This window comes from Gopherus evgoodei, chromosome 1, assembly GCF_007399415.2.
Source record: "Gopherus evgoodei ecotype Sinaloan lineage chromosome 1, rGopEvg1_v1.p, whole genome shotgun sequence".
NCBI classification, from domain to species: domain Eukaryota; kingdom Metazoa; phylum Chordata; order Testudines; family Testudinidae; genus Gopherus; species Gopherus evgoodei.
The window spans coordinates 357461755-357605933 of record NC_044322.1 but is presented as its reverse complement, the minus strand read 5'-3'; the positions used below and the strand labels follow the sequence as shown (position 1 = coordinate 357605933).

The window sequence follows — 144179 nt, the reverse complement described above, 5'->3', positions numbered from 1 at the left end:
ACCCTAGGTGCAGAGGCTTACGCAGTTACAGTTCAAGGTGAGCAATAGCAGTAAATGTTCGGGTCCCTGGGGAGTCCATTTGAAAGTCAGGGCTCCTCAGGGCTAGTGCTTAGGGTGTCCTCTCCAGCCCAGTCACTCTTAGATGAAGGGTTTCCCAGCCAGGCTCAGTAAGTGTCTCTCATCGGGGCCCTTCTGCACTGGCTCCCTGCCATATGTCTCACACAGAACTGGTCCCATCTGTAATATCCGGCAGCCACAGCATGTTCCACACGCAGCTCTGCACATGGTACCTAGGGAGTCTTCCTCCATCCAGCTTCCTGCAGCTCCTGGCTTCCTAACAGAGACCGGCCACTTCCTGGTCCAGGACCTTTCCTCTGGCCTGGCCAGGGAAAGGAGAGGACAGTGGGGAAGGGACTGATAGCATTTGGGAGTCATAGGCCTCTGCTTAGCAGGTTGGCAGATAACAGTATAAATAGGCATGGAAGAATTAGATTTTTAACAGTAAATGCAGATAAACATTAATTTCACCAGACACATTGTGAAGCAGGAGAGCTGGAAGCTCCATAGAGATGGGGGTCCACCATTGCCTGGACCGTGGCCCCACCCCCTGCTGGGCCCCCCCAGAGGCCCCACCTGTGCTCCGCCCCTGCTACTGAGACCCTGCTGTCACTTGGCCTCTTCCCCCTGAGGCTCCTCCAACTGCTTGCTCCTCTCGGCCTCTCCCCTGGATCGCTCGCCCTTAAGGCAAGTAAAAAGTGATGTGGCCATGGCCACCTGGGCCACCCAATGTGAGACTTTCTGGGGCGGGTCCAGAACTATGGTTGTCCTTGTTAATTCTCTGCTTTAGCCAAAGAGGTTTGTTGGTGTTAAAGTGAGTGACAGCTCTCGGTCACCCCTGCTTGCTAGCACGGCAGACAAGCTCTTTAGGACTGCACCGTTTCTTTGTGCCTTGCAGGTAACACTGGATACACCCTGGTCCCCAATCTCCCTGGAAGAGTGTTCATCTGCAGCACCCAGCCCTGGTCACGTTATCTATTACCTATTAATGGATAAGCAGCCGTAGGGCCTGCTCAGAACGGTTGGTTGCATCTCCAGCTGTGGTTCTGAGCTATGCAGCGTAGGCTGTGAGCTGGCTGTTTCCTGGAACTTCTTGGGTTAACAGACTCCATTATTCATACCACTAGACTAACCCAGGGCTGTTACTACAGAAAGGTTAAATGTTTTGACCGAGGTCACACAGTGACTCTGTGACAGAGATAGGAGCTAGTGTAACCTTTGTGTGGGCTAGCGTTCACTAAATTGCCCTTGTCCAGTTCCCATAAAAATCCTCAACTCTCGTAGAAAAGCAACTGAGACCCAGAATTCAGTCTCTAAGGATTTTCAGAAGGCTTGCACAGGGTCAACCTCCTCACATTCAAGTCCCAAAAGGAACGAAATTAATGAATTTACTTAAGTAACAACTTTATAAAATCTTATGATAAAGAAACATAATAAATTATAATAATTTAATTTTTACAACATAACATGGGTATTTTATAATCCATAGACATTGTCTTCACGGTTGTACATAAACATAAATAAAGAAAACAAATTAAACCTAAACAGGTCAGTCCCCGCAGAAACACAGTGAGAAGAAACTCATGAGTTCCCCACAGCTTAGGCTGAGTTCACTTGAGTCTGAGTTAGAGTCTTTGATCACCCACTCTACAGTCTGCAGAGTCCCTGATCTACATTACAGAGTTTTATCAACTAAAGTTATGTCGACACTCAAAAAGCTCTATAGGAAAAATCAGCATTGCATGTTCACTCTCGCTGCCTCCGTCGGCAGTGTGAGCAATGCATTGTGGGTACCTATCCCACAGTCCAGCTTGACATCTTCTGCCTGTAGGTCTTGTGGGAAGGCAGAGTGGATCGCAGCACATCTTGGGACCGGGCTCAATGTCCCATGATGCATTGATTTCCATCCAGGGCTGGCTCCAGGCACCAGCCGACCACGCACGTGCTTGGGGTGGCACCTTGGGGCGGGGTGGTGCTCTGTTTTTGTTTTTTGTTTTGGTTCATTGGGGCAGCGCTGAAGAAGGTTTTTTTTTGTTTTGGCTGTGCAGCGCTCGGGGGGGCGGTGGCTTTGGGCGGCACTCGGTTTCGGGCGGCATGGTGCTTGAGGGTGCGGGGGTTTCGGCAGTGTGTGGGGTTCAGCAGCATGGTGCTCGCAGGGGTGGGGTAGGGCAGGATGACGCGCTTCTTTTTTGCTTGGGGTGGCAAAAAAGTTAGAGCCGGCCCTGTTTCCATCCCAGCATTCCACGTACTTCTGGCTTTCTTTTGTGGCATTTTTCTATGGCCCTCATTTGCTGTGCACCCTGGCATCTTTGTGTGAAAGGATGCAACATTTCCCCTCCACTTGCTTTTGAGAATCTTCAGTTGGAATCCAGGCAGACTCGTCCTTTGCTGAAATCATTGAGAGCCAGTCAGCTAACTGATTAACCAACCACTCAGTTAAGTGTATAGATTAAAAAAAAAAAAACCCTCTGACAATAAAATACAAGAACTGAGAACAGCAAAATATAAATGGCCCTTTCCCCATTACATTGGCCAAACTGGACAGTCTCTATGTAAAAGAATAAATGACACAAATCAGATGTCAAGAATTATAACATTCAAAAACCAGTTGGAGAACACTTCAATCTTCCTGGTCACTCGATTACAGAGCTAAAAGTTGCAATATTACAACAAAAAACTTCAAAAACAGACTCCAATGAGAGACTGCTGAATTGGAATTAATTTGCAAACTTGACACCATTAAATGAAGCTTGAATAAAGACTGTAAGTGGATGGGTCATTACACAAAGTAAAACTATTTCCCCATGCTTATTTTCCCCCCCTACTGTTGCTCACACCTTGTCAACTGTTGGAACTGGGCCATCCTGATTATCACTATAAAAGAGTTTTTTTTCCCTGCTGATAATAGCTCACCTTAACTGATCACTCTCATTATAGTGGGTATGGCAACTCCCACTTTCTCATGTTCTCTGTATATATATCTCTTCCTACTGTATTTTCTACTGCATGCATCCGATGAAGTGGGTTTTAGCCCATGAAAGCTTATGCTCAAATACATTTGTTAGTCTCTAAGGTGCCACAAGTACTCCTGTTCTTTCCCCATTAGTATATTTAAAGAAAAGTTGGTGACTCAGACTAGTTGAGACATTTAATTAAAACAGTTTGGCTAAACTCAAACAACATTCAAAGTATACAATTAAGATAGAAGATATTATTTGTCCCTTTCAGTAATTAACATTGCCCATGCTTCCTTGTTAAAGGCTTAACAAGATCACTCACCTTCTGCAAAATGCTTCAGAGTTAGGGCAAACAGCCTGTTTTCTACTCCTGGGTTCAGCTACTCGCAACTCACCCAGGTCACATGACCATTTGTAAAGCAGCCACCCTGACCACTTGCCCTCATGGAGTCTGACCCCAGCAACAGAGAACCTATCAGAGCAGACCCAAAACTACCACACCCCAAATCCAGAAGCAATTACCTGGACACAACTCAATTCTACCCAGCAAGGGGTCTCCTAAAGAGATAGCTCCCTATTAGGCATAGGGGTTATACAACTAGCTGACACACTGGTATGTTGTTATTATTTACGTTATGGTAATGCCTAGAGGCACCAACTGAGATTGAGGCTCTTTTGCACATACATACTGTGAGACAGGCCCTGCCCCAAAGACACAAGACAGATCAGGAGGGGGAACTTCCTTGTATTAGAAATGGGAAACTGAGGCATTGAGAGTAAATGACTTGCCCAAGGTTACACAGGGCGTGTTGTCACAGAGCCAGGAACTGAACCCAGATCTCCAATGATCAACTAAAACTTTTACCACAAGATTGCACTTCCTCTAAAACAGAGGCTCCCATATGTTTTTTGCTGCACTCCCTTCTCCATGGAAGCTACATGACTGGTTCCCTTCAACTCCTGCCTCTCTGGTGCAGAAAGTGACTCACTGAGGGGAGCAGGCAACTCACATCTTGGCTGGTGGCAGGACCTGGTTAGCTCCATCCCCGGAAAAGCCCATGGTAGCACAGCATAGAGTGGTCTGTGGCTCCTTGCAGTCTCTGGCTAGCTTAAAATATGTGGGGCTGTGGCTGGCCCAGTGTCTAGGGTGAGGCAGCTGCAGGGAGTGTGTGCAGGGAGTCCCCAACTGTCAGGCTGGGGAGGAGAAGGAAAGCAGCAAAATGCTGCCAGGGTGGGGAGGGGTGGGGTGGGGTGGGACTGTGCTCCTTTCCCTCCCAACTGCTCGAGATTCCCTGCCTCTCTTCTTGCTGCTATCTTGCCCCGGCCTGAACACCTGGCTGGCCACAGCTCCATGACCCGCTAGTGCCCTCCAGGACCACACCCCACAGTTTGAAAACCAATGCCCTAAGACATGACTTAACCTTGCCTCCACTGATGCAAAGTTGTGTTAACATCACGGTGGCCAGCCCAAACTATTCATGCTCACGTTCCAACCTGGCCCAATGTTCTACTGGAGCTCAGAGAGTCGATACAGTTTGCCAACCTTTTGAAGGAACCTGGGATGACGTACGAGTTGCACAGTGTGTGCTTTTGCAAGGTTTGATGCAAGAGCCGAGTGGAAAACATTTGAGAATGAGTATTGCTTTGGATTGTTTTACTCCCTCAAACCCCAAAACTCAAAGTGAAACTCAGTATTTCTGGGTGGATCAAAACCAAAGGCAATGCTCAAAGGAAACATAAAGGAAGTGTTATGGTAATACTGGTGGCTGGTGGATGAGCTGAGATGGGAATAAAGTGAAACTGAGTCTCTATAACTCTTTGAGTATGTGCTAGAACAGGGGTGGTCAAACTACAGCCCGGGGGCCATATCCGGCCCTTCAGATGTTTTAATTCAGCCCTCAAACTCCCGCCAGGAAGCGGGGTCTGTGGCTCCCCCCGGTCTGGTGCTCCAGCCAGGGAGAAATGTCGAGGGCTTGTCCCACTCTGCTCTGCTTCCAGAAGCAGCAGCATGTCCCCCTCCGGTTCCGCACACTGCCCCTGCCCCAAGCGCTGCCCCTGCAGCTCCCATTAGCCAGGAACCATAGCCATTAGGAGCTGTAGGGGCAGTGCCTGCGGATGCAGCAGCGCGCAGAGCCACCTGGCCATGCCTCTGTATAGGAGCCGGAGAGGTGACATGCCACTACTTCTGGGAGCTGCTTAAGTGCTGTCCGGAGCCTGCACCCCTGACGCCCGCCTGCCCCAGCCCTGATCCCCCTCCTGTCCTCCAATCCCCTTGATCTCAGCCCAGAGCACCTTCCTGTATCCCCAACCCCTCATTCCCAGCCCCACCCCAGAGTCCTCACCCCTAGTCGGAGCCCTCACCCGCCCCCCGCACCTCAACCCCCAATTTCATTAGCATTCATGGCCCGCCATACAATTTACATACCCAGATGTGGTCCTCGGGCCAAAAAGTTTGCCCACCCCTGTACTAGAAGGACTGGGAGTTGGATTCCAGAAGCCTATCTGGGCCTGACTATAAACGATTTGGAGCCATATTGGTCCCAGGATATTAGAGAGACAAGGTAGGTGAGGTAATGTCTTTTACTGGAGCAACTTCTGTTGGTGAGAGAGACAAGCTTTTGAGCTACACAGAGCTTTTCTTCAGGTCTGGGAAACATAGAATCATCAAATCATTGACTTTAAGGTTAAAAGGGACCATTCTGATCATCTAGTCTTACCTCCTGCCCAATGCAGGCCACAGAATCTCACCCACCAACTCCTGTATCAAACCTATGTCTGAGCCATTGAAGTCCTCAAATCGTGGTTTAAAGACTTCAAGGTGCAGAGAATCTTCCAGCAATAAGATTGAGCTCCTTGAGTCTATCACTATAACAGAAATTTTTTAGCAATAATTTCCTTCCTGGTAAAGGCATCTCCCACAAGTCTAGACTTCTGGGCCTCTACCCCCCCTCTCTGCAGCTTCACAGAGACAAAGCATTGTTTTGGCTCCACATACTCTGACCACGCCCGCTCTGCTCCTACTTACCACTAGATGAGTTAGTCCCAAGCTATAACACTTGCATAACATCATTAACAGACAGACACAATAATTATGTACATTAGACCACAGACAAATGGTCCTATGGTAATTGCTCCATTTAAAGTAATCAGATGTAGGGAGGGATATGAAAACAGGAGTTCAGTAGATGAGAAGTACCCCCCCATTTTAAAGAGCTTGCTCAAAGGTCTATATTTCTGGGCTACTGCCTTCAGCACCTTTCTCTCAAAGGAAGCCTCTGCAAAAAATAAGTAAGTCCTCTTTGTAAAGCTTAACAAAGGTGTTAGCTGTAGACCAGGTGGCTGCTTTGCAAATTTCCAAAGTGGACGCACCTGTTCATTTCACCTACGCTGCTAAGGATGTCGTGGAGTGCATTTTGACCTCTTCCAGGACAGGAACCTCTGATGATTTGTCGGCTTCCAAAAAACAGTCTAAACCACATAGTGATGGAGGATTTGGTAGCTCTCAGTCCTTGGCACTTTGGGTGGAAGGACACAAATAAGGAACCCAGTCTTCTTGTAGATTCTTCATGCTTGAGGTAGATTTTCAATGCTCTTCTGACCTCTAAGATGTGCCATGCCTTTGGGTATTATAGTTTTGGACAAAATGAAGGAAGTGCAGCCTCTTGAGAAGTGTGGAAGGAAGGATTTACCTTACAAAGAATGGATTCTGGTGTTCTGAGCACCACCTTGTCCTCATGGAACATACGCTAAGGCTCCCATATACACAAGACTGCCATCTCTGACACTCCCCTGGTGGACATAACAGCTACTAAAAAACAAATCTTAATGCAGTGGTTCCCAAACTTTAATAACCTGTGAATTCAAACTGGAACAGGTTCAGACACGGGCTACAAGGATGATCCGAGGAATGGAAAAACTGCCTTATGAAAGGAGACTCAAACAGCTTGGCTTGTTTAGCCTGGCCAAAAGAAGGCTGCGGGGGGATATGCTTGCTCTATATAAATATATCAGGGGGGTTAACGTTAGGGAGGGAGAGGAATTATTTAAGTTTAGTACTAATGTAGGCACGAGGATGAATGGGTATAAACTGGATATTAGGAAGTTTAGACTTGAAATTAGACGAAGGTTTCTAACCATTAGGGGAGTGAAGTTCTGGAACAGCCTTCCGAGGGAAGTAGTCGGGGCAAAAGACTTTCCTGGCTTTAAGACAAAGCTTGATAAGTATATGGAGGGGATGTTATGATAGGATTGTTAATTTGGGCAATTGATCTTGGATTACCACCAGATAGGTCTGCTCAATGATCTGCGGGGAGATGTTGGATGACATGGGAACTGAGTTACTGCAGAGAATTCCTTCTTGGGTGCTGGCTGGTGAGTCTTGCCCACATGCTCAGGGTTTAGCTGATCGCCATATTTGGGGTCGGGAAGGAATTTTCCTCCAGGGCGGATTGGCAGGGGCCCTGGAGGTTTTTCGCCTTCCCCTGCAGCGTGGGGCACGGGTCGCTTGCTGGTGGTCTCTCTGCAGCTTGAGGTCTTCAAACCAGTTTTGAAGATTTCAATAACTCGATCCTGGGATAGGGGTTGTTATAAAATTGGATGGGAGGGGTTCTGTGGCCTGCCTTGTGCAGGAGGTCAGACTAGATGATCAGATTGGTCCCTTCTGACCTATTAGTCTATGAGTCTATGAGTCTATAACCCCTTTTACTAAAATGTCGAGTCTTGTGAACCTCTTAAAAATGAATATTTCCAGGGATTTTCTCCTTTACCTGAGTATAAATTATAAAAGCAGTGATCTTGAAAATATAAAATTTATTTTTGTGACATGTTTAATATACACTATGTATTAATTATTATTTATCATTACAGTATTTTTGTTGCATTATGAAAATGGCAACACATTTCCAAGATCTCACTTTTGTAGCTTGTATCACTTTGAATAAGCCTGTTATAAGACAAGGCTCCTATGTTTCATCAAGGAGTATCAGATGTGAAACAGCAGAAAGGTATTTAAAAAGCCAACTCAAAGAGTTTCTCCTACACAAGCATTCAGGTCTTGCACTCCAGGCAAACAACATATGTTACAACAAAGCTTAAACTTGTTCTTCATAATAATTTTAAAAACAATCCTAGCTGCCTATTTAATTTTAAAAACAGCAAAAAATATCCACCTCCCTTTCCATTTCTTATAATGGAGTCTTGAAGGTTAAGTCTCCTCAGTGTCCCATGCTGCTCAGGGTCCCTAGGGACAGCTCTGTCCTCCATTACGGAATTATACAGAGTGTCACAGCTAAATACAAGGTGGACCAGACATAGACTTAATATAGACATCTAGCTGATGTATCACTTGTTTAATATCTCTTGATGCTAGGGACTAGACACAGTGAGATGTTCAAGTTTTAGGTCATGTGGTTTCTAGAAGGTCAGTGCTTAGCAACATTCTCACACCCAGAATGCTACACTTCTGGAAATGGCTGCCCCAGACATGTAAATCAATTCTGTCTGTCCCTGAGCCCATATTCATTGTTGGCGGTGATGGCTAGTGCAGCATTAGATTTCCTTTAAACTAGTGATTGATAACAAGCATAAATGTGAGAGCTCTCGTTTCTCATGCCGCTCAGGAAATGAGTCATCACCACTCTGCCGCACATTTGCCTCACTTTCAAGGAGTTGGTGTTTTAGCAGTGGATGATATTGAAGGAAAATTTATATGTTGATTTATGAGAGTCCTGCGATCACAGCTCCCTTTTAATCAACTTCCCCTTGTCACATCAACCTGTTGCATACCTGTCACTACTTTGGGGACAAAATGAGTCTGCCAAAACTATCCTTAGCAGGTCATGGCTGAGGACAAGTGATGTGTCAACCCTTCCCTGCCAAAGCCGGGAACATTTTGTTTTATTTATTATGGGAGCGACTAGAAGACTCGACCAAGATCAAAGCCCTGTTGTGTTAAGCAAACGCAGCGACAGTCCCTGCCTCTAAATACTTCCCAACTGAATACACAAAAAGTGTTACATCCAACACTGGGGAATTCTCTACACTTTCTACAGGAACTCCTTTTGACAAATAAAGAGAATCTGATTACAGAACAAAAAATTAATGGTAACTTAAGTGCAACATTTATAATGTGCAAACAGAATGAAGTCCAGACCAGTGATATATATACTTGGTGCTTTAAAAAGGGCTAATTTCACAAAGTGGAAAACAATTATGAGACAAATCAGATAATTCTGAATTGTTAAAGAACATTTTACAAGATGCTCCAAAAGCCACAATCTCACAATTGAGGAAGAAGGCCATGTTGGTTAAAAAACTGACCTGGTTTAGAGGGGTCATGAAGGAAGCTATATAACAAATTAAAGAAAGGGGAAATTGATAGTAATGAATATAAAATCAGAAGCTAGGAACTGTAGGAACTATAGAGAATTGATAAGGGAAGCAAAGAGACACAAGGAAAAATCTATGGCCAGTATAGTTAAGAACAATAAGAAGGAGTTTTTAAAGTATACTTGGAACAAAAGACATCCTAGCAATGGTATTACTGGTATTAGTGGAAATGGTAGAATTATCAATAATAATGCAGAAAAGGCAGACACATTCAATAAGTATTTCTGTTCTGTATTTGGGGGAAAATATGATATAGTAATATAATATGATAATACTCTTTCCACTGCACTCATGTCTTAAGAGGATGTTAAGCAGCAGCTAGTAAAGTTAGATATTTTAAAATTGGCAGGTCCAGATAACTTGCATCCAAGAGTTTTAAAAGAGCTGGCTGAGGCACTCACTGGACCCTTAATGTTGATTTTCAGTAAGTCTTGGAACACTGGAGAAGTTTTTGCAGATCAGAAGAAAGCTAAAGTTTTGCCAATATTTTAAAAGGGAAAATAGCTGCTGATGACCTGGTAATTATATGCCAGTTAGTCTGAAATCAATTTCTGGCAAGATAATGAAGCAGCTATTTAACCTTTTTTATTAATGACCTCAAAGGAGATCTAAAACCTTCACTGGGAGTTTTTATATGACATTATTCTCCACATGTGATAAATAATGGGGAGACCTTTCCTCTTCAGTATTAGATTCCTTTTTCTAAAAGATACACTCTAGGAATGCTTTTGGGGAAGTTCTCGGCCTGGGTTATGCAGGAGGTCAGACTAGATGATCACAATGGTCCCTTCTAGCCTTGGAATCTATGAATCCCTGAAGCTGGAGAAAGGAAGATAGAAAACTGAGGCTCAGAGATGTTAAATGATTTTCCCACGGTCACACAGAAATTCGGCAGCAGAACTAGGAACTGAACTCACACCGCTAGAGTCCTCATCCTGTATCTTAACCACAAGACTCTCTTTCCTCTTTAAAGATGCTGGTGGCATCTAGGAACAACAATCAGACCATTGATTTAAAGTGTTGTATAAGACAATGCTGTATAAAAATCATAACAACCTGCATTCCTTTCCTCTTGTCTTCTGTACCTGGTGCAGTTTTTCTTCAGTCTCTTTCCTACTATATTGTGTCCTTTTTCTGCAATGCCGGCAAATCAGGTGCTAGCTCTTGCCAAGGCTTTAGCCCTCAGCTGAGCACTGAAATTCATTGCTGGAAATCAGTCCATTTCATCTGTGTGTTAGTATGGTTAAGATAGGTATAGAACTTATAACAATGTGTTTAGTATTTAGACTTTATGACATCCTTGTAAATTGCAGCATGCATTAATCTCACTTATATTGTTTTTATCATGTGCTATAAATTAATATTTAAGTTCAGGAGGGATTATCTCCTGCTCCTCAAGAAGGCTATGAAAACAAAATGGGCCATTGAGAGACATCACAACACAAAGACTTTATTAACTGCTCCTTCACAGCCATGAAGAGGCTACAGTGCAAGAGGGCTCATTCCATCAACTTGAAATCTGGAAGAAGAAAATAAAGATTGTGAAGAAGAAAATTTTTCATCTCTTTTGCTGTTTGGACTCTCATAGGGCTGAAGTCATAAAACAGCAGCAGAGATCCCCAGGGTTAACCTGGGTGAGCCCTAAAAGACATGCAGTGCTCACAGATTGCTACAACTTTGTCACCTTTTGGAACCATAGACTGTAACTCATTTGTGTATGTATGTATGTTTGCCAGTTTTAACCTGTGACTAACTATCATTTCTTTTTCCTAGTTAATAAACCCTTAGTTAGTTTACTATAGGATTGGCCACAAGCAGTGTCTTTGGTGTGAGATCTGAGGTACAAGACACTAAGCTGGGGGGAGAGGTAGATGCGCCGGAGAGTAGGGGTAGGGTCCAGAGTGACCTAGACAAATTGGAGGATTGGGCCAAAAGAAATCTGATGAGATTCCACAAGGACAAGTGCAGAGTCCTGCACTTAGGAAGGAAGAATCTACTGCTACACGCTGGGGACCGACTGGTTAAGCGGCAGTTCTGCAGAAAAGGATCTGGGGATTACAGTGGATGAGAAGTTGGATATGAGTCAGCAGTGTGCCCTCGTTGCCAAGAAGACCAAAGGGATACTGGGCTGTATTAGTAGGAGCATTGCCAGCAGATCAAGAGAAGTGATTATTCTCCTCTATTTGGCACTGGTGAGGCCACATGTGGAGTATTGTGTCCAGTTTTGGTCCCCCCACTACAGAAAGGATGTGTACAAATTGGAGGGAGTCTAGCGGAGGGCAACAAAAATGATTAGCAGGCTGGGGCACATGACTTACGAGAAGAGGCTGAGGGAACTGGGCTTATTAATCTGCAGAAGAGAAGAGTGAGGGGGGATTTGATAGCAGCCTTCAACTACCTGAAGGGGGTTCCAAAGAGGATGGAGCTTGGCTGTTCTCAGTGGTGACAGATGACAGAACAAGGAGCAATGGTCTCAAGTTGCAGTGGGGGAGGTATTAGTAGGATATTAGGAAACACTATTTCACTAGGAGGGTGGTGAAGCACTGGAATGGGTTCCCCTAGGGAGGTGGTGGAATCTCCATCCTTAGAGGTTTTTAAGGCCCAGCTTGAAAAAGCCCTGGTTGGGACGATTTAGTTGGTGTTGGTCCTGCTTTGAGCAGGGGGTTGGACTAGATGACCTCCTGAGGTCTCTTCCAACCCTGATATTCTGTGATTCTAAGTTGTCCTAGGTAAGTGACTGATCACAAAAGATTCCAGCTGCTTCCAGTTCCAAGAGATCTTTGGTGTATAGCAACCAACTAAGTCCAACTTGCCCAGGTGGCAAAACAGAGGGGAATGCCCAAGGGGACTATCTGTGACTTCGGGGTAAGACTGTTAGAGTGCTTCAGGAGTTGACATTTGTTACCGGGTTGGTGAAATCTAATTGTAGCACATATAACCAGTTTGAGGTCTCCACCCTGCTTCTTAACCCCCTGTCCTGAGACTGACACTCACAGTCATGGGCCACTCCAGACAGCGTGACAGTTTCTATTTATTGTTTCTTTCCTATTTTGCCTTTATCCCCATCTAGATTTTGCTGTCAGCATTTCCCCTCTCTCCTCCTTCTCTCTGAGTAGCCCAATCTCTACCCTGTTTTCAGTCTCCTCCTCTGTTTTCCACCAACCCTTAGCCCTCTTGCTTTCTCCCCACCCTCAAGTACTACCTCCCAACCTTTAGTCCTCTCCCCTGTCTTCTCTCCCATCCCTTCAGGCTTGGGACTGGAGAGCAGGATCTGCTCAGAAGGATGCAGGTGGGAAGAACATTTCAGAGGTCAAGTGGGTGAATTTGCAGGCATGAGTGAGTTGACCCAGCTTTAGTATCATGACCAAATCCCTTTGATTTACAGCTCTACTTTCCAGTTGTAGCCAGAAAGTTACCTTGGGTGGAGATTTCTAATTCACCCCACTCCCAAGCCAATCTGTATGTCATGAATATACAGATGGATGCTCCCTGATCAGTCAAACCTTCCATCTATCAAGCATCCATCACCATAGTGTCTAAGAAATAGAACAGGAGTACTTCTGGCACCTTAGAGACTAACAAATTTATTTGATCATAAGTTTTCGTGGGCTACAGCCCACTCATTCAGGGTTTAAAACCAGTGAGCACCATCCCAGGAGTGGTTCCATGGGGTGGGGGAGGTGGGAGTGAGGCATTTGGTTTTCTGTTCTACGCTAGGTGCCTCCAGGGGTGCTAATTTGAATGCAGTGTTAGCTCTCCAACCTGCTTGAATGTATAGTCCTAATTCCTTCTGTTGTGCATAGGCCTCATTTTTTCTGCTTGATCTCCGCCCCTTAAAGTGGGCAGCCATCATCAGTGCCTAGATAGGAGAACAGTTGCTCTATAGCCACTTACATTAAATAGAGGTGTGCTGCTTTCAGTGGGGAGGGTGCAGCTTTCATGGAGAAGGTGAACAGTGTTGGAGACCCTCAGAGTTAGGCTGGATGACCTGGTCCTTTTCTCCCTACTGTGACTAAGTTCCTCCTCTACCTTGGTGGGTCCTGCGCTTATTGGAGGATTTTGCTAGTCTCAGAGATCTTCCCATGTTGGATCAGGAGTTGGGAGGTTTTGGGGGGAACCCAGGTCCATCCTCTACTTCAGGTTCCAGCTCAGGGTCCTGTGGACTGTAGCTGTCTATAGTGCCTCCTGTAACAGCTGCATGACAGCTACAACTCCCTGGGCTACTTCTCCATGGCCTCCTCCAAACACCTTTATCCTCACCACAGGACCTTCCTCCTGGTGTTTGATAACGCTTGTACTCCTCAGTCCTCCAGTAGCACACCCTCTCACTCTCAGCTCCTTGCGCCTCTTTCTCTCAGCTCCTCACACGCGCACCACTAACTGAAGTGAGCTCCCTTTTAAACCCAGGTGCCCTGATTAGCCTGTCTTAATTGATTCTAGCAACTTCTTGATTGGCTGCAGGTGTTCTAATCAGCCGGTCTGCCTTAATTGTTTCCAGAAAGTTCCTGATTGTTCTGGAACCTTCCCTGTTACCTTACCCAGGGAAAGGGAACCTACTTAACCTGGGGCTAATATATCTGCCTACTACCAGTCTCCTGTAGCCATCTGGCCTGACCCTGTCACATTACAATATTTGCAGTGTTATTGCCTGCAGGTTACTGCTACGGAACCACAAATAAACTGCTAGGGATGTTTTATATTGAACTCCCAGCATCCATTAGTCTGCAGTGATTTTACACACATACCCATTGATCCTGCAGACCTCATCCCTGTGTGGTAAGGAAAACAGCCCCCACACTAGCCAATCCCAGAGTGAATTTTCACAGCTACAGCTAAGGCCATAACTTCCCTGTAAAGCCAGGAAAGAAAAATCAGCAAATTCCTGAACCAAGCTACCCTGCTTTTCTTGTCTTTTATTTTCTGGCCTGGCCTGGCCTCTCTAGTCTTTGAATTTCCCCATCAGTCTGACAGAGGAGGAAATGTCCAGCTTTAAAGGGTCTCTGACTCCACCCCTCACAACCTCCACCAATCACAGTGCTTAGTCTGCTTCCTATAAGCTCCCTTTGGCCCTGGGAAAGTGATCAGGCCTTTCTCCAGGTGCCTAGGATCAGGGTCCCTGACACACATAATGAGCATGCAGAAAGTCCCATTAGTACCTTAAAGGGACACTACTTATGTGATTTAAAGGAAGAAGCGTGAAGAGTCTTGTCCAGATTCTGTCTCAGGTATTTCTAAGGTGCCTATGTGCCTTGGGACACAAGTGCCTTGGTATCTGCCTAACCATTTCACACCAGTACGCACTTTGGCCTATTCACAGACTGACCCATGGCCTCCGTTCTGTGACTATCAGATTCAGCGCAGGATTCAAATCTTGCCCTTGCTGAAGGGAGAGGTAGGGTGACCAGATGCCCCAATTTTATAGGGACAGTCTCATTTTTGGGGGCTTTTTCTTATATAGGCTCCTATTACCCCCCACCCCCTGTCCAAATTTTTCACACTTGCTGTCTGGTCACCCTAGGTAGTGCAGTCTCTGTGGCCTGGATCCACAAAGGGACTTGGGTGCTATGACCCTGAGCATTGCAATGCTTAACTTTTTAGGCACCTAGAAAATCACAGGAAAAACACTGTAATCCACTAAGCCTGTGGAGCCCAGGCTCTCTGTACAATGCATGGGGAGAGAGAGGTGCCTGAGAATGTGACCCGCAACAGACAGTGCGATAGGAAGGGAACTGCCTGAGCTAGCCAATGGGAGAAGCCAAAGAGAGGGGTTTGTCCTAAGCCCTGCCCCGCTCTCAGAGATTGGTGCCAAAGTCTGGGCTACAGGGATGTGCCTATCTCTGCTTATGATCCATACATGGGAACCCCTCCTGCAGTCCGGTGGCTTAGGCACCTAGGCCGTTTCCATGGAAATGAATTGGGCACCTGTCTCACACCCCACAGAACAGCTTTTCAGGAGCATGCTCTAGCCACTGGGCTAGGGGTTATTCTGAGGTGGGCTCCCTCAGTCTCTCCTGTTGAAGCTATTCTACCATCTTCCTCTGGCCAGATTTTGACCAGGACCTGATCTAGTGGGAAGCCTCTGAGCACACCAACTGGATCAGGCCCCCTGGGTGAAATAGGTGGAGTAACACCTGTCTTCCCATGGTTCAGGAATCACTCTGGGGCTTAGGCAGGAGATAGGTCCCCAAATGCCTTGAGGGAGGCAGTGGTGCACGTGCTCAGGGCAGAAATGTATCTGCTGAGGGGACTTTCCCCCCCCTCTAACTCAGTGCTTATTTGACCCCTATCCACATAGTAATTGAGGCCCAGATCTCCAGAGTATTCAGGTGCCTAATTCTCTTTGATTTCATTTGAATTCATTGCCTAAATATCTTTGAGCAGTGGTTTTCAAACTATGGGGCAGGCCTCCAATGGCAGGCACAGGAATGTGTCAAAGGAAGCGCAAGCTGTGTGCTTTCCTTTTTTTTTTGAAGAGCTCTGGTTGTCCGCCCCAGGCAGCTGGGGCTCATGCAGACAGGCTGTGCACACTTGACAGCTGGAGCAGTTCCACCCAGGCTCGGGCTCTCCTTACCTCCCCACCGGCCCGAATCCCTCATTGTGAGGCGGCCCAGGCACAGGTTCTCCTTCCCCCTGTAATCCCTCACCTGGAGGCAGAGGCAGGGCTCCAGGGTTGACAGATCTGGCTGTTGGGGCTCCAGCTGTCAGCCCAGCGGCGGTAAGGCTCCGGCTGTCAGCCTCCGGATGGCAGCAGCAGCACAGAAGTAACGGTGTCAATGGGGAACTAAGTCTGCTGTGAAAAGTGACACTGACAAATATCACTTTCCACATTTCTGCCCTTCTGCATTGCTTCAGGTGCGGCGCTGCCTTCAGAGCCGGGTACCCGGCCAGCAGCCGCTGCTCTCCCCTCTGCCTTCAGAGCCGGGCACCCGGCCAGCAGCCGCTGCTCTCCCCTCTGTCTTCAAAGCCGGGCATCCAGCCATCAGCCGCTGCTCTCCCCTCTGCATTCAGAGCCGGGCGCCCGGCCAGCAGCCGCTGCTCTCCCCTGTGCCTTCAGAGCCGGGCACCCGTCATCAGCCGCTGCTCTCCCCTCTGTCTTCAGAGCCGGGCACCCAGCCATCAGCTGCTGCTCTCCCCTCTGCATTCAGAGCCGGGCACCCAGCCATCAGCTGCTGCTCTCCCCTCTGCATTCAGAGCCGGGCACCCAGCCATCAGCTGCTGCTCTCCCCTCTGCATTCAGAACCGGGCTCCCGGCCAGCAGCCGCTGCTCTCCCCTCTGCATTCAGAACCGGGCGCCCGGCCATCAGCTGCTGCTCTCCCCTCTGCGTTCAGAGCCGGGCGCCCGGCCAGCAGCCGCTGCTCTCCCCTCCGCCTTCAGAGCCGGGCACCTGGCCAGCAGCCGCTGCTCTCCCCTTTGCCTTCAGAGCTGGGCACCCGGCCAGCAGCCGCTGCTCTCCCCTCCGCCTTCAGAGCTGGGCGCCCACCATCAGCCGCTGCTCTCCCCTCTGTCTTCAGAGCCGGGCACCCGGCCAGCAGCCGCTTCTTTCCCCTCTGCCTTCAGAGCCGGCGCCCGGCCAGCGGCCACTGCTCTCCCCTCTGCCTTTAGAGCCGGGCACCCAGCCATCAGCTGCTGCTCTCCCCTCCGCCTTCAGAGCTGGGCGCCCGGCCAGCGGCCACTGCTCTGCCCTCCGCCTTCAGAGCCGGGCGCCTGGCCAGCGGCCACTGCTCTCCCCTCCGCCTTCAGAGCTGGGTGGCAGTATATGTACCTGTGGGTGTGGGTGTAAATGACTACAGACACGAAGAAGGAGGGCTCTGATCAAATAAGTTTGAGAACCACTGCCTCTAGAAGCTCTGGACCTGAGTACCTGGTGTCAGTGAACTGTACACCAGCTAAGGGTGCTATGAAAGTCACGCAGCCACCAACAGCTCTGCCTCAGACACATCTGCATGGCCGATCTCTTTAGGATTAGAAATGCTCTGGAGAGCGGCTCTAACCCCACCCCTGGGGCTACCACTCTATTTACTGATGCTGCTGAGTGAGTCTGGCTCAAGAAAGTGGCAAAACAACATTTTGTGTGTGTCTCCTGCCATTGCAAGCAGCAAGAAAGAGCAGAGAGAGAGAGAGAGAGAGAGAGAGTGCAAAAGAGATATTTTCTAAAAGGTAATACACAGGCACGGCGTGGAGGAAAATATTGGCTCCATTGTTGACACTAGAGTTTAGTTTCATGAAAATCCAAACTCAGAAGTTTTTGGCTGAAAAATGCCAGGAAAAACATAGGATTTTTTTTTGTTTTCTATTATTATTATTATTAGTAGCAGTAGTAATATATATTTTGCAGAATATAAAATATATTTTCCAACCAGCACTTGTGATCATGTAATATCCCCATGGCAACTATGCCAATTGCTTCTATGGAATAGTAACATTAGTTAGGTGAGTATTTAATGTCTTTCTGACTATCTTCTGACGTGATGTAGTAGCTGAAAACCAAGCGGATGAACCAGCACCATATGTCAAGCATGTTCTCCTCAGAACACCAGCAGATATGCTCCATGGGCTACAGCTGGGGCCCACTGATCCAGCACGATGTACACCACAGACTAATTTAGACCATTCTGGATGTGCTGGAAGGGAGTCAAGGCACCCACATGCCAAAGCACCTATGTAGAAGCTGTCCATGGTTTGGCTGTTAATACATCTGCAATTGATTTTGGTCCTGATCCTACCACCGTTACTCTCACTGAGCAGTACCTTAACTCAATAAGACAACTGACAACCTCCTTCCTCCCCTTACTTTGATGAGCAATTACTCCCATGAGTAGCTCCATTGACAAGAATGGGGCTGTTCATGAGAGTAACTGAGTGGGGGAATCACATTTTGGCGCCACTCAGCATGGGTAAGGGTAGTAGAATCTAGCTCCAAATCAATTGTGGGTGCAAATCTGGGTTCCTGCCCCTCTCACGACCTGAGCTGAGACCATAGTTGAATTGTGGGTGCAAAAACGTGGCTTACATTTAGACCTGACACCGGGGAGATCATCATTGTGGATATACATACGCCACTGTTTTCACCTGGAGCCAAAGGTAGGATTCGGCCCCCTAATGAAAGACTAACCAAGCCCTTGTAAGACTTGGATGAAACCGTTTGCAATAAAACATGCCCCTCTCCGAAGAAGATTTTGCACCTGGCTTTGGAGGAGTTAGGTTTAGCTGAAAACATAAGCAAGGGGCTGAGTTTTTGTCAGCTTCCACATAGACGCTTCATGTTCAGCTCAAGTCAGCTCCTATCTCACAGCAGACTTCACCACAGGAAAGCGAGTGTCGCTTCCCACGTCACCCTCTGTGCACCACAGACACCTCCTGGCAGGGAGAGACCAGCATTTCAGCCCATCGCTCCGGCGAGATGTGTAGCATTCACGTTCTCGCAACGTAGAGGGCCCCCCATGCTTCGGGCCTTTGGTTTTCAAAATGATGACGCTCAGGGCGAGATGCAGACCCCTCTTATTGCGGTCAGAGTCAAAAGCACAGTGTGCAGTAAGTGAAAGGGGGGGGGCGTGTTTTGACAGTTATTCAAACATGTTTCCCTTGTGAATCACCTGCCTGCTCTGCAGCTTGGCTGTCTGGGATGATATCTGGGAACAGTTCTGGCCATCAGGGTGTTAAAAGCTTGTGGTGCTCAGCCACAGAACCACAGAGGATGATTCAGCAACACAAATTATCTCACTTCCTCAGGCTGCTCCCTTTGGCTATGCTTGCGTGAGGGTGACACATGAACGCAATGTCCTTGTATGGACGATAACCCAGCTGGATGTTAACAGATACTTAATTTAGCCTGCATTAATTACAGACAAATCCTCAGCTAGCGCCTAGCCTGAGTAACTGGGCTGGACGTTTGGGATCTCTCCAGGGATCCTCTTTCCCCAGGCTGTGGGATGGGAACAAAACCATTTGAGGGGCATTACTGCAGCATCTCAGCGGGACTAACCCCCGCATGCCTTGTGCACGCCGCTGGGTAAGAGTTGCACTGTCAGAGATGGCCTGGATGGACAAGCTATCAGAACTTTTCAATTTGTAACCGCTCCACCGGGCTTGATTCTGATCTCACTTACGCCAGTGAAAACAGGGGGAATGCCACTGGAAACAAGGCAGATACACTAGGGCCTCTGACACCCCTAACCACTAACCTGATTCTATTAGCACCATTGTCTATTGTTGGCTAACATTGTAACAAAAGCCTCCAAAACATCAGTGGGCCCCTGATGTGATATCCTTGGGGGCAGCCAGTTTAGGAAGAAATCACTTGAGGAAGAGAGCAGACAGCTAACAAAACTACCATTTATTTACAGACACAGAGCTCACCTAACCAGCCCGAAGCTGGCTGAGCTATCCCCTAATAATCTAACTCAGTTGCCATAGGAACAAAAACCATGACAACCAAAAACACAACATATTCCTCCCCCCCAGTAAGAACATCCTCTAAATAAAACACACACTAGACTAGAAAGGGAGGGTAGACTGCCTCCATTCCTGGCTAAACCCTGGGGATTATTTTGCCCCATAACCGTGGGTTCGTCCTAGTTAAAGATCCAGCCGATGAGGAGGCCTTCTGTCTCTAGGTGGATTACGGCGAACTTCTGGTGTTGTTGCATCCGAATGTACCATGGGCTCAGGGTCCGCAGCACGAACAGGTGAGGAGGTGGTATCCGCTCGTGCTGGGCACAGGGGTATCTCAGCCACCGGCAGTAATGGAGGAGAACAGTCAGGAACAGATGATTCTTGATTCGGTGTCTCACCAGAAGAGGTGAAGTCAGACCACTCAACTGCAGATGTGTCCTGAGGACTGGCATGACCTGGCAACAGCTGATCTACGTGTCGCCACCAGGTAAGATTCTCTGCAGTCCGGACTGTGTAGGAAACAGGTCCTGTTTGAGTGATGATCGTGGTAGGGACCCATTTAGCTCTGGAAGTATAATTCCGAGCCAAAACTGGCTGTCCCGAGCTAAAGGTTCGGTCTTTTGCTCTGAGTGCCCGTCTGATTACTTGATATTGCTGCTGATGTTGCACAATTTGTCGGGGTTCAGAAGGTTTTAGCAGATCAAAGCAAGTGTGCAGCTGTCGTTCCATCATTAGAAAGGCCGGGGATGCCTTGGTCGAAGCATGAGGTGTGTTTCTGTAGGAACGTAAGGTATCCAGACGCTTTTGAAAGGAGCATTGCCCCCTTGCTGATTTCAAAGCATGTTTCATTATCTGCTAATCCATTGGTGGATGGATGATATGGTGCTGAAGTGATGAGGTGTATCCCATTTGCTTTCAAAAATTATGAAACTCCTGAGAGGCGAACTGCGGTCCGTTGTCACTCACAAGTTGTTCTGGCAGGCTGAAACGACTAAAGAGTCCCCGTAGTTTTTGTATAGTACTCTCTGCAGTAGTGTACTGCATTATAGAGACTTCTGGCCATTTAGAATGGGCATCTACTGCCACCAAGAACATGCTTCCTTCAAGGGGGCCAGCGAAGTCAACGTGAATACATTGCCACAGGTTTTCAGGCCAGTCCCATGGGTGTACGGGTGCCCACTGGGGTGCATTCCTCACACCTTGACATGACATACGAGCTTTTGCCTTCTCTTCAATAGCACTGTCTAATCCAGGCCACCAAAAATAGCTGCGTGCAATTTCCTTCATGCGCACTATTCCACAGTGACTGGAATGTAGCTGTTCTTACATCTGTGATCTCAGTGGTGGTGGAATAATGACACGTCTCCCCCACAACAAACAACCAGATTGGACCGATAACTCCGTCCTCCTGGACATGTAGGTAAAAAGGTCGGGTGAGATTGGAGAGGTTTGTTGAGATTTTCCATGCATCACTGGGTCCATAACTTGGGACAATGCCGGGTCAATGTGAGTTGCCTTCTTTATCTGAGTAGCAGTGACGGGTGTATTCTCTACCTGTTCAAAGTAGAATATTTCCTTTTGGGCACTATCTTGATGTTTGACGGGCAAAGGCAACCTTGAGAGGCCATCTGCATTGCCGTGCAGAGTGGATTTCCAATTGTCACAAACAGATAGTTAAGGGTTAATGTCTCTTTTACCTGTAAAGGGTTAAGAAGCTCAGTAAACTTGGCTGACACCTGACCAGAGGACCAATAGGGGGATAAAATACTTTCAAATCTTGGTGGAGGGAAGTCTTTGTTTGTGCTTTTTGTGATGTTGTTTGCTCTCGGGACTGAGAGGGACGGGACATCACTCCAGGCTCTCCAAATATTTCTAAATCAGTCTCTCATGTTTCAAACTTGTAAGTAACTAGCCAGGCAAGGCGTGTTAGTCTTATTTTTGTTTTCTCAACTTGTAAATGCTTCTTTTTCTAGAAGGATTTTACCTCTGTTTGCTGTAACTTTGAACCTAAGGCTAGAGGGGGTTTCCTCTGGGCTATATGAATCTGATTACCCTGTAAAGCATTTTCCATCCTGATTTTACAGAGATAATTTTCAATTTTTCTTTCTTTAATTAAAAGCTTTCTTTTTAAGAACCTGATTGATTTTTCCTTGTTTTAAGGTCCCAGGGGATTGGGTCTGGACTCATCAGGGATTGATGGGGGGAAAGGAGGAGGGATGGTTAATTCCTCCTTGTTTTAAGATCCAAGGGGTTTGGATCTGTATTCACCAGGGAATTGGTGAAGCCTTTCAAGGCAACCCGGGGAGGGGAAAGTTTTAGGGGGACAGAAAGTGCCCCAGATGCTGAAATTCTGGGTGGTGGCCGTGTTACCAGATCTAAGCTAGCATCAATGATGTGTCCCAAATATTCAACAGAGAGCTGGAAGAATTCACACTTGTCTTTGCGAACTCGTAGGCCATACTTTTCCAGTCTTTGTAGGGTAGCCTCTAAATTCTTTAAGTGATCCTCTTCATTCCTTCCAATGACCAGGATATCATCCAGATAGCACTGAACTCCTGACAAGCCACACAAGATCTGGTCCATAGCCCTCTGGAACAGGGTGGGAGCAGATGTTATTCCGAAGGGTAGGTGACAGTATCAATAAAGCCCCTTATGAGTCACAATAGTCAGCAGCTCTTGGGACTTTTCATTGACATGCATCTGTAAATATGCTTGACTCACATCAATCTTACTGAACTTTTGTCCCCCAGCCAGGCCTGCGAAGAGGTCATCGATGCGGGGAAGTGAGTATTGCTCTGCACACAACACTGGGTTGACAGTGACTTTAAAATCACCACAAATCTGGAGAGAGCCATCTTTTTTCACTATTGGAACGATAGGAGTGGCCTTTTGGCTATGGGTAACTGGTATTAAGACTCCATTGGTGACCAGATGCTCCAGGTCTGCTTCAACTTTTGGCCTGATGGCATATGGCACAGTTCGGGCTTTCAGATATTGGTGGACTGTCAGGTTTAATGTTCAATGTCACAGTGATTTCCTTCATACTTCCCAAATCATCTCCAAAAACAGCAGAATGTTTCCTTAGTATAGGGGTTAGACTGGTTTCTTCTTTAGTCATCCGGTGCACTTCTGCCCAGTTCAGCTGAATCTTCCCAAGCCAAGACCTACCCATTAAAGCTGGGTAATACCTCTCACCACAAACAATGGCAATTTAGCAGCCTGTCCATTGAGCTCCACCTTAACATCAACAGTGCCCAACATGGGCACAGCTTCTCCCGTATACGTCTTCAGAACAGTTTTTGTTGCCTTAAGCGGAAGATGCTGTAGCTTTTTTTTATACACAGTCTCAGAGACCAGCGAGACAGCTGCACCGGTGTCCAGTTCCATGCGTATAGTTTTGCCATCCAACAATGGGGTTACCCACTGTTCATGTGAGCCCACTGCCAAAGACAAAACATGCAGTGGCACTTCCTCTTGCGATGAGGTGTCACCTTGATCATCCTGGGTCTGCTCTAGAGTATGTAAGGTTCCTTTTTTTGTTGGCCAGACCACAGGCCTCTTTTTCTTTTGTTTACAGGTACACTCAATGCCACTTTTTGCCACAGTGTCGACACACCACGTTCTTACACTAGCATTCTGATTCCTGGTGACCCGGCTTACCACAGCGGTAACATTCCTGACTCTGCACAGTTTTGTGGGTAGGTTCTTGTGACACTTTTTGCACCCTGAGGGATGCACTGATGTTTTGCGCCTCCCTTGTAGCCAGTTCCAAGGAGACGGCAATATCAACAGCCTTCTGTAATGTAAGCTGACCCTCTGTCAGTAGGCACTTCCATATAGCTTCACTGTACAGGCCACACACAAACCTGTCACGCAGGGCACCATTTAACATCTCCTTAAATTCACAGTGTTCTGCTAGTTTTTTGAAAATTGCTACAAATTGTACAACTGTTTCATCTTCTTTTTGTCTCTTTTGTGGAACCTGTATCTTTCAGCAATTACCAGTGGCTTTGGGGAAAAATGGGACTCCAGGATTTCCACAATGTCACTGTAAGATTTAGTCTCAGGCTTAACAGGGTGTAAGCTGCGTAGCAGGGAGTAGGTTTTAGCCCCTACAACACCTAAGAATATCGGCACCTTCTTCTCTTCTGCAACGTCATTTGCAATAACAAAAAGCTCAAAACGCTCAGTATACACATACCACTGCACTATATTCTCATCAAAAGGTTCCAGTGGCCTGGTCAGAGTAGCCATGATTTTCAGTTTCACTTTCACAGTCAGTGCAAACAAGCAGTTTTTTTGTTTGTTTGTTCTTTACCTTGACTTCTACTTCCTTCTGTTACTGGAGCAGCACCGGAATCCCATCTATCGTTGCCACTTGTTATATCCTTGGGGGCAGCCGGTTTAGGAAGAAATCACTTGAGGCAGAGAGCAGACAACTAACAAAATTACCATTTATTTACAGACACAGAGCTCACCTAACCCGCGGAAGCTGGCTGGGTTATCCCCTAATAATCTAACTCAGTTGCCATAGGAACAAAAGCCATGACAACCAAATACACAACACCTGAAGGAAACTGGTTTCATCTCATATGTTTTGACTTTCTGCATGTTCTTGGTGAGTTTCTCTAGGAGGCCAATGCATTACAACGTACCTAAGTGTGCAGGATCCCTGGGTCTTCCCTCCCTTTGTGGTTCAGGAATCAGAGCTGGTGCACATCTCTTAAATGTTTGGACATTTTCTCCTTTGGGAAAAATGTTTGTTATGTTCTGACCGGCTGTATCAGGGATTCCCATTTGGCAAACAAAGGGTGGGCTCATGACATTAGTGCACAAAAGAGTGGAAAAGCTGGTGAGGTAGCATCCATCCCATCCCAACATCCAGGGCTGGAGTACCCAGGGGAAAAAATAGTGGGAGCTCAGCACCCACCAGCCACAGCTGGGACCCTGCTGATTAGCTGTTTGGCAGCGGGGGGAGGGCAGAGAGGAGCGAGTGAGCAGGGGCCTCAGTGGTGGAGCTGGGTCAAGAGGAGGCTGACTGAGGGCGGGGCCTCAGAAAAGGGGCCAGCAGGGATAGCTCTAGCTTTTTTGACTCCCCAAGCACGGCAGTCAGGCAGCCTTCGGCAGCTTGCCTGCAGGAGGTTCCCGGTCCTGCGGCTTCGGCAGCTTGCCTTCTGGAGGTCCCCGGTCCCATGGATTTGGCGGCACGCCTGCAGGAGGTCCACTGGTCCCGCGGCTTTGGCGTACCCGCCTCCGAATTGCTGCTGAATCCGCGGGATTGGTAGACTTCGCGCAGGAGCGCCGCTGAAGGCAGCTTGACTGCCGCCCTCGCTGGGGCCGGCAGGGCGCCCCAAACGGCTTGCCGCTCCAGGCTCGCGCTTGCTGTGCTGATGCTTGGAATCACCCCTGGGGGCCAGAGTAGGGGCAGGAAGGGGTAGAGTCAGAGCTTAAGCACTTATCCGCACTTTTAGGTGCCTGAATGTCTGTGAAACTCTCCCCTTAGGTGCCTAAATCCTTTACAAATCTGTCCCAGAGAGACTAGTCCAAGGTCATACAGGAAGCATGTTGTGGAGTATGGCCTTGAATCCAGGTCTCCTAAGTTCTAGGGAGGTGCCCAGCCACTAGACCATCTGTCTTCTGCATGTAGTAATTGTTTGTGTTTGACCAGAGCTTCTGAACCAAAAGCTAAGGAAATACAGGACTTCCTCCAGCGTTCCGCTGAACCAGCTTGAGACTGTCAGGAGATAGTGTTACAGATGGGGAAAGGAAGTTTCTATGTCTAGTGAGTGAAGATATTAGAGACACAAGGTGGGTGAGGTAATATCTTTTATTGGACCAGTTTCTGTTGGTGAGAGAGACAAGTGAGTCAGAATGGTTTGTGTGGGTTGGGGGAAGGAGAAATGGGAACCATTTAGGCAACAGTTCAGAATGATACCGTTCAGATTAGACTTTTCAAACCCAGCTCTGAATTTCTTGAAAGTCTTGGATCTCAAAGGTTTTGTTCATCCCATTGGAGATAGGGGCTGAGCACAAAGTTTAGATCCAAAGCTTCCTGTAAGGTAGGGATGTTGGTAAATAAGGTTTTGATTTGGGTTCATTTCTAATTCGGATGACAATGTTAATAATGAAACTTGTCTTAGTTCCTCAGTGTGGAACACCAGACAGGATTAGGTAACAGTAAGAAACCTCAGAACCAAAACCCAGAAGAAAATCAAAGCAGGAGACAAGGAGCCAGTTCAGATATTAAATGTGATATGCCTTTAAGAGGCAATCCGTGATGTATCTATTTGGCAGTATTTTCACTTGATGGCGGGGGGTGGGGGGGTGAAATAGCAGAAATTGCATGCCTGCAATGCCAATCCACAGTACTATGAAGTTGAACCTGAGCCAGAAGACAGCTTGGTTCAACAGTTTTTCTGGTATAACCCTGAGCACACTGTTGGTGCTCACTAAGGGATAGTGCTGAAATCTGGGACCTTAGGGACTTTACTGTACATGTATGTGTCTGCATTGTTACAGACATACCTGCTGACAGGTATTTTGAAATAAATTACCAAAATACTTGAAACTGGCACTATTATATAGTGCTATTTTGACAAATAAAATTTGCAGAATTTTAAAATATCCTGTGCAGAATTTTTAATTTTTTTGGCATAGAATTTTTCATTTTTCAGCGTAGAATTCCCCCAGGAGGAGAATACGCTTGGCTGGAATTCAACGAGCAGGAAGTGATGTGATTTAATTTCTATTGATGTAGATCTTTTTTTTAAAATGTGCCCATCCATCACTCTAGGTTTAAGTACAAAAAGACCAACCCTTTCAAAGTTAGATGCCTAAAAACAGGCTCCAAACACTGAATGTAAGAACCTAATAGGAAATTTCCTTCTGATCAGCAGTGCTGAGCACTCCCAGTTCCCACTGACTTCTATGCAAGCAGCAAGTGCTGAGCACCAGTGAGAACCAGGCCATCCTCTTTTACATGCTCAATGAAGGATTTAGGTGTGGGATTTTCAAAAGCATACAGCATTGACCTAACTCTGCTCCGGCTGGAGTCAATGGGAGTTTAACCATTGACTGCAGTGGGAGCTAAGTTTAAGCCAACGCTGAGTGCTTTTTAAAATAACGCACTGGGTGTCTAAATTTAGGCCCCTGTAAGCATATTTGGAACACTGTGGTGGATATTATACGTCTCTGTTATTCCCATGCAACCCCTTTTGTCACTAAGAGGAGAATTTGGCTCTTTACTTTGTTCCCCTTTTCGTTCTTATAATATCATTTTTCATTCTTAGATACTAAAGGCCTGATGCTCAGCTGGTATAAACTGGCATAGCTCCATCGACTTCAAACTGAGATACACTGCTGAAGATCTGGCCCCACGATGCACAAACAAATCCCGTTGCTGACATCAGCAGGAGGGGCATGCTCCTACGAAAGGGCACATTTTGGTTTTACAGTTGCTCTCATGCAGAAATAGGTGTTAGTCCATAGCACAGTTTTTAATATCCAAATGTGTCCTGACTTTGGTTCCTTACCACCTGGTTGAAATGCCCCTGAAGAACACACAGCAACGTGCCCGTCACAATTTTAATGGCTTTTCGGCGCGGCGTCTTTCTTTGTTCCCCTTTAATCACATTTACACTCATTCGCCCGTCGTACCCAACGTTTTATTAAACTGTACAAACAGCACTGACATTTTAAAAATTCATGTTAACGGTTCTAATTAAACATGATCACTAGCGGCAAAAAGTGTGCACAGATTTCGCCTACATTTCATACAGCACAAACAGCGACTTCTCAAGAGGCAGGAGACTCACATTACTGGGATATTATTTTAACTGCACAGTGGTTTTCTTTTCTGTCTTAGATTTTCATACTGCTGCCCATCACCCTATTATGCTGAGTGTCCATTCCCTCACATGGGACCGAGGCCTCTGACACTGATATCCACAACGTAGGTAGAAAGCCTAAGACAGTTTTAATTGTAATGAGTCACTAACATTACATTGCCCTTGGAAATCTCTCAATATTCATACAGATCCTCGGCTGGAATAAACCAGCATAGCTCCACTGAAGTCAACAGAGCTACACATAGCAGAGAATCTGGCTCTTTATTTCTTTGACATGATAACCAGGCTAAATATTTCCATAAGACTATCAGTGAAAAGCAGTAGCTTGGAGGCATTAGATCTTTCCATTTCTATCTCTTGAATGGCAACTGAATAAATAGGATGATGGTTTTACAAATCTCAGAAGACAGCGTACATTTATTGTAAAGGATTTCCACGAAAATCTCATTACTGCTACAATAATTTTTTTGCCTGAAACAGAACATAATAGGTCAGCAATTTGTTGTCAACAGTTGAGAGAAAGTAATTGCCGTACCATGCAATGTATTGTCTCATCTTTAGAGTGTTGTGTGCAGTTTTGTACCTTGATCCAGCTTCCTGCTGAATACCAAAGGGCAGGGGCAGCATCATTTGGAGCAGTATTAAGTTGTTCAGTCTTTGAAAATACTGAATACTATCTGTCAAGTTAATACCTGCACAGCAATGACTGGAGGCCCAATCTTGAAATCCCAAAATAAGGTTTTGAGGAGAGTCTTTCCATAGTCCTGACTAGGTATTAGGCAGAGGGACAGCTCAGTGGTTTGAGCATTGGCCTGCTAAACCTAGGGTTATGAGCTCAATCCTTGAGGGGGCCATTTAGGGATCTGAGACAAAAATCCATCTGGGGCTTGGTCCTGCTTTGAGCAGGTGGGTTAGACTAGATGAAGTTCCTTCCAACCTTGATATTCTAAAAAAACACTCAACTCAGATTTTTCCCTGATGCTAGGACAGGAGTTTAGAGCAGCATTTCCCAAACTCAGCCAAGAGCGGTTTTTCTTGCAGCCATAGCCCCTGTGCTCTCTGTGTGTGTGTGTGCAGGGGAGTAACAGCCCCTCCCTCTCCCTGTTGCTCCTGGATGCACTAGCTTGGTGTTGGTTGCTGGGGCTGTCAGCAGGGGTTGGGCCCTGCCCCTCTCTGGAGACACCTGGGACACAATGCTGGAGGAGCAGGCAGCCAGAGAGTTCCCCACCTTCCCAAGGGTGATGGGATCAGGCTTTGGATTTCAGTCCTGGAGTGGTGGGCTGGTGGTGGGCTCTACCCCCCCCACACACTTCCCCTAGCCCCTCATCCAGGGCTTAATTTCTCCCCAGGCTTGGCAGGGCTGAGTAAGTCAGCTGTGAAAAGTGATATTTGTAGGCTAATATCACTTTTTACAATGGACTCACTAGCTAGCAATAAATAAATTATAATGATATGGACATGCATATGTGCATATTTAATTGTTTTTCTTAAAGCTAACTAAGCATTTTAGGAAGAGTTGGTGGCTGCACTCTGAGGCCACCAAAAAATTTGTCCTGAAAAGCCCTGATTTAGAGAGTCCTGTATGAACGAACACCCATAGGGTACATCTACCTTTGGAGCTGGGGAGTGTGATTCACAGTGCAAGGAGACAACCCACACTAGCTCTGATGGAGCTGGCGGGCTAAAAATGGAGTGTAGATGCAGTGCTGTGAGCGACTGGGGCGGGGGGGCAGGGTGGGTGGTTAGGGTGACCAGACAGCAAGTATGGGACAGGGGTGGGGGGTAATAGGAGCCTATAAAAGAAAAAGACCCCAAAATCAGGACTGTCCCTATAAAATTGGGACATCTGGTCAGGGCCGGCTCCAGGCCACAGCGCGCCAAGCGCGTGCTTGGGGCGGCACGCCACAGGGGGCGCTCTGCCAGTTGCTGGGAGGGCGGCAGGCGGCTCCGGTGGACCTCCCGCAGGTGTGCCTGCGGAGGGTCCGCTGGTCTGCGGCTCCGGTGGAGCATCCGCAGGCATGCTTATGGGAGGTCCACCAGAGCCACGGGACCGGGGAGCAGCAGAGCGCCCCCGGCGGCGTGCCACCGTGCTTGGGGTGGCGAAATTGCTAGAGCCGGCCCTGCATCTGGTCACCCTAGGGGTGGCCTACCTGAGTATGTACATGGCTGAGATGCTAGGCATGAACTTGGGGCACTTTGATCCTCACACTGCTTGTGGTTCCACAGCCATGCTCTAAGTTTAGCGCATTAGCTCAAGCAGAGCTAGCGTGGGTACATCTCTTTGAGCTGCAAATCACACCCCTAGCTTGAAGCACAGACCCACCCATACAATGCAGGTGAGATGAATAAAGCTCAGAGCTGAGCCTCAGTGCATTGACCTAGAGCGTGATGTTTAGTCTGTGGTTTGAAGATCACGTCAAAATGTCCCCAGTCTGTGCAAGTGTAAATCCCTGCCTGAACACCTAGGCAAATCTAACAATTATGTGCATGCAAGGGTTGGAATTTGTACCCACAAAGCCCATCTGTCTCAAGGCTTTTTTGTGAAGGCAAATGCTAACTCTTGCATAGATAAAGGCATTTTTAAAGAATGCAGGCCGGTGTTTGTCTTCGCCAAGTGCACATAGGTGGACATACATGTGCACAGGTGGGGGCTGAAATGAGACCCACCTGGAAAGGTAGCCTTCTAGGAGCTCCAATTCTTGAACACACAACCCTTTACTCAATGAAAGTTTTGCCTCAATAAGAACGTCAGGACTGGACACTGGAGTAGCAAATCTGAGACTCGCCGCTAGGGCCGAAATGTGGTTGTCTTACGCACACGAGGAGTTCCACTGGCTATGTGTGTGAATAAGGCGAACAGGATTTTGTATCTACTCCTTTTCTATTGCCTTCAAATCCAAGAGCATCCAGAAAAGAGAGTGAGACCAAGAGAGACCAGAAAGAGAGTTGGTCATTAGTGAAGTATGTTTGGCATCTGCTACAAGATACAATCAGGTGGAAACCCACAAACACAGTATCAGCTTTCACTGGTGAGTGCTTCTGTTCAGGTCCTTGTCCAAATGAACCATTCTTGGTTTTCAGTTGATAGAAGTGTTACTCAAATCAATTCACATAATTCCTTTAGCAAGGAAGGTGCTGGGGAGGCCAGATCTCAGGATAACATCCTCTCCATTTTAGGGTTCACAAATGAAAAGTTGCTGAACATGTTCTGGTCCATGCTGTTAATCAGTGCTCTGTCTGCACACGACAGTCTAGGTTTTTCATTGAGAAACTCCTTGTCAAAGTTGCTACAGTCACTTGCGGATTTCTTCAAGAAGGAAGAAGAAAAGAACGAAAAAATCAGTTGTTTCATTTCACAGCATTTGCCATTTATCTAAATCTAATCGAATGGTATATTTAAGGCACCCATATCTTTGTTATCTAAGGGGCATGTCTATCCTGTAGCACTGTAGTGTAGACACTTCCTACATTGATGGAAGGGTTTTTGCGTTGATGTAGTTAATCCACCACTCCAAGAGGTGGTAGTTAGCTCAACAGAAGAATCCTTCCATTGATCTAGCCACGTCTACACTAGGGGTTAGGTCGACCTAACTATGGTGCTCAGGGTGTAAAATTTTTCTCAGTCCTGAGCGATGCAGTTAGTTCAATCTATTTTTAAGTGCAGACCAGGCCTAAGTATCCATCATCCTGGGATTGGTTACCTTGGTATCAGTGTGGTATCAAAGTATCCAGTACCTTTGTGTCAATCGCCTACCTATCACCATGATATCTAAGTACTGTACGTGGGAGTACAGATTATATGGGCAACAGTGTGACCCCGGTGAATTCTACCAAGTAGGGACATTAGAGAATTGGTTTCTCTTTCTGTAAAACAGGGATAATTATGCTGATGTATCAGTCTGTGAAGGCGAATTAACCTGTGTTTGGCAGGGACTTTGAAGGTAAAAGGCTCTACATAAATGCTGTGTTGTACGTACTGTATAAATGCTCTTGATATTATTGACAACATCAATGTTCTCCAGATTTCACAGAGAAGCTGATGGTTTGATTTGGTTTTGTACCTTAATTCTGTGTGTCCTGATGAAGGAAAATCCTATGGGGCCAGTGCTTAATTTGTAATGAAAGATGTGCTGGGGCTCAAGGGATTAGGTGCTGGGCCTCAAACAGTTTTTTTTACATTCATAACTGATGCAGCAAGCCCAGAGGTGCCAGGGCTGAACTACCCAGCTCAGAGGTGCCTGGGCTCAGCCGTTGGCAAGGCCTGGAAGAAATTAAACACTGCATAGGGTACCAGAAGTTAGGTTCAGCATTTTCACATTTGGATGTCCATGATTAGGTGCTTCAGTATATACTAAGGCACTTAACCTAAGACCAACATTGTCCACCCTGTGTGTCCAAAGTCAATCCACGCTGAGGGATCAGGGACTGATTTGCAGAAGCGAAGAGTTCCCACAACGCCACATGAAGTCAATGAGTGCTGCAGGTGGGAAATCAACACATCTAAAAACAAGACCCAAGGTGCCTAACTGTGGGTTGAGGTCCCTGACATTAAACCCCAGAGCTTGAAAATGTTGCCCAGTGTGTCTGACCAGAGGCGACTACATTTGAAAGTGTTGGCCTGAATCCTGCTGGTGCTCTCCAGGCAGGCTGTTCTGATTGGCTGTTGGTGCCTGCTTCAGTGCTGGTATGGAGAACCAGTGGCATAGCCACAGGTGGTCCTGGGTCCAGCATCCAGGCCCACCCCCCAGCCCTGGCTGTGCTCTGGTCCCAGCACTTCCCCCGTTCCGCTTGCCCAATGCTCCAGCCGGGGAGTGGGATCAGGGTGCAGGGGCTTGCTCCACTCTGCCCACCTGGCGCTTCTGCCGGGGCCGGTTGGGTGGAGCAGGGAAAGCCCCCATACCCCAAACCCATTCCCCAGCTGGAGCACTGGTGGGGCAGGCAGAGTGGAGCAAGCCCCCGCGCACCCACCCCGATTTCCAGCAGGAACACCGGGCAGGCAGAGTGGGTGGGGATGTGGGAGCGCCCATTTTTCCAGGGCCCTGGGTTGGCCCAATGGCTAATCCACCATTGGAAGAAGGGCGAACAAGTGGGTGGGCAGTGGCGGTAGAGGAGATCTTTAAAAAAAGATAGGCCTGCTGCCTGGGGGAGCCGGGCCCCTGCGTGGGGCTGTGGCTCCTGGAAGAGAGCTGGGAGCCATGCATGCTGGAGAGCAGCATCTCCTCCCAGAGCTTGGTGTGTGCACAGGGCCCCGGGGAGCCCCTGGGCAGAGGGTCCATCCATTGCCCCCCCACAAGGCCAGCTGCATGGGGCGGGGAGAGACAAGCCCCCCCATCCCTGCTGCCCTCCCAGCCCCTTCATAATTGCCCGCCCACCCGAAGGTGGGGTCCACCCAAATATTCTATGCTGGTTACGCCACTGGGGCGAGTGCACAGTTCAGGAGCAAAAGAATGAGGGACCTAAGAATGGTCCTTACCACTCTGGGTTTGAATGGTGGCTCCATCGCCCGCTCTTCTAAAACCTCCCAGTTTATCTCCTGGAAAAAGGCATGCTGGCGGATGTTCCCCTTTGCTCCGAGCCGCCTCTCAGGTTCTCTCACGAAAAGCTGGAAGTTAGCAGAGAGCAGAGCACTTTACTTTTCTGTGGATAGCACCATCTGACTAGCACACACGTAGCCAGGGTAGGTGTCACCCATGGTACCTCTTTATTCAGTAAAAACGTGAATCTTGTAGGCAAAGTGGTGCTGATTCCTAGCCTCACATGCCAAGTGGGAAGCTGAATCACCTTGTCCTGTCCTCATTATTTCAGTTTGATATTTGAGGCCAGTTTTTCAATGTCAGCCATTAAGCTATATGCCCTCAAAACATGCTGGTGCACAAGTAAATGGTGAATTGTGTGTACAAAATAGGTGCTTAGATGCACAATTACTGCACCTGTTTGCCTGCGCAAATGCCTGTACAATTACAAGTGTGTACAATTACCTGTGTGAGGATGAATATTTTGTAGATAAATCTGAGGCATCAGTGTTGGAAAAATTAGGCCTTGATGCTGGAATACTCCCCACCTTCATTTTTACCAAGCATTCCAGTCATCTGGTCTTGCATTTTGTGAGGCTCTCTGAATCAGAAAGGTTGCTATGATGTGGCAAAGCTATTTAAAAGTCACTCCTTGCATCTGTGTGTTGTCTTCCCTTCTGTCGGCACTTTTACCATAACACCTTGGCCTAGGGGCACGGCAACAACGGGGGCTATGCCCTCCCACTTTTTACCAGCAGTAAGGACGAGCAATGGGGAAAAGGGATGGGGCCTCAGGGAAGGGGCAGTGTAGGGGCAGGACCTCAGAGGAAGAGGCAGCATGGGGGCAAAGGCTCAGGGGGAAGGGGCGATGCAGGGGGTGGGGCCACGGTTTGGGCCCCCAGGGCCCCCTACCTTTAGGAAGCTTCCACCACCCCACCATGGCCACAGGTTCCCTTGTTTATCAAGATCAGCTGAAAAGATAGAAGACTTTTCTAGCCCTAGAAGAAGACGGTTGTCTATGACACAGATTTTCAAAAGAGCTGAGCTCTCCTGCAGGCCCCTAAACGAAATGGCATGTAGAATGGGTCAGGAATGTTTTGACAAAATGTGTTTTCACTAGAAAATGCCAACTGGACAAAAACAAGACCTTCTGTAGGTGGGCAGTGTTGTGGTAGGCATGCTCGACCCAAGGTATTAGAGAGACAAGGACATATCAGGTTTAATTAAACTTTCATGGGGAAAGGTTGCTTAGGTCCAGGATGGAATTTCTGGATAGAGAGATAGAGAGAAAGACAGTCACCCAACATCCAAAAAGACCAGTGACTACAGAATCTGTTGAGATATGGGTAATCTAATTTCAAGACCCATCTCTCCCTGACTCAAACCTAGGTCTCATCACCTTGGCTACAGTGCATGGGTCTCTGAACAGGATAATTTCTTTTTAAATCTCGGAAACTTTTGCACGACAGGAACACCATTTCCTGCCCAGTGCTAGTGGCCACATTTTCCAAAGTGCTCAGCACCCAACAGCTCCCATTGTCCTCGACACAAAAAGCTGGCTGCTAAGCTCTTTCGGCAACCTGGCCCCCCAATTGTAGGTGCTGAGGTCTTTTGAAAATCTGGCCTTTTATCTGGGGCAGGACCACGACTTTTATGTGCATGCTCCTTAGCAAGCAACCACACAGCCGCTGCTCAACAACTAATAAGCAATAAGGTCTTGGGCCAAAGGTAGCCACCAAAGAATCAGGTGGAAGGAAATCCCAGCTACTCGTATATGAAAAGAATGGTGTCTTCGGTTGTGCACCAGCAAATCATAACCTGGCCGCAGTGTTGAAATAAACCAAAGGAGATTGATTGCACAGCTATAATTCAGCTATGCAGAGTCCTCTCTGCTAAATTAAGTGCTTACGCTAATGGAGCTAAATATTACAACATGTATAACTATATAAATTCAGTGCTAATGGGAAGTGGCCAACAACCAGGCTAATTGTCTCTTTCTCAGCAAGGGAGTTTAGTGTTTAGCAATAAGGATTATCTTTATTTCTGATTCTACATTAAATAAAGCTAACAGAGGCTCAGTCTGCTTGTGCGGAAAGATGGCATCATATGCACCAAAGAGACACCTAGTCAGACCTCCATAATCTCTGTCTCACACGTTGTGCATTGTTTGAGCAAGCATGTTTGTACTTCATTATTGTTTATTATTCTTATTATGGTGGTTCCTAGAAGCCCGAGTCCTGCTATCCTAGGTTCTGTACATACATAGAACAGAGGATCCTCTTTCTCCATTGTTATTATTATTGATGGAGCATTTATTGACACATAAATAACATGGTCCTTCCCCCGAGTCCAAATCAGAAAGATTAATATGAGACAAGAGAGAACAAGGTGGGGGATGAAGATGATGTGGAGATCAATGTAGGCCTTAAGACTCAGGGGGCCTGGGATCAGGCCCATTGTGCTGTGAGATCCTCAGACAAAACACTGTATATAATTGTGTGTCCAGGTTTGGTCCCCCCACTATAGAAAGGATGGGGACAAACTGGTGAGAGTCCAGTGGAAGGCAATGAAAATGATTAGGGGGTGGGGCACATGATTTACGAGGAGAGACTGAGGGAACTGGGCTTATTTAGTCTGCAGAAGAGAAGAATGAGGGGGGATTTGATAGCAGCCTTCAACTACCTGAAGGGAGGTTCCAAAGAGGATGGTGACAGATGACAACAAGAAGCAATAGTCTCAGGTTGCAGTGGGGGAGATTTAGGTTGGATATTAGGAAAAACTTTTTCACTAGGAGAGTGGTGAAGCACTGGAATGGGTTACCTAGGGAGGTGGTGGAATCTCCATCCTTAGAGGTTTTTAAGGTCAGGCTTGACAAAGCCCTGGCTGGGATGATTTAGTTGGCGTTGGTCCTGCTTTGAGCAGGGGATTGGACTAAATGACCTCCTGAGGTCTCTTCCAAGCCTAATATTCTATGATTCTATGAGATTATTTCTCACCATAGTACTAAGCCCATTTCTCTGCACACCAGTGAGAAGATGCAAAAATCAAAGAGAGATGTTAGCATTTGTCAAAAAGTATTTGACCTATAAAAGTGGAAGTGCTGTGTCTTCTTACCTTCACTAGGATGTCTTTTGCATCCTTATTGAGCCAGCGAGGGTAGAATGGATTATCCATGCGGATGGACTGGAAAAGCTCCTCTTCATCTTGGCCATGGAAAGGAGACTGGCCAATCAGCATCTCATACAGAAGGACACCAAAGGACCACCAGTCAACTGCAGTGTTGTATTTCTGTCCCAGCAAAATCTATGTCAGAGGGAAATTGGCAGAGAGTGAGAAAGGCAGACACAAAATATTTGACATTAACAGTCTATCCTCTCGGTAGTGTCCATTAGTGGCAGACTTGGATCCCTCTACGGCTACTTTGTGATGCTGAGGCAGAGCGAAACAGGCATGATGCTATTTTAAACAGCAATTGGACGATTTTCCTCAGCAACCTCCAGATGGCATAGACTTACTGGAGAACCCTTCCTCACAGTTGCCAGTGTGGGGTCAGGGCAGCTCTAAATCACAGCAACCCTAGGCTTCCTGAACCCTCCCTTTGGGCCATACACTGCTGGGTATAAGTCAGGGACTTTCCTGAGGCTTCTTTAACTGATCCGTGGCCACTAATGGAATCAGGGACAGAAAGGTGATGTAAAGACCCTTTTGACCCATGCCTTTTCCATAAGTTGCACCCAGAGCTGGGATGCAGCTGAGGATTTGGGCCAGGGATTTGGAGAAAGCAATTAACTGGCATCATCATTGTCATCATCAAGTGAATGGGCAACCAGCCTGTGGGTCAGAAGGCCTGGGTTTGTCAATAAGTTACTGTGTGACCTTGGGCAAATCACTTAGTCTATCTGTGCCTCAGTTTCCTTAGTTACAAAAACCAGGGATAATAACAATATGTACCCACCTTTGAAATCTATGCCTGAAAAGCTGTAAATAGCAAGTATAATTTTACTACACAGTTTGCTTTCCTGCAACAGTAGAAGACTAGTGCAATTTGCTGCAGGAAAAATAGACACACGGCTAGCAGTTAAAGGTGTGCTAAAGTTACATTATAAACCCTGCTGGTTTTCTGCTTACAAACATGGAGCTAAACTGTTGAGTTGCAATATGGGAAGTAGTGCCAGACCTAGATTCTTTTGCAAAATTCATCGGAAAAAGAAAAATCAACCCAGACTTATCATTTAAAGAAAAACCCAGTTTGTGAGGTGCATTGTGGGGCTTCTTTAATTAATCAGAGCTGCATTTTAAAGAACTGAATTTGGAACTGACTAGTAGTCTATACTAGTGTTCCTCCCTGTGAATCACTTTCTGGTAGCCCACAGAGAGCAGGTCATATGATGTTAGCCCCACCTAGTTACTAACCTCTTCTACAGGGCATCCATGCTCTTCATTATAAGGAAAAGCCCTGAGGGCTGGGGAAGCAGCTAAAGATAAGAAGGAAGGAGCCAGCCTAGCTGCATGTAATGTAATTGCTGTAATTCCCACAGGGACGTTGTGCAATTGTGAATAGGGTCTTTATTGGGAGGGGTGGCAGTATGCTAATCACACATTGTTTGTGGGGGAGAGGTAACCAATAGATTATGGACCTACTTCTCTGTTATATCCAGTTAATAGTGGATGAAGCAAAATATATGTGCGTGTTGGCTAGTAGGGAACTTGTTATTCTGCTCCGATAGCCTGAGTCTTTCCCCTGGCATTGGATCAGTTTAGAGCAGTCACGGGGCTGCTCTAAAATGCACCAGTGTGTTATTCCCTAAGGACCATATGTCAGCTGACTTTGTGCTCTGCCAGTTCTCTTGCCCATCTTGACACCTCCCTCCCCTAGCACTAGGGTCTGCAGGAAAGGAGTAACAGGAAGCAACTCTGCAGGCTCTATGCTGGGTGGGGATTCCCCCATGCTAGGAAATATCAATGCAAAAGTGGTGCAATAGGTCAGAGAAACTAGTCTGGCCTAGTTAGGATATGGTTCACTAGGTGAACAAGTTTAAACCTGTGGTCTTCAGCGTGGTCCCATAGCATCTGACTTTTTGAGAAATCAAAATCAAAACCGCCAGAATAAGGTTTAAAAATAAAATAATGTGCTCAAGTGTCAACAATCATCCAGTCGTTTTCACGGAGTTTTGTTAGGTTTCTTTTCTAATTACAGGTTTCAGAGTAGCCAGGTTAGTCTATATCTGCAAAAAGAATAGGAGTATTTGTGGCACCTTAGAAAGCTTATGCTACAATACATTTTGTTAGTCTCTAAGGTGCCACAAGTACTCCTGTTCTTTTTTCTAATTATGTTAACATGCAACTGGCCAGAAAGTTGCCTATCCATGCACTAGCCGTACTTCAGCCCTACACCAATGCATAAAGACTCTGTTAGCTGAACCTTAATTTAACAAGGGGTTTCATTTCACTCCACAGTTTAAAGCTGTACTGGATAGATTTTTGATTCACAGAAGAGAATGTCTCTGACAGCTTGTTTGCAACGATGACTCGGAAACTTCTTGGTTCCCAAATCCCTGTTCAAACAGGATCCAATTTCCACAGCAGGAGATACAAAAATCATCCTGTAATAGTCGAGTGTGGTGTCTTGTAAGGTTTGCTGTAAGCAGCTACATGGGATCTTTAATGTGTTCACTAGACCCCAGTTGTAATTTTACAAGCTATCTTCTGCTGTGGTGGAATCACCCTAAGTCAGGGATTCTCAAACTGCAGGTCGGGACCCCTTAGGGGATTGTGAGGTTATTACATGGGGGGAGGCGAGCTGTCAGCCTCCGCCCACGGCCGGTGCAAGGATGTTTCGCTCCCTAGGCGAAACTTCCACCTTGCGCCCTCCCCCCCTGCGCCCCCACCCTGAGGCACCCTCCCTGCGGCAGCTCCCCCCTTCTTCCCTGAGGCGTCCCCCTTGCGGCAGCTCCTCACCCTCCGCTCTGAGGAACCCCTCCCCCCACCCCAGCTCACCCCTGCTCCGTGCACGAACACCCCAAGCATGCTGTGGCCACTTCACTTCTCCCACCTCCCAGGCTTGCGGCGCCTATGCTGATTGGCACCACAAGCCTGGGAGGCGGGAGAAGTGAAGCGGCCACGGCGTGCTCAGGGAGGAAATGGGGTAGGGGTGAACTGGGGGAGGGAGTTCCCCTGCGTGCTGCCCCCCCCTTACTTGCTGCAGGCGGCCCTCCCTGTGCTCCCCTGCCCCAGCTCCCTCCACCAAAATGCCAGCAGTGACCGGGGCGGCTGAAGATCCGGCTGCCGCGGTCGCTGCTGAGGAAAATGGTGACCCCCAAATACCAGCACTCTAGGCGACTGCCTAGGTCGCCTAAATGTTTGCACCGGCCTTGCCTCCACCCCAAACCCGGCTTGGCCTCCAGCATTTATAATGGTTAAATATATAAAAAAGTGTTTTTAATTTATAAGGGGGGCTGCACTCAGAAGCTTGCTGTGTGAAAGGGGTCACCAGTACAACAGTTTGAGACACACTGCTCTAAGTTACCCAGGAAAGGAATGGGACAGCACAGAGGGAATGTCACTCAGCTATTAATAGTGCTTAAACTAAGCTTCATGTTACTGGCAATCACATGGCCACATTGAAGGCAATGAGTTAACAACGATGTAACTGAGAGCAGAATTTGGTCCGGCAAACCTACTGTGATATGATTGGTCCAGTTCTGCTCTCATTTACATCTGGAGTAACTCCCCTGTAGCCAGAATCTGGGTGATTGCATGGAGCCCAGAAATGACCCTTTTCTCGGGACAAGCCAGAGCAAGAAGAATATAATCCCAGGCCCAGTTGTGAGTGAGCAAGGCCAAGTTAGAAGGCCCTTGAGTGTGAGCCATTTGGCAGGTGGCAAAAGACACAGGTGTGGGCTTGCTGGCATTCACTGTTTGACTTGTAAGGGCTCTATTCTGTAGACCTTACGAAGGTAAATCTCCCTTTGAGGTCAGTGAGATAGGGCAACCTGACAGCATTCCAATGCCAGAAGCAGGATAGAGACATGATAAATCAATGGGCATTTTACCAGAGTCAGATTGCTGGGTTAAGCCTCAAATGCAATTGTACATTCAGTCTGCAGTGGCCATCCCGGAGCTGCCCCCTGCAAGGAACTCTGGGAGAGTCAGCCAGAATTCTTCCTGGGAACTCTGAGGAAATGACATCACTTTTCAGAGGGGTCCCTCTAGGGCCCTGGCCCAGCCCTCACCTCTCCCCTTTCAACCCTTTTTCAGACAGCTTCGGCCCACTGTAACTTGCCCATATTAAGGGGCTCAAGAAATGGAGGGGAAATTCACTGCAGCTCCTCCCCTATGCTCTTCAGCACAGGAGCTGATTACAATCTGACCCCGTATGCTAGAGTTGCTGTAGCTATAAATGGCTAACTGTGGAGATGATTAACACCACAGAACACAATTATTCTTATAAGTGCAGACACAGCCGCTGATGGCTGAAGCAGTGTGGTCTGGGGAACAGGGCACTGGTGTGGGAGTCAGGATACCTGGGTGCTATTCCTGGCTACTGACCTGCTATGTGACCTTGGGCATGTCACTTTACCTTTGTGTCTGTTTCCCTTCCCACCCTCCATCAGCCTTTTCTACTTAGCTTGTAAGCTCTTTAGGACTAGGTAAGTGCAGCACATAGCACAATGTGGCCCCAGTCTCAGTTAGAAACTCCAGGCACCACTGCAATACAAACAATAATAACTGGAACAGGCAGCTGTGCTTGAAATGCTGGAAAAAAGTCTGTTACTTGGCTTGAAAGATGATTAATCAACCCACCAGTTCTTTCAGTTTGTAGGGAAAAGGTTTTTCTATGCACTGGCTGAAGTTCTAAAATAAATGATGGTGCCGAGATAAAAGCTCCTGGCCTCTCCAGCTCGCATTAAGTGAAATCGCAGATAATGGATTATCTCTTGGAGACCGGGGCTCTGGTTTAGGATCAGAAAAAGATTCCTTTAAAAGAATGCTGAAGCTGAATAAAAGCCACTGGGGACTTGATTGTGATCTCACGCCCACCGGCATCAAGCTGGCGTCATTCCAATGACTTCAACAGAGCGGCTCCTGAATTGCACGGCTGCCGCTGAGATCAGAATCAGGTCCCCGGAGTGCAGTAAAAGACTGATGAAATATAGTGCGGGTGAAAACAGAACCTTTAAAAGCCATCTGGCAAGCACCGATATCCATCATGAAAACACTACACTCGGGGAACGGGACCTTGAAAGGCAAAGAAATGGATTTCAAAGCGATGCCAGGCATGCTGCATTGAGGGCTCTTGGGTTCTCTTCCTTCCTGAGAAACATTTGGCTTGCTGCTAAATTAGTCAAAGTCTCTCCCCAGTAAGATCTGCGTCTGCTTTCAGCTGCAGTCTGCACCCAGTAAGATCAACCACAAGGCCAGGCGTGCCGGAACAGTGTGAGGGCAGGAGGAAGAGGCATTGTGGGGGTAGGGCCTTGCGAGAAGAGGTGGAAGAAGGACAGGGCCTCAGGGGAAGGGGTGGAGTGAGGGTGGGGCCTCAGAGGAAGTAGTGGAGCATGGCCTCGGGGGAAGAGGGAGAGTGGGGTGGGGTCTCAGGGGAAGGGGCGGAGAAGGGGGCAGAGTCATGGTTTGGGCACTGGTGCCCCCCCTCCACTTCTAGAGAGCTTCTGGCACTCCTGCACCAGGCTACATCAGTCAGGGCACACAAAGACCGGATTCTGGTCTCTATGCACAGCTCATTAGCTGATGCATCCTGGTGAAAGAGAAGAGGACAAGGAGGAGTGCAGGAACAGAAGGGACTTTAAGCCACCTTTGTGTCTTCCTTTATCCCAGCCCGATACACTTTAGAGCAGCCTTGGGGTAAATAATGTTAAACTTTCCCCAGTCCCATCTAGGAACCAAAGGCAACTGAAAACAGTGAAAGCACAGTGACCACTCCCCTGATATTCCCTCACTGCCCATGTTGTGCACCATATATAGGACAAGGGGGCTACTTATACTCGGGTATTTCCCAGGGGCTGTTTCTGCCCCCTTGATGGGACTATAACGGAGAACTGGGCCCACTGACTTCAGATTGTCACTGGCATATGTGAGAGTCCCTATATATTTATATGAAAAAACAGTTGTGATTCACATAAGCTTGTACTGTGCCTTATTTAGGGCCCAGTCACGTTAACACTACTACTCAGCAAAGACCCTGATTCAGGAAGCACTAAAGTATGTGTTAGTCCACCCCTATTTCGGAAAGCCCTTTCAATCCATGCTTAACTTTAAACATGGGCTTAAATCCCATTGAAACTAGGGAGTATTCAATCAACTATTCAGGATTTTCTATTGAGTTTTGCGACAGGTCACTTTAATCACATGGCATTTCTGTCGCCAGATTGGATGACCTGCCTTTATAAACAGCTACTGCCTGAAATGAATTTCCTTTAATCACAGATCAAATCTCATTTCTTGATTCAGCCACCCATGGAGTCAGAGCCTATGTTCACAGAGAGCAATAAAGGGACCAACAAGCCAAACTGAAATCCAGTTTCTAACTAGGGGAACCATTCGCAAGAACCTTATATACCAGGCCAGCCTGTGGCTCGGGAGCCACTTGCGGCTCTTCAGAAGTTAATATGAGACTCCTTGTATAGTAGGTGACCAGATGTCCCTATTTTATAGGGACAGTCCTGATTTTTGGGTCTTTTTCTTATATAGGCTCCTATTACCCCCCATCCCCTGTCCCGATTTTTCACATTTGCTGTCTGGTCACCCTAAACAGGCATCGACTCCAGGGCTGGAGCTACAGGTACCAACTTTCCAATGTGCTGGGAGTGCTCACTGCTCAACCTCTGGCTTTGCCACAGGCCCTACCCCACTCCAACCCTTCCCGTGCCCTCCCCTGAGCCTGCCGCGCCCTCACTCCTCCTCCCCAGAGCCTCCTGCACACCACAAAACAGCTGATTGGGAGGTGCAGGGAGGGAGAGAGAGGCACTGACTGGCAGGGCTTCTGGTGGGTGGGAGGCACTGGGAGCGGGGTGTGGGGAGCTGATGGGAGGCTTCTTTTTATATACTTTTCACGCAAGCCTGCAAGTGATTAATCATTGTCTGTTTCCTCAAAGAAAATGATGCAACCCCTGGGCTAAATTATGCTTTCAGTAACAACCATGCAATCTCATTGATATTGATGGGCTTCATGCAGGTCAGACTGAGAAGAGATTTGACTTAAGTTCAGGTCATACCTACCTCAGGAGCAATGTAATCAGGAGTTCCACAGAAAGTGCTTGTCTTTGCATCTTCAAACATGTTCTCCTTACACATCCCAAAGTCAGCGATTTTGATATGCCCGTCCTTGTCTAACAGAACGTTATCCAGCTTCAAATCTCTGCAAGAGAAGAGCAAAGTAAACATCTCCTATGGAAATGTTATCCAGCGGCGTAAGCACATATATAATAGTACACAATGTGTTCTTGCAATGGGACAGTGGCAAGATTTGGTGATTTGAGAACTCAAGAGGGAGGTCAAGGTCTCCATCCTGACCCCAGCAATCTCTACAGCCAACTTAGTGAGTTCACCCTGTCTACTCTACTCCCATTTCCTCACCTGTCATATGGGCTTATAATAGTTACTGTACCTCCCATGCCTTGGAAGGGGGTTGTGTGAAGATTAACGGGGAGCAGCATGGAGCTGTCCTGCCTGCTCAGCAGCTCCAAGAATGAAATTGCCTGTGTAAGAGGGGCAAGAACACAGCCTCACCCTGTTCCCTTTGGGTTGCATTGACCCCCAGGGCACACAAGGAAGATGCACACCTTGCACTCAGGGAAGCACATGGGCTGTAGTTTTTACCTGGCTGCTGAGACAGGCTACAAAAAGGAGGAGGGTTTTTTTTACACTTTCTTTCTCGTTAGACAGCCCTGCAACATCCACGTTAAATAGCAGTATAAGCAGCTCTGCTCCCGGGGACAGGGGAGGACATTAGGAATTCATGGAGGCTGAGACAAAGGCGAAAATATACTTTCATACAAGTCCTGTCCCAAAATCAAATTCCGGTGCTAGCCTCAAGGGGTCTGTTTACACTGCAGTTAGAGATGCATGTGTGCTGCCGCATATGGAGATACCCCAGAGATAGCTTTGATCTAGCTAGCCCAAAATACAGTTGCAGGGAAGCTGCAGCCGGGCTGGCTTTGCAATGGCTGGGAGCACCCCAGAACATGAGTAAAACATCCATCATCTTTTCCCTCCTGGGGCTCCACTAGCTGACGCTGAAGTATTTACATAAGTCCTTCACACACTACTGCAAAGCTCTCCTCTGAGGTTGCAGATTCTGCAGGCTGCTGCGGGGAGCCAAGAGCTTGGAGAGAAATAAAAAGCAAGCCAGCCAATGAATCACACACATCAACACAGAACAAAGAGATGCCCACACAGGAACAACCCCTTAAAGGAGAAATGGGGTGATGGCTTCTTCTGGGTTAAGTATCAGAGGGGTAGCTGTGTTAGTCTGGATCTGTAAAAGCAGTAAAGGGTCCTGTGGTACCTTATAGACTAACAGAAGTTTTGGAGCATGCTCGGGGGTCGCGTAAACTCCATGAACTGTTCCAAAACTTCTGTTAGTCTATAAGGCGCCACAGGACTCTTTGCTGCTTCTTCTGGGTTAGTCTCCAGAGCTGACCTAAACTTCAAGTTACGGCTGATAAAATAGTGATTAAGTCACAGGGACCAATTTTCAAAGTGGTTTTCTAAAGAACACATTTTTCTGCACTTACATGCGCCAGCAGGCCCTTAAGCATGTGACTTAGCCACTTTACCTTGAATGGTCCCTTGAAATATGTGCTTACTTATGCAATCTACTCCACCCTGAATATTGAGCTGTGACATTCCGAGTACATTTCCCAGACCTGAAGAAGAGCTCTGGAGAAGCATGAACATTTGTCTCTCCTACCAAAAAAGCTGGTCCAATAAAAGATGTTACCTCACCCAACTTGTCTCTGTAATATCATGGGACCAACACGGGTACAACAACGCTGCATATAGAAGTGACTTATAATTTTGGGCACTCCACCTGAGGCACCTTGAAAGGGGCCTGACTTCCAGTGGGTGGCTTCCCAGAGCCTTCTGAAAATCAGAACCTGTTTCAAATTGAGCAGCCCAAAAATACAGGCAACCAAAATTGCTTAGGCTATGGGAAGGGATAGCTCAATGGTTTGAGCATTGGCCTGCTAAATCCAGGGTTGTGCATTCAATCCTTGAGGGGACCATCTAGGGATCTGGGGCAAAAATCTGTTAGGGACAGTACTTGGTGTGAAGGCAGGGGACTGGACTTGATGAATTTTCAAGGTCCCTTCCAGTTCTATGAGATAGATATATCTCCACACACTGCAGACCTTGCAGCTGTGCCACTGTAAGGTCTCTCATGTAGCTGCTCAATGCTGAGGGGAGAAAGCTCTCCCATCAACATAATTAAACCACCCCCCAGCAAGTGGTGGTAGCTATATCAGTGGGAGAAGTTCTCCTGCTGACAGAGCACGTGTGCACACTACCACTTATGCTGGCAACATTTATGTCACTCAGGGATGAGTTTTTTCACTCACCCCCCGAGTGACATCAATTTTGCAATCATAAGTGTTAGTGTAGACATGGCCTTAGTTGCTTCTGAAAATGGAGTGCACTCTATCTCAGTAGTCAACCATGAGCCATGTTGGACTCCTATTAAAAACTGAGGCGCCACTGAAAATCCCAGACAAAGCACCAATCTTTAAAAATAAGGACCATAACATCAAGAGAAGAAAACATTGTCAGAGGATAATAGTCTCCTGCTGCCAGGATAAAAGGCGAGACATTGATCAACAAGAAATACAGAGGCAACAGTTGTGTTCACTCTCCAAGCGGCAGATATTCATGTTGTCATCATTCCCAACTTCACTGACTTTATTTCTGTTATTCAAAAGAGATTAATCCCATTCTGTGATGTTTTGTCTGATAGAAGGAAACAAAGAACAGTATTACTTGCCCCCACCTCCATTACTGATCAGCCACAGTTTTATTGGCTCAAGGGACAAATGTTGAACATGCTTCAGCCAATTAAAACTCAGGCTGTTTATTAAAATGTAGAGGGGAGATGTAGTCGGATGCGGGAAAATGCTTGTAGAGGAGAATGGGAGCATGTGCTACCTGAACTACAACTCACATGAGTCATCAGGGCAGCATTTCCAAATCAAAATATTTTGTATTGCAGCCAAAATATTTTGCTTTTCGGCCAACATTTTTGGTATTGAAATTTCTGCCAAAAATTACTGATGTTCTGCAAACTCACATCCTCCTCCCTCATGCTTTTCATCCAGCTCTACTAAGAACTTTCAGTAAAATTCTCAAAAGCACCAAAGGGCTGGAATAAAATAAAAATAAGACACATTCAGATGCCGGATAGCATCTTCTTAGCTTAATGTCAGTGATATTGCTCTCGTATTGAGGTCATTGGTCAATAGAGATTATATAAACGGCTCCCACATGAATACTAATAACGAATAAGAAGAATTATGTCGAGTCAAATCTTTTGCTTTAATGGGCAAGTTGTTTGTAAACAAGTCATTCAACTGTAATTTCTGTTACCATGTTTACACTTCATGACTAACCTTGAAATAAACTGATTTTGGTTTCAGTAAACATTGTTGCTTCTGAGAATTTTCTAAATTTCTTTCAATGATCTGCTTGCATCCTCATTTTGTAAGGTAATAATTTAACAACTAATTTTTACCAGAGCACTGGAAGGTCAATTGTCCTGTAAAGAACTAGTTCAGTCTAGTTCCCACGCGTTCAGTCATTACTCTAAATGCCAGTGATTGTTGTCATAGGGAACGTGAGCCACAAGACTGATTTTAATAGCCCTTTCCACCCCTTATTGTTCCCATGCCCTGTTATTTAGGAATTAAATGTAATCCCTGTTTGTTATATACACACAAAACTGGCAGCCTGATTCCCCATACCTTGTCTAGTCATTTACACCTGTGCTAAAAGAAGGCAAATCAGACTGCTAGGATTTGACATCCATTTGGCAGAGGGGTATTTGACTACACAAGGTGCAAAGGAGGGAATCAGGCCCTGGATATTTACTAGAGCTGGGCAAAAAAACCTTTCATCGTAACCCTTCTCCATGAGAAAACACTGTTTACACAAAACCGACTTTTTTGTGTGTTAAATTATGTCAATTTTGATTCAATTTTGTTTAGAAAAAATGGGGGAAAATATTTAGAAAATGTTGAATCCTCTCCTCTCAATAGTTTCTGAAGGAAAAGATTTGGTTTTTCATTTGGAAATGTGACTTTATAAAAATAAATAAATGCAAAGGGTCAAAATCAAACCAAAGTGTTTCAAATTCGCTGAAACAAAATGAAACCATGAAAAATGTAAAAGTTTGGCTTTTGGTCCCAATTTTGAACAATTTCCCCCCCCAGAAGCTCACAATTTTTCACAGGGCAGAAAATTTGTTTTCCAACCAGCTCAAGTATTTACTGATTGCTGGCAAGGTTAGTTTATATTAATGAAACCCTAGTGTTGGGTCTGATCCTCATTTATCCTGAGGCCACTTTACGCTTCTCTAGAGTATGTCTACAGAACCGAGGTTAAAGCGCTGCCGCGGCAGCGCCTTAATGTGGTTGTGTAGTCGCGGCTCCAGCACTGAGCAAGAGCTCTCCCAGCGCTGCAATAAAACCACCTCCACAAGGGGAGTAGCTCCCAAAGCTGGAGCACTATCTACACTGCCACTTTACAGCGCTGAAACTTGCATCGCTCAGGGGGTTATTTTTTCACGCTCCTGAGCAAAGAAAGTTTCAGTGCTTTAAGTGGCAGTGTAGACAAGGCCTGAGTCGTGTAAAGGGACTTTGAAAAGGGTGTAAATATAAAGTCACAGTAAAGTGACCTTAATGTAAATGAGAATCAGACCCATTAAATCATTAAAACAGGCTGGGCCTGAGGCACTTTGTACTGCTCTCGGAATGTGAAGTGGCATTTAAAGGAGTGTAATTTACATTTACATTCACTTTAAGGCCCTTTTACACTGCTGGAGTGGTGTACAGTAGCCTTTGTGTAGTTGAGAATTAGGCTCCTAGTTTGGCCCACAGTTTGTCCATCGTAAATCCAGTTTTGTGTCCTTGGTGTTTGCACCCCAATATTTCCTTATAAAGTGTCAGATCTTGGAAATTAAGAGGGATCCAGACATTCTTAATAATAATGACATAAATTCAGATGAAAAAATGAATAAATAACGTATTCATTAGACTACTTTTGAAAAACAATTCAGAAAACACCCAACAACACCCTCAACATTCGTACATATCTCCTGAGTAGAACTGATGGAAAACAAGAATTCCATTTTGCAAAACATTTTGAGGTTCCAATGTGGAACAAGCCCGTGATGTCTGGCAGGGTTTTTTGTGTGAAAATAAAATGAAACAGAAAGATCTCAGCTGACTGCCAATTAGCTAGCGAATACCCTGGTGATAAAAGCACTCACTAGGGTTGTAAGAGACCCAAGTTCAAGTCATTAGTCCCTGTCTGAAGGAGCAGAGGTTTCAAACTAGGTCTCCCACATCCCAGTTGCGTGTCCTGACTACTGCTCATTCTCTCATTTTGACCAGCAATTTCATCCTGGACCTCAGAAACCTGCCTGATTAATGTTTTGTCAACATTTCGGTCTTAACAAATTGGCATTTTCCAACAACAACAACAACAAATTTTGTTGAAAAGTCTCCAGTCAGCTCTAATCACAGCAAGCTGTGCTGTTTACATGCTGAAATATTGTTGGTAGTGCTTCCTCTAGTGACATCTAAGGATATTTCCACACTACTCACCGGATTGGTGGGCAGTGAGTGATCCAGCGGGGGTTGATTTATCGCGTCTAGTCTAGACACGATAAATTGACTCCCAAGCGCTCTCTCATTGACTCCTGTACGCCAGTGCCACGAGAGGCGTAGGCAGAGTTGACCGGGGAGCGACAGCAGTTGACTCACCGCGGTGAAGACACCAAGGTGAGTCAATCTAAGTATGTCGACTTCAGCTACGTTATTCACGTAGCTGAAGTTGCGTAACTTAGATCGATCCCCCCCCAGTGTAGACCAGGGCTTAAACTATCATGTTAGTACCATTGTGGAGGCAACACTTATGCAGAAAATGTAACGTCATCAGCTAAAGTGGTAGGGCTTCAAGGTCTCTACATTAGCTAACGGCAGGCAGCTGAACGTCCCCTTTCCCAGAAGCCAATTCCCAATATCAAGAGCTAATTAAAAGTTAGAAAAATTTCAAATTTTCAATATAATTTTTGTGCAGAAATTTTAAATGTTGTTCTCCAGAATATCTTCCATCTGATTTTTGCTGGTTTTTCAACCAGCTTATAGGGTGATCAAATTTTTTTAAAAAATTGAATTTTGAGGGAAAATTCCTGAACATTTCTATTCATTTCCTCATTTCTTCTGAATGAGTTTTCAGCATAGAGGGGCAACCCTCATCTTGCTCCAGCACATCCCTACATTAAATAAAACTGAGCTCAGTCCATATTTAGCATCGTAGTATCCTTCTGAAAAACTTTCCAATGTGCAACACTGTCCATATTATACATGAAGGATGTGCAAACCCTATTGACACAGTAAAAAGAAGGCTGAATGGTATTTTTTCTCTGCAAGGATGTAATTCCATTTAGCTACACTTGGAGTTATGGATGCAAATTAAGGGGAGACTATTCCCTTTAATTTAGAAGGTGCGGCGTTGGTGATTAATTAGGGGGCACTTCCATCTGATTCACTACTGAACCAATGGGGTTAGGGAGTCTTGCTTTAGTGGAGGTGCTATCGTTTGAGCTACTTCAGGTCATTAAAAATCCCATGTCATTTTCCCATCAACTAGGATCATTGTTAACTTTGGTGACCTGGATAAATTCCTAGTGGGTAAGAACATTTTGTTTATTTAAAATCCCTTTGCAGTTCTATTGAAATAGTTCAGTAGTGTATTTTTTTCCCCTTTTAATATAAGCTGCTGTCTTCCAATCTAGAAGTGGCTACATTGCAGTGGCAGGGCAAAGTGACCCTTCCATATATAAGGTCTAAGCATGCACTCCTGGTGCACTCGAAACTCCTAACAAAGTCAGAGGGAGTTCTGAATGGACATGTGCTGGAGGGGCTGGGCCCATGTTTTGCAATCATGTCTTCGGGATCTTTCAGTGCAAGGCACTTTATAAATGTCAATAAAATCTCAGACTGGCTTTGGAATACACAATGAGCATTGACCTCAATGGATGTAGGATGGGATCCCCAAAGGGGTGCATAAGATTGACTCTTTTCCAAGCTCTCTCTCCCAAAATAAAATAGGCGAATGGGATGAAAAATAAAGCGTGTTGTAAATTCAATATTAGTAAGAAGAACAAAGTACAAACTAGCAGGTAAAATCAATATGTTGAAGAAAAAACCTAACTGTGCCGTATATTAGATTCCAAAGTGTAAAACTACCTGTATATTATTCCCTTAGAATGAAGAAATTGCAGACCACAAATGATTTCAGCAGCATAGAACCTGGAAAAAAAAAAGACCGTGAATCAGAACTGATGTCTTCCCACAATAATTCTCCATTTGGGGCCAGATTCACAGCTGGTGTAAATTGGCATCATTCCACTGCAGTCAAAGGACTACAAGCAACGTCTTCAAAAGCAGCCGAGTGATTTTAGGACCCCAACTCCCTTTTTCAAACATGACTTAGGCACTTAAGAGCCCAAGTTCCACTGACTTTTGATTTTGGCTTCTGAGGGACAGATTATTTAGGCACCTAAAGATGCTGATAGCTTCCGAGTGGGATATTCTAAAGGGTTTGGTTCTAATTGCCATATAAATCACTTGGGAAATCAATGAGAATTGGCCCCTTACCTGCTTAAGCACTTTTTAAAATCCTCAGGTGCCTAGTGTACATCTTTAGGCAGCTTTGAAAATCTGCCTAAATCACTTTTGAAAATGGGACTTAGGCTCCTAAACCACTTAGGTGCTTTTGGAAATTTTACCCCATGTCAGTTTACACCAGCTGCAGATCTGGCTACTTGTGTCCTTTGTAGAGTCATTTTTTACCAAGGTTCTTTAGAGACCCTTGTTCACAGCACATTTCTGCACTGGGGTGAAACTTCACCCCAACACACAGGTCCAGTGTAGGACGAATACACCACTTAAGTTTCACTTCAGCCCTCAAAATAGGACCCCTCTGCCCAGTGGTGAATGTAACCCTAGGGCCATATTTCCACTGGATTCGACTGCATACTCTTATCAGACCTTGAATGTCCTAGGCTGGGGGCACAGTCCTCATCATTAAGGGTTTTTTTCAAAGAAAACCCAACAAATCAAACTTTTATTTAAATTAGGTTCTGCTATTTAAATAGAAATTAATTTCTAAGGTGTTTCAATATTGACTTTTACAATATCATTTGCTGGCATAAGGACTTAGAAAAAACTTTTCTCTATTTCAATTCCTCTATTTCAATCGTGCCTAAATACATTTTTAATTCTCCCTTGGCGTATTTACTTTTTATATACATTTACCTTTTTGCCATTTGATTTGACAGGATTCATGTCCCCATCCCACTTTTTTGCTGCTCGGTGCCGAAAACAAGAGACTCTCATTTCTTTCATAACACACTATTTTTGTCCAAAATAGATGGTCTCAGGAGCTCTGCATAACGGGGCATGTGGCTTACACAGTCATCCTAAAGCCAAAGAGCTTCAACTTCTGGGAATGGCTGAAGATTATGGGACTTATTTGTAGTCCTTTTGCTCAATGGCTTTTTCTAAGGGTACATCTACACTGGAACTAGAAGTGTAACTCCCAGCTCAGGTAGATGGACACATGCTAAATTTGATTGAGCAAGAACCTAAAAGCAGCAGAGTAGCTGCAGCAGTTCGGGAGGTGGGAGAGTCTAGTTGCCCAGAGTACAGCCCCACCCATCCCCATCGCCATCCTGTTTTTAGGCTAGGGCATATATGTCTACCTGAGCTGGAAATTACACTCCCAACTGTAGTGTAGACACACCCTAAGAGTATGGAGAGAGTCTTCTCCTGACTGCAAAGACTTTCAGCAGTCAAAGTGGGAAATCCTGGCTGCTTTATTTCCCCTGTAGTGGGAGTTTGTTCATTTACATCAGGGCTGAACACGGCTCAGTGTGAGCTGCCCACACACTTACAAGGCCAGAAGATGTCCCCAGACATTTGACACTGAGCACAGAGGCCTGATTAGCCTCACATTTACTCCAGTTTTACACTGCAGTAACTCCACTAACTTCAGGGGTTTTACTCCTGATTTCCATCAGTGGCAGTGAGATCAGAACCAGGTCCCACATCTGAAATTCAAGGTGCGGCACAATCTGGGGGAGGGGGTGGGGGAAGGGCAGGGGAGTTTTAAGCCACCTTTGTGCTCTCAAAATTGTGGCCTAATCGGGGCCTACCCAGCTCCCAGTGCAATTTAGGGCAGCCCAGGGGCTGCTCTAATTTTCAACAGCCACCTATGGGCTCCTGCACGGCCCAGAGTGTTCCAGCAATGGCACTGTCCTCTCCCAATTCTTGTCCTGCCCCAAGATGTGTCTTGCCAGGAACAGGGAAGGAAGGTGGCTTGGGGCTGCTTATGCCACCCCTGCGGAGTCAAGGGAACCCCTCCTTTCTGGGTAAATCCTCAGCAGCTGTTCTGTGTCCTTTTGTGGCTGGAGCCAAACAGAAGGGCCAAACCAAGGGACAGAATCAGGACACTGGTGTGTTGTCAAAAGCTCTGCTATTGCCTTACAGTCTTCTTCTCTGTAGATTACCTGGAGATGTGGATCAATGTAACCCCACCATCTTAGTTCTTTAGTGAATGATTCACACTTTCTATGAAAAGACCTACTTCAGCAGCCAGACTGGGCCCACTGATCCATGACTGGAAAAATCAGCTGAATGAAAGGCTATGCTTGACTGGAAGATCTTGAAATGGAACGTACACTTTGTGCTTTTGTTATGGTTGTACCTAGACCCCTCAACTGAGATTGGGGCTGCAAGGTGCTAGGTGCTGTACATACACAGTATAAAAGAAAGTCTCTGCCCTGAAGAGTTTACAATTTACACAGACAAGACAGAGAAATGGTGGGAGGGGAAACAGAGGCACAGGGAGAGGAAATGACATGCCCAAAGTCAATGGCTGAGGCCAGATGACAATAATCATACCAAGCCCTAATATAGTAATTTTCACCTGTAGGTCCAGAAGCTTTACAAAGGAGGTTCAGTATCATTAATCCTCTTTTACAGATAAGGAAACAGAGGCACAGAGAAGAGAACTGGCTTGCCCAAGCTAACACAGCAGGCCATTGGCAGAGCCAAAAACAAAACCCAAGTCTCCCTGAGCTTTATCCATTAGGTCATGCTGCCTCCCTATTACACTAAGTATGTGACCTACAAAGTAAAAGGCAATTAAACCATCTTACGTTGCTCTGGCGGTGTCAAACTTGTGACAGCTTTGGATATGAAACATTAGGTCTCCTCCATTTAGATATTCCATTACAAAAAAGAGGTTTTCCTAGAAAAACAATAAAAGACTAGAATTAGGTACTAAAAGGAAACATACCATGAAGAAGGAGTGGGAGGAGAAAGGGGAAGGAAAGAAGGGTATAATATGAAGTTGGATTTCTGAAGCAAGCAACCTATTTCACTGGTGTTTCCTTTCCACTTTTTTTCTGTTGACCTCCTACCTAGCTCCCACTGCCCAGATTTGTATAATCACTGTTAAAAAACATAATTATAAACAATCTCAAACTCACACATAGCATTTTTCATCAGCAGATTTCAAAGTGCATTGCAAAGGAGAGCAGTTTCATTATCCCCCTTTCAGATATGGGGAAACTGAGGCAAGGAGCAGTGAAGTGACTTGCCCAAGGCCAGCCAGCAGAGTGACAGAACTGCGAATAGAGTCCAAGGCTTTTGAGTCTCAGTCCAGTCCATTGATCACTAGGCCACACTGCCTGCCACGGGCCCCAGTCAGAGAGACACCTGCCCACGTTAGCAACTTTATGTATGGGAATGGTCCAATAGAGAGCTTGATCCTGTAATATACTGAGCACGTTGGCCCTGGTCCAGCAAAGCACTTAAGCACATGCTTAATTTTAAGCAAGTGAATAGTTCTGTTGATGGGGCAGTACGTAAACAATTATTGCGAAGGTTTAAGCGAATAATAAGTCTTGTAGTATGCCCAAAATGTGCCAACAGTTCACAGAAGCTTTAGAAAGCCACAGTTCCTGCTTCCAAACTGGATACAGACAAGTGTCCTAATACTGCAATTGGAAGACCCTGAGGCTAGTACGGTACCCCATTATATAAATGGGGTCCTGCACGAATGCAAGGGTCTGTCTGCAGGGAATCAATAGCAGGACTGGATTCCTAAGCTTCAATTTCAGTTCTTTGCGTATGGCCATTGCATATGGTTTTGATAGTGCAATTACATTAGGAACAGCTCTGTCACTCGAGCCTGCACAAATCTGAGTGTATGCCCTGGTCTAGTGGTGTCAGAACGCCACGGAGTCCTGTGCTAGGCTGGGTTCTTGCCCTGGCCCTGCCTCTGACACAGACTTCCTCTGGAGTCTTAGAAAAATCCTTTGACCTCAATGTCTGATTATACCAGGCTCTGAGGGACAGCCAGTGACATCAGCTCCCACTGTGGTCCTCAAGAATTTAGGGTGCCGAGTACCTTTCAGGAGGTGAGCAGGACTGTAGCCTGTGCATATGCAGAACTTGGATATTAATTACTGACCCAAAATCCTGTTGTAAACATTAATAAAACAATAACTTAGATTATGAATTTAGGCAAACTCTTAAATGAGTGTTGGTGCATAAACTGCATCATGCCAGGAAGCACTGTGCCTCAGAGATACCCTGGGAATCACAATTTCTCCCTTCCTTCTTTCTTGATCCTGAAGGGTAGTGATTTGCTGCTGGCCTGTACCAGCAGTAAATTATTCTTCCAATCCTGCTAGCTCAGCTTCTCTGGCCAGCCAGTTCCCCTCCTCTCCCTGTTGCCATGTTCCAGGGTGGGAGTTAGCTGGCAAATAGCCCTGCTTACTCCCATGTTCCTGGACTTGGATAGGATCGTAAGGGGGATTCTTCCTCCCATTCTTGGGCATATATTCTGGGTCAGAGTATAGCCCGATGTTTTCAGTGTCCCATGAACAAGAAAAACGCTATATACAGCTAGACATTCCTCACCTGTTAGAGTCAATCTTACAATGGCCTTTCCCATTCTAAGTACAGAGACGACTATAAATACCACAATGCTGTAATAAGCACCCATTTTTAATGGTGCCTACTGAGTGTGCTATGTGCTATTATCATGGCACAGGGAATTGTGTTGCTCCATGCTGTGCAATACACAACATTAAAGACATGTTCTGCCTTGAGGAACTGCTAATTGAAAAAAACAAGCCCACATAAGACAGTGTGCAATGGGAAACCATCTGAAAATGATGTCACCCTTCCTGGGTGCTGAGCACTCTGGTAAGGGGGTTGACTGATTTCAGTGGGAGATGCATTACATGATCAAACCCATAGTGCTTTGAGAAACAGAATGTACATTCTACCAAAGCATGTTGTATCACTTGCCTCATTGTCTACGTTCTCAGGGTGTGGCATGCATGGAGTTAAATCAGCATGCTCCCGCTTTACATGCAATGACGGTGAAAATGAACAGTTGCTGGCAGTAGTGATTTTGCCTTTATAAACAGGAAGTATGAAACAGGGCAGCATTTAAATGAATCTTGTGAAGGTATGGTCTAACTAATCCTATGACCAACTGGAAACACTCCACAGCACTTTCTCTGGGGTATGTTTATTTTTTAAGCATTGCATACATACAAATATAAGTCAGACTAGTTACTGAAGAGGAAGAAATATCTTCCCATGGCTTTAACGGTCACAAATATTTGACCCATTCATGCGGTAGGCATGCATGGTACGTACACCTGCTGTTGGTTTCCTTTATCCTAGCAAATGTGTGCCATTCTTGGGCCAAATTTCCAGATAGTGTAAATTCATATAACTCCACGGAGGTCCATGGAAATAGGCTGATTTACACCAGCGAAGGATCTGGCCCTCTAAGCCCACCTATATCAGTATGTATAGTCCTGCCTTGGGTCTGACCCTGTCCATCCTTAGATGCATTGACTTCAGTGGAACTACTTAGGTGATGAATGGCTTGTGCAGGATCCTACCTCTGTCAATTTGTGGTTATAGGAAGTACAGAAGATACTACTTGCAATGGAAGGTTTTGAGGACAATCGAAGCCTAGCTGCTAAAGACAAAATGACTGAGGGTTTAATTTTGTTCTTCAGTGCTAAAGAATGTTTTCCCTTGTGTAATATCAGCCTATTCGCTAGAGATGGCAGCATTTCCCACAGCTGCCAGCCAATTCAATTCAGTCCTCATCTCACACAATTAGCTTTTTATTCTGATTCTCGCACTTGCAGCATATTTTACTGCATGTTAAATAACCTGATTCAGGATGCTCTGCTTTGCAAGTTCATCTGCTTGGTTTAAAGCAGCAAACACATCTGAATATGTGTGCAAAGATGCAGGTGTAGATTACGATATCTCAACATACTAAAGGCCTCCTGGCATAATTCAGCAAAAGGCTAATTCCACCACTTAAGTCTCACTTAGGACTTCAAAACAAGAGTTTTCTGCGGAGCTTAAGTAGAGTAGCTAACCTACCCCTCCTACAAGGGGATAGAACTGCCCCTATTGCAGGTTTCAGGGCTGGTTGAAAATTTTCAAAAATTCTTTTCGAATGGAAAATTGGGTTTTTGATTAAGCAAAAATTGCCGTTTGCTCGAAAAATTTCCATCTTTTGTCTGAAAATCTAAAAATGCTCTAATTTTCAGCTGAAAACTGAAATTTTTTTGGCCAAAATACTTTAGTTTTAAATGTCTGATTAAAAAGTCAACATTTTCTGCGATGGAAAAAAAAAATCTGACCAGCTCTTCTTAAAAAACACAACCTATAGACCAAATGTTTATCTGGTATAAATGGAGCTGATTGTCAGAAGAGCAATGGATAGTCAATGGAGCTATGCAGATTTACTCCAGCTGAGACTATGGCTCTTTGTCATTTTAATAATCACTGACACCTGCTCTCCCCTTTTCCTTGCCTACCTGCTGTGCAGAGGGCAAAACTCAGCCCCCATCATGTACTGACATCATCTTTGTACTAGCAGCAAAGAATCCTGTGGCACCTTATAGACTAACAGACGTTTTGGAGCATGAGCTTTCGTGGGTGAATACCCACTTCCTCAGATGCACGTGGTATTCACCCACGAAAGCTCATGCTCCAAAACGTCTGTTAGTCTATAAGGTGCCACAGGATTCTTTGCTGCTTTTACAGATCCAGACTAACACGGCTACCCTCTGATACTTGACATCTTTGTACTGTAATGTCTTTTCAGTTCAGACTTTATATTTTTTATGTGACAACAATCCATTGTGAACTTGAATGTGGGGGACAATTGTGTTTTTACAACTTTTTTGAAAGCTAGTCTTTTGAATTGCACTGGCTTAAATTTGCATGATGCTGATATAGCAGCACAGTGACAGGCACAGAAAACCTAGCCAGGAATTTCCAACTCAAAGAAAAAAATCTAATAATTCAATATTTTTTTTGTCCTGAATCAGGATGAAAAGTAGGATTATTGAAATTTTTCATGGATCAAAATAGTCTGAAAAATTTTGATTCAGAAATGGATAAGCATTTCATCATTGTCGATCACAATGAAATTTGTCAATGTGCCCATACTGAAATGTTTTATTTTGGTTTGTTGAACTGATCTAAAATGTTTCATTTAGAATAAGTTCAAAATTAAACTCCATTTCCTTATGATGCCACATTGCCTCATGGGAATTTTAGATTGGGAGCCTGAAGGTCCCATTTGGGCCAGGGTTCCTGACTGGACTACAGGTTTCAGAGGGATAGCCGTGTTAGTCTGTATCAGCAAAAACAACGAGGAGTCCTTGTGGCATCTTAGAGACTAAAAAATGTATTTGGGCATAAGCTTTCATGGCTATAACCCACTTCATCTGATGCATCTGGACTACATTTCCCATAATACACCTGCAATCACGGGCAGGGCTGGTGCAACCATTTAGGCAAGCATGGTGCTAGGATTTGGGGGGTGTTATTTTCTTCAGCAGTGACTGTGGTGGCCGGATCTTTGGCCATCCCGGTCGCTGCCGGCATTTAGGCGGAGAGAGGGTAGAGGAGCGCGAGGGGAGGGAGGGCAGGGGAGCGCAAGGAGGGCCGCCTGCAGCAAGTAAGTGGGGGGGGCGGCACGCAGGGGAACTCCCCGCCCCAGCTCACCCGTGCCCCACCTCCTCCCTGAGCACGCCATGGCTGCTTCACTTTTCCACCTCCCAGGCTTGTGGCACCAATCAGCTTAGGCACCCCAAGCCTGGGAGGCAGGAGAAGTGAAGCAGCGACAGCGTGCTTGGGGTGCTCGTGCTTGGAGCAGGGGTGAGCTGGGCGAGGGGGTGCCTCAGGGCAGAGTGTGGGGGATGGGGAGCTGCTGCAGGGGTGGCGCCTCAGGGCAGAGGGCGGGAGCTGCCGTGGGGGGGGCCTCAGGGCGGGGGCTCAGGAACGGGGAAAGGCGCAAGGTTGAAGTTTTGCCTAGGGCGCGAAACATCCTTACGCTGACCCTGATCACGTGTGTCCTTTGATGCACCACACAGCTTGGTCAGAGGGGGAGTCCATGTTGCCCATAGGAGAGCATGGGGCTCCGAAGTACAACTGCCATTAGGCAATGCAGCACAATACGGAAACGAAGTTTAATGTTGAACGGACTCAAAATGTTCAACAAACTGAAATATTCTGATTAAGACTGATGGAAAATTAAAAATAAATAAATCAGCAAAATTGAAATGTTCCCATGGAAAATTCAATTTTCCAGAAACAACATTCTCTACATTCAATGTCATTTTGATAGGGAATTCCTGACCAGCTCTAATCAAGATGTAGGTTTGATATGTTGATAAAAGGATGACGGGGCTGCTTGTATCTATTAATGGCCTAATGCTGCATGGTACTGATGTTCACCGTGACATCCTGAGTGTGCTCCACACCCACTGAAGCTTTTTGAAAACTCTCAGCTCACCACAGAATTGGCTCCTCGATTTTTTTTTTTTAAAGGAAGTTACAGGGTCTGATTCTCCTTTACCCTAAAGCCTTTTATACTAGTCTGTCAGTGAACAGGAGTCTGAACATGTTAAATCCCATATGTTAACGTGACATGTTATGTCAAATTTGGCCCAGCCTTTAGGTGTTGTACAAATGAGCTGTTACAAAAGATAAGGCTAACAGCACAGAAATGTTTCAGTAACATTTGTTTTTAAACTACAATAAATATGGTTTTTATTTTACTGTGAGAGGGGCCTTAATGTAAATTAGAATCTGGGGTATGAAGTGAAACAAGCTGTAAATAAAAATGAAACTGACTTTCAAAAATAGAAAGTCTACTTTTATGATTCAAGCTGAGTGAAATGCAAAAATCAATCAATAAATGAAAAAAAGCAGCATAAAGAGTGAAGAGTTAATTCAGAGATTAACACTGTACCGGTGTCAATAATTTCAGGATTAGTAGCACAGGAATTATAAAACAGTTTTTACAGTGTCCCTTTAAATCACATAAAATAAAAGGTTTTTAACACAATATATAATTAGCCTGTTGAATTCACTGCTGAGATCACTGCGGCAAAAAAATAAATAAATAAAAAACATCTGAAAAAAAGTGCATCTTCATTTATTCTAAGGAGGCTAAAAATAACAAGTTGCCTGATTTTCATGAGTGCTGCATCTTCCATGAAAGTCAGTGAGAGCCGTAGGTGTTCAGCATCTTTGAAATTCAGGCCAAAGGACTATCAATTCTCATGCTTCATAGCATACATTGATCATCACTGACTGGGATCAAGCAGAACCCATCCCCCTGTAATGGATCATACTGTCCAAACTAGGTACATTAGGGAGATATTTTATTCCTTTGAAGACATGTGGCAGATATTGATGCTGATGAAGAACACTGGACTGAAAGGACTACTGGTCTGTCTCAGTATGGAGATGCCTATGTTCCTGTTTCTACTATTCTTTGTAGATGCATTCAGTACATAAAGGAACTCAGAAACTTCGCATTGCCAACAAATCAATATTTCAGAAAGGTTTCTGACGCACGCTTTTCTGTTTGAAGCCACTTATCAAAAGCCATTCCAGTGAAGCCTTCAAAAAGAGATTCCAGTAATAACTCTTAGGCATGGCTTCTACACACCAGTGCATCTGCTATGAAATGCTTACTCTGAGGATATTATGATTAAAACATGCCTCCATCGAGTGGGGAGAGAATGTCTGTGGCTTGTTACAGCTCTCTCATTCAGAATGACTTTCCTGAGTTGAATGATCACTGCTTGACTCGGAAAGGTCAGAGGAGAAAAACATAAGTCAGAAATCAATCAGTCTACAGGCGATTTGGATTAAAAAGACATGCGCCAACTCCTACAGCTATAGTATGAAATGAAGAGGCCAAACTGCTTTAAAATGTTGAAAAGTTGACTTGAGTAAGACCAAAGAAGACACGTAATGTACATTAAGAGGGCAATATAGATTCATGCAGTAGAGGGGGGGAGGGCTTGAAGTGATCACTCATTTGACCTCGTTGCATTTTTCAGAACTATTCACTATACAGATCCTTGTTATTCAGGGTGTAAACCAACCGTTGACTCCAGGAGCTTAGGAGAAGCTTGTCCTGGAGGCAGGTTACCCCATAACTGCCTACTGTAGGGTTTCTTGCACTTCCTCTGAAGCAGCTGGTGTTGGCCACTGTTGGTGACAGGATCTTGGACTATATAAACCAATGCTCTATTCTAGCAACATACACATTGCTATATATCATTCCCACTGGTGTCTCACCCAACCTACCCTTGAATATCAACCACCTCCACTGGGAGTATTTTCCACTTCCCAGTTGTTACTATTGTCAAGAATACCTTTCCTATTATCTAGTCTCAGTTTTCTTTCCTTAGTTTCAGGGCACTTATCTTTCCCCCACCATCAGCTGAAACTGTACACAATTTACTTCCTGTATGTTATGGGTATCCCTTTGCTCATCGTCCTGAAAGGATTAAAATAGATGTTAGGATTCAAAATTTCATGATCTACTGACACAGGAGTTCACAAACTTTTCCACAGTAAATTTCATCCACTGTCCCTAAACACGTGTTGTTTGGGAAGCAGCAGAGGTACTATTTATTTCCTATGACACTTGCTGCTCTGTTGTTAACCTAGCACTGAGCAACATCTAGCGTTGCTAAATTAGGGTATATGAATGAGCATTGAAGCCTCCTGAGATGAAGCCAGACCTTCCAGAGCTGCCTAAGTGAACAGAGTGGTCATCCCCAGTTAAACTTGTCGTAAGGCCAGTTTAAAATGTTACTATATAGACCAGTGGTCCCCCAAATGCCTTAGGGAGTGCAAAGGAACATGGGAGGCGGGGGCGCGAGGCCCAGGTCAGCTCCCATGGAGGGTGGGGAGGGAGCACTACCCAGCCCCACTCGACCCCCAGCTCTGGTGTGGCCCCGCCTCCCAGCTGCTTCTCCACTCCCGGCTCTAGCCTCAGTCCTCAAACCCTGGCTGCAGCTCCGTTCCCGTCCCCACGTTCCCAGGTGTGGCTCCAGCCTCGGCTTCCTTATCCCTGTCCATGTGCCCCTCCCGGGAGCCCCAGCCCCAGCTCTGAAGTGGGGGTGCGGACAGGGGTAAGGGGTGTGTGTGACTCTTACAAGTTTGAGGACCACCGATATACAGGGAAGGAAACAAACTAGTTCTTTTTTATTTGCTTGGTATGGTGCTTGAAAGGCTGGTCAGGGACAGAGAGAAAAACTCTGGAAGCTACTTTTTGCATTAGGTCGCACAAGGCTCATGCACTATTTAAGTCCCACTTAAGCCTTGTTTTTGAGAGCTTAAATAGTGATATGTCTTGTGCTGTCCCTCTGCACAGGACTGAATTTCACCCTTAGTACATACTGCACCCCCCCGTGCACCACAGTGACTCTCTGCACTAACAGTCTTAGGTGGGGAAAGAAGCATGAATCTATAGGGGCCAATGTCCAAGCATGTTCCTTGGAACGGATCAGCTGGCCAAGTGTCCTACCCACCCCTAAACCCAGCACTCGTCGGACGAAAGCTGGGGATAAGGTCTAAGTTTCTGAGGCACATGCTGAGACTGAAGATTCCTTCCTCTAGCCCTATTTTGTTTGAGAGAACTTTCCTCAGAGTAAACAGGCTCAGGCTTTTGCCCAGTAACAGGAGTAAAGCAGAGTGTCCCCAGCATGTTCTGGCACAACTAGAAAGCAGGTATTTACCTTGGTTTGGAATGTACAATATACATGGGTTAGAAATGGGTGCTCCCAAGCTAAGGAGAGGACTCTCTTTTCCACCATGGTGCATTCGACGTCATCGTCCATCAAAACCACATCCTTTTTCAGAGCCTTCACAGCGAAAAACTGATCCGTGTTCTTTAACTCAGCGAGGAAGACCTGGAAGGGGAAGGCAACTCATATAAGACGTGCATTTTCTCAAATCATGTTCAGACCTGTTTAAAGAAGTGGGTTGAGAATAACTGGCTCAACACCAAGGTTGAGCAGACAACTTAGAGTGGAAGGATGCTCTAGTGCAGGGACTGGCAACCTTTCAGAATTGGTGTGCTGAGTCTTCATTTATTCACTCTAATTCAGTGGTTCTCAAACTGGAGATCGGGACCCCTGAGGGGGTCGTGAGGGTATTACATGGAGGGGTCGCGAGCTATCAGCCTCCACCCCAAACCCCGCTCTGCCTCCAGCATTTATAATAGTGTTAAATATATTGAAAAGTGTTTTTCATTTATGGGGAGGGGGTCGCACTCAGAGGCTTGCTGTGTGAAAGGGGTCACCAGTACAAAAGTTTGAGAACCACTTCTCTAATTTAAGGTTTCGCGTATCTGTAATACATTTTAACATTTTTAGAAGGTCTCTTTCTCTAAGTCTATAATATATAACTAAACTATTGTTGTATGCAAAGTAAATAAGGTTTTAAAAATGTTTAAGAAGCTTCTTTAAAATTAAATTAAAATCCAGATCCCCCTGGACTGGTGGCCAGGACCCGGGCAGTGTGAGTGCCACTGAAAATCAGCTCATGTGCCGCCTTTGGCACGTGTGTCATAGGTTGCCTGCCCTCGATCTAGTGGCTAAGTCGCCCGACTAGGACTCAGGTAGCCTGAATTCAGGTCCCGATTCTGCCCCAAATATATAAGGCTTTGGGAAAGTCACTCAATCTACCTTATGCCTTAGTTTCCATTTGTAAAATATGGATAACGCTTTCATACCCCATAGGGGTGTTGTGGGGATAAATCCACTAATAACTATGAACTACTTGGTTCCTACAGTGATGCGGGTCATGTAAGTAGATGGAACACTTCAGACATGTGAAAACTTTGATGACTGAAACCAGTTTTATGCACATTTTCATAAATAATGGTTTCCATTTTCTGGCCACTCTGCTAACCACTACAGTACTCTAAAAGACATATAGGGGAGTATTATTTTGTCAGCAATATATAAAGGGAACATTTGGGGTCAGATCCTCAGCTGGGATAAATCAATGTAGCGCCACTGATTGACTGATTTACAAGAGTGCGGTATGAATAGAGAGGTTGCACTTCTACAGTATTTCTTGTCTGAGGATCTCATCTGAGTTTAGCAAATACTAATGAACTGAGTCGCAGAGAAATAGGCAAGCTTTATTATACCTCTTTCACTGAAGCACTCAGAGGCAAAATGACTGAATGAGCCGGTAGCAGTGTTGGAAGTAGACTGATTTCTTGGCCTACAGGCTAATTATAGTACTAGGCAACCACCTGGCTTAGTGGACAGAGCACAGTACTAGAGGACCTGGCCTCACTTCTTAACTCTGTCATAAATTTTCTAGATGATCTTGGGCAAGTCACTTCCCGCTCTGTGTCTCAATTTCCCCATCTCTGATATGGGGATACTGACATCCTTCATAAAATGCTTTGAGATCGATGGATAAAAAGCACTATATAAGAGTTAGGTCTTATTATTAACATGCCCCGTGGTTAGCTAAACATTCAAGAACAATCAATGAGACTTTCTCAGTACTGTTTACTGAACTGTAGCTATGGAAAAGTGCAGGGGATCTGCAACCCCCTTGCAAGTTTTATTTACTCTTCTGGTTACTTGTATGTTTAAATTATCAGTGTGTCGTGTATCGCCTCTCCCATGCCATATGGGGAATAATCAGTAATATTAATGCTGATGCTACAACAACTCTCTCACAGTGCCCTCTCCACGCTATGGAATATTCTTTAAGAGAGGCGCTCAAGAGATAGTAACCAGAGTGGAACTGTCTGACTGGGAGGCAGGAGAGGGTAGGAGACAATAGGGTCAATGCAGCGGCAATGGGCTTCTACACAGATGGCCCAGTACCATTGAAACCCATACTGATCTCTGGAGATCGGCAGGGTATGAAGGCTGAAGACCCTGCATCTTCTCCAAAGGAGGACACACTCCACTCCAACCAATGGAAGAATTTGGAGAGAATTCTGTCGAGGAAGCTTGTAGTATTTTATACTCCCACACGGTTTTCTGTGGAAGAGTCTGATTTGGACTCTTGGAAAGCAAAATGGAAAAAAAAATCAGATGTTTCATTAACAATTTAAGATGTGACCACTGCAATTGCATCAGTCCATAAAATATGCAAGAATCAGCCATACACCCAGGGGAGGTTCCATCTCTGATGTCTTTGGGCAACACGTTATCTAATACGTGCACACTCATTAGTTGATGCTAAATTGCAATGAAGAGTTGCTTCCGAAATGCCTCTCAAAACTGCATTAGTGCCAGATGAGTTCATCATGGTTAACATTATCATGGAGGATGCTTCCACGAATTAATAATGATCAGCCACACAACGTAAAGGGAGACGAACGAATCCACTGAAGGTAGAAGATTCATGTTTCAGATCCAAGGCACAGATCCCCAGCTGATTTAAACTGGTAGAGCTCCATTGACTCAGTGGAGCTACACAGATTTACATCAGCTGGAGATCTGGCCCCAAACATCTAAGAGATGTAGCTGAATCCAGCCTGAGTAAGGGGCAGAGCATAGTTGCACTGCCCCAAGAACAGGGGGCTTCATAATCTGGTCCCTGCTTCCTCTTTGCCCTGGAGGGGGAAGTAATCTACTCCAGCCTTTTTTCAGGTGCAGCTTACTTCCTCCTCTGAGCTAGCTCAGCTGTGGTGGCTCATAGCAGAGCCAGGACTCCACCCAGTCCATTCTCTGCCCACTTTCTCCCCACCCACATGCATAAAAGGGGAAGTAGCAGCCTGGCTGTGATGTGGGTAGCCAGTGCAGGGGAGGAAGAGGGCCATTAGAGTATATTTACTCTCCTATGCAGAGGTGGGGCTGGGTGTATGATTGAGCCCTGGGAGAATTAGGTTTCTATGCAATGCAACAGTTGGCGATGTTTAAATCTAATTTATTATTATGGACATTTGGGTCAGGGTTTCTTCCGAGGTTTGAAAACAGAGAGTCATGCCTTCTGCCCCTGGCAATGCAACATCCATGTAGGCATTGAAAAGCTGTTTATATTCTCCAGCAGTGCACTGTCTGGTTTTGCTTAGCACACATCAGCCCCATCTCACTTACCTTGCCAAAGCTTCCCTTTCCCAACATTTTGTGTAAGACAAAATCGTCGATTGTTAATTTCAGTTGCTCAGACTTCTGATCTTTTCCTGGTTCTGATTCTATAAGAGACTCGGGGCTTGTCACGTCTTCCACCGGAGTCTCCCAGGAGATTCCCTGTGGCTCTGAAATGAATGCCAAAGCAAAATAAACACCCAGAAACAAAACAAAAACTCCACATCCTAGTTTTCCATATTTCAAAGATACCCCGTGCCTATTAAAATCAATGGCAATCAGGTGTCCACATTCAGTAGGTGGATTTGAAAACCACAAGCATTGTACCTTAATCTCCTTCTAATTACATCAGTTTTTACAGTGGTGTAACTGCACTGACTTAAGTAGAGTGACTTCTGATGTTACGTGGGTGTAAATGAGAAGAGAAAGATGCCCTTTAACTGCAATGTTGCTTTCAAAGCTGAAGATGCTGTGCAGCTTTTACTTGACTTTGCTTCTTGCTGGCTGTCACACCATGCCATGACATCTTACCCTGGGGCCTCTTGCAAGTCCATTGCCAAGGTTGCTGTGTGAAACAGATGAGACACTGTTTATACTTCATGCTCCTGTCCCAGAAGTTCAGATCAGGTTGGCTGCCTTTGCTGTCAGTTCCTGGAGAGGGACTTCCAAGAGTTTCCTGGGTATTCTATTTATTTAGATTTATAAAAACCTGTATAGGAATCTATTCCTTACTGAACCTATCCCATAAACTCAAACACGCAATACCATATAGAGGATTGCTCAACCCACCTTGACAGATAAAATAAATATCCACTGTGGTGCCTTAGGTAATCTGGTCCCAAACTCCAGCTAGAAACTAACTGCAGATGTAATCTTCTGATCAGCGTATGTCAGACATCCTCCTCTGGGGCCAATTCACAAAGGATGCAAGTCTGGCTCTTTAGAGTCAGAGAATCACAGATATGTTGGGCTGGAGCCTGAAGCCCTGCGGCTCGGGGATGGAACCCAAAGCCACAGAGCTGGAGCCCAGGCTGGAGCCTGAACCCTCGTGGCCAGAGCCTACCTCCACACCACCCCTGGGCTGAAGCCCAAAGCCTGATCCCCACCACTCCTGAGAAGGTGGGGAACTCACCGGCTGCTTCTCCAGTGTTGTGCCCCAGGCATGTCGGAGCGGGGCAGGGCCCAGCCCTGGCTGGAAGCCCCAGCAGCCAACACCAACGCATCCAGGAGCACCAGGGAAGGGGAGGAGCTGCTGCTCCCCTGGCCCCGCCCCTATCACAGCCCAGGAGGTTATGGCCACAAGAAAAGCCCCTGGTAGCTGCATACGGTCATGGTGGCTGCATTTGAGAAATGCTGTCCTAGACCACCCTGGACAGATGTTTGTCCAACATGTTCTTAAAAACCTGCAATGATGGGGATTCCACAACCTCCATTGGTAACCTCCTCCAGCACTTAACTATCCTTAATGTTAGAACATTTTTTCTAATATCGAACCTAAATTTCCGTTGTTGCAAACTAAGCCAATTACTTCTTGTCCTACTCTGAGTGGACATGGAGAAGAATTGCTCACTGTTTTCTTCCCTTTACTTCTTACTCAAGCTGTAGAGATTCATGCTTCTGGTGTGAGAGGCCTCTGGTGTTGACCAAGATGGTAGTCATAACAAAGTCTCCAGAGCATTGGTATAGCATGCTTCTGATTGGCGACTCTGCTTTCATAAGTGGGCTGCAGCATTCTGCACAAGCTTCATTTTCCCAGTGGTCTCCATGTGCAGCCCTCATGCAGAGCAATGTGATCGTAAGGTGACAAGACCATGGATAATTGTAGCAAGGTTGGAAAGGAAACACTGTGCTCTTCTCACCATTCCAATGGAATCCAAGCTGGGAGCCCAATGTTGTGGCCTTTATTGGGTTTAAGCTTTGGTTTAGTTTTGCTTTTGTTCCTAACACATGTATTTTAAAGCTTGCAGCAGAGGTGATTTTTGTCCTACTCATTCTATGAGCTGTATTCATATGTTGTGCTACAGCTCTTGGATGCCAAGGTAACAACAGGCACTATGGACCAAAGGTGGGATTTTCCGACAGGTTGATGTGAGTTAGGAGGTCTGTGAAAGTCATTGGGACTTGTGTGCTTAACTCCCCTTGGGCAAATTCCCAGCTCAAAGGCTAGAAGACAATGTGCAAGGGTCCTCCACATTGGTCAATTGGGGAGGGGAACAGAATCCTTTTTCCAGGTCACTGGGCTCCAGCCCAGATCCACAGGCCTATGCTCTTACCCTATCCTGGTACCCTGTCCTGCCCATCTGAACTTCATCTCCGATAACACAGAACATGCTGTCATGGAACACTGCTTCACAGCAGGAAAGATAAGGAGAGCTTCCTTGTATGGCCTCCTGTTGGCTATTTCCAAATGCAGTTCTTTCATGTCAAGGTGCACATTAGCACTGCAGATTAGCAAGTATGCACCTTGATCTCAATTATCCAGTCACAATGATACTTGAACTTGGTAGGCATAGCATATACTGTAGTTCTTAAATCTACCGTGCAACTCAATCATTTGATTAATAGAGCCTCAGCTGGTGTTAATCAGTGTCACACCGTTCACTTCAATGCAGCTACTGTGATTTACACCACTAGGAATCTGGGCCAATTTGCTCAGGTTTCTTTTTAACTTTAAATCTTCACTGCTAATACTGAAAGGAATAAAAGCTATTGTGGTTCACAGGGGGAGGTAATTTCCAAATGTGGGAGCTGAAAGATTCCACTTAAAACCCACATTTTGATGTTTAGGTCAGCTCTGGGATGAGTAAGGTGGAGATTTTCCATTGACTTTCTACAGGAATGATGGCATGGCTACATGGAGACATCCAGGAAAATTAATCCAAATTAACTAAAGGTGTGAATTTGAAGCACACTTTGGAAGCGAATTAAAACACATCAAATTAAGGTCACTTTAATTCTGAATAATACTGTCTGTGCAGGGATTTAATGTGGTTTAACTAATTCACTTTAAAAATTAATTTGGATTCACTTTCTTGAGTGTCCCTGTGTAGACAAGCTCTTCAGCACCTAGTTGCCATTTATGTCTTTGAAAGATTTCCCCTCAGATGGTCATTTTTTTGTACACGAGTGCAGATTTTATTAAATGTGTGATTTGGCCATGCTATGAAGGCAGGCCACACTCACAAAGAAGGTCTCACAGCATCAATGGTCATTACCTGCAGGGATGTTCACAAAGCTAAGTACAAACAAAATTCAAGAGAGGTGAGAGAAGAATAAAGTGAAACAAGCCCTGGAAACACAATTAATTTAGCCAGTTCTTGGAACAAGTACACATGTCAACAGAGTGCAGCTTGCCAGCTGTGTGGCAGGGTACACAGATAAGATAAACACAACAATGAAACACTTGCAGGAGATTCACCTTTCTGTAATCAGCATAATTAGTTAAGACTATAACAACATGCATGCAGTACTAAAACAATAAATAAATAAGTAACAATTTAAACTATTATGAAGCTGCTACCTGTCAAGAACATTGCTCTTTCATTAGCTATAAGCCACAACACAGAGAAAATAATGAAACCGGGATATGAATTTTCAGTGGTGAGCAGATAGTTCAAACTAAACAGTGGGCGACGTTTCTTCTTGAGGTTCTGATGAATATGGTTGTGGGTGGGGGAAGTGGTGGGTATTGGGATACCTGACCTAAAGGAGGATTTGGGGAAGATTTTGTCAGCAGTGTGTGTGGTGCTTTGTGGTTCATGTCACTGGAGGACAGGAATGGATGGGTTAGGGCACATGTCTACAGAGAGGTGGAAGGGAATTGCACTGAGACCAGGGGCATTAGTTGCCCCTGTATGGAGTGGCTGGGAATAGTTTGAGGGTAGGTATGACAGAGTGTGGATGAGAGGGATATGCTTTGGTAGAGGCATGACTCTAGCGACAGATGTTGCTTTGTATTGACTAATGAACATATCACCTGGAGTGAGTTATTTTTTGGAAACTCCATTATTTGGAGCGTGCACTGGAATTGTTGCTGACTAGGTCTAAGCCATAAATCATGTCCGTGCTACTATGTCAGAATCGTGACATCACGTGAGGCTTGGAAGGAACCTCTTGTAAGTGTAAGCCACACTCACTTGGTGCGACTCTCTGTCTCCTTCTGGTGGCAGCGAGATGAGTCTTTCAGCTCAAGTAATAGAGGCTCATTTATGGATTTCCCAGATTTGATCCCTGCTGTCAACAAGCCATCCAGGGACATCAGCATTACAAGTGATGGTCCTTCCATGGAATCTAGCTGGGAAGCCTCTGAGGCTTGGGAAGTGCTTCCTGGTCATGGAGAGACGAAAGACACCACCAGAGGGGGACAGAGCACAGAGTGGGCGTGGCTTATATACGTAATACATAGGATGTCTGTACTACGAATGGACTAAGTTCATTATTATCATTGTCTGCGGTTAACAGTTTAAATAATTGGCACCGTGAACACACATAATTGGAGAGGTACCTCTTTTCCCAGTTGCAGGTGCTGGCACAGATTGAAGCAGAGTTACTTCTTTCATAGGAACAGGAAGGCCAATTTCAACAGGTCCTTCTCTGAAGATCTGTTCAGTGTCACGCAAACAGCGAGCCTGGGTCACAAGCAAAAAAGGAGCGATGTTAGGGGCTGAAAATGCCTACGAGCACAGGTATCTTATTAAACCTGCTTAATCTGCACAGGCGTAATTATAGAAAGACAAGGAGCTGGCTACTAACTGAAGTCATCGATTGAACGCATTAGGAAGGTCATGGTTTTGGAGTCTTTGTTTCTTTAAAGCAACACACTGTGGAAGTGTTTGAGTCTCTATGTTGTTACATATGTATTACAGCCATGCTTAGAGGCCCCAACCAAGATCTGGGTCCCATTGTGCTGCATGTTGTTCACACAAAGAGTCGGAGACAGTCCCTGCCCTCAAGAGTTTACAATTCAAATAGACAAGACAGAGTGGAGGGGGAAATGGAGAGGGAAATGATTTGCCCCAGCTCACAGAGCGGGTCAGTAGACTAGCACCCAGGTCTCTTGAATGCCACACCAGCACCCTATCCACTAAACCACGCCGTTTCAGCCCACGAGCTGTTGTACCTGCTGGGTGCTCTCTATCATTGCCAGTGCTTCAGCCATTAGTTTCTGGTTAACTCCACAAAGGTTTGCCACTTTTGTCTGGCACTTGTGATGGACGTTCATGCCACATGCTGAAAGGAAGAAGTTTATAAGGTGATCAGAGCCTGGGGAGGTTTGCATTATAAACAGCATTTGTTTGACATGAGGCAGAGCACTTCTATTGGCCTGAGCCAGAAATTCACCCTTCTGAAGCCCTATGTAGCTCAAGGCCTAAGCACCAGTTAAATCCTATTGGTGCACAGTCACTGTGCTGGCCCAACCTGAATAAGCCACAGGCTGGAGAGATGCATGCGGGCATTTTCCTCCCTAAGCCTGTGGACAGATGTGGATCCACTCTTCAACCCTATAGATCACGCACAGGGCCGGTGCAAGGATGTTTCATGCCCTAGGCAAAACTTCCACCTTGTGCCTTCCCCCAAGTCCCTGTCCTGAGGCGCCCCCCACCCTGCGGCAGCTCCCCACCTCTGCCCTGAGGCGCCACCCGTGTGGCAGCTCCCCACCCCCAACCCTCTGCCCTGAGGCATCCCCCCACGGAAGCTCCCCCCCCACACCCTGAGGCACGCCCCCCACCCTCCGCCCTGAGGCACCCCCTCCCCACCTCACCCCTGCCCCGCCTCCTCCCCGAGCACGCCATCGCGGGAGAAGTGAAGCAGCCACTGGGTGCTCGGGGAGGAGACGGGGCAGGGGTGAGCTGGAGCGGGGAGTTCCCCTGCGTGCCGCCTCCCCCACTTGCTGCAGGCGGCCCTCCTCATGCTTCCCTGCCCCAGCTCCCTCTGCCTAAATATCAGCGGCGACTGGGGCAGCTGAAGATCCGGCTGTCACAGTCGCTGCCAAAGAAAATGCCGCCCCCCAAATCCTAGCACCCTAGGCGACCGCCTAGGTCACCTAAATGGTTGCATTGGCCCTGATCATGCATCCTTGTGCATCCCTCAGAATGATCCTGCTGTGTGTGTGTGTGTGGGGGGGGATCCTCAGGCTCTGCTGTCAGCACGTCCCCTTACCACCAAGTATTAAGGAGCTATTTGCATGTGTAACATAAATAGGATTTGGCCTTTAAGCCTGGTCTACACTGGGGGGAGGGGTCAATGTAAGATACGCAACTTCAACTACGAGAATAGTGTAGCTGAATTCGACGTATCTTATTTCAACTTACCTCCTGTCCTCACAATGCGGGATCGACGGCCGCGGCTCTCCCATCAACTCTGCTACTGCTGCTCGCCCTGGTGCAGTTCCAGAGTCGACGGGAGAGCGTTCGGGGATCGACAGATTGCGTTTAGACAAGACGTGATATATTGATCCCCGATAGATCGATCACTACCCGCTGATCTGGCGGGTAGTCTGGCCGTACCCTTAGACTGCAGCTCCTTAGGAGAGCAGCCTTGCAAAGGCCCATTCCATCTACAGTTGCAGAGCAGCGGGACTCACCGTCACACTTTAACCCTTGCCTCGCCAGGCCCCAAAGAAGCGTGCCACAGTGCTCGCAGAACGTTGGGCTCTTATAGTTGTAGACCTTAAACCGGTGAGGCATATCTATCTTAAACCTCTCCTTGTGGAACTGCAAGAAAAAAAGACAGCAATGAAAATACTGCCCACTCTACACCGGCGCTGAATTAAAAAAAAGCAGTATTCATCATCCATATTATTCTATCTATTTTAGGGGGATTATACTGCTGCTCATCAAGTGGTCTTTGACAGCCTTATTATTAGTTGGCAGGGTTTTTACCATGCCCAGGGGAAAAAAGTCCTTGGGAATAAGCAATATATTGTACATAGAAAACAGGGTAGGAAAAAAAGTGACATCCATGCCAGTGCTGCATCTTTGTTATTGGGATTGACCAAACAGAGGAAATTGTCTATAGATTTACAAAGCCAAGTAGGGGATTTTGCCACAAAGCTCCCATCTTTGTCAACGGGAACTGTGTGGCTAAACCCACTAGTCAGCTTTGAGAATAACAGCCTGAAGTGTTTGAAGAGTGTAAACACCATGGAGGGATCAGAACTGATGAAGGAAAATGCGACATGGTGTAAATCGGAGCTGTGGGATGAAATTAACTAAGAAAAATGCAGTCTTAACATCAAGGCAGAAATGGCAGTTTATGCTCATTTTGGAAAAGGGTAGGGGAATGCTCCCTGGAACAATGATGTGAAAAAGCAAGATAAAAATCTTATAAAGGGGAACATGTCAACATACAGATCTCCTATTAACAATCTGCAAACTTTGGATAATATATACACTCTTGAAATGGTAAATTCCTCGATTTTAAGGCCAGAAGGGACCATTATGATAATTGAGTCTGACCTCCTGCATCATAAAGACCAACGAACTTCACCCAATAATATCTCCCTCATGCCCATAACTTAGAGGTATAACATCACTTTTGGAATCATAGAATCATAGAATATTAGGGTTGGAAGGGACCTCAGGAGGTCATCGAGTCCAACCGCCTGCTCAAAGAAGGACCAGTGGAAGATATCCAGTCTTGATTTACATATTGCAAATTCAGTTATTATATTTGAGTGCATCACAAATAAGAGATTGTGTGTGACTGATTAGGAAGGTGCAAGCAAAGGACACAAATCTGATCCATGACACCTATTTTACACCAGTAACTTTAGTGACTTCACTGGAGTTCCTCCTGATTTACATCAGCATGAGAAAGCTCAGAATGAAATCCCTATGCCGAAATGTGACACATACCATTGTTTCTCTGCTATTGATTGCTGATCCTGTGCACTTAGCTATTACTTTATCAATACACTTCTTATGAATGGCAGCATTGCATTCTAAAAGAACAGATAAGTCACAATATTAGGAAAAAATGCCATTTAAAAAACCACAACGGAATAAATAATGATAGTAATAAAATAAAGCTTCTTACGCCTGCACTGGTAGCCTTGTTTGTTAAGACCCCTGGAATAAACACAAAGCTGGTTAATTCTGAATTTTCAGAGAGCTAATGTCAGCAGTATTTATGCAACGAAAATTGAATAAAACCACACTGATTTTTATTAGCTCCTGTAGGGCTTATCTAGCTTAAGTATCTTTATTCACTTCAGCTAGTAGTTAGAATGACTGCCTGCGGCCCTCACAGCCGTTTTTGTGCACTTTTCAACTTTTAATTTTGCATCAGTTAATGGTAAACTGTTTATTAGAAACTTATGTGTCTTTTAGTCACTGCATAAAAAGTAAAAGATAAGAGTGAATGTTCACGTTGGTGCAAATGCAATTAGAAACATGACAATTGTGTGTGTCATATCCCGGGAATGAAACATGTAACACCTACATGTAACAGATAAAGGGCCTGATATCGTGATACTTACTCACACGAGGGGTCTTTATTCCTTCAAACAGTTCCAATGCCCCAAAACCTGAGGCCTTTTCTCAGTTTCCAGTCCTAATGAACTCAGGAGGTCATCCAGGGCGATCACACTCCCATTAAAGTCTATGGAAAGATTCTCAGGCCCAGATCTTCAGAGGTAGTTAGGCACCTAACTCCAATTGATTTCAAAGGAAGTTGAGAGGCTAAATACCTTTGGGGATTTGTGCCCGACTGACTTAAATAGGTGCTGGATTGGGCCCTGCTCAGACAAACTCTCACTGAAAAGGCCCATTGGAGTCAAGTATGGGAGTGAGAGTTGTGGGTGTCTTAATGGTGAGCAGTTATAATTCTTCACTGATGTTTGGAGGAATAGATTCTCCTGAGATGATGATTAGTATCTAGTGTGTAACAGAAGTACTTGGGGACATCTGACTACACATGTACATGCTGAATTGCACTGGGCTGTGATCCAGGGAAAGCACCTCACTTGCACCAACTGTGATGGTACCTCCCATAAGGCTTTATGGAAATATTATTAGAATGTGTTTTCTGCTACATATGCCATATAACATATCTCAAAGGTTATGATCTACTGAATGTATTAATCCTATTTGTATGCATGTATCGTTTTTGTATTTGAAGTTATGAATGTTATGAATGTTGGCTGTGTACTAGCTTGATTTCTAAATAATCTTAGTAGAGCATTTGGTCAGTTCCTGTAGAAAGGAATGTTGAAATTAAGTACCTAATCAAGAAACACTAAAAGGACAATGGATCTTGGAATGCTCCAATCCACATAAGAAGTCTATTTGAGGTTGTTCAAGGTAGCATGTAAACAATGGATGCTACCTGTAAAAACTGTGAGTCATGCACGGACATGTGACTTGCCCAGGTGACTCCTAAACTCCATCTTGGAGCTGGACTTTGCATAGGAGTGAGAAGAGGGTCTTCACCCACAACAAAAAGTCTATTTAAACCCCTGGGAGACCCCTCCATTTGGTCTTCAGCTGGCTAAAAAGAGAGCCTCTCCAACCCCCAGGATACTTGAAAGAAACTGGAACAAAGGACAGTAACTACAGGGGGTGTGAGAGATTCTGGACCCAGGCTAGAAGGAGATTAGTCTGTAAAAGGAAGCATTCTAGCACTGGTGAGGATCTTATCTGTATTCAGTTTGATTAGACATAGATTTGCTCATTTTATTTTATTTTGCTTGGTGACTTACTTTGTTTTGTCTGTTACTACTTGGAACCATTTAAATCCTACTTTCTCTATTTAATAAAATCACTTTTTACTTATTAATTAACTCGAAGTACATATTAATACCTGGGGGAGCAAACACCTGTGCATACCTCTCTATCAGTGTTATACAGGGCAAACAATTCATGAGTTTACCCTGTATAAGCTTTATACAGGGTAAAACGGATTTATTTGGGTTTAGACCCCATTGGGAGTTGGGCATCTGAATGTTGAAGACAGGAACATGTCTATTAGCTGCTTTCAGGTAAACTTATAGCTTTGGGGCAAGTAATTCAGACCCTGGGTCTGTGTTGGAGCAGATGAATGGGTCAGCAAGACAGGGTGCTGGGGTCCCGAGCTGGCAGGGAAAGCAGGAGCAGAGGTAGTCTTGGCACATCAGGTGGCAGCTCCCAAGAGGGGTTCTGTGATCCAACCTGTCACACCAACTCTCATTCATTTGTAGCCACAGAGTGCTTATGGAAGGGCAGCCAGTTAACATGACGGACAACAAGAATGACAGGTAGAGGAAACACTGAATCATTGTACGTACCAGACGAACTCATGGCAGACAGAGCAGAATGTGGGTTGCGGAAAAAAGGTAGCAGTGAACTCGTGACATTTGACGTTGTGAATTTTGGCTTGTTTGATGGCTCCCCGGCGCTGATGCAAGGAGAAAAACCCCTCTGTCTCGAAGTTAATCAGCTCTTTAGCATCTGGGAAGAAAGGAGACGTAAAAGTTCATTACAAAATTCAGTTATTGTCTATGTGTGTGGATATATACAGTATAAGTATATATACTGTAAGTACAGTATAACGACAGTGTGTGTATACATTCACTGTACTTATACTGTGTTTATACTCTGTGTTCTGAGCTGTGTTCTGAGCTGAGAATCTCATCAGAGTGCTTTACAAGCTTTAATAAATGAAGCCACACATCACCCTGGTGAGGCAGGTATTACATTCGACTGATGGGGAACTGGGACACAGAGAAGTTCAATGACTTGCAGAAGGACAGAGGCTATATAGTTGAGAATAGCAGGTGCAGCTCTAGACATTTCGCCACCCCAAGCACGGCGGCATGCCGCAGGGGGTGCTCTGCTGGTCAACGGGAGGGTGGCAGGCAGGCAGCCTTCAGTGGCGTGCCTGCAGAGGGTCCGCCGGTCCCGTGGCTCCGGTGGGCCTCCCACAGGCATGCCTGCAGAGGGTCCACTGGTCCTGCGGCTCCAGTGGACCTCCTGCAGGCGTGCCTGTAGTGGGTACACTGGTCTCGTGCCTGGTGGAGCCGTGGGACCAGCAGACCTTCCTCAGGCACACCTGCAGGAGGTCCACCGGAGCCGTGGGACCAGCAGACCCTCCATAGGCACACCTGCTGGAGGTCCACCGGAGCTGCAGGACCAGCGGACTCTCTGCAGGCATGCCGCCGAAGACGGCCTGCCTGCTGCCCTCCCGGCGACGAGCAGAGCGCCCCCCGTGGCATGCTGCCCCAAGCACGCACTTGGCATGCTGGGGCCTGGAGCCACCCCTGGAGAATAGAATCCAGGAGCTCTGAGTCCCAGCCCTACTCTCTAGTCTCCTCTCTGTAACTATGCTGGTGGAAGCAACTAATGTGAGACCAAACTTGCTCACATAGATACTTAGTATAAAACTTATAAGAGATTACACATGAATCCTCTGGTTAGAAATGAAGCAGGCAGAGTGCCCATGTCTGTTTCATGAGGGCTTTCATTCTACCACTTTAAAGCAGAAAGGGAAAGTCCTCCAAATAAGCAGTTAATTGGTTTAAATACCAACTTGCTGTTCTGAAACTACTGGTAGAGGATCCTTTCAGCATTTACAATGTGAACATATGATGGGGGGCATGACCTAGGAGAGGAAAAAGGTGGGGGGAAACAGCTAGCAAAATTCACAATGAGAATCCGAGCTGGGCAGAAAAAGGTCATTCTGTTTCAGGGAGGATTTTTATATTTCGTTCCAACTGGGAACGAAACCCCAAAATTTCAAAATTCTCATTGAAAAAGATCCCCAGCTCTGGGGCAGGCTGCTGGTAGGCTGTCTGGAAGTTGTGCACCCTGGAAACAGGGAGGTCCCCAGCAGCCTACCAGGTGGCCTCTGAATCTCTGGAGTCTGTGACTCTGAAGCAGTCTGCGTAGTATGTGTCCCTGGAGCCATGGACCATGGAACCCCTGAGATCCCCAGCAGACAGGCTACCAAGGAGTCGGGTGGGTGAGCTGTCACAAAACACTGCCTGGGTTCCATTGGAACTTTGGTGAAATTGAACCATCTCTGTGAAACATTTTATTTTTGATGAATTGGCAAGTTCTGACAAAATACTGTTGCACTGGGATTTTTCCGACCAACTAATGATAAAGTGGATTGAACTGTTTGATACAACGACAGTGTAGGTGTCCTTCATGTTGCATTCCCAGTGTAACACAGCCATAGAGCACACCTATAGGCAAGAAAATAGTTCAGTTTCTTTGTCTGTTCAATCAGTGTTTGGTATTGCTAGCTATTTTTGATAACGAGGTCAATTGTGCTGGTAGAACTATCCACTAGGAAATGGACTGATACCACCTTATTGCACCTGGGACCCCTGAATTTTGGTTTCTACTGACCTGAACTAGCGCTGAGCTGATGACTTAAGGGAGAAAATTCTAGATCCTACAGCCAATGCCTTGAGCCCTATCTGACTTTCTTTCCACCTCTACCCATATTTTAAATAGTGTGTTTGTTTCTCATACATGTTTACATTTAAATTCTAGAAGCTTGGGTGATGCTATTTATTATTAGAAAGAGGCTATTTCATTCTGTGGCAAGCAACATTATATGATAATCCCCCCCAAACTACAGCCCCATGCTTTTAAATATATGTTTCCAAAGGTTGGAATTGGCTTAACATGCTGAATTACAAGACAACAGGGACCAATGAATTGTTGCTAATGCAAATTCATAATATACAGAGCATAGGAGTTATTTAATGTGTTGTTTCCAGCAAATAATTTTCTTAAAATAAAAAGACATTGAACCCTTTCTGATCTCTTATAACCCGCAGAAGCAGAATGTGTCAATACAGACAAGCTCTTGTCTTCTCCTCTCGTTGGCTTTCACCAATGAAGCAGGGCTGGGTTTGGTTAGTATTTGGGTGGGAGATTTCCAAGGAAACCCTGGACTTTAAAGGAAGTGGTTTGTGTGGGTCAATAAGCAGTGCACGTTCCTCTATTCAGAATTGAACTAATGCCCCAGCAGTATGGAAGTGCTGCCATTGGATTCGATGTAAAGGAGAGAATGTGTCTGGAAAACAGTCACAAGTATCTCTTTGGGATGTTGTTGACCTCACTGATGGTACCTTGATCTAAATCAAGATCTTAAGAGAAACGAACAGCTAAAATACTAAGTGATGAAAAGTGTTGCATAAACAAGAGGAAACATTTTTGAGGCATGTTTTTTTAAAACCCACTGGGTGCTCTTTCAGATGCAGTTTCTTTGCAGTTCAAAGTACAATCTGTAATACTACAAAAATGTAGGGCTTGATCCAACTATGGGAGTTAGATCAGGGCCACGGGGTAAATATAAATGAAGCTGATTTCAAAAATATAGACCTTTCAACTCTTGACATGAGTGCTCAGGTGTAAGATTTTCAATTTACGTAGAATTGTTGCCCTGAAAAAAGTAGTTAGAATTACATATATAATTTGCTGAAAGATTGTTTTTGCATATTCCTTGTCATTCTACCAGGCCAGTACTGCTTTCCTATATACTGTATTCATGAAAATACACAGTTAAATTCCCAGTTAGCGTGATTCTGCAAGGTTTGCGAGGAAAAAAACCCAACTCTTGCTAAATAGAATAATATCCGCATAGTGGATTGTGCAACAATTCACCTAAGTATTCTGTAGGAAGTAGCCTGCACTGAAGTATTGATTCAGACTTTGCTACATGCAATTCAGAGATGTACTATACACCTAACCTCTCTAAAGGTTAGCCCTTATGATGGGTTAAAACTTCGGTTTCAATGCTTACCTGATACAGCGTGACAGCAGAAGCCTTACTACCCATCAGAAGTAGGAGTTGATGAGGAAAAGTACCAACATACACACACTTCCTAATGAATTATTTTCATTGTCTCATCGGAAGATCTTTCTAAGTTGAGGTTTTGTCATTAAGGTCAAAAGATGAAAATGTGTTTTACATGGCTATTTATGCATGTTGCCATGCCTTTATGTTGAGATTGCTCCAAACCAATATATTCTTAATGTATACATTTCTCAGCTAGGAGCTCTATACGGGGCCAGTCCAAACCTTTGAAATCAGTGGGAGTCTTTCCACTGTCCTGGATGGGAGCTGATCTGGAATTAGGTCCTTTTTCCTTCTGGGTCTACCCTAGTTGGCTTAAGGGAATGCATATGTAGGGCTGGCAGTTAGAGAATCCACTTTTTTACTGGTAAAGTTAGGAAAGTTGAATGCAAATAACTGAGGGACAGCAAGCATGGAACTCCGCAATGCTATATGAATCGCTCTGCATAGTGGAGCCGTATTCAATCCATTGCAATACTCTCAATACAAGTCTACAGGTGAATCATCAGTATTGAAATGAGCATTATTTTAAATGGTAGGTGTTTATCTGAAGGTGACTTGTCTGCCCCACATAACCAGAAATAGAATCAATTAATCAATAAATAGTGTCACTTGCCACTCATTTCCAGGAAGTATCTTGCATTCATTAGCATTCTCCCTTGAGGTTTCAAGTCTAGCTGGTTGAGACAAGGAGAAAGAAAACGTGTAGATGTTAGACAGCAATACTGCTTAATGGCAATCATGTTAGATGCTTGAGCGAACTCAAAGCTAAAGTCTAGCAATAATCTCAGCTGGCAAGAAAAAAAAATGAATTTCCACACAGAGTTCAATAAATGGCAATAAATGCTTGGTTTCTGTTTGTTCATTATTAGACACAGTAACTACTGGACAACAAAGTACACCAGAGAACAAAGTGTAAAAAAGGGCTGTGGGAGGAGAGAGAGACAGTTATAAGACTATGCTGCTTCTCATCAGAGGCTTGGGAACAGCATGCTAGAACATACGTAAGTATGGATAAAATAATAAATAAGGCTGAGATTTGCCAAAAGAGCTCGGTATCCACCAGCTTCCATCAAGAGACCATATCATTCCCAGTGGCAGCTGCTGAGTGCTAAGCACTTTTGCAAATTTGACTGTAAGTACCTAGCTCCCATAGGCTTTAATGGGAGTTAGATTCCTATTGATATTTTTGGTTTGCTGGCTGAATCAAAAAGTTTTTTTTTTTAATTGTTTCAGGTTGGCCCACAATGAAATTTTTCGGCAATTAGAAAAAGTAAAAAAACCTCAAGGAAAGTTTGATTCGACCCAACATGAAATGTTTCATTCTGTTTTTGAAAGATTTCTGCTTAAAAAAAAAACTCTCTGAGAAGCCTACACAGCAATGAATCGGCTCCACTGTCTGAGCCTCACAAGCCCAAGTTGGCTGGCATGGGCAAGCTGCAGGTTTTTCTTTGTGTGCAGACATACGCTGACCAAACAGGAAATGAAATTCAAAAGTTCTCGGAGCTTTTCCTGTGTACCTGGCTAGTGCATCGGAATTCAAAGTGCTGTCCAGAGCGGTCACAATGGAGCATTCTGGGATAGCTCCTGGAGGCCAGCATCCTCACTACCCCAAATTCAACCCAGCAAAGTTGATTTTAGCGCTACTCTCCCCGCCAAGGAGTACAGAAGTCGATTTTAAGAGCCTTTTAGGTTGACAGAACAGGGTTGGTTGTGTGGACGCATTCATTTTGAAATCGATCTAACATGGCTAAATTTGACTTAACCCCGTAGTGTAGACCAGGCCTTAGACTCTATATACCCGTAGGCTCTGAAGTACCTAAAACTGTTTTTAAAATAGAAATGAGATGCTTTTGAAAATTTCACTCTATGGGTAAATCTTACAAGTTAGCATAGATGCCAACTCTGTGGGTGCTCCGGGGATGGAACACCCATGGAAAAAAAATAGTGGGTGCTTAGCCCCCACTGGCTGGTCCCACCAACCAGCTCCTCCCTCTCTCCCCAGTGCCTTCCACCAGCCAAGGATCAGCTGTTCAGCAGCGGGCAGGAGGAGCTGGGGAGGGGGCAGGAGGAGCAGGGGCATGAAGATGCAGAGTGAGGGCAGGGTGCACTCGGGGGTGGGGGTGGAACAAGGTAGGAAGGGGCAGGGGAGGGGCAGGGCCTTGGGGGAAGGGTGGAGTGGGGGCAGGGCCTGGGGCAGAGTGGGAGTGAGCATCCTTCGGGAAATTAGAAAGTCAGTATCTCTGCAAGTTAGTCTGAAAGCTGACAGAAAAAACTACCTGCCATTCAAGTAATTTAACATTTCTCCAGATGTCATGTCCCTATTAAGAGCACGACGATCACAAAAATACTAAACAGCATTACCTGCAGCCTACCTGCTGGGATTATCATGCCATGTAATTAATACTTCGAGCCTGTTTCATCACTGCGCTACTTCAGATTTACACCGCTGATGCAATGATATAACACTGAAGTGATGCAGCAGGGAATCAGTCCATTGATATTAGAAAGATTACATTTTAAGAGCATTTCTCTAGGGCACATAAAATAATTCATATGTAGCCACTCATATTACTATCTGCCCCCAAAGGATTATCTAATCAAATTTATTTTGTCTGCATGACTCATAGGAACCAGAATGCTTGCTAATATAAGGTCTACGTTTTAATATAGCAGTGACAGCTAATATGAAAGCATTAGGTTGCTCTTTTTGATGTTCATGGACTGCTTTCCATCAAGCAATGTACACAAGATGACTCCACATGTGCTCCTTGGATGGCAGACAATTTTTGTTGGCGTATCAGTTCCATTTGCAATCTGGTATGCACCTAGTGCCTCCCCTTATTCCATAACAGTTATCTCTAACAAGCCATCAGTGGTGCCAAGAACCCAACGCGCTTACCCATATTTCTGTCTTCCCATTGGTCTTCTTGCATCTGTCCGCCAGTACGTTAAGTTCGACCGTGGTTTCTGAAACCATTTCTGCGCTTTTGTCCTTCACAACAATGTGCATGACCCTACCCTTGTTGATATGGGCATCGAACGTGCTGTTCCAGGGTGGATACATGGTGGGCTTCTTTTGGATGTACACCTGGCCATTCTCTGTTAATGGAAAAGATATTTAGATGTATCAGGATGTCCACCTGAGAGGATGTGACAGAATGGGCCTGATTCTCATTTTTGCCAAGGCCACCATGCAAGCGAGAAGGGGCCCTTGAACTAGATTTAAATGTAATTTGTGCCTACTTACAAACCTCTTTATTCTGCCACAGTAATGTAAAGTGACTTAGTGTAAATAAGAATCAAGTCCATTTAAAATCAGTGGGGTTACACTGGTGTTAATCTGCAGTAATGCAGTTATGAATCAGGCCTTAATATCGTCTCGGTCAAAATTATTTTCCCAACATTCCTGCCTCTAAACTTCTTTGTCTTCCACGATGAAACCAAAACAAGTAAAGCAATTCCATGGTTATTCCCTCTGAACCCAAACAAAGAAACTGGCGGCTAGATCATTTCTGTGGAGGAAATGAGACCGGAGTCAGAGAACCTAGGCTTCTGTGAGAGGACAATCACTTGGTTTCCTCACAATTAGTCCATCAAGGCCAGAAACACTGAAGAAAATAGGGGCAGGAAAATGTGACATAGGAGATACAGGCGCTGACTTCTATTTTTCCCAGTGTGTGCTCCATCCTCATGCCGCCACAGTTGCCAACTTTCACATGGTAAATAAACACCCCGACTTTCCCAATAAGCCAGAAATCAAGCTAATCCCACCTCAAAACAAGGCCCAAACAAGCCAGTCCCTAAGAACCCCAACACTCTATGTGACTAGATCCCCCGGGGTGCAGTCTGGGACCGTGGTGGACCTGCTGTGCACCCCTGACTCTCTCCCGTCCTTGCCCCAACTTTCCCCCTATCCTTGCCCCTGTGTGCCAGGAGCTGATCAAAAAAAAAGAAGAAGCAACTAGCTACAACAAGCACAAAGCTACAAGCCAAACAAGCAACAAGCCAAAAATATTCCAACAAGCAACTCACAAACCAATTAAGCCAAAACCAAGCACAATTTCTGCATTTTTTCAGAGGTTTGGCAGGTCTGCACTCTGCCCTGAGGTCCTGCCCCTACTCCGCCCCCCTCCCCAGTGGCCCCGCACTCGCTCCACTTCTTCCCACCCCTTGCCCCACCCCCTCCCCTGAGGCCCCGGCCTGCCTGCCGCTCACTGCTCTCGGCCCTCTCCCGAGCACCTCCTGCCAGCTGCTGAACAGCTGATCAGCAGCCCTGCCAAACAGCTGTGGCTGGTGGGTGCTGAGCACCCCTATTTTTTTTCCTTGGGTGCTTGGGCCCTGGAGCAGCTATGGAGTCAATGCTTATGGTAGGAGACACGTCTTAATAGGAGGTGAGGTATCTTTGAGGCCTCCCATAAAACTGCCCAGCCAGTCTCAGTTATAATTCTCCTCGCTCTTCAGTCCAAGTCTCGCCAGACTCTGTCCCAATCTACTCCTTTCCTTAGATCCAGCTGTAGCTCTCTCTGCATCTGAATCAGACAGTTTCCTCCTCCACACTGCCTGGGTGCCAGCAGAAAGGTGACCGAGAGGGCAGGAGAAAGGCTGCCCGTCTTCAGTTCCAGTGCCCAAACCCACACAGACTTGGAGCAGCGGGGGGAAGCCATTATGGAGAAAGCTTTATCCCCATTGTGACCATAAAAATGAAAAGAACCTCACCCATCGTTCTCAGTATTATAACCGTCAGTTTATACCACATGTCAAGAACTTGGACTCTTTACTCAAGGTGAGCTCTGCTTAACAATAACCATCCTTAACTTTTCCTCTTATAAAATGTTAATTTAATGGAATAAGAAAATTAAAAATATAAAGCATGTTTAAGTGAATTGTGGGGTAATGATATTGCCCTCTGCCGAGTGTTAGCAGAGGTCAGGACCCTCCAGGCTGGTTTCTTGTTGAAGGAAAAATCAATGACGCAGGGCGAGGGGGTTTATCCTTACTGTAACTGGTTTATATACACAATATACAGGAATCCATGAATAAAGGTAGTCACAAACGACATGCAGGAAAAGCCCCACTTTCTGAAATCTTCACCCCAAAACCAATACCTAGTTCCCAGGAAGCAACTCTGCACCAAGTATTGACTGGACTTAGAGAAATAAAGGCAGAGAACAAACTCTCTTGCTGTTTGCAACAGCTTCCTTTAAAAGAAGCTATGTCAAAAAAAACTAACAACAATACAGCATTTATTCAAAGAATATACACTACTTGCATGCTGTGTGGAATGGTGCCATCTGGTAACTCCCTCTATAACAGTAATACTTTACACTTCATAGCCTCTTACTTCAGACAATCTACAAATGCTTTACAAATATTCATAAAAATACTTCTATGACTTCTTTATACATCACACAGAAGCAATAGAAACCACAGCACTGGACTTGGATTTAGGAGACCTGGGCTCTATTCCTTGGTTAGCCACTGACCTGACAGGTGATCTTGGGTAAGTCACTTCAGTGCTCTGTGCCTCGGTTTACCCATCTGTGAAATGGGGATAATGATACTGATCTCCTTTGTAAAGTGTTTTGAGATCTACTGATGAAAAGCGCTATGTAAGAGCTCGGTATTATTAGTAATTATCATCATCATCATCATCTTCATCATTCTTCATCAGGTCAACTTTAAATACTTGGATGCGTACAACCAACTGGAACCAGTTTAACTAAAGGTGGTTTTATAAACCAATTTGGTGACATTGGTATGACCTTTGGTTTAGACACTTATTTTTATTTCTCTTAATCCAGTTTAAAAAAAATGGATTAATTGGCAGTGAACCACTCTTAAACTGAATTAAGTGTGTCTTCATGCAGACTTGCACCAGTTTAACTAAATCAGTTTTCAAACTGATTTAAGGTAAATCACTGCACTGAATACCACTGTATTCAGACCAGGTCTTGAAGGAGCATAATTTTATGACAGCCCATACTCCCATGTAAAAGAACCTCCCTCCCCCCTGGTCTTTTCTCTAAGGGTCAAGAGTGTGTAGAGGCAAAGTAAGGAGACAGCAACCTACTGTTGATTGGGGCTCGGGGGAGAACCAGCCGTCGGCCACCTGCTGCTGCTGGAAGGGAGGAGCAGGAACCAGAGAAGAGGGAACATAGAATGGGGAGCACATGGAAAGCTTTTAATCTCCATTCCCTGTCTGGCTCACCCAATGACAACAGAAAGTTGCCTTTATTGCTCCTTTCCATCTCCCCCACTTTAGGAGTCCATGCCCTCCCCTCCCTTCCTGCAACTGGATCCCTGGAGAAAAAGGCAGAGAAAAAGATGTCTCTTACTGTACCTGGTGCTGCGCCCCAGTGTGACCTCTGCTAGGATGCTAGGATCCTGGGTCTCAGCTCCCTGGGTCTGTCCTATTTGCATATCACCACAGCAGTGATCCCTACACCTATTTTCACTAAGGAAGTAGATACAAGGGCTGGGAAAAGAAATATACAATCTTGAAGGAAGGATCTGGGATCCAGTCCCAGCTCCCTATATGTGTTGAAGTTTTATATGGTAAGGACCAGATCGTGAACGCTTTACTCACACTGGCATATTTACACCATATACACGGGTCCTTGAACAGAGATGGTCACAAATGTATGTTGGAAAACCCTGCTTCCTGAAATCTCAGCCCAAACTCTGATGTGTTGTTCCTCAGAGCAATTTTGCACCAAGACATCAGAGAAATAAAGGCAGAGAACAAACTTCTTATGGCTTGCCACAGCTTCTGCAAAAAGAACTTTTATCTCAAAACTAACAACACAGTGTTTCCTCATGTGAATCGGGGCTTCTCGTATGAGTAGAGGTTGCACCACTCAGTCCAAAGCTTAAATCTGTACATGGACTTTCCCAAAGTTCAAGGGAATTTGGGTCTAGATCAGGCCCATCTCTATAATTAAAGACCATCACATATTTAGTAAGTATGTGATTGGGCATATTTTACTCACACTTGAACACTGTATGTATGCAGATTTTTGCAATTAATATACTTAGATAATAGTCTACGGGCCTAATTCATTCCTGCTGTAATTCCTGGCTTTGATGGAGTTTCATCAGGGATTACTATGACTCTGTATGTCAAACAACAGAGGCTTGCTTCAAGGCACAAGCTCGTAAATATACATTCAGTATCTTTTGATAAAAAGTTGCACAAAAAGAAAAGCAGCCGAGTGCAACATAAACTTCCAGATGTCACTGAGAACAAAAATATTAACATGACTTCCTCACTGCATCACCTACACAACCACCCGACACAGAGAAATCAATTTATCCAAGAGACAGAATCATCTGCAAAATAAATATTGCAGTTTTCAGTGCCCTGGAAAATATATGGCTAAAATAAACAAAACTGGGATGGTAATGAATTGGCCAATGCATGAGGGCAAAATTCTCTCTGATGTAACCCCACTGAAGTGAATAGAGTTATATCAGGGATTACTTTACCTCCATGCTCCTGGAAGATGAAACAGCATCTGTCTTTCCTGTAGTGCAAGACTTTCTCCTTGGTTGACAGTGTCTCTTGATCAGTGGGAGTGCGTATAAAGTTCAAACACAGTGCAGAACCTCTCATGAGACAAATGTCATCAAGACAGGTGTTAAAAGGGCATGGATCCAGGTGGCCCATTAGGTCCAGAGCAGTTTTTAAAGGGCAGATTTTTTTATGCCTCAAAGGCTCCTGTGATATCTGAAAAGGTTTCTCTTGTGTAGTGAGCTGCAGTAGCACTTCCAACCACTTGACTTTTATTTTTGAGAATGGCAATGGCCTTTGATTAAATACTGTGATTCCTGTGTTTAAAATAAACAACCCGAAAACCTTGCCTCAAATTACAGAGTGCAGAAAAAACAGCATTCAACAGACACAGCAGTGAAAGATGACACCAATGCACATTGCAAAGTATTGAGGCAGAATCTCCTACCAAAATGGCTCCAGCATAGAGGGCCTGATCTAAAATCCATTGAAATCACTGGGGGTTTTAAGGAGCTTTGAATCAGACATAATGTAGCTGCATATCTGGGATAAGGCTCTGTGACATACCAGAGGGGAACCCAGACCAGTGCGGGGCTGTGTCACCCCTGCCCTATAACTTTGGGTGCCTTGCAATGCCTTGCTGCTATAGCCCCCAACCTGGATTGCTCACAAACGGCCACCAACATGCAGATCACTCCCAGATGTGTTTGTGTAACTGCACATCAACAGCCTTGGTCATACTACAGGGTGACCTCAATACACTCCCAGTCCCGGATTTTCCCCTGAAATGTATGTCTTATACTGCCCAGCCCCCTCCTGGACAGTCCAAATATATGAAGTCTGTTATTCCATGAAGAGAATAATACACAACAGTTATTATCTGAAACAGTTACCCAGGCACTTCAACTACCAATGCTGGATTCGATAGAACAATAAAACAAGTTTATTAATGACAAAGAGATTTTAAGTGAGTACAAGCAATGAGGCATAAGAGTCAGAAATGGTTTTGAGAAGAACAAAGATAAAATGCTTTTTAGTGCCTAACTGAACAAACTAGATAAGATTCAAGCAAAGTTTCTCACCACATGCTTCCAGCAAGGTTAAAACGCTTCAGATCAGTACCCCTCCCCACAAAGTCCAATGGCTGTTTTCCTTTGTTGCCAGAGACAGACAGGGAGAGACAGGGATGTCTTGGGGTGTTTAGTATCAGAGGGGTAGCCGTGTTAGTCTGGATCTGTAAAAGCAGCAAAGAATCCTGTGGCACCTTATAGACTAACAGACGTTTTGGAGCATGAGCTTTCGTGGGTGAATACCCACTTCCTCAGACATGCATCTGAGGAAGTGGGTATTCACCCACGAAAGCTCATGCTCCAAAACGTCTGTTAGTCTATAAGGTGCCACAGGATTCTTTGCTGCTTTTGGGGTGTTTGCCTCTCCTTTTTATAGTTTTTTAACCCCTCTTTGAAAAGCATCTCCAGCTGAGAACCAATAGACAGGCAGCCTGCTGGAGGAAAGTGATTCCAGGGTGTTTTTCGCTGAGATGCAGATCTCTTTGTCCCTGTCCTCTTTCTTGCCAAAGAATGGTCACTTGGTAGGGAAGGGCCCATCAGCTTTGTTTAGACCTGGCTGGGGCATCAGCTTGCTCTTTGTCTTTGGGAAACTGGTATAATCAATCTCTAGACTTATCTGGGAAACCTATTTCAGTCGTGATTTCAGCTTATGTTCTTAATTTTACATATAATGTGGCTATATAGACTTTACCATGCTATTACTGATCAGCAAGTGATGAGTTTTCAAACTATACCTCACAAGGCATACCTTGTACAAAGACTATTACAATAGCATGTAGGGTGTGACGACAGGGGTGTATTCCATCACAAGCTCATTCCATCCTGATATATCATTGGACCCAACTAACAAAAACAAATCCATTTAAATAATTTAAATTTGTGAAAGACACCAACAATAGCCAAAAGTTCATTGAGCATTCCCTGTGCTATAGTGGGAATTTAGCATCTTTTCCCCATAAAAGCCTTGGAGGTAGCATGGCCAGAGCGTAAGGCTCAGAGCCAGGATTCCTGGATTATATTACCAACTTCGCAACTAATTAACTGAATCTCCTTGAACTTTTCACAGAGCCCAATATTTTCATGCTTAGGTATCACATTTGGGCACCTAAATAAAAACAGCCTGATCTTCACAGATATTGAGCAGGATCTCAAGCATTGAGTGGATCTAATTTATCTCAGTTTCAGTAAGGTATTTGATACGGTTCCACATGGAGAATTATTATTAGTTAAATTGGAAAAGATGGGGATCCATATGAAAATTGAAAAGTGGATAAGGAACTGGTTAAAGGAGAGACTACAATGGGTTGTACTGAAAGGTGAACTGTCAGGCTGGAGGGAGGTTACTAGTGGAGTTCCTCGGGGATCAGTTTTGGGACCAATCTTATTTGATCTTTTTATTACTGACCTTGGCACAATAAGTGGGAGTATGCTAATAAAGTTTGTGGATGACACAAAGCTGGGAGGTATTGCCAATACAGAGAAGGAGCAGGATATCCTACAGGAAGATCTGGATGACCTTTTAACCTGGAGTAATAGTAATAGGTTGAAATTTAATAGTGAAAAGTGCAAGGTCATGCATTTAGGGATTAATAACAAGAATTTTTGTTATAAGCTGGGGACTCATCAGTTGGAAGTAACAGAGGAGGAGGAGGACCTCAGAGTATTGGTTGATCACAGGATGACTATGAGCCGCCAATGTGATATGGCCGTGAAAAAAGCTAATGTGGTCTTGGGATGCATCAGGCGAGGTATTTCCAGTAGAGATAAGGAGATGTTAGTACCATTATACAAGGCACTGGTGAGACCTCATCTGGAATACTGTGTGCAGTTCTGGTCTCCCATGTTTAAGAAGGATGAATTCAAATTGGAACAGGTACAGAGAAGGGCTGCTAGGATGATCCAAGGAATGGAAAACTTGTCTTATGAAAGGAGACTCAAAGAGCTTGGCTTGTTTAGCCTAACCAAAAGAAGGCTGACTGGAGATATGATTGCTCTCTATAAATATATCAGAGGATAAATACCAGGGAGGGAGTACCAATGTGGACACAAGAAAAAATGGATAAACTGGCCATCGGGAAGTTTAAACTTGAAATTAGATGAAGGTTTCTAACCATCAGAGGAGTGAAGTTCTGGAACAGCCTTCCAAGGGGAGTACTGGGGGCAAAAGACATATCTGGCTTCAGGACTAAGCTGGATAAGTTTATGGAGGGGATGGTATGATGGGATAGCCTAATTTTGGGAATTAATTGATCTTTGACTACTCACGGTAAATATGCCCAATGGTCTGTGATGGGACGTTAGATGGGGTGGGATATGAGTTACTACAGAGAATTCTTTCCCGGGTGTCTGGCTGGTGACGCGTGCCCACATGCTCAGGGTTTAGCTGATTGCCATATTTGGGGTCTGGAAGAAATTTTCCTCCAGGGCAGATTAGCCGAGGCCCTGAGGGATTTTCTCCTTTCTCTGCAGCATGGGGCATGGGTCACTTGCTAGAGGATTCTCTGCGCCTTGAAGTCTTTAAACCATGAGTTGAGGACTTCAATAGCTCAGACGTAGGTTAGGGGTTTGTTACAGGAGTTGGTGAGTGAGATTCTGTGGCCTGCGTTGTGCAGGAGGTCAGACTAGATGACCATAATGGTCCCTTCTGACCTTAAGTCTACGAGTCTATGAGAACAGCAGTATTGGAAACAAATGGTTACAGAAAAGTTAAATCATAGCATGCGTTCTAGAATCTAGACTTTGTTAACTAGATACGAGCCTGCCTTGTAGAGCAATGCTCACCCCAAATCCTTTCACCATTTGCCAGCCAGGCTGATGGTGACCCCACTTTCCTATAACAAACATGGTGTCAGCTTGCATCCTCCATGAACAATCCTGTGTGCTTCCTTGTATCCCTAGCAGCTCTTCGTCTTTAGTCACAATCAGGACACACCCTGCTGTTGTTTTCTTTCTTGTAGATTTCACAGTCTTTCCACTGGTATCTGGGTTGTGTACAAATAGGCATCTATGGTAAGACATACAGTATACATATGGCTAGACCCAGAGATGAGCCTCTGTTTCTGCCTGCCTGAAAGGAACATGTCCAAGGTTTGTCATCTCCTGGTGACCTTAACTCCCAGATATTCAGAACATAATTTTCAGTATGGATATATACGTTCATCAATATTGTCCGTGTATACATTTTGCAATTATTATGCCGACCAGTGGGCTACTGGCTCTTACTTGAGACTTCACATGCCACTCTTTGGTGAACAATAATGCACATATTTGACCAAGGGAATCCCTGGAAAGCCCTGGGCCCCCCTCTGCCAGTTGGTACCAAGTGATCCCTCAATCACAGGCTGTCACTGTTTGTATCTGGCACAGAGCTGAGAACATTGTCGGGACTCAGTGAACAATAACACTGGTCTAAAATTTTTGAGAAGTCGTCTGCTTCAGAGATAAAATGTGATATTTATTATGTATTTTGATGTGCTGAATTCAAATATGACAATTAAAACAACTGATTGGCTACTGTTTCTAAGATATTTAAGTTTTTATATTTTATGTCTATGTATATTGTGTAGATAGTAGAGTTTTAATCATAAATTGTAAACCTAGGTATTTTCATGTGTTTATGGTTGCTTTACAGGATAATATTTCACTTGTCCTGTTTATGTAACACTTTAAAAATCAGCAAAAGGGCTATATTTATAAAAAATAATTATGAAACAAAAGGCAAAAAACTATTATGTACATAGTTTAGTCCTATTCAGTGTCTACTCGGCGCTTCTTGGCTTGTCTCCTGTATTCCTTAAATGGAGCATCTCTTGTCACTGTCCAGCAATAATCTGCAAGCATTGATGGGCTCCATTTGCCCTGATAGCCTGCCAGGAGATTCTACTGCTGTAGTCTGGAGCCCAACAGCTCTGCCTTACTCTTGGGTAGTTCCAAATCCCTGACAAGGTCATTCAGTTCACCTTGTGTTATGAGGTGTGGTTCAGAGGAGGAGGATGGGAGAAAACGTGGGTCCTGTGACATTGATGGTTCAGGACCAGAAGTTTCATCCTCTTCCTCGTCTGACTCAAGTGAGAATGATTCTGGTGCATCAGGAACCGGCAGTCCTTCTCCGTGGGGTACTGGGCGTATAGCTGATGGAATGTTTGGATAATGCACAGACCACTTTTTCTTTTTGACACATCTTTCCCAACTGGAGGCACCATGCAGAAGTAACAATTGCTAGTATGATCTGTTGGCTCTCTCCAAATCACTGGCACTGCAAAAGCCATAGATTTCCTTTTCCTGTTCTACCACTGGCGAAGATTTGTTGCACAAGTGTTGCAGTATATGTGTGGGGCCCACCTCTTGTCCTGATCTCCAATTTTGCAGCCAAAAGAAAGGTGATAGGCTTTCTTAACCATAGTGGTTCTACTGCGCTTTTGTGATGCAAAAGTCACTTCACCACAAACATAGCAGAAGTTATCTGCACTGTTCACACAAGTACGAGGCATCTCTGCTCACTTTGGCTAAACAGAAATGTGTCCCTTTGCAAAATTAAACACTGACAAATAATAGAGCACGACACTATATGATTTCTAGAGCTGATAGAGGGGAATTTGTTCATTAGAGTGATGTAAGCTTCATTATGATTGCATCAACCATGACTTCTAGGAATAACATGATGCAATTCATATCATGTATGACACAATACCAGCTTCAGATTGCATCATTCATTGTTTTGCCTTAAAAGCAAGTACTGTCCAAACCCAGTCATAGATTTATTCATAGATCCAGTCAAAGATGTATTTTAGTCATTTCTGGTTTAAATTGAGATCCCTTCCCTTTATAACTCACTTATCCTCCGCCATTCCCAAGTCAAGGGTTGTATATACTGACCAAATAGCATATCTTGAAAACTAGAGCCAATCAACAATTTTAAGCATCATTTTCGTTCTCAGTGATCCAGAATTAGTAAAGTTGGACTACATTTATTTCAGAAGCATTTTGGCTGTAGAGCAGTGTAATCTGTTAAGCGAGGGACATAACTTCAGAGTCTTCTTTAATGGAATAAACCAAGATTCCCCAAATTTATTTTATTCCCTTCTGAACTGACAGAGGCTTCAGTCTGAGTTGTGGCTCCTTTAAAGGATTCACTGAAGAAGACACCCCAGCTACGAATAAAGCTGAATGAGAAAGTATTACTTTCAATCAAGGCTGTGAGTTTTAAGATCCTAAGGATCTGGTGGCATCCGTTGTTTTCCACCTACATGCATTGATATCCCTACATTTTCCAAAATCATTTAAAATATATTATGAAAGGGTGAATTTTAACACTGCATAAACAAACATAGTCCACATTTTCTTAAAAAAACAACAACCCACAGTTAAGTGTTGAATTAATTGTTTTAAAAGTATAAAAATCTTCTTTTACTAACTACTGTAACACCTTGCAGGGCTTGTGATATAAAGAGACTCCTCAGGCAAGTTGATTTCTAAGATAATCACCTGAATTATTATTATTATTGTAGCATCTCAGAGCCCCCGTCATGGACCAGGATCCCATTGTGCTAGGTGCTGTACAAATAGATCACAAAAGGATGGTTCCTACCCCCAAAAGCTTACAATCTAAGTATAAGGAAAGAGACTACAGATGGATACAGGCAGATGGGGGAATACAAGGAAATAATGAGACAATGGTCAGCATGGTAGGCAGTGGCCATCAATTAGTTTAATGATTAAAATAAACAATGGTCAAATGCAACAGTAAATATAAGAAATTCTTGAACAATAATTATGACCTGATTTTGCAAATACGTATGGATGTGAGTAACTTTAGACATGTGAGTAATCTCATTGGGACTGTTCTCATGCTTAAAGGCATGTGTGAAGATGGCTTCAGGACTACGGCCCATATAAATCATAGAATCATAGAATATTAGAGTTGGAAGGGACCTCAGGAGGTCATCTAGTCCAACCCCCTGCTCAAAGCAGGACCAATACCAACTAAATCATCCCAGCCAGGGCTTTGTCAAGCTGGGCCTTAAAAACCTCTAAGGATGGAGATTCCGCCACCTCCCTAACTAACCCATTCCAGTGCTTCACCACCCTCCTAGTGAAACAGTGTTTCCTAATATCCAACCTAGACCTCCCCCACTGCAACTTGAGACCATTACTCCTTGTTCTGTCATCTGCCACCACTGAGAACAGCCGAGCTCTATCCTCTGTGGAACTCCCCTTCCGGTAGTTGAAAACAGCTATCAAATCTCCCCTCATTCTTCTCTTCTGCAAACTAAATAAGCCCAGTTCCCTCAGCCTCTCCTCATAAGTCATGTGCTCCAGCCCCCTGATCATTTTTGTTGCCCTTTGCTGGACTGTCTCCAATTAGTCATTCCACTATCAAAACTGTAACAATGTGTGCATTTGCAGCTGGAAAACTGGCTACTTTAGTGTTTTCTCTTCATACCTAAGTGTAAAATTCCCTCAAAAATATATCTTATACAGGGCAGTGATTATGCTAAACAGTTAATTCAGTTTTACACGATTCTGCCTGTTTGAGCGAGATTTCCCAGCTTCTTCAAACAGAGAAATGGCTGCACCTGGCTGTATCTCTAAAAATAGAATGAACGTTTTAAGTTATACCCCTGTATCTCAGAGACACCCAGGCAATTTGCACCTACTTTGAATAAAAATGAAACATGACTTGGCTCAGCTAATTCTGGAGCAATGCATGCTGGGATCTATAGCCTCAGCACCCATGAGCCCACAGAAAAGATGAGGACTTTTCTAGGCTACCTTTTAAATACCTCATGGTCTTGAAGTCCCCAGTGAGACCAGTCAAGCCGTGCATGATGGAGGAATTATTCTACGGAATACTATTGTTTTTAAAGTTTGTTATTAAAAGATGCTACGAATGCTTATAAGGATCTCAGCACACATTTTATGCACAAGTAGCAATGCAGAGAGGCACACATCTATAACAACCATATAAGATGTATATCTTAGCATGTAAATGCTTACCTGATTCCTCTGCTTCTTTGACCATCACCGCACAATAAGGATTAATCACCTCCCCTTGTGATGGCAGGTAGGGGCCGCTGTCATAGTTTGATAAGCCAATCCGAAGAAAGGGTGACATGACAGATCCTGTGTTGAGGAAAAGAGAAATGATATTTGGGGGAGTCTAAAAGTTCCCTTTGTTTTAACTAGCGTCACTGGTAGTCAGGGGGCAAACTAGTAGCTACTTATCCATCTGAAAAGGGGCTCTATGATTTCCTCTTCTGCCTAGCAAGTTGCTTGACTAGCACAAAACTGTCATGAGGCTACGCATGAGTGAGGTAACATAACCAGACGTGTCAATTTTAAGGCTTAGGGGGGAGGGACAGCTCAGTGGTTTGAGCATTGGCCTGCTAAACCCAGGGTTGTGAGTTCAATCCTTAAGTGGGCCATTTAGGGAAGTGGAATAAAAATCTGTTTGGGGACCGGCCCTACTTTGAGCAGCAGGTTGGACTAAATGACCTACTGAGGTCCTTTCCAACTCTAATATTCTAGGTGTGACTTAACCAGTCACAAGGTATTTGCTGGAAATGCACTCAGCTGGCTTCAGAGTACCACTGATTCAACACTAGCTCACACATTGGAACTACAGCAAGAGTGAAACCAAGCCATATTCATGGGATACCCTCCCCTTTAGTTTATGAGCAGTTACACTCTCACAAAACAGAACACAGTGGGGAAACACTGAGTTTTGGGAACTCCAGTCTATTGGAAACCTGCAAGTAAAACATGACGCTGTGAAAAATTGAAGCACTGTTTATATGAAACATGGAAATGATGTCAGGCATCAGATCACTGGGTAGCAGACACTTATTTATTGACAAACCTTTGAAGTGAAAATGCTGCTCATTGGACCCAGATCTTTCTGGAGGGCCAGAGAGGAGAACACTTAGAGAATCATAGATTCACAGAAATATAGGGCTGGAAGGAACCTCGAAAGGTCATCTAATCCACCCCCTGCACTGAGGCAGGACCAAGCAAACCTAGACCTGACATATGTTTGTCTAACTTGTTCTTAAAAATCCTCCAACGATGGGGATTTGACAACCTCCCTTGGAAACCTATTCCAATGCTTAATTATCTGTATAGTTAGACAGATTTTCCTAATATCTAACCTAAATCTCCTTTGCTGCACGTTATTACTTCTTTTCCTACTTTCAGTGGACATGGAGAATAATTGATCACCATCCTCTTTATAACAGCCCCTAACATATTCATGCATTAACAGGTGTGTTGTGAGCAAGACACAAGAAGTCATTCTTCTGCTCTACTCTGCACTGGTTAGGCCTCAACTGGAGTATTGTGTCCAGTTCTGGGCACCGCATTTCAAGAAAGATGTGGACACCCCTGCAGATCCCCACTAATTATGACCTTTCAGTTTGACAGCAAGCTATGAATAACTATTCTTTGAATATGGTCTTCTGGAACAAGCTACACCCCTCTATACCGATATTCCAGTCATGAGATTTATACCACCAATTGATGCCAATTAAATCAGAATTTAGCTTACGTACAATACTTCCAGTTCTTCCTGTTTATTCCCCATGCTCCTTCCATTTGTGCATAGACATCTAAAGCCTGGTCTACACTACAGAGTTAGCTTATGCCAGCCTAACTGCATTTAAATTTCACCTCTGCTGATGTAACCGCCCTGCTATGCCACGTAATAACTCCACCTCCAAAGGTGGCATAGAGTCAAGGTCATTGTAGCTAGGTCAACCCAGTGTCAGTATAGACACTGCGTTGCTTATGTCCACTGTTACTGGCAGGGCCGTCTCCAGGTTTTCTGCCGCCCCAAGCAGCTAAAAAACAAAAAAGAAAAGCCGCAGCAGCACGATCGCGCTGCTCCATTCTTCGGCGGCAATTCCAGCAGGGACTGAGGGACCCATCACTGAGTTGCCGCCGAAGAACCGGACGTGCTGCCCCAGTAGCAGCCGGAGTGCCGCCCCTTGGTATTGGTTCCCCCGAGCACCTGCTTCCTTAGCTGATGCCTGGAGCTGGCCCTGGTTACTGGCTTTCAGGAGCCATCCCACAGTGCTCCACATTGACAGTGCAATCAATACAAGTGCTCCTGGTGAGGATGCACACTGACACAAGGAGCCAAGTATAGATGTAGTTCTTCTACAGCTTGCAGGGAAAAGATATCGCAAAGTGATAATCATGTCAATGGAATAACTCTTTATTTTCAGATTATTGGATGCCCACCACAGTCATATCTAGGTCCCATACAAAGCATAAAAGCTCAAGACTCTGGTCTGGCCCCTCCAGTGTCTCCCAGTCCACTACAGATGCCAGTTTAAGACTTTGCATCTAGTTGTCAGAGCCATTAATGCACAGGCACTGACTCCGGGGGTGCTCTGGGGCTAGAGCACCCATGGGGAAAAAATGGTGGGTGCTGAGCACCCAACAGCAGCCCCCCTTTCAGCACTTCCCCCACCCCTCCCAGTGCCTCCAGCCCTCTGCTGGGCCCCACGGATCAACACCTCCCCATCCCTCCTCGCATCTTCCATCCGCAGCAATCAGCTGTTTTGTGGCATGCAGGGAGGCGGAGAGGGAGAGGGGAGAAGTGAGATGTGGCACATTCAGGAGAGGGGGTGGAACTGGCTGGAAAGAGGCGGGGCAGTGGTGGGGGTTGGGGGAAGGGGTGGAGTGGAGTGGGGGAGGGACCTGCCCCACCCTCCCCCCGCAGTTTGAAAAGTCAGCACCTGTGCATTTATGGCTCAGGTCTTACCAACATAAGAGAGTGAATTTCCATCTATGAACCCCCTAAAACAGTGTGATTCTCTGGGACGATGAAGGTCACAAAGCCCAGAAATAAGTGTGTGAGAGCTGGAGGCAAAGCATTCCCTGTTAAGGGGATCTGAACTTCTAGAAAAGATGAGCTGAATACAGAGTCTGACCATTTTTAGAAAACACTGAAAAACCTTCTCACGTTAGAAAGGTTTTCCCACCCTATCCAGAACAACATTCACAAGAACAACCACCACATCTCACTTATACACACAAACACCCTCTGCCGAGCACAGCTTTTTATACACTGAAAAGTAAGACGTTCCAGAGACTGTATGAAATTCACTGGGAGGGATTTTGGCATTGCTAATCTATTTTTGCACAGAAAGTGCTCAGATATGGTCATGGGCAGCAGCACAAAAGCCTAAAATAAACAGAATCGACACATGCGCACGGTCCACAAATGGCAAACCTTGTCTGTAACCTCTTGCTGCCTTTTGAACAGCTTAGTTGCAGCATCAGTCAACCGGCTGATTAAAAGGATACACCTTGCACTGTGCTCCAAAAGCCAAACCAGGCCTTTCATGGACTATGAGTGGGAAATAAATCTCACAGTCCAGAACGGACAGCTGAGATCACTCAGCCACCAGTGCTCCTATGGACTGACAGTAAAAACAACCCAGCTGACCTCAAAGGTCACGCAAAGGAGGATAGGGTAAATAAAGCCATTTTTCTTACCTGTAAATGGAATTTTACTGATAGACAAGGTCAGTCTCTAATTATATGGGTTTTCCTTTTCATCACATCTGTAGAAAACATGGAGCAATGTCACTGCTGTCTCTCATTGTCACTGCTCCTGGGGCTGGACTGCCTTTAAAACTCTGGACTCTCTGTTTAAGGAGGTGGGAGAAAGGAGAATGAATGGGGGAGACGGAGCAAAACCGGGCCGCAGCCACTTGCCAAAATGGCAACCATCTTACCAGGCAATTTGGAGAGACGAGAGTCCATCCTCCCGCACTGTGCAGAAGTAGTGGGTGACTGCAACAGTCAGAAGGAGTCTTTGTAAATGCATGACTGTGCCCCACAACCTTAGCCTCTGGCAGATCCTCTTGCCATCTAAATATGGTAAAACCCTCTTCTTCCTGGTTTGGAAAATAAAGACAAACATCTACAATTAGGATTGGGCTTGAAACAAGATTTGGGGCAAACGCTTCAGGCCTGATTTTTCAAAGGCGCTTAAGACTCAGAGCTCAGCACCTTTGAAGGCTGCGACACCTGCTCTTTTCTTGCACAGGCAATGGGGCGTGTTTATTCACTGCTAGATCTTTTAAGGGGTTCGTCAAGGGATTTCTCAGATAAGTTGCACCAGTATAGGGACGGTCCACAACCTTGGCATTATTGTGAAGGTTCTCCTCCCAATTTTAGCTGAAGTGCCCTGTGATCAGCAGCTTGTGTAGCTGCTAATCTGGCTGAGACAGACTAAGCTCTAGGAGGAATCACATAGGCACTTAGGTACTAGGTCTAAGAAAGAGGAAAGCCTTTGGATACCTTGAGAGGGGTCTTATGTCTAGGAGAAAGAAAACTCCATGAGCTCTTCATAAGACCCCAGGCAGTGCACTGATGATGGTCAGACTGTGGCAGATGAAAATCTGAAAGCTCCTAGGGTCACTTCAAAAAACTACCCCCGTGTTTCTCTATAAGATCTCAGTGTGTGATGTTGCCCGCAAGTAGGAGAAACCATTTTCGGAATCATCTGTGATTTCTGACTTTCCCAGGAATTGCTGGGGAGGGTAAATCACAGGCTGGAACATCTGAAACTAGTTTCTGTACTGCAGGATAATACAGGGAATTAGCACCGTCCTCAGGTCTTGGGCGAGATATCTCTGGAGTTTGCTCAGCCCCTTGGAGATACATCAGTATTAGAAAGATAGGTCCTTGAGGGAAGCTGGTGAGGCCATCCTCATTATCAGCCCAGGCTTGGATAGGTTTGCATGGCAACAAACAGGATGGGAACAGAAATGGAGCAGCACCAAGAGCCCAGTGAGTAGAAACCCCCTCCAAGTTACTTATTAGGAAAGGGATCCATGATATTAAAGAAGATGAGGCATCAGGAAGAGGAGTGCCTTAGCCTGGATTGATGGAAAAACCCAATCCAAATAGATAGTAGTCCCCCCACAAGAAACAAATGCATTGTTCTTCTTTCTTTGTCTTCAACTATTCAAACTTTTCCTGCCCCCCTGAAATAAGAGGCATAGCTAAACTGAGAGGGTAAAAATACTAACCTGAGGAATTCTGGCAGCAAGATGTAAATATAAATGTCTGTGCCAAGTAATGGGCATCAGGGCAAACTAACAGGACCCTGAAGACAGCCTGGGGCTGACACTCAAAACATCTGCAATCTTCTGCGCTCACCTGTTCAAATATGAAGTAGGTAGAAACCCATCTTTTTAGAGGCTGACCCTGCCCACTTGGAGTGAGGAGATTAATCTGTTATATAAATAGCACAGTAGGAGTTTGGTTCCACTTTGCATTTGTTTACACCATCAGTTCTCCATTTTTTTCATTCTGCTAATGACCTGGCAAGAGAAAGATCCCTTAATGGGTACATGTCCCAACACCCTAATTCCCAACTGTTTGGCTCTCAAAACAGTCCACTCTGTGGACCCTCACGAAGGGCTGTGATCACCAGTAAGTGGTCCACTGATGCCATGCTGAGCAGCACTGGCTTACAGTCACTGCATGATGGCAAGGGATGGATCACTTGATGATTCCCTGTTCTGTTCATTCCCTCTGAAGCACCTGGCATTGGCCACTGTCAGATGACAGGATACTGGGCTAGATGGACCTTTGGTCTGACCCAGTATGGCCATTCTTATGATTAAAAAGTATAATATAGTACTTTGGGAATCTCTGAGCATGAAAATCAACAAAGCAATCTAAATATTGTTCTATAGCTTCTTGGCACAGAAATACCCCAAATGCAACTAAATCATTTTCTCAAACATTTAGAAAAACTTCACTTAGGTGAAAAGTATTGGGCTAAATCCATCATTAGTGTAATCCACTGAAGTGATGCATTTACTTTAGCAATGAACATGGTCCATCGTGTTGACAGCAAAGGTCAAAGTTTTTAAAAAGATCAGTTTTGAAGAGTGATCAGATCTCAAATCAGTACTAGCCTTAGGGCTCACCCCTCATACACCATCAGTGTTAGGAGCCAGGTCTGTATTCCGCTGGAGAGTCAAAAACCCTCTTTCCAATGGAAAATAGCATTTACTGTAGCCCTGGTTGGGTGCGCAGTAACTGACCTCAACAGCATGTCACTATATTCTATTGAAAATCAATTTTTGAGACTCTTACACATATTAGTTATAAAGAACTGGAGCCCTGGATTGGGGACATTCAGGGCACTTCCCATAAGCTGATCTATCACTCAGAGGTTCTAGAAATTGAAATGTCATGGCAATCAAGCAGTCATCAGCAAATGAGAGAGGATATTTTACATGGCTGTGTGGGCCCTTTGCAACCGAAGGAAACAGATTGTATCTGAGGGAAGGTTCATCAGGGATCTGTGTGAGTCTTTTGTGTTGTGTGCACTGACTTTCTATTCCATTGCTTTACAAAGAACAATAACTGCAGGCTCACTTTTTCTCCCCAATAAGACTCATAGAAATGTGTGAAGTCCCCACAGAAGCATCTGAGAGAAGACAGAGAGCAGGCCCCTGATAACTTGATGAAAGCAGAGGGCATATGGTACATACCCAGTCCTGGCATAGGGGATGGCTGGATGATCTAATCCTTTGCTTCATCTCCAACTTCTAACATCCTCCTATTTTCTGTAGCTAAATGCCTATATAAAACCATTTCTTTATTAACTACTCAGAAAGCTTGAAGCTGGATGGGACTGGACTTCTGGCAGATATCGTGGCCTGGTGCAGGAGAGCAATAGCGGAAGCAGATGACAGGTGAACCCAATGCCTTCATTGCAATATTAAGATGCAGCTCCTGCCCCTGAAAAGCTTATCCTCTAAGCTAACAAGAAAGACAGAGGAAAGGAAGCACCATAGTCTCCATTTCACAGATGGGGAACTAAGCACAAAGGGATTCAGTGACTCACTCAACATTACACAGGAAGTCTGTGGCAGAGTTGGGATTTAAACCCAGGTCTCACAGTAAGGCGACGTATCTAAGACACTTATATGGTGTCTATCAACATGCAATCTGAGCACCTCACAGCCTTTAACAAATGTATACTCCCAGCACCCTGGTGAACTAGACAGTGCTATTACCGCCATTTTACAGGAGGGGATTGAGGCACAAAGAGACTAAAGCCACGTCTACACTACCCACCGGATTGGCGGGTAGTAATCAATCTATCGGGGATTGATTTATCGTGTCTCATCTAGACATGATAAATCGATCCCTGAATCGACACCTGTACTCCACCTCGGCAGGAGGAGTAAGTGGAGTTGACAGGGGAGCTGCAGCGATCGACTTGCCGTCATGAGGATGGACAGGTAAGTTGAACTAAGATACTTTGACTTCAGCTATGCTACCTGAAGTTGCGTATCTTAGATTGATCCCCTCCCCTAGTGTAGACCAGCCCTGAGGGCCAGATCCACAAAGGAACTTTGGCATCTAAGTCCCAGTTTTAGGGACCACTGCAATCCACAAACCCCCGTCAGCTGCTGCCTAACCCGATGGCTGCAAAAACTCACTGGGCACCTAAAGTTTTGCTGTAAAAGTTGCGTTGGTGCCTAAGTTTCTGCTTCTGGGCATATGCACTGCTGCTTGAGGCAGGTGCCTTGGCCTCTGTCTCCAACTGCAGCCCCAGTGCAATCCTCACACCTGGGAAAATAGGAAGGGCAACTCTTTCTTGACTATATTAGGAAGCAATAGACTTAATAGTCTTAAGCAGATGAACCTGAACCACGTGGAATGTATGGACCAAGGCTCTTATTCAGCAAAGCACATAATCACACGCTTAGCATGCTTGACTTCAGAATGGTCTTAAGCATGTGCAGAAGTATTTTGCTGAATCAAGGTCTACCCGAGGGGAGATTTTAAACATTTCAGCTCTTTTTTCAGTAGCTAAATTCACAGTTTGTGGAGAGGATGGGATCTATTTCCAGCCATATTGCTGGCAAAACGGCAGTATTTGCACCTTTAGCTTTCTCATCTGTGACCACAAACAGATAGAGGAGCTGGTATTGTGGGTGAAAAATGTAACTCTCAAAGGGATGCTTCCCAGCTGAAAGACACTTGGACACGTGCAGAACTTTACACACCAGGAGTAGTCCCATGACTTCTGGGCTCCCAAACTGAGTTCAACAGGATTACTTTCCAGTGAATAAAGATGAGCACATGAGCATAGACGCAGACTCTGTAGCTGCTCCGGGACTGGAGCACCCATGGGGAAAAAATAGTGGTGCTGAGCACCCACTGGCACTCCTCCATCAGCTCCCGCCACCCCCCATTGCCTCCCACATGCTGGCAGGTCCTGCTGATTGGCACCTCCCCTTCCCTTCCTGCGCCTCCCACCCATCACAATCAGCTATTTCGCAGTGTGCAAGCAGGCTGGGAGGGAGTGGGAAGGAGCAAGGGGCAGGGGTGGGGCCTTGGGGGAAGGGGTGGAGTGGGGGTGAGGCCTATGGCACAGCTGTGGGGGTCGTGCACCCCCTGGCACTTTGAAAAGTTGGCGCCTATGAATACATGCATAAATCCTTGCAGGATCAGGACCAAATTTTCTCTCTCTCTGTCCTGAAATTCAGGAGAGAACATATGTAAATAATTCCCTTTTGTCATTTTCATTTTAGGGGTATACATCAACTGGTAGTGCAAAAGAGCTAAAACCAATATTTTTATAAAGAGACCATCTGAAAGCATTTTGGGTGGGACAGTCCCTTTTTCAGCCTGCCTTGGGCAATGGGAGGAGGGCCGAAAGGGAATTGGAATAGCTATTTAATTTCCCTTTTCTCCACAGCCAGCCATAGCATTTGCAGCCAGTGGCTTAGAGGGGGTGGAGGAAGAGTGAGAGGGAGTGCAGGGGAGCCAGTTGTCACTTTTGGAAATTTTACAGAATGAGACTCTATGTGGTGAAAACCTCCAAAAAGTTTACAATCAAATTTGATTCCCGCACGTAGAGGATCCCTAACTCAGTACCAGGCCAACACTCCCACTGATTTGAATACAGTTCAGCCAGAAAAGGCATTGAATGTTTCTGCCATGTGGATCAGATGGTACAGGGTTCAGAGCAGCCCACTGCAGCATTCAGGAGATGGGTAATTTCCCTTTAAATAGTTTGTGGAACATCCAGTGATGGTCTCTGTGTTCTATGTTTAGAGATATGCCACAGCAGCAGGGCATGAAGGTAGCTAGGCCTTGCATGCTATATAAGGCTAGTACATAGAGTTATTTGGACTCCACCATGCTCATGTGATGTCACAAAGTTTCAGGCCAGAAGGTTCATTAGATCACCCAGTGTGACGTCCTGTACATCACATTCATCTTATGCTTGTTGTGTGAAAAAGAAAAGACATAGCACCTAGACTGAGCCAAATCCCCAGCTGGTTTAAATTAGGTCCAGTGACGTTAATGTAACTAGGCAGATACTGTAGTTGAGGATCTGACCCACGGCTTCAGCCCACACTATAGGAGAGAAGGAGAAGGAGAGATCTCAAGGGTTGAACAATGGACAGCTGGAGACAAGTCTAATGGTGTTTGGCAACCTTAAAGCGACACTGAAATGTTAAGGGAAGGATTAATACTCTTCATTCCCAAGAGATGGACTTCCTGCAAGATAAGGATTATTCCATGCAAAAGAGATCTTTCCTAGATGCTGGGTACTTGCCTTGTTCCCTAATAGGCAATGGGAACATCTCTAGCAATTAATTTGGAGACCAGTAATTTTTACGGGCTGGTTTGACTCCTCTGCTACTTCTGCAGACACCAGGGAGAGGCAAACCAGGAACGCCAATAGGGGGACTGCAAAGATATTCAGTGAAAAACCTTGCTGAATTCCCAGTCTACTCAGCTATTGTATAACCATTTCTCTTGCCATCATTCCACGCACTGCCACCTCTGATGCTCTAAACACAAACACATCCTTACCTATTCCAACAGAAAGATGTACAAACACTATATTTACTTTCCTCTATTTCTGCTGCTTGTTTACTTTTTGCCTTTTGCTCAGCTATGCATAAGGAAAATTGACTGGTCAGTTTTGCTTTTGTTCCTAGTTAATTTCACGTCCCGCATTACCCCAGTGCTTCAACATCTGGGTGGCAAAAACCACAGGGAAACATTTAATTGTCTAAAAACAACTATTTCCACTGCATTTTTTTTTTATTTCATGAAAATATTTCTCATGGTCTTAGTTTTCTTCTAAGAAAATTTGACTGGATGGTGGTTTGAAGGAGCAGGGTGGATTTGACCTGGGAATGTTGCCAGGATATTACATTGGGGCTGAGAAGGAAGCTACCTGAGCTGTAACCTGGCCAGGAGGGGGGTTGGGAGAAGTGACCCCTTCTGCGCAGGAGACTGAACAAAGGAGAGGAGGTGCAGGGGGAGGGGGAAGAAAGCTGCTCCAGGAATTCTGAGTTTCAGTTTGGGCTGGGTGGTGCAATGCAGGGAACCCCAAGCTGGGGTCTAGCTCCCTGAACCCCCCAGAAGGACTTGATTGAGGGGTTCTGGTTGTACCGACACACTCTGCTTGGGACTGTGTTCCTGTCGTCTAATAAACGGTCTGTTTTATTGGCTGGCTGAGAGTCACGGTGAATCTCAGGAAGAGGGGTGCAGGGCCCTGACTCCCTCACACTCCATGACAGGTGGATCTTTTCATAAGGCTTTTTAACAGCAGTTGCATTCCATATAGTGTTGAGGGAAATCTCTTACACTGAGATACAACTGTAGTACCTTTCGCCCTTTTGTTGTCTTGTTCATCAGCCTGGTGGTTCCTGTATTTCTATAAGATTTTGGTATTGGTTAACAGACTTCCTGCTGTGTTTACTTTTAAAAAAAATGATACAGCTGGAGTTTTGCCTCAACCAATATCTAACCACCTTAAGTCAGAGTGGCATCTATTTCATAGCACTTCCTGCCCACATCGACTTCTGTATTTTTTTTTTCACTCTCAATCAAAAGCAAAAGAAAATGCAAGAGGGGGAAAAAATAAGATGGGCTTGATGTTTAAAAGGTCTCCATTTTGCAGGCCCAGTTTTGAACCCACACTTAATTCTGGACAGAAATATGGACTGCTAGCTCCCTGATCTCGCCCACAGATCAGGCACAGTAGCTAGATAATGGACATGCTTAGGGTGACCATGTTTTCCTGAAAAGTTGGACCAAGATTATCACACAGAGGAGCTGAAATCCATATTTTAGTACTCAAGTATGCTTATTTAGGAGCCTAAACTAGGATTAAGGAGCCTAATTTTAGGCCCTGTTTTAGTCTGAGAATGTCCCTGTTTTCATGACCTGTCCCCAGTGTTTTGTCCCAGTTTTTGTAATGCCCCTGCAAAATGGACACCTCAAGGTGCTGCAGGCCAGCTAGCTGATCAAATTGAAGGCAGACTGACAGAACACAGAGTCACCTCAAGAACATCCCCTGAGACTGTCATGTTCTACCCTTTCGCCACCCCACACCTTCAAGGAAACCTATATTCTCTGTACAAGAGTCCTTGAAACAGCTGAGCATCTAGCCCAGTATTACTGAACACCTTTGCATTGCTGAGACTCAGTTATACTATCATTTGGTCCCTTTAGTCATTCATCCTTGTCCACTTTCACTTGACCAGGTACCTTGTGGTTTCCTCTCTACTCCCTTCAGCTAATTATCTTAAAGGCAGCTGCATTTCTCTTGGACAAGAGGAGCATCCTTTTGCAGAACTCCACACCCTCTATCTCCATCCTCAGCTACGGTCTCCCATAGGTCTCTATTGCCCATAGCCTTGACTTTGAGCTCTCCTCCTATATCTACAAATCACCTCCACAAAGTTTCCTGGCTGCATCACTGCCATGAGGTTGAGGTCCTCACCTGTATCAGCATCTCCTCTTGTCATTATCATTGCAACACCCTTCTTTCTGGCTTTCCAGCTCCCAAGCTCTCCAGATTCTAGAATTCTGTCTGCTTTCTTACATTCTTAACACATCAATCCCATCCACTAACAACTCCGTCGGTTCCCCAGGCATTCCAGGGTCCAGTTAAAAATGGCATTCATTGTTCATGAAACCCTTTTGTAGCCCGATTCACAGCTCTCTGTCTGGTGGGATAAGTTCTAGAGTATTTACATTCAGTCCAGAATGGCGAGAATTAGGCATTTTGTCACATTCCCTCCTAAAAGTGTGAGCTTTCTGCAGGTGAGTTTCATCCTCTGGGAAGAACTAAGCAAAGATCAAGCAGCTATGACCTACAGCCAACTCGCAGGGGGGTCACTCCACGGCTGTATCAGTCTATGGGCTAGAACATCTTCCACTGCTCTTCTGTGTCCCTTGGATGCACCAGATCCAGGCTGTCACACATGCAGTGGCTTCTCTTCTGGCCTTCTTCCTGCACGCCCCTCTATGTTGGCCTATGTGGGGCACACCCAACCCACTCTTACACAGCATATCTCAGGATTTTGTGACATGAAGGGCCTTGCCCAGAATCTTCAGGATTCATCACAGGGTGAATTTCACCTTAGCAGCACAAACTTACTTTACTTGTATAGTATGATCCCATTCTTACTGTACAATGAATTGTTTAAATAGCATCTGTGGTTACTCACTAGAACCTCTGATGGTAATTGCACAGGTGGTCGTGATGCCCTCAGGCAATCCAGAACGTGTGAGTAGCTTCAGGGTTGCATTTCTTCTCTTCCAGCTCTACACATCATTTATTTATGTATTTATTTATTTATTTTTACAATGCAAATAAGCGATGGTCACATAAACACCACCTGATACCGGAAACCTAATGACAGCTATACTTAGCAACATGCTCCAGCTTTCATCCAGATCACATCACATGATCTGTTGTCTACAGCCAAGCCCTCAGATACAACCGCATTTGCTCCAATCCCTCAGACAGAGACAAACACCTACAGGATCTCTATCAAGCATTCTTCAAACTACAATACCCACCTGGTGTAGTGAAGAAACATGTTGACAGAGCCAGAAGGATACCCAGAAGTCACCTACTACAGGACAGGCCCAACAAAGAAAGTAACAGAAGGCCACTAGCTGTCACCTACAGTCCCCAACTAAAACCTCTCCAGTGCATCATTAAGGATCTACAACCTATCTTGAAGGATGATCCCTCACTCTCACAGACCTTGGGAGACAGGCCAGTCCTCGCTTACAGACAGCCCCCCAACCTGAGGCAAATACTCACCAGCAACTATACAACAAAAACACTAATCCAGGAACCAATCCCTGCAACAAACCCCATTGCCACCACTGTCTGCATATCTATTCAAGGGACACCATCATAGGGACCTAACCACATCAGACACACTATCAAGGGCTCATTCACTTGCACATCTACCAGTTATATATGTGATATAGGCCATCATGTGCCAGCAATGCCCCTCTGCTATGAACAGTGGGGGGGAGGGATAGCTCAGTGGTTTAAGCCTTAGCCTGTTAAATCCAGAGCTCTGAGTTCAATCCTTGAGAGGGCCATTTAGGGAACTAGGGCAAAATAAATAATTGGGGATTAATCCTGTCTTGAGCAGGGGGTTGGACTAGATGACCTCCTGAAGCAGGGGTGGTTCTAGGCATTTTGCCACCCCAAGCACAGCAGGCAGGCTGCCTTCAGCGGCATGCCTGAAGAAGGTCCGCTGGTCCCACGGCTTCGGCAGACCTTCTGTGTGACCAGCGGACTTTCCGCAAGCAAGCTGCCGAAGGCAGCCTGCCTACCGCCCTCATGGTGACCAGCAGAGTGCCCCCAGTGGCTTGCTGCCCCAAGCACACACTTGGTGTGCTGGTGCCTGGAGCCACCCCTCTCCTGAGGTCCTTTCCAACCCTGATATTCTATGATTCTATTATTGTAACATTAAAAACCAGTAGGAAAGCACTTCAATCTCCCTGGACACTCAATAACAGATGTAAAAGTGGTAATTCTTCAACAACAAAAACTTCAAAAACAGACTTCAATGAGAAACTGCAGAACTGGAATGAATTTGCAAACTGGACACCATCAAATTAGGCCTGAATAAAGACTGTGAGTGGATAGGTAACTACAAAAAGTAATTTTCTCTCTACTGGTACTCACACCTTCTTATCAGCTGTTGAGAATAGGCCACTTCCACCTTAATTGAATTGGCCTCATTAGCACTGACCTCCCACTTGGTAAGGCAACTCCCATTTTTTCACGTGCTATATATATATATACTGCTTACTGTATTTTTCACTCCATGCAACTGATGAAGTAGGTTTTAGCCACAAAAGCTTATGCTCAAATAAATATGTTAGTCTCTAAGGTGCCACAAGGACTCCTCATTGTTTCTATTTATTTCAGATTCATAAACACCAAGGAAGTGTAAGAACACATCGGAGGTTATAACTGGGAAACAGAAAATTTAGGCTGACTCTAAGAATGAATTTCCTGACAGTCAGCTCTATTAGAATGACGGAAGCACCAATGCATTTAAATACAGATGAGACAATACACTAGAAAATACACTGTAGGGAACAATTCTTAGGCAGGAACATGGAGTAAATCACTGAATGGGTCTTTTTCACCTCTCAGACTTTGAGGATTCTAAGTATTGGCTGAGGTGGTGTCTTTACTAATTGTCACAGTTTTCACTCCTAGGGCCAGCACTTTTTTTTTTCTTTCCCTTTCTGTATTTTTAAACACAGGGGAAAAAATGAGGGAGATGGGTGGGTGGAAGTGGCTGAAAAAGGAAGCTGGAAGGTGGGTGTTCGCTAGTTTACTAATGTAATAGATCTAAAGAGAAACAGTGTTCATTACTGCTTTACTGCAGGAGGGGAAGGAAAGGGAAAACCTAGGCCTGGCTAAATTCCAGCTCTGGCTCTTTTTCACCCTTCTGGGCAAATAATGGTGTTTCCCATAGTAGTACTTGGGCCTTTATTTGATTTTTACAGGCAGCTACAGTATGGCCTTGCCTAAATTCCATTCACGCTCCAATACAAATCTGCATACACCTCAACCTGTTCTTTTTGCACTAAAAATATTGTACCTGACTCTCCTCTGACTGGTCTCGATTCCCCCCCGTCGTTTACTTCGACAGTTATTTCTAATTTACTTTGGTGTAAATGTGCCAAATCAGAGGAGAATCAGGCCCATTGTTGCACAGAAGAGCCAAAGCAGAATCATGCTAATGCTGCATGTTAAAAAAAGACCATAAACACACCGAATCTATATTTTAAAATCTTGGGATGAAATTCTGGCCCCATTGAAGTCAACAGGAGTTTTGCCGTTGACTTAAACAGGGCCAGATTTCACCCTTGATTGTTATGAATTGTTTCATCACATGTGGTGCTCTTTAAAGGAAGAGGCCAAATTCTGAATTCTGTCACAGCTGTATAAATTCAGAGCAAGCCTGTTGATTTCAGCGGAATCCCTGTAGATTTACACCAGGGAAACTTTTAGCAAAATTTGGCCTAGTACCATTTATATTTTTAATAGGTTAAAAATGAAAAACATCTTGCTGGGCGGGCTATGTAGAAACCAGTGAAAGGGCCAAATTTGGCTTTGCAGCTATGGACGCACAACTTTCCATTGAGGTTGACAGGAGTCACATGTGTGTTTCTGACAGCAGAATTTGACCCTACATTTGGATTAGGGCAAAAGTCACACTGCATGTTGGGGTTCACTGTGCAACTCCACCAAAGCCAACAAGTCATTCTGAGACCAGAATCAGGCCCATTGGGCCTTAAATCTATATGCACATCTGAGTAAAGGTTACATGATCTACCCGCATGTGTAATTCTCCATGAGCCAAAGCCTTGCCCCATTGAATCGGTGGGAAGTTTAATATTCTATTCTGTTCTATATAGGTTCTTATACTGTGCTCATCACTGTAGTATCTGAGCATAGAATCTGAGAGACTTCAGTGGCACCATGTTTTGACATTAGAAAGACCTGCACTGTGGACAGGTATTGATATATGATTATGATTTATAAAGAGGCTAAATCCTGTGGTCTTTATGCAGGAAGGAAACCACTGGAAGTTAGCTTGTGTAACCCACACACCTCTTGGGTGTGGTGTTCTGTCCCAGCTAGTGGCACCAAGACCACTTAGAGTGAGGGATAAAATGAGTGTGTTCTCCAGTCTTAGCTAAGGAGGAGCTTGCTTTTAGCTCATGCCCTAAGCTCCAGAGGTACCCCAGTTCAAGCCTGCCTGCCGACGATCAGCATTACACTTGAATAAGGAGTGAGTAAAATCTGAGAAAGGATCTTAGGATCTGGCCTAAACTTTGGGCAAGTTTCTTAGCTGGTTTATATTTCCCCATAAATCATCAGACTATTTTATTACCTGATCCTTAAAAAACCCCAGGTGTCCTAAGCAGGCATCAGCAATTCAATGAAGGTGCTGTGATCTGTATATGCACATATTAAACTGCCCTGGCTCTCCAGGGTGGAGAAGTACAATATTACATACACACTCTGAGTTAACGTGCATGCTGAGAAATGGTCAAAATAATCAAATGCCAATTAGGTCTTGCACTTACTGGCTGAGAGGCTTATGTCGACTGGACTTGGTTTATTTTTCTTTACAGACAGTGCCTGGTGATATAACACAAACATGGAAAGAACTGAGCTTCATGGTCTGAAAAAGCACATTCTGCTGCACCTCCGTGCTTGTTTACTCTGGAACGGAATATCTAGGCTATGGGTGGTCTTTTACCTTTCAGCACAAAAAAGATATACCATCTATGTAGGTACTTGGATGGTCCTCCGTAACAGAGTATCCATTGACAATATACTTATCCAGTCTCTAATCTCACCAGCTGTGACTCAAGAACCTCTTAATGTCCACCGGCCAGGGAGTGCAATGGGCAGTGCAGGCATCTCCTGGGTTGGATATGTACCAAAGAATGGCATGTGAGGTCTCAAATAAAAGCCGGCATCACACTTGTCATCAGTATCATTGTGAAATTTATGTACAGAAACTGTTTAAGGAGTTATGCATATACACATAAAATACGTTCTTAAAGTCTGTCTCAAGGCACGGGTCACTGGCAAAGGTTAAAAAAACAGGTTTCATGTCAGACAAGAGATCTAGCTCTACCTATGTGTTTACATGTGAACTGAGTATTGTCTCGTTCACAGTGGATTTCCCATCACCAGTCTGAACTGAAGGCAAGTGAAAGACCATGGAAGGACTCTAAGGGCTAGTCTACCTTAGAATCACTACAACAGCATAATTATTCCACCACCCCAAACGGTGGTAGCTATGTCAGCGGGAGGGCATCTCCCACTGACAAGCGTTGTCCACACCAGCACTTAGGTTGGTGTAAGTTATGTTATATGTTATATCAAAATAAGCATTAGTGTAGACCTGCCCTCTCTCAAGAAGAGTAGCACAGCAGATGGCAGGGAACCCTGTCTGGAGATGCACATCAAAGGTTTTCTTGACTATACTTGGGGGGCAGAGAAAACACATGAGCACCCTTGACTGGGGACTAAAAGGACAGCAGTTTTGGTTCATGAAAAAGAGGTCTCAGTCAGGCTTGGTCAAACATGCTGAAGAGAACTTTGGAAGCGATAGACTTCTTTAGATAGGATGTTAACCTGTAAGTTATATGTAGTCTTCAGAAAGGGTGTTACGATTTCGTTTCATATGTAACCATTTATTTCCAATATTCTTATCCACTTTCACTTGAATCGCTGTTCTTTGATAATAAATTTATTCTTGTTTTCACTACAAATATACCTCAGTGCTGTAGTGCTAAGCAAAGTGATGATCCTGAGTTGAATCTTACAAGCTGGTGTGTGCTATTCCTTCAGGAACAATAGACCGGGTGTTTCTGTCAGTGTTCAGTGGAAAGGGGGCTGGACGCTGCAGGCAATGCTCCGAGGACTTGAGGGTTGGTGAGTGCCTTTTAATACCTGCCCAGCGAGAGTGAGGCCTGTGAAGGCAGGGAAGGCAGTGCTTGTGCTGCCAAAAGCTGTTGGTTTTAGGGAGCTGATCTGCAGCAGGCATAGACAAGACCCCTTCACAAGGGCAGGTGGTGGTGAGATGCCTCACAACCCTGGGAATCCTGGGAGAGCATTACACTAGTTTCCCCTCTCTCTCTCTCTCTCTGGGTTTAATACTGCCACCCATCACCATAATAATGACTTGGTGATCGTACTCAATTATGGCAGCCTCTTTTATCCATTTCTCCTATGAGCATTCTCACACCTCCCATGCTGCCTCATATGCATGGATCGTATGGCTTCCCATGGCCATTGCCCTGTCCTTCAAATCCCTTTCTGAGACCGAACTCTACACAATTTTTTTTCCTGAAAAGTGCCTTTATTCTATGGAAAATCTACATTTTTCATTGAAAAAACAAATGCTTGGAAATCAAAATATTTCAAGATATCCCATTATGGTGCCTCATGGGAGTTGTAGTTCAGCTTCCTCATTTCCCCATTCTCCTTTGGGCAGGCTCTCCGGTTGGACTACATCTTCCAGGATGCACTACAATCTGAGACTTCCATGATGCAACTGCATCCCCTCACATAGGGAGCCCGTTTTATAGAGGAGAATGGTAGCAGGAGGCAGCGAACTACAACTCCCATGAGGCACTGTGGCAGCACTTCAGAACCAAAATATTTCAGTTTTTGATTATTTTTTTTTGCAGAGTCAAAATTTTCTATGCTGAAAACCCCACTTTTCACTTTGCTCTATTATTTAGTGTCTCTTATTCACTCATCTTATTAAAATCAAATAAACGAACAACATTTGTGCACTTAGGCCCTGATCATGCATCATCTTACATCTGAGCAGACTGCTATGCCCATGTGGAGTCACAACCTAACTACGCACAAGGAGTTGCAGGGTCAGGACCTTAGTTAAAAATATATGCAGCCTTGCATTCTTACTGCTGTCATCCTCCTTTTTCTTCTTTCCCCTTTTCCATTCCAATTATGTTTTTCATCCCTCTGAGCCACCTGACACCTCTTTACATTGTTAGGGAGTGTCTTTTATTGCATAGTTGCACAACACTAGATCTAGGTCTAATCCAGATTAGGGCCTATGGGTGCTCCTGGAATAATAATAATAATAATGATAATTAACAGTTCATTTCATTGTCACAGTCTCTGAGGTTTAGAATAGGTTAAGTATAGAAGGATCGTTATGGTGGAATGAACATTAAAGGACCAATAAGTTATTGGTAAATTAACATATTTTTCGTTAATCATTACAAAGATAACACATTTTATAAGTGTTCATTTTAGGATAAAATAATCTGTGGCAGAATAGGACATTGGTCTTTTATGAGCAGGGTCTCAAACAACATTAGGAATGTGACCTAGCAAAGATCATGTTAACCATTATACAAGATAGTTTCTTCATTAAGAGTCTCTTTAAAAGAGAACTGGATAAATTCATGGAGGTTAAGTCCATTAATGGCTATTAGCCACGATGGGTAAGGAATGGTGTCCCTAGACTCTGTTTGTCAGAGGGTGGAGGTGGATGGCAGGAGAGAGATCACGTGATCATTACCTGTTAGGTTCACTCCTTTTGGGGCACCTGGCATTGGCCACTGTTGGTAGACAGGATACTGGGCTAGATGGACCTTTGGTCTGACCCAGTGCGGGCATTCTTATGTTCTTTCCACCTTTGCTCTCCATCTTTCCTGATGTAAGGGTTCAATCATGCAAGGAATATGCGAGGTTCATTCTGGCCCTGATACAGCAAAACGCTTACATCCAGACTTCACTTTAAATTCATGAGCAGTCCCACTGAGACTCCTTTGTAAAAGTGATGGCCTTAATTCTCAGGTTTCCGAAGGCTGTTTGAAACCAGAAGGTCACTTGGCCTGCTTTCCTTCACCAAAGTATCCAAGCACCTTACAAACATTCATAGCTTTCCTGTAAACTAAGGAAATATCCCCATTTTGCAGCTAGGGGATTGAATGATTTGTTTAAGACCACACAGGAAGTCTGTAACTGAGGGGGAAATTGAACCCACTGATCCTAGTGCCAATGTGCTATTCACTAGACCACCCTCCTCCCTGCTTTAGCAGTTTAAGGTGTCTTAACAACAGGTAGAAATATTAAGGCTCCTTCTCTCTCCCTTTACTATACTGCTTGAGTTGCGAAAAGGTGTCTTATTAGGCCTGATTCTCAGTTAACTTCTGTGCTAATTATAAAGCAGGCTGCAATGATTAAGGATCCATAATGATTTCCCCTCTTACCCTCTAGTCATTTGGAAACTTTCATCTCTTGGACTAAAATTTTCTATTCTTGGGGGCTCTCTCCAATGGCAGATTTGTTCTGAAGGCTTGAAGAAAAAGAGGGTCAGTTGTTCTTAAGCATAAGGAGTGTGGGAAAAAAAATACACTTTTTCCCATTGCAAAATAAAGTAAAAATAAAATAAAAATTCATGCATTCATTTATTTGAACACCTGTATGGTCAAAAAGGAGTTGCAATGTGACTTAGAAATAACCTTTCCTGAAAATAATAAAAATACTACCTAGCTCTTCTCATCTGTAGATTCAAAGCACTTTACAAAGAAGGCATCAGTAATTTCAGTTTACAAACAAGGACAGTGAAAACAGAAGCCATTTGCCTAAAGCAGTGGTCCCCAACCTTTTCCGGATGGCAGGCGCCGGATGATGAGCCACCAAGGATCGTGGCTGGCAGACAAGCATCTGCCGAAATTCTGCTGAGAAGCGACAATGTCAAGAGGCGTCGCTGCCGAAATGCCACCGAAAATCAGCGGCATTTCGGTAGCGACACCTCTTGGTGACACTGTTTTTTGGCGGCATTTCGGTGGTGACGCCTCCTGGTGACGCCACTTTTTGGCGGCATTTCGGCAGCGATGCCTCTTGATGAAGCCACTTTTAGGAGGCATTTCGGTGGATGCTTGTCCGCCGGCCAGTATGCGGGTGCACATAGATGCCCTGGCGGGCGCCATGGCACTCATGGGCACCGCTTTGGGGCCACTGGCCTAAAGTAACCCCAGTAGGTTTACAATAGAGCTGGAACTAGAAGCAAGTCTCCTGAGTTCTAGTTCAGTGTATTACCCACTGGACCACACTGACTAATTACCCTTGAGAAAAGTGGCAGCTTCGTGGTATACATGGGTATTCCCTTCACCCTATCCCTGCACAGGTATTCCATACCCTTAACACTTCCTGTATGCACCCTTTCAGGCCACATGTGCCCTGATGAGCAAGCAGCAGGATATGGGCCAAAATGCATGACTGTGTTTTAATATATATGATACCAAAAGAGTTGAGTAATGAGACAGCACAATTCTGTTCTAACCAGCTGCTTGAAGACAATAGCTCTAATATCTGACAACACTAAAACGGAAGAGGTTATCCACTGCTAGGACAGCTGCGTGTAATTTCAAGAGCAACCTGGCTTCATTCTAAATGAACCAAAAAATTAATAAACTTTTTCTCTGCTGCTGTATGCAGCATGGTCTGTGTCAAATTAAAAATCTCCAACAGGCCAGGAAAATTACAAACATTAACCTAAACTGACAATCATATGGATAATCACTTGAAGCCACCTACCAATAAGAATCTGCAGTTATTCTGCTACTGTTTTCTTTCCAAAATGCCCTACGATCAGAAATCAGACATCCTGGTCAGGATGTGAGTATGGGCTACAGAAGAACAAAACACTAGAATTGAAATAAGTGGTCATGGTTTCTGCTAAACTCAGGCCACTTCCTGATTTGAATCAAGGACCAGATCCTGCAAACCCTTACGCACAAGTGTAACTAAGGCAAGAAGTTCCTCATGTTCAATGGTACGAATCACAGGCAGAAAGTTACTCGTGTGTGATTGTGGGACCAAGGTCCTAGTTAGCACTATGCAATACATTCACATGTGTAGTTTTTAGATCTTCATACAAATGTGTTTACTTTCTTTTTATTTTCTGTTTTTCAAAATCAATCTTCAAAGCCTGCACAAAAAACTGCAGTCCACTTTCACAAATTCTTGCTTTAACAGGTTTGCAGAAACGCAAACAGCAGCAGAATCAGGATCAGAGTTTTTAAACTGATACAAACTTAAATCCATAAAAATTAACACAAAAGCCAACAGCAAAAAAGCAGATAAAATTATGGGGGATGGTTAATATGACATCATATAATACTCTGCCAGGAATATAGCTTTTTATGATCAAAATCCAACCAACAAGAGAAGAAATCAGAAGCACTCATCAAAGGTTAAAATCTACTTTTGACATAAGGGCAAATGCGAAAAATATCTCTTTTAACCTGCCAATGTGCAGATGTGATATATGACAAAGACCCAAAATGAGAAAAACTAAAAATGTTTCACGATGGGAAGCTAAAATGCTGGAGATTCCTTTCTTTAGTGTTGATGACTTTTTCCATAGCTGCAGTTTCATGGTTCTTTATTCTGATTTAAATATTCTCAACAACAGAAGAACAGAGGAGACTAAATTTGTGTGGACCATAGAACTTTGGGAATAGGTGACTTCCCTTGAAAGAAAGTACTCTTGAGGATGGGAAATAGAGTTAACCCCATAGAAGAGATTGTCAAGGCAGCCTCCTGTTTTAAGGGATCATTCAAATTACCACCATATGTAATGAGTACAAGTCTGCTCCACATTTATCAGATTAAATGGTCAACTCCATTGAGCAATTGATTTTTGTTAGTGTCTTGATAGGTATTTTAGGACACATTCCACTGTTAAAGAGAACGTGCAGAAAATTTACCATTGTCTTGGTGGACACTTAGGAGGATTTTTCCGAAATAAGAAATGTCATGATACTAATACAGGAACCCAAGTTTGGCAATTCAACAAGATGGAAGTCAAAATACAACCCCCCTGAACTGCAAACATTTCTATTTCTCGTTTTTAAAATAGCAATTCAGTGAAACTTTATCTTTTTCTGCCCTAGTAACCTTACTAAGTACTCTTTTATTAGCATGACTCAGTTGGGTGGCTGTCAGCTGGTCAAGTTATTTTTACTGCAATGAGCATTTCACTGGTGGAAAAAGAATGTAACTTTCTTCCAGGAGTCTAACTGTACTTCATTAGCGTTCAACACGCTAAGGTTACAATATAACCAAGGTCACATGACTGAGTGGACAGAGGCTGAGTTTTCAAATCCCACTCCCTGTGAAAGGAAATGCAGCTCACTACACTAAACCGGCAGGCAGGAGTTGGTTAGTTTCTCTAGGCCTCTCAAATACACTTTCAGATCTATCACAGTATTATTCTGTAGTGCCTCTCCTTACATGCTGGATGCCAAAATGATTTACAGAGTTAAACAGAGACATTGTCAACTTCAAAACCTCACGTTCTGACTAAAAATCCGTTGCCTGCCATTGTCACAAAGAGGCACGTCAAATGACTATATATGAAAGAGGTTAGAAGGGGGAAAGTGTTTTCTCTATTTTTTCCAGTTTGTTTACTTTGGACATTCCATAGCACTCTGTTTATAGCCCTTTTCTCTGTTCCCCATGTACAGCCAGTCATTTCCCCCTATTCTATGTATTACATACAGCAACAGGGGAGAGAAAAACAATTTTTAAAGACAGGAAAATGTGATTGTGAAACCACAGAAACTTGTGGGGAGCCTCAGATGTAGGACCTGAAACTTAATTTAAACTCTTTTTAAAAAAATGAGTAGGTTTCAGGTTGAGCAGGGCACTTTAAAATGAGAACAAAATGAGAGAGAAATTAAGGTAGAAACGGCATGTTTAACGTCACTCAAGTTTAATAAAATGACAACAAAAACATCCAGATATTCTCAAAACTTTCTTTTTTTCAGTTTGTGCTCATTCAAACACTAAAATTTGCTGGAACTTCAGACTTCCTTTTCTCATGCACATTTTACAGGCACAAACACTCTAGGTCACACAAACACACACATATATACGCTCTGGCACATATACACACAGCTGCACACTTCCACATATCAACATATGGTCACATACATACACCATCACTCTTCAACATGCTGTCATGTACATGGATGCCCATTGTCATGTGTCACACTCTCACTTGCACGCACACATATATGCTCCCTCACACACAAAGGTGTTCTCCAACACCACATTGTTTGTACATACACAAAATCGCTCCCACTGTTACACATCCGAGACGCTTCCAGTCTCCTCTGATGTTCACACTCACTCCTTCAGCCATCTTTCACAATCACACACACACTCTTTCTCTCTCTCACACCTCTATATGCTTCTCTCACAGTAACACACTGAGACCCCTTCACACAATTGCATTCACTCTCACCTATACAAATTCTCTCATTCTTGCCAATATGGATCTCTCACCATAACACACACAAACACCTCGGGGTGTATCTCTGACCTTACACATGGCCCTGTGTCTCTCTCCTCACACACCCTTGTGTGTAGTTCTCACCATTACCCACACACCCATCCCTGTGTGTGTGTATTGCTCACAATTACACACACCTATGTGTATCTCTCTCTCACACACACAACCCCTTCCCATCTGTATCTTTGACCATTGCACTTACACACACCCGAGTGTCTCTCTCACAGTTACACCCCATGTGTACCTATCACCATTACACACAGATGTGTAACACACAATCACACCCCTGTGTTTCTCTTTCTTGCACAGATCCACTGTGTATCTCTTATAATCACACACACACACCCTCACTGAGAGTCTCTCACCTCTACACATACACATGTTTGTAACTCACAGTCAGGGCCGGCTTTAGGAAGTGTGGGGCTCAATTTGAACATTTTGGGCGGGGCCCCAGCAGAGATGACTAACAAAAAAAAAAGCATGTAAAAAAAAGCCTTTCATTTCTTCCATGTACTATTTACTTTCCATAACTATATAAATAATAAAAATATATATTACGTACATTGCATCATATATGCTGTTGGTGGGTTATTAATGAGCTCCGTTTCACATGTGTGGGTCCCTGCCACTCCCTGGGGGTGTGCTAGGGTGACCAGATGTTCCGATGTTATAGGGACAGTCCCATTTTTGGGGCCTTTTTCTTATATAGGATCCTATCACCCCTCACCCCTGTCCCAATTTTTCACACTTGCAGTCTAGTCACCCTAGGGTGTGCACATGTGTGGGTCCCAGCTGCTCTCTGCCCCCTTCATTGAAGCAGGTATGCAGGGTTACTGCCCTGGGAACTGCAGGGCACCAGTCAACATGGGGCTGGCTGGAGGCAGGGCAGGGGCTGACTGGAGGTAGGATCTGGCTGCAGGCAGGGCAAGGGGTGCGGGGCTGGCTGGCGATAGAGGGGGGCTCTAGGGTCTTTTTAAAGGGCCAGGGCTCCAGCTGCCTCTGCCACCCCAATCCTTTAAATAGCCACTGGAGCCCCGCTGCTCCCCCAGGGCTCTGGGGGCTATTTAAAGAGCCCGGGGCTCCCCCGCTTCTGCCGCCCCGGCCCTTTAAATAGCCGCGGGAGCCCTGGGGAAGCGGCGGGGCTCCAGCGGCTATTTAAAGGGCCAGGGCGGTAGAGGCAGGGAGCCCTGGACTTCTTAAATAGCACTCAGGCCCTTTAAATTGCCCCCTGGGAAGCCGGGCTACCTCAGCACGGTGCACCAGCTCCTGCTGGTACGCAGTGCCGGGGCTTGGGCCCGCAGCCCGATTCAGGGGAATTGGTCAAACTGGCCTAAAGCCGGCCCTGCTCACAGATACACACCCCGTGTCTCTGTCTCACCGTTACACATACACACACACACCTCCCTGCGTGTCTCTCACCTCTACACATACGCACGTTTCTAACTCAGTTACACACCCCGTGTGTTTCTCTCACCATTACACACACACACCTCCCTGTGTGTCTCTCACCTCTACACATACACACGTTTGTAACTCACAGTTACACACCCCGTGTGTCTCTCTCACCGTTACACACCCACAAACACCCCCTCCCTGCGTGCCTCTCAACTCTACACATACACACGTCTGTAACTCACAGTTACACACCCCTTGTGTTTCTCTCACCATTACACACACACACAAACACCCCCTCCCTGCGTGCCTCTCACCTCTACACATACACACGTCTGTAACCCACAGTTACACACCCCGTGTGTCTCTCTCACCGTTAAACACACAAACACCCCCCTCCCTGCGTGTCTCTCACCTCTACACATACACACGTCTGTAACTCACAGTTACACACCCCGTGTGTCTCTCTCACCGTTACACACCCACAAACACCCCCCTCTCTGCGTGTCTCTCACCTCTACACATACACACGTCTGTAACTCACAGTTACACACCCCGTGTGTCTCTCTCACCGTTACACACCCACAAACACCCCCCTCCCTGCGTGTCTCTCACCTCTACACATACACACGTCTGTAACCCACAGTTACACACCCCGTGTGTCTCTCTCACCGTTAAACACACAAACACCCCCCTCCCTGCGTGTCTCTCACCTCTACACATACACACGTCTGTAACTCACAGTTACACACCCCGTGTGTCTCTCTCACCGTTACACACACGCACCCGCCACTCCCCGCTCAGCGCCAGCCCCTGCCCCGCATCTCACTCCGCTCCGCGCTCCGGACCCCAGCCCGGGACCCCCCCCAAACCCGGCAACGCGCCGCGGACCCACCTGTTCTCGGCCGCCTGGAGCGGGGCTCCGCGATCCCAGCTGCTCCCCCTCCGAGCTCCGCGCCGTGCCCCAGCCGCTGCATCCACCCACCGCCTCCGCTGCCGGCCGGGGGGGAAGTGAGTGGGGAGCTCAGCCTGGCTGGCTGCCACCCTGGGGCTCCCCTCACCTCCCCGCCCCTCTCGCAGACCCCTCCTCCCCCGGGCAAGGAATCCCCCGCCCCACCCCTCTTCTGGAGACTCAGTAACCTCCCAGCCTCGGGACACAGCCCCCACTCTGTGGATTTCCTGCTCGGGGCAGCATCATGCGCTAAGTGTGTGATTCACAGATCCGGAGAAGGCTAGAAAGCAGGGGCGCTGTGACCCTCTAGGGGACTTCCTATATAGCAAAGACAACTTCCCCAAGGGAATTCCTAGAGCAAATCTTCTAGCGAAACAGCCAGTCTTGATTTATAAATGATCAGTGGTGGAGACTCCGTAAGGACCCTTGGTAAATTGTTCCTGTGCTTAATTACCGTCAACGTTAAAAATGGACCTTTTACATTTGACTTTGTCTGGCTTCAACTTCCAGCCCTTGGATCTTGATCTCTCTTTGCTAGAATGAAAAGCCAGTTATTCAATATTTGTTTCCCATGCAGATATTCTAGACTGTAATCAACTCACCCCTTAACTGTCCTTTTGTTAAGCTAAATAGATCAAGCTTCTTGGGTCTATCAGCCCAAGGCATGTTTTCCGTTCTTTAAAACATTCTCCTGGCTCTTCTCTGAACCCTCTCCAATTTATCAACATCATCCTTGACTTGTGGACGCCAGAACTGGACACATTATTCCAGCAGCTGTCACACCAGTGCCAAATACAGAAGTAAAATAACAAGGGCCATCGATTAATCACAGTGAGCTCACACAATTAACTCAAAAAAAATTAATTGCAATTAAAAAAATTAATCATGATTAATCACAGTTTTAACCTCACTGTTAAAGAATAGAATACCAATTGACAATAATTAAAAATTTTGGATGTTTTTCTACTTTTTCATATATACTGTATTCTGTGGTGTAATTGAAATCAAAGTGTATATTATTTTTATTAGACATATTTGCACTGTAAAAATGATAAAAGATATTCTATTTTTCAATTCACCTCATACATGTACTGTAGTGCTATCTCTTTGTCATGAAAGTGCAATTTACAAATGTAGATTTTTTTGTTACATAAAACAAAACAATGTAAAACTTCAGAGCCTTCAAGTGCATTCAGTCTTAGTCCTTGTTCAGCCAATCGCTAAGACAAACAAGTTTGTTTACATTTAGAGGAGATAATGCGGCCAGCTTCTTATTACAATGTCACCTGAAAGTGAGAACAGGCATTTGTCTGGCACTATTGTAGCCGGCATTGCAAGGTATTTACGTGCCAGATATGCTAAACATTCATATGTGCCTTCATGCTTCAGCCACCATTCCAGAGGACATGCTTCCATGCGTTAATTAAATTTGTGACTGAACTCCTTGGGGGAGAATTGTATGTCCCCTGCTCTATTTTACCAGCATTTTGCCATATATTTCATGTTATAGCAGTCTCAGATGATGACCCAGTACATGTTCATTTTAAGAACACTTTCACTGAAGATTTGACAAAACACAAAGATGGTACCAATGTGAGATTTCTAAAGATAGCTACAGCACTTGACTCAAGGTTTAAGAATCTGAAGTGCCTTCCAAAATCTGAGAGGCACAAGGGGTAGATCATGATTTCAGAAGTCTTAAAAAAGCAACACTCCTATGCAGAAACTACAGAACCAGCAAAAAAGAAAATCAACCTTCTGCTGGTGGCATCTGACTCAGAGAATGAAAATGAACATGCGTCGGTCTGCACTGTTTTGGATAGTTATTGAGCAGAACCCATTATCAGCATAGATGCATGTCCCCTGGAATGGTGGTTGAAGCATGAAGGGACCAGGATCGCCCAGAGGGGGGAGCGAGAGGGGCAATTTGCCCCAGGCCCTGGGCTCCGCAGGGGCCCCCATGAGAGTTTTTCGGGGCCCCTGGAGCCGGGTCCTTCACTCGCTCGGGGGCCCCAGAAAACTCTTGCGGGGCCGGGACCAGGAGCTTCTTCCGCTCCCGGTCTTTGCTGGCGGGGGAGTCCTTCCGCTCCGGGGCAGAAGGACCCCCCACCATCGCATTACCGCTGAAGCGGGACCAGACGCCGAAGTGCAACCCGGTCTTCGGCTGTAATTCGGCCGTGGGGGGCCCTTCTGTTCAGGGACCTGCCGCCGAAGTTCCCCGAAGACCCGCGGCGGGGGCCCCCCGCCACCGAATTACTGCCGAAGAGCGGGCTGCACTTCAGCTGCGGGTCCCGCTTCGGAGGAAATTAGCCGGCGGTGGGCCCCCGCCGTGGGTCTTCGGGGCACTTCAGCGGCGGGTCCCAGAACGGAAGGGCCCTCCACCGCCGAACAGGGCCGGCTCTAGACATTTTGCCACGCAGCGGGCCCGCTGCCACTTGCTGGTCCCACGGCTCCGGTGGACCTCCCGCAGGCATGGCTGCGGAGGGTCCGCTGGTCCCGCGGCTCCGGTGGACCTCCTGCAGGCGTGCCTGCGGATGCTCCACCGGAGCCGTGGGACCAGCGGACCCTCCGCAGGCACGCCTGTGGGAGGTCCACCGGAGCTGCCTGCTGCCGATGGCCCCAGGCCCCCGGAATCCTCTGGGAGGCCCTGGAAGGGACATATGAATCTTTAGTGCATCTGGCATGTGAAGATCTTGCAACACCAGCTACAACAGTGCCATGAGAACACATGTTCTCACTTTCAGGTGACATTGTAAACCAGAGGAGGGCAGCATTATCTCCTGCAAATGTAAACAAAGGTGTTTGTCTGAGCGATTGGCTGAATAAGAAATAGGACTGAGTGGACTTGCAGGCTCTAAAATTTTACATTATTTTTAATGCAGATTTTTGAACATAATTCTATTTTTGTAAGTCCAGCTTTCATGATAAAGAGATTGCACTACAGTACTCATATTAGGTGAATTGAAAAATACTATTTCTTTTGTTTTTTTACAGAGCAAATAATCAAAATAAATGTAAAGGGAGCATTATACACTTTGTATTCTGTGTTGTACTTGAAATCAATATATTTGAAAATGCAGCAAACATTCAAACACTTTTAAATAAATGGGATTCTATTATTAACAGTGTGATTAATCATGATTAATTATTTTAATCATGTGATTAATCATAATTAATTTTTTAATCGCTTGACAGCCCTAAAAATAACCTCTCTACTCCTACTCAAGACTCCCCTGTTTATGCATTCCAGGATCACATTAGCACTATTGGCCACAGCATTGGACTGGGAGCTTACCTTCAGCTGATTATCCCAAATCTTTTTCAATCATTAAAAGGATAAAGCCCCCCATCCTGTAAGCTAATACATGCATTAACTGTATGAAAATCCCTATTATTTGCTTGCACCCAGCATACCAAGCGATCCATATCACTCTATTTCAGTGAGCAGTTGTCATCACCACTCCCCCAATTTTTGTGTCATCTGCAAACTTTATCAGTGACAATTTTATGTTTCCTTCCAGGTCATTAATAAAAATATTAAGTAAGATAGGGCCAAGAATTGATTCCTGAAGGACCCTACTAGAAGCACAGCCATTTGATGATGATTCTCTGGTTACAGTTACATTTTGAGACCAATCAGCAAGTCAGCTGTTAATCCATGTAATATGTGCCATGTTCATTTTAGATCTTTCTGTTTTTTTAATCAAAATGGTGTGCAGTACAAAGTCAAATGCCTTAAGGAAGTCTAAATCTATGACATCAACACCATTCCTTTGTCAACCAAATTTATAATCTCATAAAAATATCAAATTAGTTTGCCATCTATTTTTCATAAACCCATGTTGATTGGCATTAATTATATTACCTTCCCACAATTCTTTATTAATCAAGTCCCTTATCAGCTGCTCCACTATCTTGCCTATGACTGATGTCAGACTCACAGGCCTATAATTACCCAGATCATCCTGTTAATCCTTTTTTAAATACTGGCACAATATTAGCATTCTTCCCATCTTCTGGAACTTCCCCAGTATGCCAAGACTTATGGAAAACCAGCATTAACAGTCCAGTGAGCTCCTCAGCCAACTCTTTTAAAACTCTTGAGTTTAAGTTAGAAGGAGCTGGTGAACAGGAACAGCAAACAGGGAGAGGAAGGTTAGAGAGAAAGCATGAAAGCCAGATACACTTAATGCTCTGTAAATGTAGTCCTGTAACAACCTCCCCAAACCCAAACAATAACAACAAAACAACAAACAAACACCCACCTCTGCAGCAAGAATAAAAATAATTCAGGCATAAGTCCATAAGCAGAGGGGATGCTGCCCAGTTTATTTCACTTAATGTCATATGTAGGATTACCTACCTTCGGAGCAGGCAGTGTATGTGTGTATTTAGTGCAAGCAACATGGGTCTCAGAGACCGAATATGGGCTCTTGAGATCAGAGTGCCTGAACTGGAGATGCTAAGGGAGAAAGAGATGTACACAGATGAGACTTTCAGGACACCGGCCCCATATCTGATGGCCTCTGTGCTGTTGAGGAGGATGGCAGTCTCAGAGAAGGAGAATAGCAAACTGGAGTGGAAAGAAACTATCCCATGATTGGGACCTTCCTTCCAAATGATGCCATGGTGTCCTTTTGCACTGAAGAGATCCCTTGGCGGGGGGAACCTTTGTTATTAAGCACAGAAAGGTAATAGTAATGGGGGATTCCATGATTAGAAATATACATAGTTGGGTTTGTGATGACCAGGAGAACTGCCTGGTGAATTGCCTGCTGGGGGTGAAGGTTGTGGACCACTCAAAACCTGTAGATAGACTTATGTGCAGTTCTGGGAAGGAGCCAATGGTCATGGTGCCTAGGTAGGGAAAGGTAGGAGAGAGATCCTGGAGGCCAAATTTAAGCTATTAGGTCAGAGGTTAAACTTCAGTCCCTTCATGGTAGCATTCTCCAAAATGCTTCCAGTTCCATGAGCAGGGACTGTGAGACAGGCAGAACTGCAGGGTTTCAATGAGTGGATGAGACAATAGTGTTTGGAGGAGGGATTTCAATGTATTAGGAACTGGGGAACCTGTTGGGAAGATATACAGGAAAGATATGCTCCACCTACACCAAAACAGAACCAGATTGCTGGCATGCAAAATTAAAAAGGTTGTAGAGACGTTTTTAAACTGGGGGAAAGCTGACTGATGCGGAGGAGTACACAGTTCAGATAGAGGCATCACTTAAGGGAGGATTTATTAAAGGGGATATTCTATATCCTAGTAAAGGGGAGAGGATAGAAGTTGATGAAGTACAGGCAGGAGCTAAAGAGAAACAGTCAAATGAAAAAAGAGTCTCATTCAGTCACATCACATGTAGGCAGACAACTAAACATTGACAACTTTGATAAATGCTTGTATATAATTGCTCAAAGTCTAAAAACTAAGATGGGTGAACTCGAGTGCCTGGGATTAAATAAAGATACTGATATTATGGGAATCATAGAACATCAGAAGGCAGAAAGTTGTTGGAATGATGATAACCTATGGAACATAGTACTATCAGAGTACGAAATATATGGGAATGTGCTGGTGAGGGATTGGCAATATATATGTGCAAGCAAACACAGAGTCAAATATAATAAAAATCTTTAATGGTCCCACAGAATCTCTGTGTACAAAAATGTCATGCTTGAATAATAAAAGTATAACAGCAGGAATATATTTCCGACCATCTGAGTAGGATGATGACAGAGATTATGAAATGCTCAGGGATATTAAAGAGGCTACCAAAACAAAAACCCCAACAATATTAGGGGATTTCGACTGTACCCTTATTGATTGGATACATGTTATCTCAGGACAGAATGCAAAAACAAAATTTCTAGACACCATTACTGACTGCTTTTTGTAGCAGGTACTCCTGGAACCCACAAGGAGAGAGGCACTTCTTTATTTAGTACTAAATGTCACAAAGCATCTGGTCCAAGAGGTGAATATAGCTGAACCTCTCAGTAATAGAGACCATAATGTAATTAAATTTAACATCCTTATAGGAGGGCAAACACCCAATAAACCCACCATAGAAGCATTTAACTTGAAAAAGAGGAACTATACAAAAATGAGGAAGCTAGCTCAATGAAATGGAATAGCCACAAGAGTGAAATGCCTGAAAGCTGCATGGAAACTTGTTTAAAAACACCATAATATAGGCTCAAAGTAAATGTATGTCAATAATAATAATAATAATAATAATAATAATAATAATAATAATAATAATAATAATAAAATGAAGAGGACCCCCAAAAATGCCACCATAGCTAAACAAGAGAGTAAACAAAGCAGAGACGAAAAGCCATCCTCTAAAATTTGGAAGACAAATTCTGATGAGGAAAATAGAAAGGAGCTTAAACTCTGACAAGTCCAGTGTAAAAGTATAATTACACAAGCCAAAAGGAAATTTGAAGAGCAACTAGCAAAAGACAGAAAATCTAACAGCAATTTTTTTTAAGTACATCAGAAGCAGAACCCTGCCAAACAATCAGTGGGGATACTGGACAATCAAGGTGCTAAAGGAGCACTCAAGGAAGACAAAAGGCTGTTGAGGAGAAACTAAATGAATTCTTTGCATCAGTCTTCACTGCAGAGGATATGAGGGAGATTCCCTTTTCTGAGCCATCTTTTTTTACTTGACAGATCTGAAGAACTGTCCCAGACTGAGATGTCAACAGAGGAAGTGTTGCAACAAACTGATTAATTAAATAGTAATAAGTCACCAGGACCAGATGGTAGTCACCCAAGAATTCTGAAGAAACTCAGATATGAAACTGCAGAACTACTGACTGTGATCAGTAATCTATCACTTAAATCAGCGTCTGTACTAGATGACTGAAGGATAGCTAATGTAATGCCAATTTTTTTAAAAAGCCCCAGAGATGATCCTGGCAATTACAGGCCAGTAAACCTAACTTCAGTGCCAGGCCAGCTGGTTATAACTATAGTAAAGAACACAATTATCAGACACATAGATGAACACAATATATTGGAGAAGAGTTAAAATGGCTTCTGTAAGGGGAAATCATGCCTCACCAATCTATTAGAATTCTTTGAGAGAGTCAGCAAACATGTGGACAAGAGTGACACAGTGGATACTGTGTACTTGAACTTTTAGGAGGCCTTTGACAAGGTCTGCCATGAAAAGCTCTTATGCAAATTAAGCAATCATGGGATAAGAAGGAAGGCCCTCTCACTGTTTAAAAGATAGGAAACACAGGATAGGAATAAATGGTCAGTTTTCACAGTGGAGAGAGATAAACAGCAGTGTCCCCCAAAGATCTGAACTGGGATGAATGCTGTTCAACATACTCATAAATGATCTGGAAAAAGGGATAAACAGTTAGGTAGTAGTTTGCAGATGATTCAAAATTACTTAGGATAGTTAAGTCCAAAGCAGACTGCAAAGAGTTACAAAGGGATTATGCAAAACTGGGTAAGTCGGCAACAAAATGGTAAATGAAATTCAATGTTTATAAATGCAAAGTAATGCACATTGGAAAACATAATCCTAACTATACAGACAAAATGTTGGGATCAAAATTAGCTGTTACTACTCAAGAAAGAAATCTTGGAGTCATCATGAATCGTTCTCTGAAAATATCTGCTTAATGTCTAGCATCAGTCAAAAAAGCAAACAGCATATGAGGAATCATTAGGAAAAGTATAGCTAATAAGACGATAAATATCATAATACCACCATATAAATCCATGGTACACCCACAGCTTAAATACTGTGTGCAGTTCTGGTTGCCCCATCCCAGAAAAGATACATTAGAATTGTAAAAGACACAGAGAAGGGCAACATAAATGATTAGGAAAACAGCTTCCATAAAAGGAGAGATTAAAAAGACAGAGACTGTTGAGATTAGAAAAGAAACAACTAAGGGGGAATATGATAGAGGTCTATAAAAGCATGAATAGTGTGAAGAAAGTGAATATGGAAGAACGATTTACCCCTTCACATAACAAAAGAACCAGGCGTCACTGGATGAAATTAATAGGCAACAGGTTTAAAACAAACAAAAGGAAAGACTTCTTCATACTATGCACAGTCAACCTGTGGAACTAGTTACCAAGGGATGTTGAAAAGACCAAATGTATAACTGGGTTCAAAAAGGAATTAGATAAGTTCATGGAAGGTAGGTCCATATAATGGCTATTAGCCAAAATGGTCAGGGATACAACCTATGCTCTGGGTGTCCTTAAGCCTCTGACTGCCAGAAGCTGGGACTGGACACCAGGGGATGCATCCCTCTGGCCCATCCATTAGATGTTTGGAACCCCAGATTAATAAGAATTGGGTGCATACATATATCCTAGGGGTGGGGTTTAGGGCCTGCCACTTTTCTCTGCATTTCACTCCCAGGTAGCTTAGGCAGTTCTTCACTCAGTTTACTTGCATCTGAGAACACCTTCCTTAGGTATCTGTCTCTCCTGATGCATGGTACAGGGAGCCAGGGCACCAGCCTGGGACCAGAGGATTCCACTAGCTGACAGGGTGTCTAAAGGTGAGGTGCTGCAAGGCCTAAATCCCTTTGCACTTTTGCTGGGGCGAATCATTGACATTTGACATGAGGAGCAATTGTCTGTCAGATCTCCCAAATCCGGCCTTAGAAGGGGCAATGCGCTCTTCAGCATTTTCAAAATGAATCATTCGGCAGCTTTAGTTCTAAGTTTAAAGCACTCCAGGATGGTTGTTTGAATGCTGCTGTAACAAAGCAAGATGCTATTGTATCACCCTAACTGAGGTTTCCTAATATATCATCCCAGCAAGCCCAAAAGGGATCTCAAGGAAAAGAAAAGGCTATTCGGCTTTTGGAAGTCAGAGAGTATATAAATGTACAACCTTCCAACTGCCCCCTTCCTCTGACATACACTAGCGCAATTTCAATCAAGTACAATACATTTTCTTGTTACTGAAACAAAGATCAACTCAGGGAACGCAAATGGCATTTCATGAGAGGGACAATCTCGCATCTTAGCTGCGCTCATTCCATTAAGTTACATATGCCGCCTTCTTGTCCACATCAGGGTGTATTATATTTGCTTTTGGTATCAAAAGCGGTCAGGACATAAAGGTTTCCTTGACATCCAAAACCAAAGGAGAGTTGCAGAAAACTAAATTGTGAGTTTTATATAGCGCTAGAGACGTGCCTGGTGCTTTATACAACACAGTCCTGGCCCTGAAGTGTTTGCAGTCTAATCAGTGGTCGATATCATTATTACCATTTTAATATTTTTTTTAATAGCACCCACAGTGTCACTGATCTGCCCCCTGGCAGCCCACATAGAATAAGCCAGGGGGACTCAGCCTTCTAAATCTGCAGATCATTCCTGATCTGGAAATGGAAAGGATCACGGAGCCGTCACTATTTAGCTGAAAGGAAAGACCCTAACTGACCTTAAATCAGCAGGTGCTGTGATGGAAGTGAGAGTTGGCAGCAGAGTTTTTCAGGCCAAAAGCTAGATTTTATATTAGGGCAAAACTCACAATGGGAGATTTCAATGCTGAAGTCTAATTCACTTGTCAGTGTGTGTTGCGGGTCCCCCTCTGTGCCTGACCCACTGAGGCAGTGAGTCTGCTACTGCTACCAGCCTCGGGATGTAGTTCTCCAGCTCAGTCTGTACGTGCTGCTGGCTTTAGCTCTAGAGATCCCTGGTCATGGTCAAGAGGAAGGTGGGTGCTACAGAAAGAAAGGACCGTGGGCTCTGTGTCTATGAATTGGAGGAATAATGCAGCTCGCATGGTTTCTCATCAGAGCGGATCACCTTGGGCTGCATGCTGCTGAAGCTTTGGTGGCAGCTGATGCTGAACTTCCATTGCAACATGTGTGCCTGGCATGTCTTACTGCTGCCACTTCGCTCTGCACGCACAGCTAATTGGGCATTACCTTCTACAGCACAGGAGGCCCTTCAAAGTGGGTGTAGGCATTTGGAAACCAAAAGCCCTTAAAGCTGCATCTTTCTGGTGGAAAATATCACCACAAGCCGTTGTGTTTTCTTTCCTGTATTTGAAAACCACCCACAGTTTTTAGTAAAAAATGCAGCTGATGAAGGATTTTTACCCAAGCAAAGGGCCTCTTTGCAGTATCGCACCTCAAAATATTTGTCAGTGTTATTTTTTCTTTTCTTTTAATGACTGGCTATGTACAGCTATTTATTAGCCATAAGGGGATGTTAAATGGCCATGAGACCCAAATCCAGTAATTGCCATGGCAGAAGGCTAAAAAATGCTCTCCCTCTCTGCGTTCAGTTAGTTGGATTTAAGCAGTAAGTAGCCAGTGCACTTGCCATATAAAAACGAACACGAGTCATTACTGTGGGTATTTTCAGTGCTAATGCTTTTCTTACAGTAGGAAGATTGGAGATGCAATACTAGCTCATACCATTTGCCCATCTAGCCTGCGACAATTCCCAATAACAGATGCTGCAAGTGAATTGGGAAAAGCCCCACAGTGGCCAATTATGGAATAATCAACCCCAGGGCCAGCTCTAGGTTTTTTGTCACTCCAAGCAAAAAAAATTTTGGTTGCCCCCTCCTCAGCCCTGGGCTCCCCCCAGCACTCTCCTGCTGCCTTAGTGCTGGGTTCTCTCCTTTCCCTCCCCCCACCAGTGCATCCCCCCACAGGCACCTCCCTGCCACCCCAGCCCCGGGCTCTCCCCCGGAACCTGCACCCTCCTGCTGTCCCAGCCCTGGGTCACTGGTAACTCACTTCCAGAGTGGGTCATTCAGCAGGAATTTTGGATGTGCACAGAAAACAGACAGGCTTGGTTCCCATATGCTTACAGAACAGCAGTAACATGGAACAATTTTCAGTTTGTGTGACTGGAGGATATCTGGATGCATATTATAAGACTGTCCTACATAAATGAGGAAAAGTTGAGGTGCCTTTATTATTCTTTTGTTCCACTCTTTCTTTCTATGGGGAATTTGCCAATGCAATATCACTGTCTTCCTTTTAAACAAATAAAACTTTTTTTTTAAAGGCAATGGCTGTTGAAAATAGCAATTCCAGTGCTAAAAATCCACTGGGAAGCATTTCTTGCTCAATTTTATGCTACTTTTTTTTACAGCAAGTTACAGTGGATCAGTATATTTGATCTGGGAGAGATGAAGTAACAGCTACCCAAATTGAGCGTGAGCATTCTTGAATTTTGAGGTGTTCAAATCTGGAAGGCAGGTGCTAGATTCTCTTTCTGAATATTAGCTAAATCTGGAAAGGAAAAGTCAATTTCTGCTTCCATGGCTCAGAAGTGGATATCCTCCTATGTGCCTGGTATCTAAAGCTGCCAAAGTCCCCTGGCAGAGCCTCCCCTCTCTTACTCTTCATTTTAAATTCCAGTGGGATCCACGTACCTCCCTTGCTAGGCTTCAGATAGAGAGGTGCACTGCCCATTTAGTCCACCCAACTCCTTCTTTGGGGGCTGCAAGGTGAGGTCACACCAGTATCTCTAATCCAGTCTGGGGAAGTCTTCTGAAGGGGATATCTGGGGCAAAGCCTACTCTTTGGGCATACTTGTTCCCCATTCACAGTGCCACCCCCTTCTAGCAGCTCTCCACTCCCAGCAAGCTGTAGCCTGGCTCAGCTACCTCACTCCTTCCCTGTCCCTTTCCTGTGGATAGCTGCAAGGGATTGCTGGGAAATGTAGTTCTTTCCCTGCTCCAGGGCTGGCTCTATAGGTAGAGAGCTAAGTAAGGAACTACAGTTCCCAGGATCCCATGAGTCCTCATCTGCCATGCTGGATCACCAGGTGCTCCATGGCTCCACTTCTGCAGGTTTGAGAGGGGAGGAAGTGAGTTAAAAAAAAAAAAGGGATGGCCAAAATGATGCCCCCTGGAAACATGCCCCCCCCAAGCACCTACTTGTTTTGCTGGTGCCTAGAGCCAGCCCTGATCAACCCACGGGGAAGGTTCCTTCCTAGCCTCCATGAGTCACAGGTTGGATTATACCTTGAGGCATGTGGATTTATATCCCTTCCAGACTTCAAACAGAAGTTCTATCATTATTAATTATTACACTAACAACTAAGAGCCGCAGTCATGGACCAGTATCTCATTATGTGAGGTGCTGGACAAACACAGAGCAAAAATAATGGTCCCTGTCCCAGAGAGCTTAACAAATTGTTTTCATTTTAAGTGTTCAGTACCTTTTCTAAATCCTGCTAAGCTCTTGGCCTCAGTGATCATTGTGGCAATAAGTTCCACAGGCTGTGTGTGTTTAAAATGCTTGACCCATTTAAATAAGTAAATGAGAAATGTAACCCATGAGTGACCGGGCTGGGTAGGTGTGTTTTTTAATATATATTTGAAAATGTTGGAAAATGAATGCAGAGCTAGTGGATGGTCCTGAACTCCTGGAGATTAACATCTACTGTTGACACATCACAGTGTACTCATGCTACCTTCCAGTGTGCCTCAGCCCCTTTTACATATGTGATGTATACCCCAAGAGAAGTAGGCAACAACAACAACAAAACAAATAATGTTGGGTTCTTTTATTTAACATATGTTATGTCCATATCTATCTTCTACTCAATTCAATGAGGTTTAATCTACATTTCTTATGAACAACACAATTTTAGCCTGTGGAACTCATTGCCAGCAGAAAACATGAAGGACAAGAACTTAGTAGGGTTTTTGATGTTGATGTTTATTTTTTGTAACATTATGCTTGTGTAACATGGTACTCTGTCCCCTCAGAGTGACTGGATTGCATAGATGTTTATGAGTTTGCTATTGCCTTTGAGATAACAGGATTGGGGTTTTAGCTGAGAGGGTAAACATTTATAGACTGTAGATGCAGAAGGTCTGGGTTTGAGTCCTACTAGTGACAATCCACCTACGAGTATTGTGTTATCGAAGTGGTGGCCTGTACCAGGATCTGAGCTCCAATGAAACTTGGAATTTCAGGATGACCTTCCCTGTCAGGGGGAGTGTGCATCTCAGGCTTATACAGTGTAGCACTCTCTGTCCCCCTCTAGTGGCTGGCTCACATGGAGTTGTATGAGGCTGTACAGCTTTTGAGCAAAGAGCTGCCTGGGTCTTTTAGTTCAGACAGAAGAGACTCCTGGCTGTTGATCCAGAGATCTCAGGTTCGTTCTGGGTTCGCTCCCTGCTCCCAACACCCCAGCCAGGGGTGTTGCATTATGTTTGCACTTCTGATAGCCTCATATTCAAGATTTAATATTTCTGATGTAAAACAACGGACAGGAAAAAGCCATAAGATAACACCAGGGAAAAGGCAAATTTGTGTCCCAAACAAATGATGTGTCATGTACTAAAGAAGAGTTGAGAGGCTATGACAGGATCCCAGGGGTGCAACCTGGGACTGTGGGACTTCTGTGCCCCCTTTTCTCACTATACTGGGTTGTCTCTCACAATGCCTTACTGGTGGCAAGCAGCAAACCCTTCCAGGTGCTGTTACCATTCAGTACAACCACATGTGGAGCCCCACACCGAGCTGGATTGCATGAATGCTCCCAGAGCCACTCATGTATCAAACAGAGACACCAGCCAAATCTCCCCAGCTCCCAGCCTTGTGCTTTAGGAATCTACTGTCTTGCACTGCTTGAGACCCTTTCTGCTTACTGAGACAGCAAATGAAGATGCTGCTTAAGGCCAAATGTGGTGGTGGTTTTGTGCTGCGGACACCGGACAGCTGTCTCCTGGAATCTGGGCAGGGATCATGGACTCATTTCAACAGCCATCGGTCAGTGGAAGACATTCGGGGCTGGGTTCCAATCTCATGTCGGTTTGATGCCAAAGTAACTCACATAGCTTTGTTACTTGTATGGCGGTGGTGCTGAGGAACCCCAATCAAAACAGGGCCTCGTTGTGCGAGGTGCGAGCCGAGCTCTCCCGTGACAGGACAGCCTCTGCTCCCATCCTCTGTGTGACACTCCTCAGGGTACAACTGCTGAATTGTGTCTCTTCAGTTCCCCACCCTGGGCTGCCTTTTACACTGCTTTACCAGTGAACAGCCACTCGTGGCCTGGTAACAGCCTCCAGCATGTAAGCTGCTCCCAGCAACCCAGCACTGAGAGCTACTCGTTAGCCACTCATTAATTATGCTGCAGAAGAACACCAGCAGATTCTCCAGTGCAAGACTTTCCCCCAGAAATGTTTCCATTCCATATGGCTAAATGCAATGCCTTGTATGGTGTCAAGTATCAGTGGAGTAGCGTCTGCCCATGCGTCTGACGAAGTGGGCATTCACCCATGAAAGCTGATGCTCCAATACATCTGTTAGTCTTAAAGGTGCCACAGGACTCTGTTGCTTTTTACAGATCCAGACTAACACGGCTACCCCTCTGATACTTGACCCCAGAAATGTGTGTCTTGTACTGCCCAGCACACTACTGGACAAAACAAGCTCATCTGATGTCCATCATTTCATCAGTGGAAAATGATATGCACTAGTCTTCTTATCCCAGATGGAGCTTCCGCACACACTTTAATCCAAACACACTGGTGAGATAAAGCAGTGAAACAAGTTTATTAACTACAGAAAAAAAAGAAAGATTTTACGTGACTACAAGTAATGAGGCATAGAAGTCAGGATTGGTTATAAAATACATAAAAAATAAATAAAATGCAAGCTAAATGCCTAACTAACAAGCCAAGTGAACTTAAAAGCAAAAGGTTTTTTTTCTCACCATAAGCTTACAGCAGTCCATATTGACTGAAAAGTCTTCCAGCCAGGACTCCCCGCCACCCTCCCCCCCAGTTCAGTACTTTAAGAGCCGTTGATGGCCTGAGCAGAGATGAAGGAGACTGAAGTCAAGTGTTTTTCTTGTGCTAGAAACATCCTTGCTGAGTCTTGGTGACAAACAGTCACTTCTGTGGAAGTGAGGTTTGAACCGTCCTTCTGATGAAATGCAAATTTCTTGTTGACGCCTCCCCACTGCCAGAGAATGGTAGCTCACCTATGTGATAGTTCTCTTGACTGTGTTGATACCCGTCTGGGGCGCCAGTGTATCTTTGTCTCTGAAAAACTGCTTTGAACCTGTTTTTCTAACTTGGAATATATGACAGCAATGTTATACAGTAAAATCTTATAACTTGACACACAATGTTGGTATGCACCCTGTATCAGGACAAAAATATTAAGCAGATGATGAGTTTTCAAATGATCCCTCACAAGGCACACTTTGTACAAAATTGGTCATCATTCTGGAAAAGTGGTGAACATATTGGTATAGATTGTAACATTTTGGTTTGCCCCGACAGCTCAGAGACCTCTTGTGTAGTTGCCACGGTACAGTTTACAGTGTTTCACTCCACCACCTTCTGCATACTGACGCAATCACAGCTTTTACAATGTCCTCCGGCGGTACTACCCCTTCTCCAAAGGTGGGGGAAGAAAAGGTGTCTCTTCCCAGATAATGCGCTTTTGTCAGGCCCTACTAGCCAGTCTCTCCCTCTTGCACTCCCTCCCTGTGTTCTTTTAGCCAGCCTCCTTGTGAATGCGCAAATTAGCTCAGTAGCTGCCCAGCCCCAACCTGACTGGGAACTCTCCTCCTTAATCAGGCCCTTCCTGGGGCCCCAGTTGGTTAAACAGTGACCAGCGAGCTGCATCAGTTGCTGAGTCTCTGTACTTTGTCATGCCTAGGGAGACAAGACAGCAAGTGTGGAAAATCAGAAAGGGGGTGGGGGGTAAGAGGAACCTATATAAGAAAAAGATCCAAAAATCAGGACTGTCCCTATAAAATTGGGACATCTGGTCACCCTAGTCACGCCCTCACTGTCTGCTGGCCTTGAACTGAGTCCACCTCTCTAGCTAAGATCATTAGTGTAGCAGCTGAGCACGGGGAACTCCAACAGATTTAGCATCATGACACCCCTGTGAGGTAGGGCAGTACTATTCTCCCCTTTGGGGGAACTGACACGCTCAAGCCCAGATCCACAAAGGCACTTTTGGTTGCTAAACCCCAGACATAGGACTCTAAGAGTACATCAAAACATTGCAAGTAACCCCACATGGTAGCAAATCACTGAACCTGGTCAACTGACTTGGGCTTGCAGGGCTCGTGCTGTGGTAATAAAAGTATCAGGGTGGATGCTCCATCTCAGGCTCTGAAATCTGGCAAAGGGGGTGGGTGTCACAGACCCAGCCTCTCAGCCTGCTTTCAAGCAGCTAGCAGGGAGAGAAAAAACACTCACTGGCTTTTGGTCCTAGACCTCCCACCTCTGCCACCATGTCAAGGTATTATTCCCACTTTGAACTTCAGCGTCCAGAAAGTGGGGACCTGCATGTACCTTCTAAGCTTAATTCCTAGCTTAGATCTGATAATGCTGCCACCAACCAAAAATATAGTGTTTTGGTACACTTTCTGTCCCCCAAAACCTTCCCTGGGGGACCCAATACCCAAACCCCTTGGGTCTTAAAACAAAGAGAAATAAACCATTCCCCCTCCTTTCTCCTTCCCAGACTTTCCCTGAGAGATCACTGTGATCCAAATTCCTTGAATCTTAAAACAGAGAGGAATTAGCCTTTCCCCCCCCTTCTTCCTCTCCCCCCTACTCCCTGGTGAGTTCAGACCCAATCCCCTTGGGTCTTACACAAGAAAAAAAAATCAATCAGGTTCTTAAAAAAGAAAGCTTTTAATTAAAGAAAGAAAAAAGTAAAAATTATCTCTGTAAAATCAAGATGGAAAATGTTTACAGGGTCTAAGCTTATACATAGACTAGAGGGACTCCCTAGCCTAAGATACAAGTTACAGCAAACAGAGATAAAATATCCTTCCAGCAAAATACACATTTGCAAATTAAGAAAACAAACATAAAACTAATTCATCTTTTCTAGCCAGTACTTACTATTCTGAACATGAGAGACTGTTAGAAAGAATGGAGACAGATCTGTTTGCACATCTGGTCCCTCTTAGCTCCAAGAGCGAACAAAGAACAAAACAAACAGCACAAACAAAGACTTCCCTCCATCAAGATTTGAAAGTATCTTGTCCCCCAATTGGTCCTTTGGTCAGGTGTCAGCCAGGTTCACTGAGCTTGTTAACCCTTTACAGGTAAAAGAGACATTAACCCTTAACTATCTGTTTATGACACGCCCCCCAAATCTCAGACAGTGTGGAACCACACTGGCTGTGATTTCTTCCTAGAACTTTAGAATAAACAGATTAATAACACACATGCACCGTTACATATACTACTAATTATGTAAAACTACAAGATTTTCCACATTTTAAGGACAATTTTTAACCAGTTGAATCTGGGAAACTTTCACGGGAGAGTGCATCAGCTACTTTGTTAGAAGCTCTTGAAATGTGTTGAATTTCAAAATCAAAATCTTGGAGAGCTCCATCGAAGCAGTTTTTTGTTGTTTCCCTTGGCAGTATGAAGCCACTTTAGCGCAGCATGGTCAGTTTGTAGCTGGAACCGCTGTCCTCAAACGTATGGGCGTAGCTTTTCCAGAGCGTACACAATGGCGTAGCATTCCTTTTCACTGACTGACCAGTGACTTTCCCTCTCAGACAGTTTTTTGCTGAGAAACACGACAGGATGGAAGTTTTGTTCCGGTCCTTCCTGCTTTAAAACTGCTCCCACCCCATGCTCAGATGCATCCGTGGTTACTAGGAATGGTTTGTCAAAGTCCGGGGCCCTGAGCACAGGGTCAGACATGAGAGTCGACTTAAGCTGGGTAAAGGCCTTTTGACACTCATTAGTCCACTTAACTGCATTCGGCTGGGTCTTTTTGGTCAGGTCTGTTAGTGGGGCAGCGATTTGGCTGTAGTGTGGTACAAAACGCCTGTAATACCTGGCCAAGCCTAAGAAGGATTGGACCTGTTTTCTTGACCTTGGGACAGACCACTTTTGTATAGCATCCACCTTGGCCTGTAGGGGGTTTATGGTTCCTTAACACACCTGGTGTCCCAGGTAAGTCACTCTGTTTTGGCCTATTTGACACTTTTTGGCCTTAACAGTTAGTCCTGCCTGCCTGATGCGCTCAAAGACTTTTTCCAGATGTTCTAGGTGTTCGGGCCATGAATCAGAAAAAATGGCCACATCATCGAGGTAGGCAACTGCAAATTCTCCCAATCCTGCTAGGAGACCATCCACAAGTCTTTGGAAGGTGACGGGTGCATTTCGCAGCCCAAAAAGAAGCACATTAAATTCATACACCCCTGCATGGGTGATGAAGGCTGACCTTTCTTTGGCGGGTTCATCTAGCGGTACTTGCCAGTACCCCTTGGTTAAGTCTATTGTAGAGATGAACTGGGCACATCCCAACTTTTCCAATAGCTCATCGGTGCGTGGCATTGGATAGTTGTCGGGACGAGTTACCGCATTTAGCTTACGGTAGTCCATGCAAAAGCGTATTTCCCCATCTGGTTTGGGTACCAGAACCACTGGAGATGCCCATGCACTGGTAGAGGAGCAGATTATACCCATCTGTAGCATGTTCTGGATCTCCCGTTCTATAGCAGTTTGGGCATGAGGAGACACCCGGTAGGGTGGGGTTCTAATTGGGTGAGCATTACCTATGTCAATGGAGTGGTATGCCCGTTCAGTCTGTCCTGAGTGGCTGAGAACAATGGGGCGAAGCTAGTGCACAGCTCCTTGATCTGTTGCCGCTGCAGATGTTCCAAGGTTGTGGAGAGGGTCACCTCTTCCATGCCACTGTCACTCTTTCCTTCATAGTAGACACCTTCAAGCCACTCAGTGTCATCTTCTCCCTGGGCTTTAAACTGACAAACCTTTAAGTCTCTGGAACAGAAGGGCTTGAGAGAATTAACATGGTACACTTTAGGCTTTAGTGAGGAATTGGGAAATGCTATGAGGTAGTTAACAGCTCCCAGGCATTCTTGGACTGTGAATGGCCCTTACCATGATGCTTCCATCTTATGGGCCTGTTGCGCCTTCAAGACCATAACCTGGTCTCCTACCTTGAAGGAACGCTCTCTGGTATGTCTATCATATCAGGCCTTTTGCTCTTCCTGAGCATCCTTTAGGTTTTCTTTAGCAAGGGCTAAAGAGTGTCGAAGGGTGCTTTGTAGGTTGCTTACAAAGACTAGAATGTTAGTTCCTGGAGAAAGCGTAAACCCCTCCCATTGCTGCTTCACCAACTGTAATGGCCCCTTAACCTCGTGGCCATACACAAGTTCAAACGGTGAAAACCCTAAACTGGGATGTGGTACAGCCCTGTAGGCAAAAAGCAACTGCTGTAACACTAGGTCCCAATCATTGGAGTGTTTATTGATGAATTTACGTATCATGGCCCCCAAAGTTCCATTAAACCTCTCCACCAGGCCATTAGTTTGATGGTGGTATGATGTGGCAACCAAGTGATTCACCCCATGAGCTTCCCACAGATCTTTCATGGTCTCTGCCAGGAAATTAGTTCCTGAATCTGTAAGGATGTCGGAGGGCCAACCTACCCTGGCAAAATTGTCTGTTAAGTCTTGGCACACAGTTTTAGCCCTGGTGTTGCTTAGAGCTACTGCTTCCGGCCATCGGGTAGCAAAGTCCACGAAAGTCAGTATGTACTGCTTTCCTCTGGGTGTCTTTTTTGGGAAAGGACCCAGAATATCCACAGCTACTCGCTGAAATGGGACCTCAATTATGGGGAGTGGCTGGAGAGGGGCCTTTACCTGGTCTTGGGGCTTTCCCACTCTTTGGCAGACCTCACAAGACCGGACATAATTGGCAACATCCTTGCCCATCCCCTCCCAGTGGAAGGACTTCCCCAACCTGTCTTTGGTTCTGTTCACCCCAGAATGGCCACTGGGATTATCATGGGCTAAGCTTAAGAGCGTTCCCCAGTACTTATTTGGAACCACCAGCTGTTTTTGCGGATGCCAGTCTTCCAGAAAGAGTCTCCTTGTATAAAAGTCCTTGTTCTACAACAAACTGGGATTGGTTAGAAGAGCTGAGAGGTGGTGGGGTGCTCCGTGCCGCCGCCCAAGCTTTCCGAAGGCTGTCATCTGCTTCCTGCTCAGTCTGGAACTGTTCCCTTGAGGCTGGAGACACCAGTTCCTCCTTAGACTGTGGACTTGGGCTTGGTCCCTCTGGAAGCGATGTAGGTGGTGGGGTTGTTTTCATTGCTGGTGAACTGCTCTCCGCTGGTGCACCAGGTGGTATTTCAGGCTCTGGCTGAGCCTCTTGGGTAGGGTTGTCTGCTGCTTCTGCCAGTTCAGGCCCACTGGCGCCCTCTGGCGTTGGGGTTGGAGATGGGTTTGCAAGCACTGGTGTCAGTGCTGGCAATGGTTCTGGTGCTGGTTGCTTTTCCAGTTCCGGTTCTGGGACTGGAGGTACTGTGGCTGTTGCCATCGTTGGCAGGGGATCTGGGTCCACTACCTCTGTTTGGGTCTCTGGTAACACAGACGGGGCCCTTGTGGACGGTTCAGGAACAGGGATGGGTCTGGAAGCTTGCCTGGTCTGGCTGCACGTAACCATTCCCACCCTCTTGGCCCCTTTACCTGGTTGGCCAAGTCTTCCCCCAGTAGCATGGGGATGGGATAATTGTCATAGACTGCAAAAGTCCACATTCCTGACCAGCCTTTGTATTGGACAGGCAGTTCAGCTGTAGGCAAGTCTACAGATTTTGACATGAAGGGTTAAATTGTCACTTGGGCCTCTGGGTTGATGATCTTGGGGTCCACTAAGGCTTGGTGGATAGCTGACACTTGTGCCCCTGTGTCTCTCCATGCCATAACCTTCTTTCCACCCACTCTCAAAATTTCCCTTCGCTCCGAGGGTATTTGAGAGGCATCTGGGCCTGGGGATATTTGGTGTGATGGTGGTGTAATGAACTGCATTCGGTTGGGGTTCTTGGGGAAGTTGGCCTTTATTTGTCTGAGTTCATTACATTTAAAACATCGCCCAGCTGACTGGTCACTGGGTCCAGGGGGTTGAACTAGATGACCTCCTGAGGTCTCTTCCAACCCTAATCTTCTATGATTCTATGAATCCCTCTGGATGTCTGGATGCCTATCACCTGCTTAAGCCCCAGAGTGATCCACATAGTGGGGAAGACACCTGTCCACCTAACTCACATGGGGGGCCCAATCCAGTAGGCAGCTTCTGAGCATGCTTGCTGGACCGGGTCCCAGTCAAAATCCAGCCAGAGGAGGCAATGGTGCCTACTTTATACTCTTTATCCCAGCGGGTATAACCAGGTTCAGTTGGGGTGACCAGAAGCAAGTCTGAAAAATCAGGACGGGGGTGGGGGGTAATAGGAGCCTATATAAGAAAAAGACCCAAAATTGGGACTGTCTCTATAAAATCGGGACATCTGGTCACCCTAGGTTCAATTCTCCCTTCTCTGCAAGAGCTGGAGAGAAAATTTGAACAGGACTCTCCCGTCTCTCAGGTGACTGATCTATGGGTATGGGCTGCCCTATTTTACATTGGAGGCTCAGCTGCTGTCCTCTGGTGCCAGGTGGTATTGACCCTCCCTTAGTTGGCCCTGCAGCCAAAGCACAGCTGGGCCAACAAGATAGTGGTAAATACTTGTTAGACTTTTTCTTCCCATATTTTTAGTTCTCTGCATTAACACTGTAACATCTCCCTAACCCTTGAGGAGACTGGGATGATGATAGACTATGAAGGTCTATCAGTGTCATAGAATCTTTTAATACTCCCTGAAAATTTCCTGTCCACTGGCAGCTTGATTTAGGAGAACTTGGGTGGCAGTAGATGGTATTCTGTTTCCAGATGAAAATCGCCAGTGTGCAGAGATCTCCCGAACAATTGGATAACTATGAGTAAAATGTGGTATGTGCCACAGCAAAGTTCACGAACTTAGTCATCTCAACTTTGTTGTTTAATTACAATGTACGGCAGTCCACTGGAAAATAACAGTCCCCGAGGGTTGCTGTTTCAGACCTGGCCATCCATCTTGGTTTATGTGGGGGCAAGAGACAGGCTTGCTGGCTTCATTCCTTTTGGAGGACAGAGTGGAAAGTCAAAGGATTTTTCCGATGCTCTGCAGTTGTTTGTGAAAAGTGCAATTCTCTGTGTGTTTACCGTCACCTCTAACCAATGGAAACATGTCAAGCTGTGGTAAAGAGAACAGATGTCACGTCCTTTCCACAACAGCCACAAAAGTCTCGAGATGAGGACTCTCCAGATGTTGACTTATCTCATATTCACTGGGCGAGGATAGGTCTCTAGGTCAACCTTTTGACACTCAACATTAGAGACCACTAATGACAATGATTGTCATAGTTACTAGGAAGGGAGTGAATAAGCTAATGAGAGGATATGCTGGCCTTCCAGCAGAAACTACACTAATGACTCTGGTAAGCCACAGCTATTGCTTAGTGTGACCTAGATGTTTCCAAAAGACTGAGCAGAGTCAGTCTGAGCTGAA

The 144179-nt window shown here is 45.1% G+C and overlaps 1 protein-coding gene across 2 annotated transcripts; it reads right to left on the bottom strand.

The window, feature by feature from the left end:
• Window positions 1–29715: 29715 nt before the first annotated feature.
• On the bottom strand, window positions 29716–121916 carry PRKCQ (protein kinase C theta). Of its 2 annotated transcripts, XM_030572882.1 has the most exons (20): window positions 121758–121837; window positions 98999–99160; window positions 98757–98908; window positions 95253–95378; window positions 82576–82775; window positions 80290–80350; window positions 76150–76312; window positions 73923–73954; window positions 73742–73827; window positions 72469–72598; window positions 71005–71114; window positions 70390–70513; window positions 65895–66055; window positions 62556–62729; window positions 53607–53698; window positions 50632–50694; window positions 43388–43526; window positions 36269–36457; window positions 33115–33243; window positions 29716–30948 (listed from the first exon to the last, which is right to left on the bottom strand). In XM_030572882.1, exons 4-20 carry the CDS (start codon window positions 95368–95370, stop codon window positions 30793–30795), a joined length of 2127 nt encoding a protein of 708 aa, XP_030428742.1. In that variant the 5' UTR covers window positions 95371–95378; window positions 98757–98908; window positions 98999–99160; window positions 121758–121837; the 3' UTR covers window positions 29716–30792. The 2 variants fall into 2 exon arrangements, with proteins under 2 accessions (XP_030428742.1, XP_030428653.1); XM_030572793.1 differs by lacking the exons at window positions 98757–98908; window positions 98999–99160 and having other exon boundaries at window positions 121758–121916.
• Window positions 121917–144179: the final 22263 nt, after the last annotated feature.

Coding starts and splice junctions, on each gene's coding strand:
- PRKCQ (XM_030572793.1), bottom strand. CDS start 121,839: ATGCAGCGGCTGGGGCACGGCGCGGAGCTCGGAGGGGGAGCAGCTGGG. Junction 82,776..95,252: donor CAAAGAAGCAGAGGAATCAG/GTAAGCATTTAC, acceptor TTCCATTAACAG/AGAATGGCCAGGTGTACATC. Junction 70,514..71,004: donor TGATAGAGAGCACCCAGCAG/GTACAACAGCTC, acceptor CTTGTGACCCAG/GCTCGCTGTTTGCGTGACAC.